This window comes from Carassius auratus, chromosome 47 (assembly GCF_003368295.1).
Source record: "Carassius auratus strain Wakin chromosome 47, ASM336829v1, whole genome shotgun sequence".
Classification (NCBI taxonomy): Eukaryota; Metazoa; Chordata; class Actinopteri; order Cypriniformes; family Cyprinidae; genus Carassius; species Carassius auratus.
This window is the reverse complement of record NC_039289.1, coordinates 3,061,842-3,206,020: the sequence shown is the minus strand read 5'-3', so window position 1 is coordinate 3,206,020 and position 144,179 is coordinate 3,061,842. Positions and strand designations below refer to the sequence as shown.

General features: G+C 38.1%; 1 protein-coding gene across 1 annotated transcript; it reads left to right on the top strand.

The window, feature by feature from the left end:
* The first annotated feature begins 40,254 nt into the window (after positions 1-40,254).
* cntnap5b (contactin associated protein family member 5b) lies at positions 40,255-125,544 on the top strand. Its single transcript, XM_026235738.1, has 24 exons — positions 40,255-41,080; positions 73,096-73,206; positions 75,186-75,379; positions 77,216-77,363; positions 80,688-80,891; positions 82,284-82,468; positions 84,446-84,589; positions 88,599-88,863; positions 96,493-96,636; positions 97,262-97,433; positions 103,967-104,073; positions 104,350-104,469; positions 107,407-107,607; positions 109,237-109,393; positions 109,506-109,633; positions 110,880-111,050; positions 112,788-113,006; positions 114,175-114,414; positions 121,062-121,286; positions 122,137-122,270; positions 123,563-123,650; positions 123,860-124,063; positions 124,142-124,213; positions 124,743-125,544. The coding sequence occupies exons 1-24, from the start codon at positions 40,996-40,998 to the stop codon at positions 124,943-124,945; spliced, it is 3,921 nt and encodes a 1,306-aa protein (XP_026091523.1). The 5' UTR covers positions 40,255-40,995; the 3' UTR covers positions 124,946-125,544.
* The last annotated feature ends 18,635 nt before the right edge of the window (positions 125,545-144,179 follow it).

The window sequence follows — 144,179 nt, the reverse complement described above, 5'->3', positions numbered from 1 at the left end:
TTATCTCAAAATCTTTTTACATCTAAAGGCTTTTCTATTTGCATAAAGCAACAAGAGGGTCAAGTACATTCTTCTTGCGTGAAGACAAATGACACTTTGGTCTCTGCCGAGTATTTGAGTGCAACTCACAGTAAATAAATACATAAAACCTATGCATCCAGGTAGCATTTCACCTCCGAATCAATAGGAAATAGATAATACACAAAGTTTTGCTTAAATATATTGTTTCTTTCTGTGTTTTTCTTTCTTTTCTTTTTTTCTTCGTTGTGAAGTTGTCATCATGGCAGTTGCGCACATTACAATTCCCATTATTCTAAATGGTGATTCTCATTAGATTCTCAGTACTGTGAAGGACATATTAAAATATTACCATTATGTATATATACTTAAATATAATAGTAATAATAAAATTAAAACCATTTCAAAGTTACTTGAAATAAATGTTAACTATATATATATATATATATATATATATATATATATATATATATATATATATATATATATAATTATAATTATAATTATTATTATTATTATTATTATTATTATTATTATATGTTCATGTTTAAAGAGCCTTATTCTATTTATAGTTAAAGAGCCACACAGATGGGAAATCAAAAATTACCTGTATTACAGTGTATGATGTAGCTGTCCATCAGTGTAAACAATGTGCAAAGTAATTAAACCAAAAAGTACACGATTTATAAAGTTATTGGATTCTAAAGTAAGGAGTCGACTCTGAATCGCTGAAACGAGTCGTTATAGATTTCAAATCTTTTGCCCATCTCTATGTACGTCACTAGGAGCACTTTGCATAATAATCTCCGCCAACCGTGTTGGGAGAAACGGAACTCTGACCTGCCCCACCCCCCCACACAGATGCTCTGGTTGGTGTGAGAGCATCATGTCGAGGAGACAGTGTGTTTTTAATTGAAAAGGCAACTTTGTTTGTTTTTCACTGCCAAAGAATGAAGATCAGAAGAACCAATGGCTAAAATCCATTTTTACCACAATACCAGAGCAGTACAACAAATCCTTGTTGTGTTCACAACATTTCACTGATGACTGCTTTTCTAATCTCGGTGAGTACAAGGCAGGATTTTCAAAGCGTTTGGCCATAAAAGATGGTTCATTATCAACTTTATTTAGATCAACGAGCATCTCCGAATCACAACGCGAAGTATGATTATGAAGTTATGTGCTTGTTTTCTCCCAAGCGTCTCATCAGTTTGTGTGCTGTCTGCAGCCTGTCTGCGCTGATCCACATTTACAAAAACGTCATTAAAATGAAGTGTAACTCCGTGAATACTCAACGAAGAGACATGAGAGAGATATCTATAGAAAGCTTGACATGTCTACTTTAAAACTAAACAAGTGCTGCCGAAAACAGATATTCTGTGATAAAGTAATCCATATGAAAACAACGCAATATCTGTTTTTCATCTGTTTGCTTCGTGGTAAGAGGAATAAGACATAATTCACCCCAAACAGATGCTAACGCATTGTTTACCGTGAAGTTGTGTGCGGAACAACCAATCAAAACTATGTCAGTTGACCAATCAGAACACAGTATGCTACCGAAAGGTGGGGTTTAAGGAAACTGAATCTTTTGAACAGCTTCGCGCGAACCGTTTGGGGATCTCTGAGAATTGAGGTAATTTTAAAATGATATTTTGACAAAATGACAATGTTTTTTTAACCTTGGATGGATTTAAACCTAATGTACAGGACTTATAAACAGTGATAGGAAGCTTAGAATTTTCATCTTACTGGCTCTTTAATAATTATCTGAAACTGTTCTTGACATGGTTTCTTGAGTTCCCTATATGCCTCAAAAAATGTGTGTGTATTAAAAAAAGATAGTGAAACAGAGAGAGATTTACAGATGCACTTGATGATGTAACCAAAAGTTTATTTGATAATTTTCCTAATGTATGTGTGCTACCATTTTTTTCTTTTTCTCTCATGTTCCTGCACTTAAAGTCATTTTGCAAATGCACTCTCTGCAAGACCTGTGCATAAACTTGTTCAAGGACAGATTCAAAGACAGAAACACTGTCATTCACTGGCTTCACCTGTGTCTCCCATTGTAACCAATGAAAGAAATGACATTTTTTATTAAATACGACATCAGGGTCAAGCTCACAACTCAGAAAGCATTCATGCAGGGAACAAGTAAATATGTATTTTTTTCAGCACATCAGTATTAGGTCTAGACATATACAGAAAACAGAGTTTGTTTATACCACATTAGAACATAAGAGCATTCAGACCGCTTCTCCTTTGAGCTCAGGACAAACAGTCCAGCATCGAATGGAGAGAAATGGAGAGCAAACTAGGGATGCACCGAAATGAAAATTATTGGCCGAAACTGAACAAAATGAAACTATGGGCCAAATATTAAACATGGATCTTCAATAAAAAAATTTTTTTCATGTATTCTGCCAGTTCTTTTTCACCATTGGATGAAACCAATAGCCAAAATGTTTTTATTGTACAATTAAAAGCAGGGTTGCTGAGAATAGACTTAAAAAAAATCTGTTTTTATTTATTTATTTGTTATTTTATTTTACAGAACAAAAGTAAAAATTAAATTACAAACATTTCCTCGTGTCTTTTAACAGTCTTTGAACCCTGGTTAAGATTAACAACAAGTGGCAACCTTCCAGTCTCTCTTGTGAAACCAACATGGAAGGGACTAAAACTGCAATTCATCGACTGGCCACTAGAAGCTGGCTCCAAAAGGGAGTAGGTCCCATAGACTTGCCATGTTAAAATGCCCAAATTTAAAGAAGGAAAAAAATGTGTTTAGAGCCTGGTACAAAAAGTGATTTTGGTCTATATAGCTAATTTTACCCATCATGACAACTATGAGGGGGGTGATTTATTTTTTATTTTTTATAACTCATCCGTTTAGATTATATTAAGCCTTAAAGGGTAATGCTGTGTTCACACCAAATGTGAATAGAGCGTCAAATTCGCATCTACCGCTTCTAGTTTGCCGCTTGAACATTTTGAATGCATTTGCGTGTCTAGAGCGAAATAGACGCGCATAGAAAGAAAAAGTTTGAAGCGAAATGAAGCGCGTCTGAAGCAAAATCCGCTTCTTGTGGGAGGAGCAAGTGCTAGCGCTTGTCTATTTGCAAGATGGCTGATGTTGATCGAACACTCAGGTCGTTTCCACTTTTTCTGCACACATCCTCTGAATAAACGCATTATCTTGTTAGCGAAAAGTAGATGTAGGCTATATTAGGGGGAAAATAGTTGTAAAAAAACAACGGGAAGGCCGGGGGTCGATTAAACGTGTACGTGACTCAAAAGTGAAATGTGTATTTACAACACACTCTTCCAAGCGAGGTCCTTTTTATTCCTGAAATATGAACTTGTGTGTGATACTTGTGTCATGTAGCTCCGGTTGACTGCTCACTGACAACATCAGTCGTTCCTCCATGTTGAATGAGTGACTCCTGAGCAGGCTCCTGATTGGTCAACATGGCACGAATTGATGCCTAAGTACAAATTTTTCAACTCGGGGGGCAGGCGAATTCGCGTCTTCCGCGCCGCGCTAAATGCCTCATTCGCGTCACGAGACTTCCAGACGCTCGTAAACACGCCTTTACATTGACTTAACATTGAAATCATTCGCGCCAGATGCTCTATTCGCGTTTGGTGTGAACACAGCATTAGTTCACCCAATAATCACAATTATGTTATTAAAAACTCGCCCTCATGTCGTTCCAAACCAGTGAGACGTTTATCTTCTGAACACAGTTTCAGATTTTAGATTTTGTCCGAGAGCTCTCAGTCCCTCCATTGAAGCTGTGTGTACGGTATACTGTCCATGTCCAGAAAGGTAAGAAAAACAGTCAAAGTAGTCCATGTGACATCAGAGGGTCATTTAGAATTTTTTGAAGCATCGAAAATACATTTTGGTCCAAAAATAGCAAAAACTATGACTTTATTCAGCATTGTCTTCTCTTCCGTGTCTGTTGTGAGAGAGTTCAAAACAAAGCAGTTTGTGATATCTGGTTCGTGAACGAATCATTCGATTTAACCGGATATTTCTTAATCCTTCGGTTTACCTGGGCTCATAAAATTAGCACAGAATCAGTTCAGATTCAATCACCAAAAGAATCAGTTCGGTTCATACGCTCTGTGTGTCGGTCTGCTTCACACTGAATAACACATGTGCAGTATCATCAGCTCCTCGGTTCTCGAATCGGACACGTCTGACAGAAATGTTCTTGACTCTTGAATGAGTCAATGTTTTGTTCGTTATCTGGCTCGGCTCGGTGTTCATCTTCAGTTCTCTCTTCACAGCAGTTCAGTCAGTGTACTGTTTGAGTAAATGAATTACTCTGGGATATTGGTTTGTTTGAACTCAGAGGGAGTGTCAGCCACATTAAAAATAGTTAACAGCTTAAGTCATTTGTGGATTAATGCTTATTGGAGACGCGAACCATTTAAAACTATTCAGTTCGATTTGGTGAACTGGTTCAAAAAGATCCGGTTACATCGAATGATTCGTTCGCGAACCGGATATGACAAACTGCTATGTTTTGAACTCTCTCACAGCAGACACGGAAGAGAAGACAATGCTGAATAAAGTCGTAGTTTTTGCTATTTTTGGACCAAAATGTATTTTCGATGTTTCAAAAAATTCTAACTGACCCTCTGATGTCACATGAACTACTTTGAAGATGTTTTTCTTACCTTTCTGGACATGGACAGTATACCGTACATACAGCTTCAGTGGATGGACTGAGAGCTCTCGGACTAAACCTAAAATATCTTAAACTGTGTTCCAAAGATGAACGGAGGTCTCACTAGTTTGGAACGACATGAGGGTGAGTTACTAATTACATAATTTTGATTATTGGGTGAACTAACCCTTTAAGGTCTGCATAATTAAGAGTGTGGCCACTTGAGTGACAGGTGGATCGCTGCTGCCGTCACCGCCATCGATCTAGGTGGCCATGGCTTCAGCAGCCATCTCCTGTGTTTTTGCCCATTTTTGATTATCAGGGAGTGGCACGCGGTGACACGCTGGCAAGATGGTGATGGCCACCTCCGCCCACTTTGACTTTCAAAAGCGCTCTTCAGAAATCTACAGGTGACATCACGGACAATACATCCATGTTTTTATTCAGTCTTTGGTTAACAATAGGGCTGCACAATTAATCGCACGAGATTGTCATAACATTGCGTAGCTTCTCAGCGAACTACGGCTCTGTGTAGTAAGTGCCACTCCATTTGAAAGCAGGTGATGGCTATTTAGTACTAATCACAAAACTGGCTTTACTGACTAGACACACATGACAATCGCATGCGATTAATCGAGCAGTCCTCACTAACAAGTAGTGCCGCGAGTTTGTGCAGTGCTGTCAGAATACATGCAATTCAAATGTGAAAACATAAGGTTCTGCAGTTTATTTAATTGTTTAAGGCTATTTCGATCATCATACAGTAACCAGCAACAGTCACCTCTTCCTCTTCTCATCAAAGACATACGCTGCAGTACTAAACACTGTAAACAATCTATCGCTTTCAGGGCTTGTAAGGATTTTTGCTTCTTTTTTGGTTTTAAAGGCTTCCATACTTCTGTTTGTTACATTTTAGAGTGCACTACTCTCACTGGTTGTTATTTGATTGCGTCATATCATTCTTTGGTACAATTTATTCGGTCTTTTCGCTTGTTTGGCCAAACACAGGAAGAGCTTTTTCTTTTCTTTTCTTTTTTTTTTTTTTTTTGTTATTTTCAGCCAAATAATTTTGGTTGCCGAACATTTGGTGCATCCCTAGAGCAAACACCTTGAAAATACATCATTATCCTGCTTCAACCAGGGTTTCATTAAAACTGCACAAAGTTCCAGCAGTGACACAAAAATGGACAAAATAACACATAAAAACACAATTTCAAGACGAAAAAAAAAAAAAAAAGAACACTGACAGATCCAAAACAAATGGCTTTTAGGGCAATAGTTAATCCAAAAATTACAGTTTGCTTAAAATGTTTTCACTCTCAGTCCATTCAAGATGTAGATGACTTTTTCTTCATCAGAACAGATTTCGAGAAATGTATCGTTATATCAGTAGCTCACTAAAGGACCCTCTGGCATGAATGGGTCTTGTCTGAATCAGGAAACATTTTTGATTTTGAAACTTATTCCTTTAATGTAGTTGCATTCCTCATCTTTCAAAATAATAATAATAATAATAATAATAATAATAATGTCTTTAAAATAAAAAAGCCATAAAATTTATATTTTGTTTGTTTGTGTTTTTCCTTCTTGATATATTGATGGAGAGCTAACCTTGTAATTCAACTCATCTTTAACTTTTATAAGATATTTTATGCATTTTAATCTATTTTATTATTATTATTATTATTATTATTGCAAAATGTTTAAATTGCAAAATTGCAACAGCTGAACCTCTCGCCTTCTCAAGGTCGGTGTTTCAAATCCAGCACATGAAAGTACAAACATGATTTGGTATAGAAATGGCACTGCTTTGCTCTTGATTGACACTTCCCTTTAAAAAAAAATTCTAAATATCAATAGCTGCATTCAAATGCCTCTTTTTGCATATTGACCTCTGACACCTGGGTGGCAAACTGTAAAATGACATCTATTTTCTTTTCTGTTGAGATACAAGGACATGTTTATCTGTTGACGTACAGACAGGCAGCAAGCAACCCCTCAACTCATTCCTGAATTAGAGGTGCGACTGCCCCTGTCATTTTTAAAGAGATGTGTAAAAGTCAAACTCATTTCTTAAAGTAGAGGCATTTAACCAGCATCAATTATTCATTTTGGGGCTTTGAATTATTAATCTATTCATAAGGAGACTCAATTATACTCTGAAAACAGAAGCTGCGCCCATACACAATTTTCATACTTTTTTTTCTATTTAAGAGATGACCTACATTAAGAAGCGTTCATGTTCTTATTATTTTATCTTATTGTAGCATAAAGCTATTCACTGCATTCATAATACATCTCTCTTGATGAAAATAAAGACATGCCTTACGAGGTGGAAGAAAGAAAATGCATTTCTTATAGGCCATGTATACTGTCAAGGCATTTTGAAAGAAATCATTTTAATGCGTTTTGCTTTAATATGCTATTCTTTTGCTGTACGGGACTATTATCAATAATTTAAGATGTCTGTTTTGTTTTTTTTTGTTTTGTTTTTTGGCTTCTATATGTAAGAGTCATCTATGATTCATACTCCACAGACAAACATTGTATGGCTCTATTTTATAGTTGGCCTCATTCAGCACTAGACATTTAAATATTCACTGTGTATTTATATTTGCAGTTGATATTAAAGTTTCTGAACCCAATCAACCAATTTATTAATATTGAGTTTAGATATTTTTTTTATTTGCTATGCATTATAAATTCTGACATTATAAATTTTTTGAATATAATTGAATTTTAATTTACGGTAACAATTTACAGTAAGGTCTCTTTCGTTTACATTGGGTAAAGATTTATCCAGGGTGAACAAAGATTTATCTAGTGTGAATGAGCAATATATATATATATATATATATATATATATATATATATATATATATATATTTTTTTTTTTTTTTTTTTGTTTTTTTTTTTGTTTTTTTTTTTTTTTTTTTTTTTTTTGCAGCAAGTATTAACCTTTATCGGTAATGTTTGAAATTAAAAATACATTGTGACTTAAAATTTCAGATTTCAAACAGATTTTTTTAGAAACTTTGTTTTCCTTATGGAAATCAAGAATGCATAAATTAATAAATGCTGTTTCATCTTATCTAATGTACACCTAATGTTATAACAACCATTTTATTTTGAAACTATTATATAATACATACATTTCGTGGCACATATTTACAGGGATTATTTGTTAGTGCTAGGTTAAATAATGTGGTTAACTAAAGATTTGATTCATCTTAATATCATTTCAACGTTTACTAATATATTATTAAAATCAAAAGTTGTATTTGTTATTATTATTTAATGACAAACTAACAATACAGATTTTTATTAAGTAACTATGTTATTGAATAACAAATTAATTGTAAATTTAATTAACTAATGGAACCTTAAAGCATTATTTTGCACATAATTTGTCCCTTTTCCATTAAACACAGCTACAGATAACTTTTAATATATGGTTTTATCCTGATTAAAGCATGAATACAGTGCGGCATGCCCATGTACTGTATAATTGCTTCTCATAGCTATGTGAAATAAGTGTATAAATGGAACAGTTCATTGTTTAAGCTGAGCTGGTGATCTTAATGACAGATTGAGAGCGAGAGCGAGAGAGAGAGAGATGCAGAGCAGGGCGATGTGAGTAACAGTATTAACAACTGCTGCTTTAGAACATTGATTTTGAAACTTGTGAATCCATTAGAATTTTTAGAAGATAGAATTGCGTTTCATATATGAACTGGGGCATTCACCATTGAACCTGCATGAGTCTGAAGACGAGACACTTTTTCATAGGTGTTTTTTAGCTCACCGTACTGATAATGCCAAACCTATTATGCAAATTGGCAAAGTTGGTGTTTTGGAGAATAGAGCATTTTTCAAAATTAATTTGGCTTGCCTGATTAAGGAATTAGAGCTGTGGTTTTGGAAGGAGGGGGTTTTGCCCCAGTGAGTTCCACAGTCTGTTAACTGAGAACAGTGTAGCATTTTTAAGAATAATTTCATAGATCTGCTCTCTGAAGCAATGATAGCAGTAACTAGGTCTGAACCTCTTATACCCTGTCTGGGATGAAATTACAGGAATTTGCTAATTGAAAAAAACAGTCGTTATCTTGATAACCACCTTTCTTTGACATTTCAGCCAAGAATAATAATGTTTACCTCAATAAATCTTTATATTATTTAATATATTTCTATTCATGGCGCTTCATGTCATGTTCTTAACTTTGCAAGTTATTATTATTATTTTTTTAATTTACATTCGTCTGATATTGGTTTTGGGTCAACATTTCCTATATAAATTCTGGATCTTCAAGCCAAACTGGTCAAGAACCACTGTTTTGAAAAAATTCGAATTGAAACATGTGAAAAATGAGGTTGAATCTAATAACATTCTTGTCTTGTCAGTGTCAGATATGCTGTGACAAAACGAAGCTTAAAAGAAGACATACTGTAACACGGGTGCGTCTACAGCATGCAAATCAGGATAAATGATCTTCCATTTGAGATTTTTATAATAAATACTCTGGCTTATGTAGAGATGTCCATCACTCCCTAGAGAGTTTGACGTAGTGTTGATCAAATGGATGTCTTGTCTTTGGGTGTGAGACTTTCATCTCTGCTGGAGGCCTGATCATCAGAAATTCACACTGTGAGATTCTCTCATTCTTCCGTATCACACTGTCGTGTTTGTTTCTGTATGTATAAAGTTTTTCATTGCCCTCTGTCTTGTAGTAATTTAATCTGTGTGCAGAGATGGAAAGAAATGGAGAGATGAAGTTTGAGACTGGTGGCTTATTCCCAGAAGGCTCTGTGCCCCGTGTCGCAGCCACAGTGTCGCCAAACCTCTCTCTGACATTTGAGACCTCGGTACACTCACTTACAGGTCTACATCTGCACACACTTAGCACACATACATGCCTACAGTAAATCAAGTAGAACAGGTTATTAGATGCTAAAATGTATTTATTGTTTTAAGAAAACTCACAAGGTGCTTGCCTTTGTAAAGTTCACTTCCACAGTTCAAGGGTGTTGTGGGTGATCACTTAAAGGGGGGGTGAAATGCTATTTCATGCATACTGAGTTTTTTACACTGTTAAAGAGTTGGATTTCCATGCTAAACATGGACAAAGTTTCAAAAATCAAGTTGTACGTTTGAAGGAGTATTTCTGTTCCAAAAATACTCCTTCCGGTTTGTCATAAGTTTCGGAAAGTTTTTTTCGAGTATGGCTCTGTGTGACGTTAGATGGAGCGGAATTTCCTTATATGGGTCATGAGGGCACGTCTGCCGGAAGAGCGCGCTCCTGTATAGCACAGCACTGAGAGCACAACAGACATTCACTGATCAGAGCGAGAGCATCGCGAAATGTCACAAAAGAAGTGTATTTTTGGTTGCCAGGGCAAGACAACCCTGCACAGATTACCAAAAGAGAAACAGCATTAAGGGACCAGTGCATGGAGTTTATTTTTACAGAGCATCAACGGAGTTGTGCAAGTGTTTTTGTTTGTTCCCTGCATTTCGAAGATGCTTGTTTTACAACAAGGTCCAGTTTGACCCATGGATTTGCACATCGTTTATTTCTTAAGTATAATGCAGTCCCAACGAAAAAGGGTCACGATCGTGTGCTGGAACCGCAGGGGGTGAGTAAAACTGCTTCAAATATCTCTGTGTTATTAACTTAGCTATCCGCGTGTAAGCACATCAAGTAAACAACATGCGATGTTGTCATCAAACTGCACTTTCCACATCTACAGCTTAAAAGAAAAAAAAAAGACGACAAAGAAAGTGGAACTTAGTCATTTTCCAAAACCGCTAAGCAAATATAGTTTCAGTACATACCACATAGAGATGCTGATGCTGATGCTGCTCTTGTTCAATTTCAGCCTCTGGATCTGATTCTGGATCATAAATATACGCTGAATCTGACTGTTAGCCGTGGTTTGTTTTGGTTGGTTTTGTCCTCACAGTGTCACAGCTTCCAGACGTGCTCAACACAAAAGCCTACTCGCGCTCGTGATTCTTTAGCTCCGCCCACACGTCATGCCTCCAGGCACTCGTGTTTTTCCGGGAAAAATCGGTACAGACTATCTTTCTCTTATGAATATAATAAAACTAAAGACTTTTTGGAGTTATGAAGGATGCAGTACTACTCTATAAGTACTCAAGATTAACAGGATATTGAGTGAAAACGAGCATTTCACCCCCCCTTTAATGTCCCCATTCAAAAGAGCCCACCTCCCAGTTTTAATTACATTCTGGTCTCAGGATATAGCTCTTGTACCTCATTCAGTTTAAGTCAGTTGTGTTTTTTAACATGTTTCATCTTCCAACTGGTTATAAAAAATAGTGCAACTGAAAAAAAAAAAACTTTGCCTTAGTTCTTTTAATACACCCTGTATTTTTGAGGAATCTACTGGTGAGTGGTTGTTGTAAAGGAGGTTTGTAGACAAGACAACCTAAACCGAGACCAAGATCAGAGAGTGTTGACTCCAAGACAAGACCTAGACAAAGGCAGGGCAAGACCAATCCAGCGCTTCTCAAATACATATGAAAAATTAAATCGTTATGCCTGAGAAATGTCTGATGTTTAATCAATGAATACATTTCCAATTTTAAGAAACTTTATTGAGCGGTTACCAGTCAAAAAAAATCAATCAGACAATGCAACGACAAAAGCTTTGGAAAGATTGATCTTAACGATTCACAACTTGGAGTTTTCGATTTTGGTCTTTTGATTTCCACAGTATCAGAAATATTTTTGGCTTCCCAGGGTCAAGCGTAGAGGTCGTGAAAAAAAAAAGGAAAATAATTGAAATTGAGGACAGAGCCTAAGTTGTGTGTTAGAATCCATAAACCTCAAGCTACAAGACCAAGAGAAAGTTAGAGAGTAGTACACTTTCAAAACATCCCTGTTTGTCTAACCCACTTTCGTGTAGTATTATTCTTGTTTCAAACCCCATTTGTGGTTTCTTTTTTCACATTCCCTTGTATTTCATCATGTAGAGACAATAGTCCAACACTCCTCCAGCTTGGATGTGTTAGTCTGTTAAAAAGGTAAAATAAAAATCAAATTGCCAGGGGAATAAATGCAGAGCCAAACAACTGCCACTGAGATGAATGGGAATGTTAACAGATAACTCCAGGTATTATAGACCTCCTTGGTCTTAAATTCACCCCGTCACACTATGTTCCCAAATCATAACTTACACAGCATCACAGCCCCTCCCCAACCTCTAGGGAACCATTCCACCTTTGGTCATTTTCATCTGGGAAATGAGTTTCAGATCAATAACTCGAATGAGAACGGATGTACACTTGTGGTGGGATGGGCTTAGATCTTTATTAGAGGGTCATTTACCAACCTTGCGTCACTAGGCATGCGTATGGAGGGCATAGGGACCCGGAGGGGTGACACTGAGCTGACAGACTGAATTTGTTGAGTCAGTGGAGCAGAGAAATGATGTCTGATAAATGAAATTGAAACAGCCTCCCTGCTCAGTGTTCCTTATTCTCTCCATCTCTCCAATGAGCTCAGGATTTTCTTTCGACTTTTCGCTCCAGATACCATGTTGCTAGTTGGATGCTGTAGAAATACGAAGGGACTTGTACAGAGGCCTGTATTTGCAGTGAAAAACTGACAAGCGTGGAAGGCATGGTAGAGAGTAAGATGTCTTTATGTCATTATGCCTAAAACTGGACACTCAGCAGTATCACTACACCAACTGCACTCAGTTTTGGGGCACATTGGTCCAGCTGATTTGCATATTTTGTGTTAATGAATTCCTACTTCAAAGATATACATTAAAACTTTCTTGACATCTTACTGCTTTCATTTTTGATAATTGAGTCCATCGATTAATATCAAAAGCAGTAGCTCTATCCAGCTGCGTTCAGAGTTCTGGGGAAAGTTGCACAGTTACCTGATTTGCATCTTCCTACTTTGAAGCCATACACTTTCTTGATGTCCTTACAACTTTAGTTTGTGTTAATTGAGTCTTTAAGTCCATCATCTGATGTTGAAAGTACTAGCTCCATTGAGAGATCTTGGCTACATTGCACCCTTACCTTGAGCTACATGTGAGCCAAATCTTTGATCTTGATCATGGGAAGTCGTGGCCTAATGGTTAGAGAGTCGGACTCCCAATTAAAAGGTTGTGAGTTCGAGTCCCAGGCTGGCAGGAATTGTGGGTGGGGGGAGTGCATGTACTGTTCTCTCTCCACCTTCAATACCACGACTTAAGTGCCCTTGAGCAAGGCATTGAACCCCCAACTGCTCCCCGGGCGCCGCAGTATAAATGGCTGCCCACTGCCATGTCATGTCACTTTCACTTGATTGTAAAAATTGGGTGATTCACTAAATTAGATTCTTGTTGATTTGGACAGTTGGGTCAATAGTGGAACTACAAGCATTGGAGGTTTTGGGTGAAGAAAAGCTGCATGGCATACCACATCCGATTGGCAGTTGGGAACATGGCTGCCAAGGTATACTGGTTAATTGGGAAACTTGAATTGATAGGTTTTAGATAACACAAAATAATCTAATAAAATTGTATTGGCATTTTACTTAAAACTTGGAAAAAAGATGGGTGGAGAATTTGGGTCAATGTATACCAAATGTACTAGATATGTCCAACTAGATTCCGAGTTTTTGGACATGTTTAATTGTTGATTTCAGTCTGCATTAGGGAACTACTAATTTGTTACCATGCACTGCCAATTTCTTTATGTTATTCATGCTTTATTGGGTTAATTGAGTCCATTTTTATATCAAAGGTACTATCTCTGTCCCAAATATTTACCTAATGTGGATTTATGGTCATGTGGCTTTTTTCCAATGCTGTGAAGTTCATGAAGTGGTAGGGTGTGCCTTTTGTCATTTAATGATTCAAAAGGGTGCTGGTGAGAGCCCCCTTTGTGTACTGGAAGTACTCTGAATGTGTCTTTTTTGTAAGTCTGTAGTTCTGTGAAATTCATAAATCAATCTCCAATCGGTCCAGCCTTAGTACGTTTCGTGTCAGCTCTGAGAATGACCAGAAAGCTGAGGGTGCCATTTCGTTTTTTTTAATTATGGGTAATATAATGTTTTGTATAATTTGATTTACCTCTGCCTGATTGTCTAAATGTACTCTAAATGGGCTGTACTTGTTTGTTCTGCTTTTGAAAAAAAAAGCCCTAATATAACCAGGAGACATGTGACCTGCTTCAGTGTTGCTACTGCAACTGCAACATTTAGAACATCTGTTAGTAGGTCTAATTTTTTTACATTTGAATACAAGTCTAGATCTTATTGCACCCTTTCTTTGTGAGGTGCTTATAACTGGAGTGATGCCACAATGCAAAACATCTCAATGGTCTTAAAATATGCTGCTTGTTCTTGTTCAGTTTTCAAGCTTTTTATAGTCTTCATCTAATTGTTTCCACTGACATTTGTCAATCTCTTGTGTAACTAGAAATTATGTGGGAGGAGTTGACACAAATTGTTAAATACAAATTTCAGTAGTGCTGGTCTGTGATTTCAGGGTATACAGTAGGCTTATGGAAAATGAAAATGTAAAAAAAACTTCAGTGGGAACAGTTACTAGCCCGTCCACGATTACATAACCTTTCACTCAAATCATTTGTCATATTCACATTTAGTTTTTCTGACCTTGATATGCATATTGACAACTTCTTCATATACTTTCTGTCTCCTACATGCAAATAAACATGACCTGGTTCACTAGTCTTCACAGGCCGGCTTCGTATTGTTCCAGTGCTTTGACGCTGAGAGTTGTGTGAGCTGATAGGGCCTCTTGTAAAAGCCTCTGTACCTACTTAAAAGTAAATGTATCTTTCATTTACCATCATTTCTCTGCCAGTCTCTCTCCATTAATTCTGTCAGAAACTCTAGAGCATCAACCAATCAAACGTCACCGCAAATGTGTGTAGATCTCTTATGAGCTTGACACACCACTACATGAAAAATAGAAGAGCTGTTTGCTACATATATTTAGAATGATGCATGTCTAAAAACCACTTTCTTTTAACACGTAATTTCGCTTACCACAAAAGCTTGTCTTTCACGGCAGATAAAAAGGTAGAGAACCACAAATTAGGAACTGTGTTTTATTATTGCATTGCTACAAGCAATACACTTTTCTTTTTTTTTTTCAATTTTGATTTAAAATTGACACTGTGCAAATGTATCTAAATGGTACTAAACATAGGCCCTACTTCTTTGCAGTATTACCAAATAAGCAACATGTGAATGAAATCTGTGAGCTTGTGGACTGGAGAAATTGGCTGATTCACTAAATTAGCTCCTCATTGATTTGGACAGTTGGATTAATGGTGAAACTATAAGCACTGGAGGTTTTGTGTGAAGGAAAACCGCTCAAACATGGCACACCGCATCTGATTGGAGGGGGGGGAAATAGCTGCCAAGGTGTGCTGGTTTATTGCACAACTGGAATTGATGTCGGGCGCCTCGGTATGTAAAACTTTAATCGAATTGTAGGTGCAGCGCTGGTCCTCGACATTACATGACATAAATCCAACTCTATAAACCTATCAGGTGAGAGTGGTGAAGGTTTACAGTATATGTAGAAGCTTCCAAAAACTTGGAGAAGTTTTTGTCATCGTCTCATTCGGATAACACTGTCGAAGCAATTGGAAGTGGAAGGTGTGAAGGAGGTTGATTTAAGTGTCCACACCTCAGCTTGGACATTTGTGGCCTTTTAGGGCTAGCTCTCCAAACAATTAAGTTAAACCGCTCAAATGAAGGATGCAGTAAAGATTACTGCACTATAAGGATCTACAAATAAAGCCTTGTTGATTCTAATTAACTTTTAACTGGTCGCCTTCAATTTTCCAAAGAGTAAAACAATTTTAAGGTCTCAGTTTCAGCAATAATAACAAGCTTAACTACTATTAGTAAATGCATGTATTATGCATCAGAAATTCGTTTTTGAAAGACCGTATTAAAATGTAAGCTTTTCAAAACTGTGCTAAGCTTGTTATCTGTAAATATCTGTAAAAAATTGTGTCTTTACCTGCAATTTTGATTCAGAATAATGGTAGTAAATGTAATCATTACGAAGAAACAGCAAGCAGGACAATTAAACAGTTTTTGAAGTAGGAGGTCAGAAATAGCATTTTCTTGTAAAATATAGTCCACTAATTTAAAAAATATATATATATTTTTTTTTACAGTGTAGGTGATTATGCTTCATTTCATTTTGAATCAACGTCAATGTTTTTTCAGTAAGTTTAAAATAATGAATTAGGAATACACAATATACTACTGTAAAATATTAATGTTTTTAGACACATAAAGATGTTTTCAGACATACATGTTTTTATTTTTATTTTTTTATTAAATCTTATAGAGTTATCTAATATTTTTTTATTGGATTTATCCTTAAAACTGGAAAGGAACAATTTGGAGAAATTGGGTCAATAGGTTTAAAATATATATATTTTTGGGGTGGGGTGGGGGTTGTTTCACCATTTTTAAAAACCTTTTAAATGGTCTTGTGGTATAACAAATGATTGTTTTATAAATACAATTATTCCATGTAGCATCTCAATTAATGTTAGGTTGTAACTATTGATTACAAAAGAAATAGAAAATAACGTTTAAAATGGATTTTATATGGAGTCCAAAAGTATTTCAAGTCCACTACCCATGTGCCATTCAGATATTACAAAACAAGTTCCATGGTATAACCATAATGCAAATTCAGTTGTTTATATCATACGTAAAGTACCATGCTATTGTTACTGTATTTTACCGCAACCACTTTTTTTTTCTTGAGAGTGAAATGCATAAAACAGAAAGTCGATATAGAAATGGACAGACCCAGACCCACTTCCTCTTCTACCACCCACAGCTTAGAGACGCTGGAAGACTATCTGCTACAGACCCGCACCCGTGGCGTCTCAAATACAGCTCACCACTCAACATATCGAGCGTCTGACTGCCGTGAAAGTAGCTAACGTATCACAAACACACACACACACACACAAACCATCATTTCAGTTTCTCATAGCTGCAAGCTATTACCGTGTTGCCTACCCTCTTTAGCCTTCACTACACGGGAGATCTCCACGGACCACCGTGTGTGCTATTGCATGTTTGTTCACATGTCTTTTACCGTAACGTGCCCCAAACCAGACGTATTTATTGGGCACGGCCTACAATAACTGGTAGGACCAGCAAGCAAAAACCACCTGCTCAAAAGAACCCATCAGTCCCAGACAAGGATGAATTCATCAAAAGTATTAAGAGCGTCAGTGAGAGTAGAGAGGATGTAGAGACCAGACAGAGAACGATGAAAATGAGGATGAATCTCAACTCACATTTCACAAAGCCATTACTGGGCAATCTGCCCCTGCAATTTCTTCAATCTCGCCCAATCAGACCCTGCCGTGATAAGAGAGAGCTTGATGATGACTCACATTGCTAATGTGAAGATGAGTTTCTGCCCGTGTGTGTCGGTGGATGGGAAGATGTTCCAGACATCTAAATGTCTCTGATCTGGAGTGATGTTTTGACTGGGTGTCAAGAGAAGCTCATTTATTTTAAATTTACTTCAAGCAGCTCTTAATTTCCAGCCATAACAAAAATTGTTGGTTTTAAATAAGTTTTGGCAAAACAAAGAATAATCAGTATGCAGATAATAAATATTTTCTATAGTGTGGTCTCAGTGGACCTTAGTGAGGTGTTTATTTTATTTATTTTTTTCTTTTTTTTTTTTTGTGAAAGTTCACTTAAAGAGATTTTTTGGATTTAAATCCCTAAGCCATGTCCAATTCATAATAAAAGGGGAATATTTGGGACTGTATGTCTATCATGTTGTATAAGTGTCCTTCACTTTAAATGTAAAATAAATAAATTGGTTTACTCTAATATTTGAGTACTTGTTGCGTCTATTCCATTTTATTTGTCATACTATCAAATGTAGGTAGTCAGATCTGCATTTTTTACTTGCATTTATCCAATTCATAAGGTGCATTTAATTAATTTCACATCTTTAAAATTCAATACTTTTTCTGTTTGTTTCTTTTCACCTCAAAGGCCAGAAACCTACTAATATATGCTACTATAAGCAAGCAGACAATCCTTTTTAAACACATTGCAAGTGTTTTTGTGGTGGTATAGAACCTCAAGGCGGCGTATGCATGGTTAAACCAAGTGTAATTTTTCCCCATAGCCTGTTTGGCCATATTATTTCAGCTTATTTTTAAAAAAATGTTTTTAACAGCAGAATTCCTGGCGGGAAAACAAATTGAAACGAGCTAATTTAGCATTACAGCGCTTGCTTATAAATGGATCTTCTGCACTGAATGGGTGCTGTCAGAATAAGAGCTGATAAAAACATCACAGTAATCCACACGACTCCAATCCAACAATTAATTTCTTATGGAGTGAAAAGCTGCATGATTGTAAGAAACCAATCCATCATTATAATGTTAACTTTAAACTGTTGCTTCTGGCCTAAACATGAGTACATAATCCCTGATAAAGTGCTTTATCTGTGCATATATCGCTCCTTATTCAGTTGATACGTTTTTTCACTTAAGAAAGCAATATTATGGATTGAGGACAAGCTGTTTGGACTCTCATTCTGACGGCACCCATTCAGGATCCATTGGTGCGCGAGTGATGTAATGCAAATTTTTTCCAAATCCGTTCCGATGAATAAACTCATCTACATCTTGAATGAGTACATTTTCAGCAAAATAATTTTTTAGGTGAACTATTCCTTTAAAACTCCATTATGGAAACAGCCTTAGGATCGGCTAACTTCCACTCACTTTTTAATGTAGCTGTCCTTTAATTAGCACTGCAAACCGACATGTTATTTAAAACCATAAAAGGAAAAAAATGTTGCATTCTGAAACAGCATCACATATGTTATGCTCAATAATTTTGTGCACTAGCTCACAAGAGCGATTCATTTTCTGGAAGTGTTTTTCACATCCCAGATGGACTGCTAAAACTTCTTGGCTCGACTAACAGCATCACATAGCCAGCCGGGTTGTGTATGTGAAGGTGTCGGGCAGCAGATCTCAGTCTCTGTCACTCAGCACCCTCAACTGGGACATTTCTCAGCCTGTCACACACACACTTACACACCAACCTCACACTTCAGCATGACACCTATCACACCAGTCTCTGCCCTTCATCTTCATTCTGGTCTCTTTGACCCTTGTCTCATCCCATATTGTCCATCGGCGACTGTGAGATAGGCTGTGCACTGTTAGGGGGGAAAAAACAAATAAAAATAAAACCTTTGTTTTGAAATCTCTCCGGTCTGGAGGGGTTTACAAATCTCGGGTGCCTCACAGAACTTTCCTGTCAGATCGCTGCCATCCCTGTGACCTTAAAGTGGCCTTTGGGTGCTGAAGCATGTTGCTGTGAAATAGTTTTGACAATTAGAAGCACACATAGACGCGCACATGAGCGGGAGCTTTCTTTCATATTCAGGTTTAATTGTATGGGGCCAGTCATTACGAGATGTCTTAAAGGGCACGACTGTACATCTTCAATAATAAATGTGACACTTTGTCCAGTATGCCATGGTTATTATAGGATCAAAACGGTCATGGCTGGCTCTTTTTAAGTGTGTGGTATTTGAAGATGTCAATTTGCTTCGTCAAACTGTTAAAGCGAAATTACTTGGAATGATAGATCAATTTGAGAACATTGCATTCAGAACACACATATTTGAGTATAAAAAATTATATTTTATATATAGTATTTTATCATTTCTTTTATATTTGAATATTTAAATACAGTGTAGGCAGGATAAAGGAATATGGTTCCTCTTATTATGACGTTGAAATGTATTTATGACTGACTTAATTTATGACTTAATGAATTTATTATTCTTATGACTTAAGACTGTTATGATTGATTATAACCTTGGGCGTTTATCTTTATTTTTTACTTGATCTATTATGCCTTATTTTCAAATAACTATATAGTTTATTATAATTCATTCAATTAACTATTTCAATTTATAAATTTAAATGTAAATTTAAAAAATGTAAATTAAATTTAAATAAAAAAAAATTTAAATTAAATTCAAATGTATGCATTTAGCAGACTCTTTTATTCAAAGCGACATACAGTGCATTCAGGCTATCAATTTTTACCTATCATGTGTTCACGGGGAATCGAACCCACAACCTTGTGCCAATTGAGCTACAGGAACACAAATTAATTTTTATTATGACTGACTTGTTTATTTTTGTCTTATGGCTTATTTAATTATTGATAATAGTTATTTATTTATTTTTATTTATGAGTTAATTATTTATGACTGACATTATACACTTAGATTTTTTAACTCCTTCATTAATGACTATTACATTATGATAGTTTACACTGCAATTTGATTTACTATGACTGACTTTGACAACTATTTAAGACTTGTTTACAATTTTATTATGATTGATTATAAATTATTTGTTTGACATTTGAGTTATGTACTACTTTACAGCATATTTACAGCATATATGTGTGCCATCTATTATTTTATGTTTTAATTCATAAAGTAATCTCCACTAGTTGTCTTGTTTTCAGCGCATGCACATTTGCATGAACAGAGTGGACAAATAAGTGATGGTTAAGGATCTTGGCTGCGATGCAAAGGTTGTAGGTTCAGTTCCACACAGCAGGGGACCCTGAAACCCAAGAGTCAGTGAGATCATTGTTTTGCTCCATCACCACGGGGCTCTTGAGTGAGACACTTAACCCAAGATTGCTCCTGTGGGACTGATTCTCCTAGCAATTAGTGTACCGCGAGTTGCTTCAGATGAAAAGCTTCTGCTAAATGGCAAGCAAATGAACATTGGCACTCCTGTATCCAAGATCTGTGTTGAGACCTTAATAATGTTCCATTAGCTTGTGAAGTTTCTTAGAATACTTTACCTAAAAGTGTTTTATGAAGCTTGAAAGTTCCACTCTCCATACATTGTAACTGTTTGGAAAAAAGCTACCAGTGCATTCCTCAAAATGCTCATTTTGTGTCCCAGAGAAAAATCGTCCTGAGGGTGAGTAAATGATGACAGGATTTTTGACAGCATGAATTCTTTCAGATCCCTTGGGTTCAGCGAACACAGAGTGGCTCTAATACAAAGCTGAACGCTGAAAGGTCAAATGCGATAAAAGTAAATCAGCCTATAGTAAGTCACCTTTATTCACATCTTTCAGATGATGTCCTTGACTTTGAGAAGAGGTGTGTGTAATTATGTAAGAGTTTGAGCGTGAACGAGGAAGAAAAAAACTCTTCCCACACACACTGGCTAGTGTTCATTTGTACAGTTTTTGTGTTGGTCGTAGTTCTTATTATTATTTTATATCTCATGAAGTGTGCTAGCTGAACTCAGAATTAGTCTGGCCTATTGATCCTGAGGTCTTTTACCATTTTCCCACCAAATTATATATATATATATATATATATGTATATGTATGTGTATATTTATGGGTATATGTATGTATAAAGATGTATATGTATGTATGTATGTATTTTTTTGTATTTTTTCCTTTAATCTTCATGATTTTTATAGTCTAGTGACACACCTAATAAAACATAAAGCATGTTTTAAGCATAAAATAGTTATTTGTTTTTCTATCTATCACAATGTATTCCCCCAAAAGGTAATTGTATTTAATTTTCATTTAGTTTAACTTGATGTACTAAAATAATTAAAACTGAAAAAAGACACACATTTTAACTAAGAGTAAATGAAAACTAATTCAAAATATTAATAAAAACTATAATAGTATCTCAGTGATAGAAAATTAACACTGTTGTGTACTGTATATACGTATGCATTTTATATTAACTATATCTAAAATAAATTTTAACCTTCAAAAACCTTAACATTTCAGTTAATTGTAGTCATCAGTATCAGCAAAGCAACCTTTTTCTTTTTTTTTCAATGTACTTTTTCTTTTATTGATAATTTGAATTACAAATTTCATGCACGCCAAACATTTGGATATCTAGAAAGAAGCAGATTCTGCACGCTGTCTCACTTCCATTATCACAATATGGAAAACACTTTATCTGTTTGACATGCAGGCCTTTCTCTCTCAGATGAACGAGTGATTAAAACCGTGTCGGCAGAAGCCAAACAGGGATCCATAGACGAGACAAATGTATACACAGCTGATCCCTCGACGCTGGGGAAAAACGCAGAACCCCTCTGCATTGTGGTAAATAATTGAGCGCTGCATGATTAATTATGCATTATGAAATACACTGTCAAAGCAGAAAGTTTTATTTTGTACCCAAATGCACAGAGCCATGCTCTTTTTTTTTTTGGATCTGGGTCAAAATGTTTAACAAACGCAGCGTGCGGCACATCGCCGTGGGTCTGACTGGTGGTCGGCGTGTCAATCGGTGACTAATTGTTGCGAACGAATCCGATTTCCCAGGAGCACGGAGCGCTTTGAACTCCATTTCTCTGGATTTCTTTATGCCAGGTACCTCAAGTTTGTTAATTTATTGAAAAGATTCTAATTAACTGGTTCTAGAGGGGGAAGAAACGTTGCAGGAAGATTTATAGGTTGTGCAATACGGCTGGAAGGCGACCCGTCAGAGTCACTCCACATAAAACCGCTCTCGCTCTTTGTTCGTCGCATGTTCACGTCTGCTAAATACGTGGGCAATTACATTATTCTGAGGTAATTACCGTAAATTCAACTGCCTGAGGAAATGTCGCATTTTTAGCACAGGCCTGTAGGAGTATATGAGCTGCTTTCAACTGCGCAAAATAGGTTGCAGATCGTTTACTAATGAAATACCAGTTGAGACTAATTGGTTTCAAAGTACAGAGCCACGAAATTGAAGATTTGAAGAGCTGAGGATCACGAAAACTGTCAACACGTGTGACTCAAAACCATCATGTTTCTCCACCGTCGCTATTTTAAGCTTGGTTTTAGATCAATACGCAGACTCCACTGAAGTGTCCTCTTTGGGGTAGACATCTTTCACAGTGGACCCCGTAGACAGGCTCCAGTTGTACACCCTGCTCGGGGCTACCAGCTTGAAGGATGATGTCATTAGAAAAACTGTGTCATCTTCCTTGCATTTTGTAAACAAGCAGCACTTTGAACTTGGCGGGCAAGTGTTGCAATCCTCAGATGTTATCTGGGTCTCATTCCTCATGTACACCACATCAAACATCACGGAATAACCTAAAAAGTAACGGCATCAATGGACATGGACATCTGTGACGTGTTAAGGTTAGTATAGTTTTGCATTTTTACACGCAATTTGTATGTTTTCTTTTCAGACTTCTTTTTTTATTGGTTTCTTGGCTTAGAAGTGTCTTGAAATAAAAAATGGTAAAAAAAAAATCCAAAATTGATGCTGACGTAAATCCCACATGCTACTCAGGTAAGCATGAATACACATCTGCAGGACTTTAGGTGGTGTTACAATGTACTTGTTTACTCTAAACAAATAAATTAGAAATCATTTGGCTAGAATAAAGGGCCCAGTCTCTTGAAACTGCATATAAATAGTACGCCAAATAAAAACGAAAACTCATGGTATTGATACGGAAAAATAGATTTTGTCATGCATATGATATGCATGTGTTTGGTTTGCATATAATACTCCGTTTTGACGTCATTACGATACGATACGATACATATGATACGCAGGTTTCACGTAAATATGGTAGGCATCTATCCCACAACCCTAAACCTACCCATCACATAGGATATACACACCAAATCTATTTTTGCGTATCAATACCACGTTTCCATTTATTTGACATACTATTTATATTCATACTATTTACTATTTTTATAATAATCAAAAAAGGTTCCCCACTGAGTCCCAGAGTTGTTGAATAGTTGCATTATGGCTATTTTTTCACACCTTTTTATTTAATTTTGTATTTATAATAATTATATATATATATATATATATATATATATATATATATATATATATATATATATATGTATATGTATATGTATGTATGTGTGTAAGTGTCATCTAAAGCATAAATCTACCAAAATGCTTTTTTGTTGATGACTAATAATAATAATAATAAAAAATAAAAATAGTATAAAAATCTTTGAAAAAAAGTCACCTTTTTCCTTGTTCATTATGTCATATATGTTAGTGTTTTTTTTGTTTTTTTTCCCAGTTAACAAAAATGTTTTTGTTGTAGTTTTAGTATACGATAAATCCAATATGATAAATGAAGCATTTAAAAATGCTTTTCCTTTTTATTGTTGTACTTGCCAGAAAGGCCCACACTGAGATGATCAGGATGGCTTTTGTGGCGCTAAATCGAGAGGAAAAGTGGAACGGCTGGCAACCAAAAAAAAAAAAAAAAGGCCTGGTCTGGATTTGTTTGATATTTTGGACAGATATGTATTTTCTCAGCGTGAGTTTACTCGGGCTCTCATTGTCAGAGGCAGAGCAATCAGAAAAAGACGACAGACCCACAGAGAACCACAGGTAAGCAGGACGCAATAACCCTCAAAATAAAGCTTGATACCCACACGTCTTCTTTGAATATAGAACAGCAACTGGACCGTAGTTATAGGAATAAAGGAATAAAGACCTGCCCCGTCAGAATGCCCAACAAATTGCGGTACTGTATGGTCACGTGTCCACCAATCGCCATTCGCTCAGGTAAGGTGTGGAAAACAGAGCTGTCGTTTTCCTTCAAAGAACCTGCTGTCGCAATTACCGCTGCAGTTTAGAGAATGAATGGTGACTTCATAAGCAGTGAGGGGCTTTTAAAAGGAGAAAATTATATACTCAGAGCTCATAAGCTATAAATGCATTCAAAATTACTTTCCCATAAATTACTAGTGTCATCATTACAAATGGTTTAATTCCCAGTCCTAACAATGGAGGCAGTTTAAACTGGAATGCTTTAGCTCCAGACAAGATTCTTGAAAATCTGCTGCATGGAGTGAAGATTAATAACAGACTCATTAAAGGAAAGGACAATCATTGTCTAATTGTTTAAAAGAAAATGCCGACTTGATGTGACTCCATGGGTTCAGGGATTTTGGGGTGCATCGATCAGACGCTATAAATAAAACTAAAAACTGTTTGTTTTTAGCATCACAGTGGTGCAAAAACACAAAATAAGCTTCATGCACCTAGCAGGAGGTATAGCGGAGGCCATCTGCCCCACTCAGCAACGTGAATAAAGGGGAAAAAAATGGACAAAAATTCTAATTCATCCTTTAAACCTGCAGAACAAAGCTGGGGATGCTATCACAGTGCAGTTCATGCAGTACAAATGAATAACACGGGAATAATTGGGGCAGTTATTATATGCTTACATGTCTGGTAAACTCTTGTGTGCTCAGCATTTTGAAACCCCTGTTAGACATGTCGGTCCACAGATCTGTATTCACTAAAGATAAACTCCCAGACGTGATCCGAAATGCAACCCCCCTTTTTTGCAGAGCGGCATTCCAAGACCTGCTTGTTTTTGTGAAAGGTGTCTGATCGCCCCGGTATGGTGCAGACCTCCTGACAGCTGGCTGTAGAGCAATTTTCAAGTTCTTTGAGACTCAAGATTGCTGTAATAAAACTAAATCTAACACTCAACACAAGCACAGAAATCCCATAGACTTACATTGACGAAGAAATATAATCTGTGTCTAGAGACCTGAATATCATAGAGAAATGAAGGTTTTATTACAACCACCCAGAGCACCCTAGCAACCACATAGCAACAAGTGCAGAGTTGGAATTTGAAGGAAATTCGTCATGAGTCTCGAGAAGTTGAAACAGAATTTCAAGACTTTGTTAAGACAATATACAACATGTATCTTGACAAAATAAAGCTTGTATAGTTAATATATATTTATCCAAAGTATCTTAAATTGTGTTCCAAAGACGAACAAACCTTTTACGGGTTTGGAACGACATGAGGGTTAAATAAAAATATTCATTTTGGGGCGGAGTATCCCTTCTTCAGGAAAAGAGATGATCATTATTGCATTATTACATTATTAATTTTTCTGATTAAGTGTGCAGCCCTTATGAATTTTAGTATTTCTATAGGTTGGGAACTTCAAAGTGAAAAAATATGAGAATAGTGTGTGTGTGTCTGTATGTGTATGTGTGAAAGAGAGAGAGAGAGAGAGAGAGCGTATTGCATTATAACATTTTCTACTTAAAAAAAACCTCTGAAAGAGATTTATGCCCTCCTCAAACAGCACGAGGCCGTACAGTTTGTTATTCTGTATTCAGGCTAGTTCTGCTCTACAGTATAAGATAATTTCCTGTCTTCACACACATACACATTTTCATTCTTTCTAAGGGTTTATAAGATTTCGATTTGATTCAAGCTGAATCCAGATTTGCACGTTGCAGCGGTTACCACTAAACAACGTTTTTAAATGTGCAAAACATTTAGAAGGCATTTACGCAATACCGTTTTCAATTAAAAACACAAAACATTCAATGGATTCTGCCTGCTCATTAATACGGTTTTCAGAGCCTGAAAACACCAACTTTTGAAAATTGGTTTCAAAGTACAAGTTTTTAAAACAATACCAATATCATTTTGGTGTGAACTACAAAACTGCGTATTACATGCGTATTACGTGTTCGGTCTATATGGATGTGCGCAGGCCAAATAGTGTTTATTTACAAAGTGACATCGCCAACTACACACCTCATTTTCACAGAACCAAATTCAAACACACATTCAAAGCCAGATTGGAATTCTGATTTTTTTATATGAGCACTGCAGTTTATTCTGCCATGTGTGCTAAGAATTTTTACACCATTTCCAGTGTATTTTTGGTCTCAAGTTTCAGACTAGTTTATCACAGCAGACGTAATCGTAATGTCAATTATTTATTACACAAATTGCTGGCCTATTGGATGTTCATTTTCAGGTTCTGTGCAGCAGGGTATTGTAATATATTTCATACGAGTGCTGAGAATGGAAATGTTCCTCGGCCATTATTCCTGGATATCTTCATGAACCGCCCAGAGACATGCAGAAATGTCTCAGAACAAATATTGGCTCTACCGCAGAGGAGGATGCTGCCGAGGTTTCATTTATGAAGCACAAACTCTGTGAAATGCACTGAGATTTCGAGTGAGATGTTGCAGGATAATGTAGACAAACAACAGATATATGGAGGAAAAACAAATATTTCACAAGTGCTGCTTGACGCTACATTCACTTTTGTGATAATGGGACTCTCCTTCTTTGTTTGGTTCTGTGCTGCTTTCGAATGACTCCAAGGAACCTGCATGAGTCTGAAAACAGCCATAGTTCTCTCATACAGAAAACAAATCCTGTGGAGTTCAGTCATAGATAGAGGTGATACTGTCCCAAATTTGCTTTTCTCTACTTTTCGTAAACACCACAACAGAGGAAGCTATCATTTATTTATTTATTTCTTCCAACATTGGTAGCATGTTTGTTTGTGCACATATCATGGAAAAAAAAAATCGAAATTAAAATTACCCTATGATTTACTTACCCTCAAGATATCCCAAGTGTTTATGACTTTCTTCTTTCAGATGAATTCAAACGGAGAACACCACTCTCGTTAAATTTATATGCCCGAAACTAAATTTATGCAATAGTGCCCGAACAAGCATTTTTAGCTACGTTGGTTAAACTGATGGTATGTTCATACCAAATACTGCATGTTAAACAAAATATTATTTTGTTAATACAATTTTATTTTTACAACGGTAATAATAATAACAGCATGTTTAATTTTTCGACCTGAAACAAATTTTACGCAAAGGTGTAAATACAATCTTTTAGCTAGATACGGTAAGCTGGATCTCACTTTTTTTTTTTTTTCAGCTGATAAACGATAAAAACATTGACAGCCAATCAGAATCAACCCTGCTATAAATAGCTTGAGAATTTAAAGCGGCAGATGGCCGTGCACTTGGAATAAACAGACAATATCATCCGCTGGTGTGGCCGCTAATATGCTATCTTTAAGGACCTTAATAGTGCACGTTAAGCATGTATAATTGCACACTTTCAGAGCATCAGCCAAAAATTTTCATATTTGCGCATGCATTTGCTTACTTAGAGTTCAGTATGAAATATAGCTTGTCTCCCTACATGAATGCAGCCATGTGTTTCTGTGCTCTTCGGTTGTCTTGCAGTTTCTCAATTTCATGGGGCGGCACTCACTGAATGTGTGGATCTTTTCATGCCTATTTCAGATCGACGCAGATGCAACCTAAGCATTCTGGGTTACTTTTGTCCAGGCACGTCAGCCGTGGCTCTGGCCTGACCGGGACCTTCGATAATGAATCGGCACTGGTGAAATTCAATCCAAGGTGAAGATGAATGTAAGTGGCCAATTCCAGAACACTTCATTCAGAGCGATGCGAGTACGATTGTACATCAGGAAACCGAATTCAAGAAGAGAGTAGACAAGTTAATCATATGACACCTGAAAAACGGTGGTCTGTCTCATTCTTTGTACCAATTTTCTTTCTCGTTTTCTGTCTGAGAATAATAGACCAGTGCTTGGCACCTGAAGAGTCCTCTGCGGGGTACTGAGGGTCTTCATTTTCATTAAACACAATAGCCCAGGGACAGCATATCCAGTCGGCCTTATCTATAAAGAGAAACATTTTGGCTGGCAAGGTCAGTTCCATTTCTTCTAATTTCCTCTAACAGACAAACAAATAAATAATCGAATGAAACTTGCTTCACAGGTGGGGGCATTTACGGATGGTCTGGTTTGAGTCACAAATAAAAATGGAGCAAGACAGGAAGGTGCCTTTTCCCTCGGACTGAATGGTAAATTTAATTTAAATTGTATAAATAATATTCTGTAAAATACTGAGCAAAATGTAACTACCCTATGGTAAGAAAATAAATTTGATTATATTAAATTAATATTTATTTATTTTATAAATAAATATGTCATTTTTTTTTTATTATTGAATTGAAGCCTAAATTACAACCAGTACAATAATTTGAAGACCGTACTGATGTTTGTATCAATGTTTTTAACCTCCATTGGAGTTTCTAATTAAAACATAGTTTTGCAGTACAAGATTTTCTTTCTTAACCTTTTTAAACATCCCCATAAGCAAGAGTGTGCACCTATTAAGATAAGATTTTCAAAGTTTAACTTTCTTCGTTTCACGCAGTCTTCCTCAGTTGTGCTTGTTTTCTTAGAGCCGCTACATGGCTGCAGCAACAGGAACGGCAGCGCTGAGAATAGTTTAAAATACCACACTTGTCACATGCAACAGTTCCCACCTGTGGATTCCAGTGAAAATACATCAAAACTAGCAGTGGGAAAGTAGAACAGTTATTTTTGTTTCGTTCCAGGTGTCTTTACAACTCCACTAATACGTATCTCTCTTTAGCCAGATTGCCCCAGCTGGAAGACTTACTCAAGTATAGCTAGATGGGAGATTTCGAGATCTCTCATATCCGTGCTTTATTTGTTCAGGATTGTCTAAAGAACCAGTCTAATGCAACTCTAACCCTCAGTATTTTGGCATATGGCATCCAAGAGATGTTGAATTCGTTTTGGATGGAGGTCATCAGATGAGATGAAGCCCCCCAGGAGAATGGAGAAACAAAAGCTCAAGGGTTTGTGTGTTGATGAAGGGAACATTCGGAAGATTTCGAAGGAAAGTTTGAAAGCAAATTCACAAAACAAGTGCATTCAAGTCGGATTTCCTTTGGATATGTATCCCATAATGCCTTGCAGGGTGCACTATTCTAACTTAAAATGGTTCATGTTCATAAAATTTTAACTGACTGGGTCTAAATAAACCCAATGCATGTTGTGAAATGGTATATGGTGCGATAAAAGCTTTCTTCAACATTTAAATCTGTATTTTGTCCCATTTTGAATGGGAACGTATGCATTCTTTCCCTCAAATTGTGATTTTCTCCTCAACAGTGGTTTGAAACCATAGACTCGGACTTCAAATACACCCACTAGCCCTGTTTAAAATGTATGCGTAGTGGCAAAGTGTTTATCCTAAAATTATAGTCATGCCAGGGAAGGAACCGCCATCATCAGCACAAACAATCTAAAGTGCCAAACACAGCAATTACCCATAAACACCTGCTGTGTGGGCCGTTGTGAGGGGGAAGCAGCAGTGTAGTTGATTTGGTGGATTCTGCGTGTGGGAGGGATATACACAGTGTTGACCTTGTTTAGCTAATGAACGACACCGTCCTCCCTTCACAAGTGTACTAGCTCTGTGCAGCCCAGAAGGCCAAATAAAAGTAAGATTTGTCTTTAATACTGGACTGTGCAAATGGAATAGTTTTGCTGTGTAATGGATGTTTTCAAAGCTGTTGAAAGCCATTCCTGTGGTACTAGTAGTGACACACCGAAATGTGACCCTGGACCACAAACCCAGTCTTAAGTCGCTGTGGTATATTTTTAGCAATAGGTAATAAAAAGGTGATTTTCTTAGTATTTAGATTTTTTGCACCCTCAGATTCCAGATATTCAAATACAAATCAGATTCCAAAAAAGTTGTGACACTGTATGGAATGGAATAATTAACAAATCTCATAAACTTTTATATTTTATTCACAATAGAATAAAGATAACATATCAAATATTTAAAGTGAGAGATTTTGAAATCTCATGACAAACATTGGCTCATTTTGGATTTTATGAGAGCTACACATTCCAAAAAAAGTTGGGACAGGTAGCACTAATAGGCCGGAAAAGTCAAATGTACATAGAAGGAACAGCTGGAGGACCATTTAGCAAATTATTAGGTCAATTGGCAAGATGATTGGGTATAAAAAGAACCTCTCAGAGTGGCAGTGTCTCTCAGAAGTCAAGATGGGAAGAGGATCACCAATTCCCCAATGCTGCAGTGAAAAATAGTCGAGCAATATCAGACAGGAGTTTCTCAGAGAAAAATTGCAAAGAGTTTGAAGTTATCATCATCTACAGTGCATAATGTCACCCAAAGATTCAGAGAATCTGGAACAATCTCTGTGTGTAAGGGTCAAGGCCAGAAAACATACTGGATGCCGGTGATTTTTGGGCATTTAGACAGCACTGCTTCACATACAGGAATGCTACTGTAATGGAAATCACAACATAGGCTCAGGAATACTTCCAGAAAACATTGTCGGTAAACACAATCCACCGTGCCACTCGCCGTTGCCGGCTAAAACTCTATAGGTCAAAAAAGAAGCCATATCTAAACATGATCCGGAAGCGCAGGTGTTTTATGTTGGCCAAGGCTCATTTAAAATGGACTGTGACAAAGTGGAAAACTGTTCTGTAGTCAGACGAATCAAAATTTGAAGTTCTTTTAGGAAAACTGGGATACCATGTGATCCGGACTAAAGAGGACAAGGACAACCCAAGTTATTATCAGCGCTCAGTTCAGAAGCCTGTATCTCTGATGGTACGGGGTTGCATGAGTGTGTGTGGCATGGGCAACTTACACATCTGGAAAGATGAGCACCATCAATGCTGAAAGGTATATCCAAGTTCTAGAACAACATATGCTCACATCCAGACGTCGTCTCTTTCAGGGAAGACCTTGCATTTTCCAACATGACAATGCCAGACCACATACTGCATCAATTACAACATCATGGCTGTGTAGAAGGATCCGGGTACTGAAATGGCCAGCCTGCAGTCCAGATCTTTTACCAATAGAAAACATTTGTCACATCATAAAGAGGACGATGCAACAAAGAAGACCTTAGTCAGTTGAGCAAATAGAAGCCTGCATTAGACAATAATTGGTTTTCAACAGGGAAAACCAATCTCAAATCTCTAAACTGATTGATTAGTTTTATAATTTTATATAAGCACAGTATGTTTTCCACAAGGTTATGAAGGTACGTTAGTTTGTTCAATTGATATTAAATTGTCACATTTTAATTTAGCATGCTAATATGCACAATGCAACATTAGCAGTAGCAAGCTAATTTGCATAATACATTGTAAAGGCATTAGCATAATTGCTAACTATCAGATAAATTGGCAGTGACATTAAAAGCCAAATTCCTTATGACATGCTTCAACATAATTTTATTTTTATGTTTTATTTCAAATGTAGCCTGTTAACATTCAGAATAAGACAAAGATTTGCTGTAAGCAAGCTAACACCATACATGTGATCAGAGCTGTAAAAGGCAAGGTTTCAAAGACATCCAATAATACCACGGCTTTAAGAAAATATCTAAAGCAAGCTTAAAAATGGCCATATATTTAGAGATGTTATGGCAGTCCACAGGAAAACCGTTAACACTTGCAAGTCGCCATACCTTAAATTAGGCTTTTCTGGAGAGATATCTCTCCTTTTGCTATCATAATAAGAGAAATATCACACTGCTACAAGGTTTAATTCTTGTAGGGACGTGTGGCATTTTCTTGTGAGCTTCTCAATACCCAGACAGTAGATGAGAGAGCCATGGGCCCTTGTTATATTCCTTGACAGGTCGCATAATGGGCCTATTGACAAACTGCCTGAGCGTCCCCTGGGCAGACGACACATGAGTGGTGGTGAGTCTGAAACTCTTTTAGGAAAAGAAGTGACTGATAAACAGTGCTTCGACCTATTGAAGTCCAACATAGACATAAATGCCATGGTGACAACTGCAGAGATGGAAGGGGGTGGAGGGACTCTTTCAATTTAACAAGAAAGGAAATTAAAATGAAGTAGAGTGTGAACATATTAGAGGAAGCTGGTATAAACAACCATACTTTCTCCGCCCCATTTTGACAGGCCGCTACATCGCCAGAGGAAAGTAACTGACACCTGTAGTCTGGTGTGGAATGGAAATAAGGACCAGTGGGCATTACAAAGAATAGCATCCTGAAAAATAGGATGTTCCTATTGAAATTTTTAAATTAAATCTTAAATTGGCACTGTTGAGACATGAGGCATGTTGAGAAGGTTATTGGGAACATTTGTTAGCTAGAAAAAATTTAGAATTGCTAACAACAGATATTTAAGAGATCTCTTTTATCCGTTGGTGTGGACAACTGACACTTCATCCGATAGGACATTTATCCGAAGTTTGTTCTTTTATAACAAATAACACATAACATTCTAAGTTATGTTTCATTTGAGGATCAACTTTGTCTCTGATGTTTCTGAAAACTTTGATATCTTGGTAAATCTAGCACAGTTGCTGAAACTAGCAAAATCGTGTGATTCTCAGAAGTGCAAGATTTCTTTAAGGAGAAACAACTGAGATGGTAATCATTGGATATTTTCCTTTCCTATGGTTGCGGTCAAATGTAGAAGTTGAGTTCACACTGAAATATCTGACTTTAGGTTGCCGGAATATTGTGAGCCCAGTATGAGACATTATTGAGCTGGCTACTAATTCCAGAAAAGGTACAATACAGAATCTGTTCAGGTGAGCAAAATAAGTAGCAGTACACTTTACCAGAAAGCTTCCATTTGCCACCAAAGCCACTTGCCATTTTGCTTATATCATTATTTTATTTTTCAGTAGAACACACTGTGATTAAACAGAAATTGACCATTTGATTTAATAAATTGCAAAAAAAAAAAAAAAAGTAAACTATGAAGAGGCTTGTTGCTGGCCTGCTCACCTTCTGCAGACACTTATAGATGAAGCTAACTGTACAAAGCCCCACAGCTACTCAATATGAATGAACCGTTAGGTAATTCCTCCATTATGTCACAAATCTCAGGCATTTACTGAAGCGCTTCATAATGGCTTTATAATGGAAATTATCGGGATAATCGTTGGTAGTAAAAGTGAATAAATTTCAGCATATGCTCAGGGTTAGCTAATGTATGAGGTCAACAGTGTTTCTTTTGGGAATGGGTGGAGCGTTCCGTAAATTTACCCCACAAAGCCGCGATACTGGAAGGTTAGGCTGTCGCACCATAACCAGATCCAGATAATGAGTGTTGATTTCTCGGAAACACAAGCCAGAGGTCTTCGAGCTGAGGAGAATCTCCATTAAGGCTGAAGTGCTTTGTCAGCCGAACTGTATTGCATCTTGCTTAACGAGATTAAGTGAATTTAGATCTATGGCAAGCACATCCAGCTCTTCTTTCTAGGGAAATAAAATCTGTGAAATATTAGTAATACCTTGAGCAATCAAAGGAGCCGCACCAAGTTCTCTAGAGTCGCAGCCTGTTAGATGTGTAATTCACTTTCACAGTCTGAATTCAGACATCAGAAGCGTAATTAGTCACTTCTCTGAATGCTTTTTCTCTCTGCAGATGCCTTTTTCAACACGTCTTCCCCTTCCCTTTTTATCTCCCTTTCTTTCCGTCTGGCTTCCCGGCGAGGTGGGACAGAATCCATTGAAAACAGATGTTCCCTCACCTAGCCAGCTATTTTCCAGCACAGGAGCGCTGGAGTGATTCTTCCACACGACCTGAAGTGCCCTTTCAAAACACTTGCACACCAATGGAGGCAAGCGACGACAATGCCGTGGTGAATTAATTTAAGCATCCGCACGTTTCTGTACATGCCATGGGGCTGCCATGAGGCCTATTGGGTAGGTTCTCTCTATTAGTGTACTGATGATTTCAAGCCCCCACATGGAGCTTTCCGTGGAAGCCAATGATCCATGACGGCTAGGACGGTTCCTCCGCTATGGTTCCTTGCCATTTTCATCAGCACAGCCCTGACTATTTCCCTACAGTAAACGCGAGACTTTGGGTCTCATAGGACTAGATCTGTACAGGCTGAAATGTCAAAGAGATTGTATTTTGCTTTGGTCAAAATTGAACAAAATTTAGGGGGGGGGGGGGGGGGGGGGGTTCAAATAAGTATTATGAAAGAGAACACAGGGTTGCCAACTCTCACGCGTTCAGCATCAATCTCACACTGAAGTCCAAGCGTGAGTGTCACGCCAGATGCGTGAGAGTTGGCAACCCTGCCACCATCTTTCCAAGAATGGGATACAGATTTGGGGAAGGTGGTAGCGTGTGAAAAATTGTCATACAGATTACTTGGAGAAAAAAAAGGATGTTTACGAGATAAGGTGGGGTAAAAAATGGCATTTCTTGAGGGTTCTGAGTAAGTCTAAGCCCTTGTGGTAAGTGTTTTGTTCGTACGTATAAGTCGGATTTTGTTCTTTTTTGTTGTTGTTGTTCTTCTTCACATCAAAGTTTATTTCATTAATTTGTGTGTTACAGCCACTGCTATAACACAAAAGAGGGATGACACAACGGCTCGATCAAAAGGGGAATTTATTAATAAAACGGAATATAACAACAAGTGGGAGAAATTAGACAGGAAAAATAAGAGGGATAAACACAAAAGAGAGCGCAGCTCCGACTCGGGATGGCCGCTCAAGTTCCGCCCCTGAAGTGTGGGAACTTGACTTCCTTTAAGCTCACGTAAATATTCCACACGTGTAGAGGATCTGCTAAATCAGAACAATGGTAAATCACGCTTTTCCTGCCCCTAGAGGGCAGGCAAATACATAAATATACATGCATGTAACATTGTGTTTTTTTCCGTATCCATGATAGCAATCTAAATTATAATTGTACCCGAGACGTTTTTTGGGTGGGTTAGGTGGGAGGGGTTTACAAAACATTATTACGTTAACATATTGTTTGCCCTTGGAAGAAAATAAGTGTTGTCGTACATTAGCTCTTTCAACTGTGACTATACCACTAATGAAAAGGAAACAGAAGCCATAATTAGTCCAATACTCTTCCTCACCGATCTAAAGAAGCCACATGGCCAGAGCCATACAGATAGACAGAAATCTCCAGGAGATTTTCTGATTGGATGTCAGCCAGTTGTTGATACCCAACTGCTGTTGGACTATACAGATGAATTAGAAGTCTATCAGGTTTATGAGTTAAAGAGCACTTCCAACTCCTACTTTAAACTCAGATGAATTTTCATCCCTGTAGACAGCAGTTATTGGCATTCGTAAGCTAAAATAATAGTTAAAAAAATGCCTACATAAAATTTAGCATATGATCTAAAGCAACATCACTATCTAAAAGCAATTTATCATGTAAGTCAACAATGTCCCTAATATTGGGTGTTAACTAACAGTACTAAACCTAAAGCTATGGTGAAATGTAGAAAATTGGAGATACAGTACAGAAATATGGAGTGGAAATAGCTTTATGGTAGTGGTTCAGTTAACAGATGTGTCTTCACCTGGTTCTTGAAGGTTGTTTCAGTATAGAAGAACAGAAAAGGTTCTGGACTTTTTACCTCGCTGTGAAGAAAACTCCTTAAATGACCATCATTTTGATGTTAATTTGAACAACATGCACAATTTGTATGTGCAGTGTACTAAAATGTATTTTAGTTGTTATGACAATCATATACTCTTAAAATAAAAGCATCCAAAGGGGATTTTCACAGTGATGCCACAAAACAACCCTTTTTTTCTTAGTTTGAAGACCATTGTAAAATCTAAAGAACATTTTTCCAATCTTTTGTGGAATGGAATGGTTTTATTGATATTAAAGGGAATCAATAGTTTGAAGGTTTTACACTTCATTGATGGACTGGAGTGGTGTGGATTACTTGTGGATTACTTGTGATGTTTTTATCAGCTGTTTGGACTCTCATTTTGACGGCACCCATTCACTGCAGAGGATCCACTGTTTAGCGAGTGATGGAATGCTGAATTTCTCCAAATCTGTTCTGATGAAGAAACAAACTCATCTAGATCTTGGATGGCCTTAAGAGTGAGTGCATTTTCTATTTTTTGGTTCAAATATTTCTTTAATCACCAGAAGAAGAAAAAACACACAACAGTGACAAACGTTCAATCCTCTGATCCAGGATGCAATGTTCAATTCTCAGCTGATTTCCACATGTATGGATAACTAATTTGATGTCTAATACTGATTTCCGTGAAGCTTTTGACATTGGCATTATAAGCCTAGGAACATGCTTTTTTTACATACTATATATTGTTTGACTTTCTGAGAGTAGTAGCTTTTAAAGATACTGCAGAGCAGCCGGGTTCATTTTCTGGGAATGCCAAAGATAAGAATGAGTCAGGAAGACAAGACCTTTATCAGTTATAAAATAAGTGTTTCCGAGTCTCTGATGACTTCAAGTGACTATTTAAGTACTCTCTTTTAGATACAGGAGTCAAACAACTTTGTGTATTAAAATCGATGCATGAACCTTCATCAAGTTCTTGATAATGAAAACCTGGATGTGTATTGAACCTCTTAATTTTTAATGACCGATGAAAACCAAGAACACAGTTCAAAACCACACACAAAAAGGAGGAAAGGCTGAGAGAGGTAAAAAAAAAAGAACATAAAAAGAGGAAACATCATCCATAATATGTAATTAATAAATAATGTCGTTATTTATTAATGGTTGTTCTTGCTCTACTCTTTTGTCTGCGTGTGGCTTCACCTGTTCTGGAACTGTTGGTGCTTTTTTTACCCCGTCTCTTTTGTGTTTCTCTCATTTCTTTCTCTTCCTATCTATTTTTTTTTTCTCGCCCACCCTTTCTTCCCAAAGCTTTACCCCTGGAGATGAACATGGTGTCCTTTTCACAGAAAACTCACTCTCTCTCCTTCTTAGCATGTGTCTCATCCAGCGTTGAGGAGTTAGCAGCACATTTTTCAGTAGCACAGCAATATATCATCTGGTTTCAAAATAGTTTTTCAAGAAATAAGCTGAATTTTACAAGAAGCACAACCAAATAATAAATTTTCAGTGTAATTTCCGTACAGCTCAATGTAACGCATAGCATATGATTTTACTACATGGTAGCACTGAAAATGATTTAATACCATCAGAAATTCTGGGATATTTTCACTTTTAATTGAAGCTTTGGAAAGTCAGATTTGTTAGCTGATCCTGTCATATGTACCATTTAAACATTTAATTCAATTTATCAAATCATTGCATCCTAAACGTTTCATTCCCTGCTATTTATTCTAGTGTATTGATTCAAAAACATTTGAACAGACATGTGAATGAGGATTGTATGATTCATTTTAGTGAACCACTTCATCGAAAAAGCTACATTCTCTGCTTTAATTGCTTTATTCTTGTAAATCACTTATTTCGTATGCCTCATTTAGTGAATTTGCAAGTCTTAAACATCCTGTTCTTGTGTCCGTTCAAATGTCTGATTCATTTTAAGCGAATCTCTTTATCCTTAATGCTTCATTCTCTGCTTTTATTTGCTTTCTTCTAGTGAATTGGCTCGTCCAAATGATCCAAAATTTCTAATAAAAATGATTTCAAACCCAGAATTATAAGTGGTTTCTTTTCTAGATAAATACTGCTGCTCATTTGTTTTCAGTTATATGAATTGAACTGTTTTCTTCCTTTTCTTCTCAATTATCTACTTGAAATCATAAGTAGCTCATATCATAGCAAGCCAGAACTTTGAAATGGCTTTCCCGACCCTCATCTCATCTCACCTTCATGCAACTGGTTGACAACCATCCAGTCTATCATTACCCAGCTTATTAAAGTGAGGTTAACCAAATGAAATCCAAACGCTCCCAACCGTAGGTGGAAGGCGAGAACCCTGACTGCGGACGGAAGATGTGAGACGTGAGGAGCCGGCGGGAAGGGAGAGCGGGGAGAGTAAATGAAAAGCGGCTAATCTGTAAGTCTAACAGCACGATCAGAGCACAGCATGCTTGGACTTGAAAAAAATTCATTATACAGGAAATGGATCTCCAGCGAGAAAAAACCAGGATGAATTCCCAACGAGGAGACCGAGGAGGAGAATTCCATAAAATTCTAGATGCACTCTAGAAATTATGTGACACAACGTTATATCATTCTAATATGCATTATATTAATCAACCAAATGTTCTTATTTGACATAAAATAGCTGCTATTATATATAAATGTGTGTGTGTGTGTGTGTGTGTGTGTGTGTGTGTGTGTGTGTGTGTGTGTGCGTGCGTGCGTGCGTGTGTGTTCAGTTGCAGTTTTTGGAAAAATAAATGGGGAAAATTTGACAAGTGAATGACAAAGTTCAAATTAAAATTCAATAACAAAAACAACCGTAGTAATAATGAAATAAGCAATTTATTTCCTTATAATTACATTTACATTCCTTGTGTGAACTGATAGATTTATAGATTTAAAACCCAGTCTAAATGAAGTTAATCAATTACCTTTGTACTTTTTAACACTTTCAAATATATTAATGCACATATTAATGTGTGTGTGTGTGTGTGTGTGTGTGTGTATGTGTGTGTATGTATGTATGTATGTATGTATATATATATATATATATATATATATATATATAGATATAGATATATATATAGATATAGATATAGATATATATATAGATATAGATATATATATATAGATATATAGATACATGCACAAAGAGTATATATGCAATTCCATTGTGGCAACATTCACAGTTTCTGTAGAACGGTCTTGGAAGTTAATATATGAACAAAAAAAAGAAAACATTAATCTTCTCAAAGATGCAGCAGAAAGATACAGATAAACACTGGCTGCATGGCTGACCACTGTATCATTGTGCAGACCGTATCAAAGAGGGTGTTTGCTCTTTGAACGGAGGACGGTGTCATTCTCTGCCCTCTGGGATTAATGCTCCAAAACCCTGTAGTCTGGATTCCTATAATCCAGTCTCAAACACATGCCATTGTGCCCTATGACCAGCCGAGAGATTACCACTGCATCTGTAAAATGCATTAACACTAATGTGTGTATATATTTAGTGTTCTTAGCTACGTGGGGTTCAAAGAACAGTCACATTATGATCTCCTCAACTTGGTTTTTCTGCATATTATCATGATGGATCACCAGGCATTCGTCTTTGTCTTTTAGATGATACAGAAAATAATTACCTCGCTTAACCTTAACTTTAATATAATCACTTCAGCGTTCAGGGAGAAAACGGATGGTATTGCGATGTTAATCTCAGAGAGTTTGCAAACAACATTTTTCAGGTAGAAATCCTTGGTTTTCTTAATACTTTAAATGAGTAGATAAACCATACCTCTACTTGAGTTTTTGAGTTTCGAATGGTTTTCAGTCTGCAGTGTATTTGGTTACTGAGCTCGCCCTTGAAAGGACAAGGAGTAACGAGAGCAAATGGTGTCCCTACTGAAGTCTCCGACTGGAAACAACCACTAAACTCACAGTAAACCTCAGTCTTAAACCAGGATATTGAAAGCCAAATATAAACACAATTCTAAGTTAGAAATTTGAAGTTATTCTCATTAAAGACTAAAATGTATGCACCATTCTTTCTTAACTGGGGGTACAATGGTGTTTCGTGTATTCAGAGTTGTTCACAGTGTTAAAGAGATGGATTCTCATGCTAAACATGGCCAGAGTTGTAAAAAAAATAATTTAGAAGAATGACTGAGAATTTCTGTGCCGAAAATCTTACTTCCAGGTTGGTACAAGATCGGCTTTTTTTTCCACAGTGGATATAATGACGTAGATAAGAGCCGAACTCACACTAAAGGGGGAGACTAAGTTGAATTTGATTCAGTTGAACCGAACAAGACAGGCGTGAATACACCCTAAGAGTGGGCGTGGCCATTATAACTTGAATATGTGAGGCTTCCGGTGTCACTCAGTTCCAGTTGTTTTACCCAACAGTCCATTAGCCTGAGACTGCAAATCGGTATTTGCTATCATACTATTTTAATGTGTTATCTTGATCATAAACTCACTTGTTTGCAGAGCAAATATTTTTAGTTGCACTTCGAACAGGCAGTCTCGCACATTCAAGTGAATTTACACAGTGTTAGATGTCGATTTCCATGTGTATCAGACATATATGTGAAGATCTGAGAAACGGCACGAGAAAAAGGAAGTTACCGTACGTTTAAACCTAGGTAAAGCTATGTGCTTCAGTGCGTCGTGTGTAGCCTACAACTGGAGCGCGTCAGTGAGCGCTGTCCACATCTGTGCTGCTGAAATCGTCTCTCTCTCTCTCTCTCTCTAAAACTCAACTGCTTTCCACAGATCGTATCATTCGCCTTACATCGCACCACCTCTCACGCTGTGTCTGTTGGCTCGCGCGCATCAGAACGCATCAAGTCTCGTTCTGACCCGAGTATCTTCTCGACCTCAGCTGGATCTGTACACTTCGGAATATTGAGCAGAACTGAGGACATCCAAGCAAACCCCCGGCCAAAAAACTTAGTATACGTAGAGTCTCGTGGGAAAAGCCTTCCGTATGTCCTTAAGGGGAACTATGGGGAGAGTGTTTCATTCGGTTCAGCACTGGACAGACTAGCCGAAGAGCCGCTGGAGCCGAGCCCGAGCTGGCTTTTTGGAGCTATTTTACGCTGGCTGGGAATATAGAGCAACTTGTATACGCGCTGTTGTGCATTTGGAGATCTGATGAAGGTGGTGCTGATGGACGCGCCGAGTTTCCACGCGTTCGCGCTCCTGTGCGCGTTACGCACCACACTGGCAGCAAATAACTGTGAGTATATTTGCAAGCATTATCTTAAAAAAATAAATAAAAAAAAATAAAAAAAAAATAAATTATATATTCTAGAATTATTGTCAAATATTCAATATATATAATATGTAATATTTATATTTTTACATTTTATGTTTTAGAAAATGTAATTTGATAATTTGAATAAAATATCAGAAAGAACGACAACAATATATATATATATATATATATATATATATATATATATATATATATATATATATATATATATATATATATATATATATATTTAGATGCTCAATAGTATATTTTATGTGTGTATGTGTTCCTGTGGCTCAGTGATTGCGTTAGCAGCGCAAGGTTGTGGGTTCGATCCCAAGGAACACATGATAGGTAAAAAAAAAAAAAAAAATGTTAGCCTGAATACACTGTAAGTCGCTTTGGATAAAAACGTCTGCTAAATGCAAAAAAAAATATTTACATTTATTGTTGTTTTCAGGATCTGATGCGTGAGTTCCAGTACTACTTATGAATACTAAATAATAGCTTTTGAGAGAGGACTTTAGTCACATACTAAAGTTTCACGTTCCTGGGACAAAACTCATCCGGTTCTAATTTTGGAAGTTTTCATTATTATTATTATTATTATTATTATTATTATTATTATTATTATTATTATTATTGTTGTTGTTGTTGTTGTTGTTGTTGTTGTTGTTCTCAGAATGATGGTAATATAAATGCAGTGTTCTTTTAATGCTTTCGTACACTGTGAATTTGTTATTCATGCATCTTTGTAGGCGATGCGTTTAATTCAATGCATATTTAAGATACTGCCATCGAATTATTGAGACGAAAAACAGCAACAGTCACAGGTCTCTCTCGTTCAGGAAGCAAAAACATGACACATGATCCCGATAATTAAAGACTCAGGAGCTATAAATAAGTTATTCAATAATCAATTTCTATATTGATCAGTAAAAAAAAAAAAAAGGGAAAAAAAAGACAGACTTCTGTAGTCCACTTCAGAGTGGTTTCTGACCGCCAGGAGGCGCTGTTTCCCCGTCTACATCAAGCTAATGCCATTGACATATAATTGAGTCAGCGCGTATTCAAGGGCCTTACACACACCATCAGTGGCACTTATGAGGACTTATGTAATTCGTAGGAGGACATTACTTGAAAAAAAAGTTTAGCAGTGGGACTCAATGGCTTGGGAATAATTGTAATCATATTTTAAAAGCCTATAATACCACAAATTTGCACTCTTGTGGTAAATCACAGGTTAGTCAAGACCCACATTCTCTTTTTGATTGATTCATACTTCATGGGTTGATTTCAAATGGCTTGATTTAAGAAAATCTGGCAACCAACCATCCAAAGAAACGAACACAGAGCAGGTAGAGTGACACTTGGCAAAGCTTATTTCCACACTTGTAATTATGACTCATATATCTGTTGAATTGTGATTTACATCACACTCTGAGGGAGATTTGTAGCCTCAGAATCTGGTTAGGCATAGAGGATGTCCAACATGAATATGCAAATCCCTTATGGTTAATTTGCATATGCGCCATCTAAACATAACAAAAATATTTTATACTTTGATAGACAAATACATAGATGGAAAGATCTCAAATAATATAACTCTTTTTTTCTAGTATAATTTATAAAAAAAAATAATAATATAAATTATAGTATAATTTATAGTATATTTTTTTTTTTTTTACTTAAAGTGTAACTTTATATTTGTAAGTTATATAAATGGGGCTAAATACTTAATAGGTAACCATTTTTATTGAGTTATTTGAGTGTGTCTGTGTGTACACACACATACCTACTGTATTGAATGCCCCCCCCCCCCCCCCCCCCCCACATTTGAGTTGTATGATTTGAGAATTGCATTTCACAATACAAAGCCTGATTCGGCCAATCAAGTAGCCATTTATTGTTTATTATAAGATTTGATTGGCCTGTCGCGTTCTGTCTGATCCATATCAATGATGTAAACACAAAAGCACCTCTTCCATGACTGGAAATGGCTTCATGTTTGCGGCATAATTAGTAGTGCCTTTCCGGTCAAAGAAATATTAGTGTTAGATAATAATTCTAGATTAGAGATATAACAGAAGGCTGCAGGACGTTGCAGGCACGAAACCATCTGTGGATAAGCGCAAACAGTTTGCTGATATTAATAACCACACTAACCGTGCCGTTCTCATAACCCATTAGGTTGCACATATTATAATTAACAAACTCTTCATATGACAGATTGCAAATAGATAGAAGTGAGTCTAGTAATGAAATGCAGAACTGGAGTTAAGCCTAGAAACCAGTGCTGAAAATAACAACGCCTCCGTATACTTTATTTAGTGTTGTTTGTGAGTGATTTGGAGATATGTATTCTTGTGAGGTGGAAACATTGCAGTCTATTAAATCTAATGAGGGGAACGTGTCTTTGAGAGAGTATGTAGATGGTGGCCTAGATTTCCCCTCTGTTTTTGATCGAACATGCCTGACAGCATTTAGTCAAAAAAGTCAATTACTGCTTTTAATTACCTGATCTGGAAAGTCCAGATGAAAAATCTGCCGGGACCTTATTCTGATCTTAAATTGGGAAAATAAAGAGGTTGTAGAGCCATGGTTGGTGCTTCAAGACCCAAATTGTACGTTTGCCAACAAGTGGCAAGTGAAATAAAATATTGACATTTTGGATGAAAAAAAAAAAAAAAAAAAAACATTGTGTACAAACCATTTTTACTCGTTTAAAGCCCTCATACCCAATCTACCCCCCCCCCCCAAAAAAAAAATTGCACAAATAAATTTGACAGCATTCCGACCAATATGTCAGTTACTTCTTTTCATTACCTGTTTTGAAAGGAATCTGGAAAATGTCCAAAACCTTATTCTGCTCTTAATCATTAAAATAAAGTTGTAGAGTCGTGATTGGTGCAGCCCGATCTCACTGCAATTTGTAAATATTTTACGAGGTGGCTAATTCGGATGAATTTGTAGGAATGACCTACAATTAACAACGCCCCTAAACCTACCTGTCACTGGGGTTTAGACAAATCGTACAAAATTTTACGAGTGAGGTTGTTCGAATTCGTACGAATTAGCCATCTAGTAAAATACGTAAAATTGGTCGTGAGATAGCATTGGATGGGTTTTTCAGGACTCAAACAGAAACTGAAATCAAATGCTTATGCTTCGGAATAAAAAATGTGCATGAACTATTTTTACTCTTTTTTTAACACTGTAACCCCCAGGCACTGCGAGCCGTTGATGAATATGTGTAACAAATCATCTAAAAATTTTGATTCACACTATATGAAAGCTTTTAGACAATTCTTAAATTGTTAAAATAAAGATTGTATATTGTAGAATATAGATCGTAAAATAAAGATCATAGAGCCATGGTTGGTGCTTCAGGACACAAATGCTACATTTGTCAAATAGTGACAGCTGAAATCAGATATTCACCTTTTTTGAAAGAAAAAAAAAATATATAAATAATTTTTACTTTTATTTAAGCCTTCAAACTCAATCAGTCCTTAAAGGGATAGTTCACTTTCAAATAAAATTTTGGTATGTTTTAGCTTACCTCCAGGGCATCCAAGATTGTAGGTGTCTTTGTTTCCCGCAGTATTTCCCATTTTGATATTTTTAGGTCAAACCATTCTTGTCTGTAACTCATACAATGGAGGTCTGTGGTCACCACCTCAAAGAGCATGCACAGAGAAGTCCAAATTAAACAATTCCCCATCATAAGTACACATTGATGGTCTAAGACACGAAACAAGCATATAATTTTTACCTCTTATACACAACCACGTCCAAGTGATCTGAGGGCTTCCTATTGTCGTATGACTTATGCGTGCGCTCTGGCTTAGTCTGCGCAAGCGCCGGAAGTGATCTCTAATTTGGACTTCTCTGTGCATGCTCTTTGAGGTGGTGACCGTAGACCTCCATTGTATTTACCAAATATTGAATTCATAAAGAATTGAAAAAAAAAAAAAAACATTGTGCATACACTGTTTAACTCTTGTTTAAACCTTCAAACCCAGTCAGTCCTTGATAATTTGTGTGAAAATCATATTGAGTTTTTGATTCGCAATATTTGATGTCAATAGCAATACATGGTACAAGTCTTATCTTTTATTCTTTACAATGCAACATATGTTTGTTTAGTGACCCCCCAGTTGAGAACAGCTTTGATTCAGTTATGGTATTTATTCTCTTTAGATGGTTAAAAGTATGACAGAGAACAAAATCTATCTGGTTCACGAACAGTTAGGGCATCTCGTCTGGCCTTGTAACTCTCAAATGTCTCTCTCTCTCCTTGTCTAGGAAAGAAAAAGTGCAGCGTTGATGTAACCCAGGTTACTAAGAGCCCTGTTAATGTAAAATATTAAAGGAAAAAAATACCATAACTCTCGTAAATATGTAAATCAGCACTTTATTTTCATGACATTTTAAAATAGGAAATGCATAAAAAAAAAAAAAAGAGAAAACCATTTTAGAAACATATTTTTTTTTTATTATTCAAATAAAACCAAGTTAAAATTGGTCCAATGAGGAGAGCGAAGAGTGAGCCCCGCCCTATGATCGGAGCTGTGCGCGGGAGTGCGAGAGAGAACGCGCGATGCGAGAGTGAGAAACAGCAGCTGCGACACGGTCCTGAAAAAAAGAAAACAAAATTAGAATATATATTTCAGCATTTGTGTTTAGAAAAATAACAGATTTTGAGGGAAGCAATGTGAATTGAACATTATCAGTCGTTTTACACGATTGATGCTGGTGCAAACTGTTACCAGAAGAGAGAGAAACTCGCAGAGGTTGGAGTGTCGCCTATCTGAAACCTTCATATTTAGACAATTAGATTTCTCTTGTCGGGTGCAGCACATTTTCTGGAACCAGACGATCGTTGATGAAGACTTTGAACTTGAACTGTTCCTGCATTGCACTAAAAAGAGCCTGTGAGCAGGAACTGGCGAGCCATGCCCAAATAAGGATCGAACTACGTGAATTGAGAGATTGGTAGGATTGTGCACACGCTTTCCTTCGTTTTTTTTTCTGACTGAACTGTGTTGCTCAGAACTCAATTGCGGAAGACGGATCTCGTGTAAGCAGCACTGAACTAGAGCTAAAGTTTGGTGAAAACCCTAATCCACATTGGGACTGTTATTGTAAGCAAGGTTGATCCATTGTTTTTTTTTTTTCTTCTCTCTATTTTTACTCATTCCACTGTGAAATGATTTGTTTTTTTTTTTGTTTTTTTTTTTTTAATTTTGTTGTTTTGTTTTTCTGAAGAACAAGAGTGAAAAGGGTAATTTGGAAGAATTGTATTTACAGTCAAATTCAAAGTTATTATCTATATTAAATAAGCCAATTAGAAAACAAATAAATAGGTGAAATATACATTTTTATACTATTTTATGTATCTATATTCCATATTAGCAAAATAAGGGTCATTTAACTTTATTAGGTTGAGTTTAAATAGTCAAAAAATAAATAGACAAACAATAAAATAGAAGAATAAATAAATAGAAAAATAGACATTTAAATATATAAGGGTTATAAGAAGGATACATTTACTATTTCATTCTTTTAATTTATTTTATTCTCTATTACCCCTTTTTTTTGGGTTACAATATTCTGTTATTTTTATTTATTTAATCATTTTGTTCGTTGATTTTGATGATGTATTGAAACTCTGACTTTTATTATTATTATTATATATATATTTTTTCCCTTTTATTATTGCATTCCCTTTAATACACTTTACCTGTTTCTAATGCAGCCAGTGTTGTTGTCATTTCCTTCTACCCCTGTTGCTGACACAGTCTCTTGAGCGAATCTGATCTTCTGGTCGCTGGTCCAAATTTAGAAACGGTGTACTCCTTCTCCGCTCATTTCCGTTATTTACTAATTGAGAGGGAGGGTTGCACTTGCGCCGCGGCAGGCGCTACAGAAAGTTGGCGAGCCAGCCAGGAGACTGTTGCTTAGCAACAAGGACAATAGTAGGAAAGGCAGAAAACTAGAACATTTATTACGAAAAAAAGTGCTGACTTTATAATGGAAATCATAGAGAGAGAAAACGTGAACGTGGAAAGTGCAGTCATAGTCAAAGGCCTCACGTTAACTGAGACAGATAGCGAGCTAGAGACGTTCTTGCAAAAGTATGGGTCAATTAGACGTAATTTGATAATCGATGACCAAACTTCTGAGTTCCATCACCATGGTATTGTGGAATATGCTCACAGCACTTCCATGTTGAACTTAACACCATTGTTACCCTTAACCCTGGGAAGTCTCTCAAACCCGAGTGTTACATTCCAAGTACGAGCTCTGGCTAGCGTCTGTAAGCAGACAGCTAGTGGTACGGTCACTGAAGAGTATCTTGAAACGTTGAAGGCCCTTGCTAGGGGAAGTGGGAAACCTTTCTTAGATGTGCTTCAGGGGGAGTTGGAAAAGCTTCAGGAAGCCCACTCCGCTAACCGTACTCCAGTAAGAGCACAGAATGCAAGCTTTGATTCTCAGAGTGTGGAAGCAATCGTTCCAGAACCTGTGTGTTGTTCTCCGATGCCCTTGTCTACCTCTGCTGAAACATTAGAAATGCGAACCCCAGAATCAAAAGACCCAACCAAGAGACGGGAGGCCCCTATGGCCTTCCCAAATCCAGAAAATGTTGATTGTGTTACCGTGACTACTAACCCTACTTTTCCTGCGAGCATTGCTGACCCACCGGCTATTCAAAGAATGGTAGTAGAGCACATAGTGAAGACTGCTGATGCCGCAATGGCACAACAGGCCTCAGTTCGACTTAGGGTTTTCTCAGGGAGGAGCCCGCGCCCTCCGAACGAGCCCGATTTTGATACTTGGCGAGCAAGTGTAGATCTCCTGTTAAGTGACCCGTCGGTTTCAGACTTGCATAGAGCGCGGAGGATCTTAGATAGCTTGTTGCCTCCAGCCGCAGACGTGGTGAAGCACGTGCGACCTCCAGCTTTGCCAGCAGTATATCTTGAGCTGCTGGAGTCAGTCTATGGTTCTGTGGAGAATGGTGATGAACTGTTAGCCAAGTTCATGGGCACCTTACAGAATCAGGGAGAAAAGTCATCAGATTTTTTGCATCGGTTACAAGTTATTTTGAGTACAACGATTAGGAGGGGAGGCATTGCGGAGAGAGATCACGATCGTTGCCTCTTGAAACAGTTCATGAGAGGGTGTTGGGACAATGGTCTCATAGCCAGCCTTCAGTTAGGAAGGAGGGAAGTTCACCCACCCACCTTTGCTGAGTTGGTTGTATTAATCCGAACAGAGGAGGGTAAGCATGCCTCCAAAGAAGAGCGGATGAGAAATTATCTTGGGCTGTCAAAAGCTCCTAATACCTACCCGAGACCACGAGCTGCCACTCAGCAAGTATCAGCTTATTCCCATGAAACACCAAATTCTGGTGCTTCTGAAACGGACCTCATAAAGAAACAACTTGCAGAGGTCCAGGCTCAAGTTGCTAATTTAGGTCAAACAACCGGCCATAAGCAGCCGAGTGGGTCTTCTGAGAAGATGGAGCTGAACACTTTGAGGAGGGTAGTGGAAGATTTGCGCACTCAGGTAACCACTCTTAAAGCATCCATGGCCCAAGAAGTAAGGCGCGAAAATTCAGATGACTCTGAAATCGTTAAGCTGCGACAACAAGTTGCTGAACTGCAGGCTCAGAATATTACTCAAAAGAGTTATAGAGACTACTCCCGTGAGAATGCTAGTCCTCGAGCTTTCCCGACTCATAATTCGTTTGAGACAGACATTGGTAGAAGTGCCAGAAGGTTCCAACCAATGACCAATCGGCCTCGCCCTGGATATTGTTTCAGATGCGGCGAAGATGGGCATTTAGCCGTTGCTTGTGATAAAGCTGCGAACCCTGCAAGGGTTGAGGAAAAGAGGCGTAAGTTGAGGGAGCAGCAGGCTCATTGGGACTCGCTGCATGATCATTCCCCTTCGCCTTTAAACTAAGAGAAGTCTCTGTAGCAGGGCATACAGAGGCGAGTTGTAAAAGTATCCGCCCTAAATGTTACAGGCAAGAGCCTGTTATGAACAGTCATCATAAGCCACCGCCAAAAAGCCTGCCGAAGGGGTTAGTAGGGGTTAAGTGCACTGCGCAGATCATTATTGATGGAAAGGAAGTAGATTGTCTCCTAGACACAGGGTCTCAGGTCACTACAGTTCCCCAGTCATTCTATGAGGCACATTTGTCTGATTACCCGCTGAAGTCATTAGAAAATTTGTTGGAAGTGGAGGGAGCCAATGGGCAAGTTGTCCCATACTTGGGGTACACTGAACTGACTTTAAAGTTTCCTAGAGAGTTCATTGGTGTTGAAGTCGAGGTCCCCACGTTAGCTTTAATAGTTCCAGATCTAAAGAGTCTGTCGCAAGTTCTTGTTGGGACCAACTCCCTGGATGTGCTTTACAGCCATTGCATTAAGGAAAGTGAGAGTAACCCTTGTTCGAGTCTCCACGGATATCAGGCCGTGCTTAAAGTCCTTGAGGCAAGGTGGAAGCAAACTAGCAGTGGAGCATTAGGACAAGTGAAGCTGGTAGGCAATCTCCATGAAGTTGTGCCTGCCGGGAGCACAATAGTTCTGAATGGATATGTCCAGCTTCGGGAACCCTGTATGGAGAAGTGGGTAATTCTTGAGCCACCATCAGCTCCATTTCCAAGCGGCCTCATGGTCGCGAGCTGTGTGCACACATTGCCTTCTAAACGCTCCTCTCAGCTGTCAGTTCTGCTTAAGAATAGTACTCAGACAGACTTAACTATCCCCCCTAAAGCCGTCTTGGCTGAGATCCATGCTATACAGAGGGTCGTAGAGAAACCAGCTCAGAATTCAAGCAAGATTGAGTCACCAGCACCTACCCATGCCAATCTTACCTTTGATTTTGGAGACTCTCCCTTGTCTTCAAACTGGAGGGAACGGATAACAAACCTGTTAAATTCCATGCCTGCAGTCTTTTCTTTACATGATCTTGATTATGGCCGTACAAGTCAAGTGAAACATCAAATCAGACTAACTGATGAGACACCCTTCAAGCATAGGGCACGTCCGATTCACCCACAGGACATTGATGCTGTTCGAAAGCATCTTCAGGAACTAATGACTGCTGGAGTTATTCGTGAGTCTGAGTCCCCCTTTTCTTCGCCCATAGTGGTAGTCCGAAAGAAAGATGGCTCGGTACGGCTCTGTATCGACTTTCGGAAGTTGAATTCCCAGACGATCAAAGACGCATACGCTCTGCCCAATCTGGAAGAAGTCTTTTCTGTACTTACAGGCTCAAAGTGGTTCTCTGTGCTTGATTTAAAGTCTGGATTTTACCAGATTGAGATGGATGAGGCTGATAAGTGCAAGACTGCTTTCGTATGCCCTCTTGGATTCTGGGAATTCAATAGAATGCCCCAAGGAATCACGAATGCGCCAAGTACGTTCCAAAGATTAATGGAGCGGTGCATGGGTGATCTTCACCGGAAACAGGTACTGGTCTTTATTGACGACCTGATAGTGTTTTCAGAGACCTTGGAAGAACACGAGTCGCGGTTAGTACAAGTCCTAAATCGGCTTAAAGAATTCGGGTTGAAGTTGTCGCCTGAAAAATGTCGTTTCTTTCAGACATCAGTCAAGTATTTAGGGCATGTTGTCTCGAGAGATGGGGTAAAGACTGACCCGGCTAAGATTGAAGCTCTTAAGACTTGGCCGAGGCCCACAAATTTGAAAGAACTGAGAGCGTTCTTAGGATTTGCAGGGTACTACAGAAGGTTTGTGTGTGACTACTCGAAGATAGTCAAACCTCTCACGAGACTCACTGAGGGGTACCCTCCACTTCGTAGGGGCCGCAGTGGGAAACGAGAAGGGGGTGAGTACTTCAATACCAAAGAGCAGTTCGGTGACAGGTGGACCATTGCATGTCAGAATGCTTTTGATGACATCATTTCTAAGTTGACATCCGCTCCTGTCCTTGGTTTTGCTGACCCCAAGCTTCCGTATATGCTTCACACCGATGCCAGTACTACGGGGCTCGGTGCAGCATTGTACCAGGAGCAGGACGGGCAGATGCGGGTAATAGCATTCGCCAGTAGGGGACTGACAAAGAGTGAAGTGAGATACCCCGCACATAAGCTTGAATTTTTGGCATTAAAGTGGGCAGTCACAGCCAAATTCAGCGACTATTTGTATGGTGTAGATTTCACTGTTGTAACCGACAGTAACCCTCTGACGTATGTTTTGACTTCTGCAAAGCTTGATGCTACCAGTTACCGCTGGTTGTCTAGTTTGTCAACGTACACTTTTAAGCTCCAATACAGGGCAGGGAGTCAAAACCAAGACGCGGACGGGCTTTCCCGGCGTCCACATGGTGAGCCTTTGGATGATCTTGTCTCTCAGAAGGAAAGAGAGAGGATCAAGCAGTTTACACTCCACCACCTGGCGGAGCCTGAAACTGGGTCTGAGGTTCTCATGGCGGATGTGGTGAATGCCATTTGTGAGAGGCATCAGGTGATTGGTTTGCCCGAAAGCCCTGACTTGGCACACTCTCCAGTTACGTTGGTCGAGTCCCTCACTCATAGCGTTGATGCTTTGCCGAATGAATTTCAACACGAGGTTGAGCATGGTCTTCCTGATCTCTCTAACATCTCAGAGGCCACGTTAGCAGAATGGCAAGGGAAAGATCCAGAGCTTGAGGTTGTAATGGAATGGATGAAGAATGGGTCTAGGCCAGGTACCCTGAGGGATCAACCACCTGATATGGTATTGTGGTTGAGGGAGTGGAGTCGTCTTGAACTTAGGAATGGGGTGCTGTATAGGAGGAAGCAAGAACAAGGGGCTCTTCGTTATCAGTTAGTGCTACCAGCCAGGCTTAGGGAGATAGTGTTGCGCAGCCTCCACGATGACATGGGGCACTTGGGTATTGAGAGGACCCTGGACTTAGTGAGGTCCAGGTTCTTCTGGCCCAAAATGTCCCAAGCGGTTGAAAAAAAGATCAAAACCTGTGAACGCTGCGTGCGCAGAAAAACGCCTCCAGACAGAGCTGCTCCACTGGTCAATATTCAAACCAGTAGGCCTTTGGAGTTGGTCTGTATGGACTTTTTGTCATTAGAGCCAGACCATAGCAATACCAAAAACATATTGGTTATCACCGACCATTTCACGAAGTACGCCGTGGCGATACCGACTCAGAACCAAACAGCTCGCACGGTCGCAAAGTGTCTGTGGGAAAATTTCTTGGTACACTATGGGTTTCCTGAGAAGCTACATAGTGACCAAGGTCCCGATTTCGAATCCCACACAATTAAGGAATTGTGTCATGTTGCGGGTATACATAAGATTCGTACCACGCCCTATCATCCTAGAGGTAACCCGGTAGAACGTTTTAACCGGACGCTTCTCCAAATGCTGGGAACTTTGGAGAACGAGAAAAAGTATAAGTGGAAGGAGTTTGTAAAGCCCTTAGTGCATGCATACAATTGTACACGCAATGATACAACTGGGTATGCTCCTTATGAGCTCATGTTTGGGCGGCTGCCTCGCTTGCCAGTGGATTTGGCTTTCGGCTTGCCAATAGAATCTCCTGCGAAGTCCCACTCTCAGTACGTGAAAGACCTGAAAGACCGGTTACGAGAGAGCTACGAGATAGCTAGAAAAAATGCTGCTAAATTAGCAGAGCGTAACAAAAGAAGGTTTGATGAACGCGTAGTTGCTTCTACTTTAGAGGAGGGTGACAGAGTTCTTGTGCGCAACGTTAGGTTGCGAGGGAAGCATAAGCTCGCTGACAAGTGGGAGCAAGGTGTCCAAGTAGTAGTCAAAAGAGCAGGAGAATTACCGGTGTACACTGTCCGGCCGGTGGGGCAGAGTGGTCCTCTCAGGACGTTACATCGTGATTTGTTATTGCCCTGTGGATTTTTGCAGCCTGATCAACATGAGCGGCAGCCTAAGCAAAGAGTTTGCAGGCCTAGGACTAGAGCTTGTGCAAATAATGAGTTACCAGAGTCAGAGTCTGTGTGTGAGAACTCTGGGTCGGAGGATGATCAGTTTCTTAGTCCTCTGTTTAGTGATAGGCTGAATTTTGAAACTCGAGTTTTAGTGAATCCTGAGTCATTACCTTGCCCAAGACCCCAGAACGTCCAAATTGACTTACCTGTTGGTAAACCTGTTGGAGAGAATGTACCTACCTGTAGGTTATCAGGGGAGATCTTAGAGGAACCTGTAGAGGAAAGTTTACCTGAATCAGGAAAAGTAGGAATTTCTTCTGATGAGCTAGAGTTAGGTCCCATCGATACAGGGTTGGATCTCTTTTCCAAGTCGGTGGATGAGTTGCCTGCCCAGGAGACAGTAATGGAAGCAGATTGTGAAGGTGAAAACAGGAGTAGAGAGAGTCCAGTTCCGAGTGAAATTATGGATGCTGAAGGTGACCAGAGTGAACAAGTGAATGACACGGAGTTTGAGCACGGAGTGATTCCCAGGCGTTCACAAAGAGAAAGACAGCCTGCAAAAAGACTTGAGTATCCCCAATTGGGAAATCCACTTACCGTGGTGATTCAATCTCTGTTGCAAGGTCTAAGTGCCGCATTCAGCACTTCTTTAGAGGCGAATGTGGCTTCTGCTGATACTGCGCCTGTAGTTTTAACTCAACCCCAAAAATTTGCGGATGCAGCGGGACGTGCATGAATTCAGGAGGGGAGGATGTAACCCAGGTTACTAAGAGCCCTGTTAATGTAAAATATTAAAGGAAAAAAATACCATAACTCTCGTAAATATGTAAATCAGCACTTTATTTTCATGACATTTTAAAATAGGAAATGCATAAAAAAAAAAAAAAGAGAAAACCATTTTAGAAACATATTTTTTTTTTATTATTCAAATAAAACCAAGTTAAAATTGGTCCAATGAGGAGAGCGAAGAGTGAGCCCCGCCCTATGATCGGAGCTGTGCGCGGGAGTGCGAGAGAGAACGCGCGATGCGAGAGTGAGAAACAGCAGCTGCGACACGGTCCTGAAAAAAAGAAAACAAAATTAGAATATATATTTCAGCATTTGTGTTTAGAAAAATAACAGATTTTGAGGGAAGCAATGTGAATTGAACATTATCAGTCGTTTTACACGATTGATGCTGGTGCAAACTGTTACCAGAAGAGAGAGAAACTCGCAGAGGTTGGAGTGTCGCCTATCTGAAACCTTCATATTTAGACAATTAGATTTCTCTTGTCGGGTGCAGCACATTTTCTGGAACCAGACGATCGTTGATGAAGACTTTGAACTTGAACTGTTCCTGCATTGCACTAAAAAGAGCCTGTGAGCAGGAACTGGCGAGCCATGCCCAAATAAGGATCGAACTACGTGAATTGAGAGATTGGTAGGATTGTGCACACGCTTTCCTTCGTTTTTTTTTCTGACTAAACTGTGTTGCTCAGAACTCAATTGCGGAAGACGGATCTCGTGTAAGCAGCACTGAACTAGAGCTAAAGTTTGGTGAAAACCCTAATCCACATTGGGACTGTTATTGTAAGCAAGGTTGATCCATTGTTTTTTTTTTTTCTTCTCTCTATTTTTACTCATTCCACTGTGAAATTATTTGTTTTTTTTTTTTTTTTTTTTTTTTTAATTTTGTTGTTTTGTTTTTCTGAAGAACAAGAGTGAAAAGGGTAATTTGGAAGAATTGTATTTACAGTCAAATTCAAAGTTATTATCTATATTAAATAAGCCAATTAGAAAACAAATAAATAGGTGAAATATACATTTTTATACTATTTTATGTATCTATATTCCATATTAGCAAAATAAGGGTCATTTAACTTTATTAGGTTGAGTTTAAATAGTCAAAAAATAAATAGACAAACAATAAAATAGAAGAATAAATAAATAGAAAAATAGACATTTAAATATATAAGGGTTATAAGAAGGATACATTTACTATTTCATTCTTTTAATTTATTTTATTCTCTATTACCCCTTTTTTTTGGGTTACAATATTCTGTTATTTTTATTTATTTAATCATTTTGTTCGTTGATTTTGATGATGTATTGAAACTCTGACTTTTATTATTATTATTATATATATATTTTTTCCCTTTTATTATTGCATTCCCTTTAATACACTTTACCTGTTTCTAATGCAGCCAGTGTTGTTGTCATTTCCTTCTACCCCTGTTGCTGACACAGTCTCTTGAGCGAATCTGATCTTCTGGTCGCTGGTCCAAATTTAGAAACGGTGTACTCCTTCTCCGCTCATTTCCGTTATTTACTAATTGAGAGGGAGGGTTGCACTTGCGCCGCGGCAGGCGCTACAGAAAGTTGGCGAGCCAGCCAGGAGACTGTTGCTTAGCAACAAGGACAATAGTAGGAAAGGCAGAAAACTAGAACATTTATTACGAAAAAAAGTGCTGACTTTATAATGGAAATCATAGAGAGAGAAAACGTGAACGTGGAAAGTGCAGTCATAGTCAAAGGCCTCACGTTAACTGAGACAGATAGCGAGCTAGAGACGTTCTTGCAAAAGTATGGGTCAATTAGACGTAATTTGATAATCGATGACCAAACTTCTGAGTTCCATCACCATGGTATTGTGGAATATGCTCACAGCACTTCCATGTTGAACTTAACACCATTGTTACCCTTAACCCTGGGAAGTCTCTCAAACCCGAGTGTTACATTCCAAGTACGAGCTCTGGCTAGCGTCTGTAAGCAGACAGCTAGTGGTACGGTCACTGAAGAGTATCTTGAAACGTTGAAGGCCCTTGCTAGGGGAAGTGGGAAACCTTTCTTAGATGTGCTTCAGGGGGAGTTGGAAAAGCTTCAGGAAGCCCACTCCGCTAACCGTACTCCAGTAAGAGCACAGAATGCAAGCTTTGATTCTCAGAGTGTGGAAGCAATCGTTCCAGAACCTGTGTGTTGTTCTCCGATGCCCTTGTCTACCTCTGCTGAAACATTAGAAATGCGAACCCCAGAATCAAAAGACCCAACCAAGAGACGGGAGGCCCCTATGGCCTTCCCAAATCCAGAAAATGTTGATTGTGTTACCGTGACTACTAACCCTACTTTTCCTGCGAGCATTGCTGACCCACCGGCTATTCAAAGAATGGTAGTAGAGCACATAGTGAAGACTGCTGATGCCGCAATGGCACAACAGGCCTCAGTTCGACTTAGGGTTTTCTCAGGGAGGAGCCCGCGCCCTCCGAACGAGCCCGATTTTGATACTTGGCGAGCAAGTGTAGATCTCCTGTTAAGTGACCCGTCGGTTTCAGACTTGCATAGAGCGCGGAGGATCTTAGATAGCTTGTTGCCTCCAGCCGCAGACGTGGTGAAGCACGTGCGACCTCCAGCTTTGCCAGCAGTATATCTTGAGCTGCTGGAGTCAGTCTATGGTTCTGTGGAGGATGGTGATGAACTGTTAGCCAAGTTCATGGGCACCTTACAGAATCAGGGAGAAAAGTCATCAGATTTTTTGCATCGGTTACAAGTTATTTTGAGTACAACTATTAGGAGGGGAGGCATTGCGGAGAGAGATCACGATCGTTGCCTCTTGAAACAGTTCATGAGAGGGTGTTGGGACAATGGTCTCATAGCCAGCCTTCAGTTAGGAAGGAGGGAAGTTCACCCACCCACCTTTGCTGAGTTGGTTGTATTAATCCGAACAGAGGAGGGTAAGCATGCCTCCAAAGAAGAGCGGATGAGAAATTATCTTGGGCTGTCAAAAGCTCCTAATACCTACCCGAGACCACGAGCTGCCACTCAGCAAGTATCAGCTTATTCCCATGAAACACCAAATTCTGGTGCTTCTGAAACGGACCTCATAAAGAAACAACTTGCAGAGGTCCAGGCTCAAGTTGCTAATTTAGGTCAAACAACCGGCCATAAGCAGCCGAGTGGGTCTTCTGAGAAGATGGAGCTGAACACTTTGAGGAGGGTAGTGGAAGATTTGCGCACTCAGGTAACCACTCTTAAAGCATCCATGGCCCAAGAAGTAAGGCGCGAAAATTCAGATGACTCTGAAATCGTTAAGCTGCGACAACAAGTTGCTGAACTGCAGGCTCAGAATATTACTCAAAAGAGTTATAGAGACTACTCCCGTGAGAATGCTAGTCCTCGAGCTTTCCCGACTCATAATTCGTTTGAGACAGACATTGGTAGAAGTGCCAGAAGGTTCCAACCAATGACCAATCGGCCTCGCCCTGGATATTGTTTCAGATGCGGCGAAGATGGGCATTTAGCCGTTGCTTGTGATAAAGCTGCGAACCCTGCAAGGGTTGAGGAAAAGAGGCGTAAGTTGAGGGAGCAGCAGGCTCATTGGGACTCGCTGCATGATCATTCCCCTTCGCCTTTAAACTAAGAGAAGTCTCTGTAGCAGGGCATACAGAGGCGAGTTGTAAAAGTATCCGCCCTAAATGTTACAGGCAAGAGCCTGTTATGAACAGTCATCATAAGCCACCGCCAAAAAGCCTGCCGAAGGGGTTAGTAGGGGTTAAGTGCACTGCGCAGATCATTATTGATGGAAAGGAAGTAGATTGTCTCCTAGACACAGGGTCTCAGGTCACTACAGTTCCCCAGTCATTCTATGAGGCACATTTGTCTGATTACCCGCTGAAGTCATTAGAAAATTTGTTGGAAGTGGAGGGAGCCAATGGGCAAGTTGTCCCATACTTGGGGTACACTGAACTGACTTTAAAGTTTCCTAGAGAGTTCATTGGTGTTGAAGTCGAGGTCCCCACGTTAGCTTTAATAGTTCCAGATCTAAAGAGTCTGTCGCAAGTTCTTGTTGGGACCAACTCCCTGGATGTGCTTTACAGCCATTGCATTAAGGAAAGTGAGAGTAACCCTTGTTCGAGTCTCCACGGATATCAGGCCGTGCTTAAAGTCCTTGAGGCAAGGTGGAAGCAAACTAGCAGTGGAGCATTAGGACAAGTGAAGCTGGTAGGCAATCTCCATGAAGTTGTGCCTGCCGGGAGCACAATAGTTCTGAATGGATATGTCCAGCTTCGGGAACCCTGTATGGAGAAGTGGGTAATTCTTGAGCCACCATCAGCTCCATTTCCAAGCGGCCTCATGGTCGCGAGCTGTGTGCACACATTGCCTTCTAAACGCTCCTCTCAGCTGTCAGTTCTGCTTAAGAATAGTACTCAGACAGACTTAACTATCCCCCCTAAAGCCGTCTTGGCTGAGATCCATGCTATACAGAGGGTCGTAGAGAAACCAGCTCAGAATTCAAGCAAGATTGAGTCACCAGCACCTACCCATGCCAATCTTACCTTTGATTTTGGAGACTCTCCCTTGTCTTCAAACTGGAGGGAACGGATAACAAACCTGTTAAATTCCATGCCTGCAGTCTTTTCTTTACATGATCTTGATTATGGCCGTACAAGTCAAGTGAAACATCAAATCAGACTAACTGATGAGACACCCTTCAAGCATAGGGCACGTCCGATTCACCCACAGGACATTGATGCTGTTCGAAAGCATCTTCAGGAACTAATGACTGCTGGAGTTATTCGTGAGTCTGAGTCCCCCTTTTCTTCGCCCATAGTGGTAGTCCGAAAGAAAGATGGCTCGGTACGGCTCTGTATCGACTTTCGGAAGTTGAATTCCCAGACGATCAAAGACGCATACGCTCTGCCCAATCTGGAAGAAGTCTTTTCTGTACTTACAGGCTCAAAGTGGTTCTCTGTGCTTGATTTAAAGTCTGGATTTTACCAGATTGAGATGGATGAGGCTGATAAGTGCAAGACTGCTTTCGTATGCCCTCTTGGATTCTGGGAATTCAATAGAATGCCCCAAGGAATCACGAATGCGCCAAGTACGTTCCAAAGATTAATGGAGCGGTGCATGGGTGATCTTCACCGGAAACAGGTACTGGTCTTTATTGACGACCTGATAGTGTTTTCAGAGACCTTGGAAGAACACGAGTCGCGGTTAGTACAAGTCCTAAATCGGCTTAAAGAATTCGGGTTGAAGTTGTCGCCTGAAAAATGTCGTTTCTTTCAGACATCAGTCAAGTATTTAGGGCATGTTGTCTCGAGAGATGGGGTAAAGACTGACCCGGCTAAGATTGAAGCTCTTAAGACTTGGCCGAGGCCCACAAATTTGAAAGAACTGAGAGCGTTCTTAGGATTTGCAGGGTACTACAGAAGGTTTGTGTGTGACTACTCGAAGATAGTCAAACCTCTCACGAGACTCACTGAGGGGTACCCTCCACTTCGTAGGGGCCGCAGTGGGAAACGAGAAGGGGGTGAGTACTTCAATACCAAAGAGCAGTTCGGTGACAGGTGGACCATTGCATGTCAGAATGCTTTTGATGACATCATTTCTAAGTTGACATCCGCTCCTGTCCTTGGTTTTGCTGACCCCAAGCTTCCGTATATGCTTCACACCGATGCCAGTACTACGGGGCTCGGTGCAGCATTGTACCAGGAGCAGGACGGGCAGATGCGGGTAATAGCATTCGCCAGTAGGGGACTGACAAAGAGTGAAGTGAGATACCCCGCACATAAGCTTGAATTTTTGGCATTAAAGTGGGCAGTCACAGCCAAATTCAGCGACTATTTGTATGGTGTAGATTTCACTGTTGTAACCGACAGTAACCCTCTGACGTATGTTTTGACTTCTGCAAAGCTTGATGCTACCAGTTACCGCTGGTTGTCTAGTTTGTCAACGTACACTTTTAAGCTCCAATACAGGGCAGGGAGTCAAAACCAAGACGCGGACGGGCTTTCCCGGCGTCCACATGGTGAGCCTTTGGATGATCTTGTCTCTCAGAAGGAAAGAGAGAGGATCAAGCAGTTTACACTCCACCACCTGGCGGAGCCTGAAACTGGGTCTGAGGTTCTCATGGCGGATGTGGTGAATGCCATTTGTGAGAGGCATCAGGTGATTGGTTTGCCCGAAAGCCCTGACTTGGCACACTCTCCAGTTACGTTGGTCGAGTCCCTCACTCATAGCGTTGATGCTTTGCCGAATGAATTTCAACACGAGGTTGAGCATGGTCTTCCTGATCTCTCTAACATCTCAGAGGCCACGTTAGCAGAATGGCAAGGGAAAGATCCAGAGCTTGAGGTTGTAATGGAATGGATGAAGAATGGGTCTAGGCCAGGTACCCTGAGGGATCAACCACCTGATATGGTATTGTGGTTGAGGGAGTGGAGTCGTCTTGAACTTAGGAATGGGGTGCTGTATAGGAGGAAGCAAGAACAAGGGGCTCTTCGTTATCAGTTAGTGCTACCAGCCAGGCTTAGGGAGATAGTGTTGCGCAGCCTCCACGATGACATGGGGCACTTGGGTATTGAGAGGACCCTGGACTTAGTGAGGTCCAGGTTCTTCTGGCCCAAAATGTCCCAAGCGGTTGAAAAAAAGATCAAAACCTGTGAACGCTGCGTGCGCAGAAAAACGCCTCCAGACAGAGCTGCTCCACTGGTCAATATTCAAACCAGTAGGCCTTTGGAGTTGGTCTGTATGGACTTTTTGTCATTAGAGCCAGACCATAGCAATACCAAAAACATATTGGTTATCACCGACCATTTCACGAAGTACGCCGTGGCGATACCGACTCAGAACCAAACAGCTCGCACGGTCGCAAAGTGTCTGTGGGAAAATTTCTTGGTACACTATGGGTTTCCTGAGAAGCTACATAGTGACCAAGGTCCCGATTTCGAATCCCACACAATTAAGGAATTGTGTCATGTTGCGGGTATACATAAGATTCGTACCACGCCCTATCATCCTAGAGGTAACCCGGTAGAACGTTTTAACCGGACGCTTCTCCAAATGCTGGGAACTTTGGAGAACGAGAAAAAGTATAAGTGGAAGGAGTTTGTAAAGCCCTTAGTGCATGCATACAATTGTACACGCAATGATACAACTGGGTATGCTCCTTATGAGCTCATGTTTGGGCGGCTGCCTCGCTTGCCAGTGGATTTGGCTTTCGGCTTGCCAATAGAATCTCCTGCGAAGTCCCACTCTCAGTACGTGAAAGACCTGAAAGACCGGTTACGAGAGAGCTACGAGATAGCTAGAAAAAATGCTGCTAAATTAGCAGAGCGTAACAAAAGAAGGTTTGATGAACGCGTAGTTGCTTCTACTTTAGAGGAGGGTGACAGAGTTCTTGTGCGCAACGTTAGGTTGCGAGGGAAGCATAAGCTCGCTGACAAGTGGGAGCAAGGTGTCCAAGTAGTAGTCAAAAGAGCAGGAGAATTACCGGTGTACACTGTCCGGCCGGTGGGGCAGAGTGGTCCTCTCAGGACGTTACATCGTGATTTGTTATTGCCCTGTGGATTTTTGCAGCCTGATCAACATGAGCGGCAGCCTAAGCAAAGAGTTTGCAGGCCTAGGACTAGAGCTTGTGCAAATAATGAGTTACCAGAGTCAGAGTCTGTGTGTGAGAACTCTGGGTCGGAGGATGATCAGTTTCTTAGTCCTCTGTTTAGTGATAGGCTGAATTTTGAAACTCGAGTTTTAGTGAATCCTGAGTCATTACCTTGCCCAAGACCCCAGAACGTCCAAATTGACTTACCTGTTGGTAAACCTGTTGGAGAGAATGTACCTACCTGTAGGTTATCAGGGGAGATCTTAGAGGAACCTGTAGAGGAAAGTTTACCTGAATCAGGAAAAGTAGGAATTTCTTCTGATGAGCTAGAGTTAGGTCCCATCGATACAGGGTTGGATCTCTTTTCCAAGTCGGTGGATGAGTTGCCTGCCCAGGAGACAGTAATGGAAGCAGATTGTGAAGGTGAAAACAGGAGTAGAGAGAGTCCAGTTCCGAGTGAAATTATGGATGCTGAAGGTGACCAGAGTGAACAAGTGAATGACACGGAGTTTGAGCACGGAGTGATTCCCAGGCGTTCACAAAGAGAAAGACAGCCTGCAAAAAGACTTGAGTATCCCCAATTGGGAAATCCACTTACCGTGGTGATTCAATCTCTGTTGCAAGGTCTAAGTGCCGCATTCAGCACTTCTTTAGAGGCGAATGTGGCTTCTGCTGATACTGCGCCTGTAGTTTTAACTCAACCCCAAAAATTTGCGGATGCAGCGGGACGTGCATGAATTCAGGAGGGGAGGATGTAACCCAGGTTACTAAGAGCCCTGTTAATGTAAAATATTAAAGGAAAAAAATACCATAACTCTCGTAAATATGTAAATCAGCACTTTATTTTCATGACATTTTAAAATAGGAAATGCATAAAAAAAAAAAAAGAGAAAACCATTTTAGAAACATATTTTTTTTTTATTATTCAAATAAAACCAAGTTAAAATTGGTCCAATGAGGAGAGCGAAGAGTGAGCCCCGCCCTATGATCGGAGCTGTGCGCGGGAGTGCGAGAGAGAACGCGCGATGCGAGAGTGAGAAACAGCAGCTGCGACACGGTCCTGAAAAAAAGAAAACAAAATTAGAATATATATTTCAGCATTTGTGTTTAGAAAAATAACAGATTTTGAGGGAAGCAATGTGAATTGAACATTATCAGTCGTTTTACACGATTGATGCTGGTGCAAACTGTTACCAGAAGAGAGAGAAACTCGCAGAGGTTGGAGTGTCGCCTATCTGAAACCTTCATATTTAGACAATTAGATTTCTCTTGTCGGGTGCAGCACATTTTCTGGAACCAGACGATCGTTGATGAAGACTTTGAACTTGAACTGTTCCTGCATTGCACTAAAAAGAGCCTGTGAGCAGGAACTGGCGAGCCATGCCCAAATAAGGATCGAACTACGTGAATTGAGAGATTGGTAGGATTGTGCACACGCTTTCCTTCGTTTTTTTTTCTGACTGAACTGTGTTGCTCAGAACTCAATTGCGGAAGACGGATCTCGTGTAAGCAGCACTGAACTAGAGCTAAAGTTTGGTGAAAACCCTAATCCACATTGGGACTGTTATTGTAAGCAAGGTTGATCCATTGTTTTTTTTTTTTCTTCTCTCTATTTTTACTCATTCCACTGTGAAATTATTTGTTTTTTTTTTTTTTTTTTTTTTTTTTAATTTTGTTGTTTTGTTTTTCTGAAGAACAAGAGTGAAAAGGGTAATTTGGAAGAATTGTATTTACAGTCAAATTCAAAGTTATTATCTATATTAAATAAGCCAATTAGAAAACAAATAAATAGGTGAAATATACATTTTTATACTATTTTATGTATCTATATTCCATATTAGCAAAATAAGGGTCATTTAACTTTATTAGGTTGAGTTTAAATAGTCAAAAAATAAATAGACAAACAATAAAATAGAAGAATAAATAAATAGAAAAATAGACATTTAAATATATAAGGGTTATAAGAAGGATACATTTACTATTTCATTCTTTTAATTTATTTTATTCTCTATTACCCCTTTTTTTTGGGTTACAATATTCTGTTATTTTTATTTATTTAATCATTTTGTTCGTTGATTTTGATGATGTATTGAAACTCTGACTTTTATTATTATTATTATATATATATTTTTTCCCTTTTATTATTGCATTCCCTTTAATACACTTTACCTGTTTCTAATGCAGCCAGTGTTGTTGTCATTTCCTTCTACCCCTGTTGCTGACACAGTCTCTTGAGCGAATCTGATCTTCTGGTCGCTGGTCCAAATTTAGAAACGGTGTACTCCTTCTCCGCTCATTTCCGTTATTTACTAATTGAGAGGGAGGGTTGCACTTGCGCCGCGGCAGGCGCTACATTTGCATTGTACAGTAGATCATTGTCTAACTCAATAATTGCCTCTATCTTGTCAGCACTTGTGTCAGCTGTAATTTTGGCCCTAAACAAGAGGCAGATCCATAGTCGCTGTAAAAGAGTGACCTTAGAAGGTAAAGACAAACACACATCCCCACCACTACACCACCCCATCCAACCCAACCCAACTACAAACTCCAGTCCAGTTCGTGAATGGCCTTTAGTCCACATACCTCCATGTAGTTTTCACTGTTTATCACAACAGCGCCATTGGTTATTTTGAGACATTTTATAAATGCCAGAAAAAACTATTCTGAAAGATGTGGTTGGGTGAAAAAAAAAAGATAATAATTAGAAGAAGATGATGGAAAAAGCCAAAGATTCTTAGTTGTTCTGAGAGATCCGAGGAAAATCTCGGTTTTAGGAAATTCTGAACCAGTAATCAAAAGATAAGTAGTCAAGTTTGAATTTCTCTTCAGGGCCCCCCGAAGGTTTGGCACAGTACATGAAGGCTGCTGGTTCTAGTGAAATATCAAATACAGTATATTAACAAGTTCTGTTTTAATATCCTTTTGGTATAGACTTAATATTAACAAATAGCTGCTATAAAATGGAAGCTGCTTTATTTAAAGTTGTGTAAATTGTTTACATATAATCAGACTGTTTAGGCATTAATTAACTAAGATGTGTAGAACACACTGAAACAAAAACAAAAGTTCACTGAGAAATTGCTAGTAAATTTCACAAATAATTACGAGTAGTTTCAAGTAACACATTCAATTAAAGGTGAAATTTTGAAGTCGTATTTTCTTGTAAAATATATTTGAATGAATCGTTTTTCTCTCACTTTGTGTTATGTTCATGTAACATCCTTCTCAAGAACCACCTACCATCATATTGCAAACAAAAATGCAAATTTTGCCTGAAATTGCTGAAATGTGAAATTGCAATCAGATTTTTTTTTGGCGTGGCGTATGCACAATTTGGATCACAGTGAATTTCATTAGTTAATTAAAAAATTGTAGGCTAAATTGTGTGCACGATTTACTAATTCGTTCCCTCACTTTACTAAAACGTGCACACAATTACTATTGCATTCCCTCGATTTACTATTTAGTTCACTCGATTTGATAATTCGAATGCAATGGTAAATCGAGGGAACGCAATAGTAATTGTGTGCACGTTTTAGTAACGTGAGGGAACTAATTTATTAATTTTTTAATTTTTTCAATTTATAATTTTTTTTTTCTTGCATGTCATGTGCAGGGCTCCGTAGTAAATAGTCCATTTGCACACATTTTTTGCTAAATTGTGTGTGAGTTTTGATGTGCAGTAGATGCGATTTTGAACATAAACCGACTGAAAATTTAGAGAAAATTTGAAGTGGATATTTAGCATGAGAACATTTTCTCTCCAAATAAATGCATCACTTAATGTAATGCATTAATTAGTTCATGAATATCAAAGTTTCTATGTTTTTCTGTATATTGTTGCATTTTCTTTATAATCGTTCATAAAGTCTGCGCAAATATTTGAATGAACATCTTCCATGCCAAAATATTTATGTGGTACAATCAACACTTGTATCAAGTGTGATTATTCGGGAATTAGTCGTAAGATTTACTAACAATTTCTGAGTTACAGTTGTTTTAAAATAAATCAGTGTACTTTGGAAAATCGAGTTCAGATAAGCTAGAGGGTGCGTACAAACAAAATGAACTGTGATTAGTCACTTTACATTTCAATCTCGCTGTATTTCCTAACTAAGTATATAACTAAGTATATAACTTTATGCCATTCGTGAAATGTTGTCATCTTGCAATATATATATATATACACAATAACCTTTTGAATGAGTAGACAGACATACAGTATACAAACTCCAAAAACTCACATTCAAAGGAAATCTCCCGAGTTTATCATAGATATTTAACATATTCTCACGAAATGCACACCACAACCAGGACCCTCCAGCCGTCACCCCTCAGAGAACCGTGAGAAAATGATCGACAGATCTAATCCATCAAAGTAAAAGCCTGTGATGATAAAGCTAACCCCGGCTGATGTTCACTCCCGACAGTACCTTGAAAAACAGACTCCTTTAATGCATTTTCCCTTAATGAGATGGTGTTCAGTCTGTGTTAGTGGGCGTTTAGTCTGCCAAACATATGCTCTGCAGCCTCGTCATTCAAAATATCATCCAAAGCACAACAAACTCTTGACAAGCCACTAATGGCATTTCACGAAGATACCCGAGTTTCTGCTGGCTTCCCACACTCGTCATTGAACAGCGCCTGAGATGTTCCCGACCTGATCAGAAAGAAAGGTTGTGTAAACACATCTCCATATCTTTGATGGTATCCCGGTTGTGTGGTGTTGTTTATGTAAGCCAATGACCATTCAGAGGCCTTGATAAGTTTGTTTTTTCCAGGACTGCTGTGTTAACCAAAAGGGAAGAAAAGCAACAGTAAAAAACACTGAGCTATATCCGGCCACATATGTACTAAGCAGCTTCAGCTGTTACATTATTAATGCTTTAGCCTTGTCATTCTTCCAGATTCTTGTGTAAACTAGCCAATGAAGTTCTTCTTATATCTAGGGCATTAAAGTTGAGTTGCTTCAGAATATTGCAAATTAAAAAATACATTTCTAAAAAAGGAAAACTATATATACAATGATATAAAAACTTGTTATACTACTTTTTTTTTTTTTTTTGAGAAATAAATATTAATTTTAAACTGAATACTGCATAACTGTCATTGTATAACTTTATTTTTTATATTTTCTTTGAATATATGTTTTGGTTATTGTTATTATTTTGATTATTGTTATTATTATAAAAAAATATTTTAGCTTTTTTTATATTATTTTAGCAAATTGGGGGGGTATTGTATTAATTTTGTTTATGGATTCAAATTTATTTTAGTTTATTTTAGTTATTTTTATGTATACAACTTCTATTATTATTATTATTACGAATAAATAAAATAATACATTTTACAGTTAATATGAACATATAAATTACATTATATTTTAATTTATTTAATTTTTCCATTTAAACACATTTTGTGTGGGTGTCTTATATTAATTTTGTGTGCATATATATATTTATAGATATGTGTATTTTATATCATTTGTGTGTTGCTTATGTGTTTTATTATTATTTATTTATTTGATTGCTCAGATAACACAATTTCTTGATAAAATATGATATGATCAAATATGACCAAGACCCTGAACCAAAGATATTTTTGGAATTTCAACTACATTGTCAACTAATCTCAATGAGAAATATTCAGATTCACTAAGTCATATTTAAAAGAATAAATCAATCAATTAAAAAAAAAAAAAAAAAAAAACTAAGATGTCTTGTTATTGATATCTTGGCTCTGTTCTGTAAAAAAAAAAAATAATAAAAAAAAAAATAATAATAATATATATATATATATATATATATATATATATATATATATATATACACACATCTACCTATCCGACACACTGCAGGATGGTGTATTGGAGAACAGAGAGAGTAGATTATATCTTTCTATCTGTGTATTACTAGTTACTGACATGGGGCTGCTGCAGGGAAGAAGAAAAAAGAGCTCTTTAGCTAAATGTTCAGGCTGCTCTGCCACAAAAGAGGTATAAAGCTGCAAAAAGCATCATAAAAGCACCCTGTATGACTCATGCACACATTTCCTGAGATCACAAAACAGGTTTGTGTGATATAAACATCAAACGTCAATTGTTATTCAAAGAAAGTACTGCTTTTTCTTCCACTGAACCCCAAAAGTGTCAATCGATACATATACACGCTCTCAGCATGAACTGCATTCAAACGCCTCTGAACTGACTCCAAATCAATCAAGATCTGATTGAGTTTCTCAACATAATGTTGAGTGTATGTGTGATGAGTGAAGAGGTTCTTTGTGCATTAGGGTTGTTTTACGATAAGAAAATTGCTCTAAACGGTGCAATTCTGTCATTGTCTACTCTGAAATGACATATAGATTCGCATAGAGGTTTAGAACAACTCGAGGATGTCTACATAATGACAGAATTAGTTTTTGTTCCTTTGAAGCAGGGGTGTCAAACTCAATTCCTGGCGGGCCGGAGCCCCGCTGAGTTTCGTTGCAAACCTGCTCCAACACACATACCATGTAGATTTCAAATAAGCCTGAAGGACTTGATTAGTTGGATCAGGTGTGTTTAATTAGGGTTGAATCTAAACTCTGCAGGGCTCCGGCCCGCCAGGAATTGAATTTGAAGCCTCTGCCTTAAACCAAACAAAAATGTCAATCATCAAGGCTGAATTGACTTTTATGTTTACATCTCCTGATATTCCATGATGTAATGGCCTAATCTTGCTATAGAGTCCCCAGTTAAATAGGAGACTGTAAATTACCCGGGCTTTGTTAGGCTCTTCTGGCTGTGCTCTACCTGCCGAGGAGAGCGCAGAGTGTCACAATGGAAGTGAAGAGTCTCTCTGTGTCGCTGTCAGGTTTAAGTAATAGCCTCTCCTTCGTTTTCCTCTATTACATCAGCCCTCGCTGCCATAGGCAACCGCTTGTAAAATCAGGTCAGCGCTAAATGCCAAGCTTGAAGAGGGGCGCAGAAACGTGGCCAGAGTCATTTTAATTATCCAAAATGCTGTGAGATAGGGCGCAGGGGTCTGAGGTGTTACTGTAAATGGGACGTGTCTGAATATGAAGTGCTGTTGTGGGGGGGTAAAAGATGTTCTAATTTTACTTTATTTAAATTTAATTTTTTTTATTGTTGTAAAAGGTACTATGTTTTATTTAAAATATATAAATATTAATAATAATAATATATTAAAAATAGTAAATTATATACTTTTACAATATTATTATTGTAATGGATTAAAGTCATTTCGAATGAGTGTTTTTATTTTTATATTTAAATACGTTTTTCAAAAATGCGAAGTTGTTGCTAATGCTATAGGGGTAACCGATAAATATCGGCCGATAATTAATGCGCTGATTAGAGAACCGGCTTTATTAACGAGATGCGCATTAATTATCGGCCGACATTTATCGTGCACCCCTAAAGCGAAACTATTTAGACATTTTCAAATAATATTGTATTCGTTTTATTATTAACAATTAATCGATTGTATATTTCCTGGTTTATTTAGAGCCATTAAAATGGCACAAACAAGGCAGAATCCTCTCACTGTTTAATCTACACAGATGTCGGTCTTGGTTTTCTGTTCACATGCAAGATTAAACCCCTCTCACGAGGCTCAGGAATGATCCACAATTATGAAACTACTGAAACGTGTCGAGAATGATATTTCAAGATCAGATAGCAAGAAGAGGGGTATTAGAATGATCATTTTAGAGACATTTTTATCACTGGATGTGGATTTTGTGTACTTAATTTGTACTTAATTGAACTCATTTGTTGTCTGACACCTGGCCTAAAATATCAGATGCCGTTAGAAAACATTAAATTCACCTCACTTTGCCCAGTTGTCGTCTTTTGAATGTTGAAGACTTCGGCTTACTAACTAGTGTCTGAATACAAGATTTGGTGTTTGGAATAGAAAGCTTTAATCCACAGAGGACGGATTGTGTTTGGTGTACAAACAGACCTGGGATACTTCGGGACCGTGCAAACTCTGCAACAGGATTTAAATGAGTGTTTCACAGTTTCTACAGGATGTAGGTGTCCATTCACAGATGTCTAGGCATTCTGCATTTTCTGGTTCCATCTAACCACCCCATCCGCCTCTCTCTCTTTATGCCTCCTTTGGAAAAGTTTGTTGGAGGCACCGGACTTAATTCAATGTGGGAAAAGCTTCTTTAAAACTGCATTAGAAATCACATGTTCTGTCACAGCGCAGATGCACTGGAACATCCAGGGATTCCATTAAAGGTGCAGACTCTTAAAAGCACAGCTGGGGGCAGGAAAAATGGACTGTCGTGCCGGGTTTGAACCAGGCTGCTTTTACGTCTAATAAAGCGGAAGAATAATGCTCAGGAGGAGGAAAAAAAACATTGGCTCAGAAATGCTATTTCTTGGATTCTTGTGTCCGTTAATAGCCTCATACATGTTTTTTCAAACCACATTTGCTTAAAAGCTTTGAGTCTTAAACACTCCAAGGAGTAACGAACAGTAGAGAATTGAGTTAGTAATGTCAAAAGGATGTTTTATATGATCCTGAGTGCTTGCTTCTGTAAACGTTTCTAAATAACAACTGACTCTTTGTTACAATGCTAACGTTTAACGCCGTCCGACTGTCTAGCAAGCAAAACAGCGAATTAGGCGACCTATCCTCAAGCTAATACCAGTGCTGCTGAGTTGTTTTCCTCCCATAAACATTAATTTCGCAGCATGCATATGTCAGTAGATCTGGGAGGGCTGACTAGGAGAATTTCCAAGGTAAACATAAAAATTTAATCTCCCCCACCCTTCGCATTCATTCCGAGCATCCGTCTGATCCCGGTAGAAACAATTCTGTGTGGTGTGTTTGTCAAATGGAGGGAATAAATTGTTTTTTTACTGTTCAACAGGCAGCACTGTGTGTACACTAACTTCCCATGGCTTTTGCTCATTATTTATTTTTATTCATTTTTTCAAGTGAGCACTGTTCTTGATTCATTAAACAGTGTTATTAATTACATGCATACATGAGTACACTTCATTTCCACTAATTAATAAGCTAAGCTGGGTTTACTATTAGCATGATTAACCAATTATGTATGCAGCAATCAGATCATTGTATTTGATTAGAATAAATTATTTTTGGCATTCTGGTGACAGGCAGAAGTTAAAACATTACATTCTTGACTGTTTGTAGACTGATAGAAAAGGAAAAACTTATCTTAGTTAACTTCTCAATTGTTTCTCCTGAATAGAAACTAAATTAAATGAAGACTTTTAAATCTCTTTTAAATCTCCCCCCAGATTTGCTCTCAAGAAAAAATATTAATCAGTGTCTCAAACTATGCTAAGGTTTGTCTTGGCTAATCCAAGCTTGGATTAAGCAACCAAAATTTGGGGATCTCAATATGACCTCAAGATTTTCTCAGTTTGGAAGGTCTGTTTGCAATGTTTCCCACCTCTGGGGAACTTCAGAAGCATAAAAAGTAGGTGATATGAAACTACTCATCATATGGGCTTTAAAAGTATTCTGTGAAAACTTGCGGCCATGGCCTAGTGGTTAGCATACATGCTCAAAACATTGAATGGTGTTAGGTTTAGGGTTAGGGTTAGGGTAAGGAGATCTTAATGAGATCTTGAGATCATATGAAAGATCTTGGTTCCTGTCTTTCCATTGTAGTGTCTTATGTATTCATTGATTTATTGTAGGAAAATTCTGCATTTCCAACCCAAGATAAAGGACACTCAATGCTGTGTATGTTGCAGCAACTTTTGTTGCCTGATGAAGCATCACTTTGGTAGACCCTTCCTCCTCCTACATCACTGTGATGCACAGTGCGCTTTGGAACTAATGGATACACATTGTTCTCTGAAAACCTCTCCAGGTATCCATAAATTTCATTGCGCAACTGCAGTGATTTTTAACCTCGACCTCTTCAGCCAAATGAAGACCTAAAGGTCAAAATATTCCAGTTGCCGAATAGGATTTGTGGATACCCACAGAGTAAGTGCACTTTTGCGTTTACATAAGGGAAGGCTGTGGATCGATTGGATTCAAATGGCACTGTGCCTTGCAAAAATGTAGAAAAAGCAAGGGGCAGCGAAAGTGGTACTCTGTCATGCAACCATAAGTTGCCACAATAGACAAGATAAAAGGGATAGTTCACCAAAAAATGAAACTTCCCCCATGATTTACTCACCCTCAAGCCATCCTTCTTTCAGATGAATACAATCAGAGATATATTTAAAAATGTCCGGTCTCTTTCAAGCTTTTTATGATGGATGGATGCAATTTATTGGACTTCAAATTCTCAACAGCCATTTACTGCCATTATAAAACTTGGAAGAGCCAGGACATTTTTTTTTTAATGTATCTCTGATTGTATATGTCTGAAAAAAGAAAGTCATATACACCTAGGATGGCTTGAGGGTGAGTATCTAATGGGGTAATTTAGATTTTGGGTGAACTATGCCTTTGACAATCAAATTTGTGGTTTCATAAAAGCAATTAAAAGGGGATGGTATATCACAAGGTTGTACAAGGAAAAACTTTTTTTAAATGACAATCTGGCATCCGACAGGAAGTTAAGAACATACCTAAGTTTGCTGCAACATTGACCAGAGTAGGATCCTGTAGTGTTTTCAAATGTTCACGGCTTTTTCCACCCCGTCAATAGAGTTGTACACATTCCTGTTCATTAAGCACTCCATCAGAGTTTTTCCTCAAATGCAAGTGCCCTCAAGAAATTAAGCTGCTGGTTTATGGTCGTGCTGTATTGATTCCCATCTCTTGTGCCATCAGCCACAAGGTCATTTTCACATCCAGTCTGCTCAAGGAAAAATTTAATCCGGTCCCTTTCCACTGGTGGAGGCAATGCTGCCGATTACCTCCACACGACCGTCACCGCGAGCAGAAGCGGAAGCCCGTGTCAGTCATTCCCATCATTCATATTTATGAGTTTCAGAAACATCACTTACTCAATTTGCCCACTTAAGCACTTGCAGAGGAAAAGATAGAGAGATAGTCTCCCTGTTGAAAAATGCATCATGGGGCGGGTTTTTAAATGGCTTCATCTGGAGGAAAACTGTTTCGGAGGTTGCCTGTTTATTAGGGATTTTTCCCAGAGTAAATATACCCTTGAACCAGCAGAGGACATTTCATTTAGGCTCAGGTATCTCTGATGTCTCTCAAATCCTTTGTAAGAGAGGAGATGTGGCCACATCTAGCTGCCGGCCTCTATCCTTCCTACAACCTTACCCATCTCTTTGTCTCTCCTTTTCTCCCTCTCATCTCCGTCTCATCTTTTTGCCTGGTCTGGAATACATTTGCAATTCTGTGAGTGAAGCTATTTGTCGTCATGCTCATTTAGAAAGTGTTTGAAAGGTTAATTAGATGAGAAATCAGTGTGGATTTCTCAAACATTGAGATGAGTGCTGTTGTCAGCTGTCTCTCTCTCCTTTCTGCTCATTTCCTTTCTCTGGTTTAGCACGTTAACTTGAGGAGTGGATGACGAAAGTCTCACAGTAACTAATTTAGCAACATTTACTGTGCAAGCCATTTTATGTCTGTAGGGGTAAAGGGGGAAATGGGGAAAGTATAAGGGAGAGGACTTGATCCATCATCCATTGGGAGCTGACTGGTTTATGAATAGTGGGCATTCTAAACCAGAATAACTAAACTTGAATGTCAATTCTGATTAGCTAATTTGTTTTTCCTGCTGTTCTAGATCACTGCAATGGGCCACTGGTTTCTGCTCTTCCTCCCACATCATTCCAGAGCTCCTCATCTTCCTCTGACAGTCAGTCGCCATATTTTGCCAAGCTCAACAGAAGAGATGGTGAGTAATCCCAGTATAAAATGTTGAAAATACTTTATCAACATTAATTGAATTACTTTCATTAGTATAGATGTTACGACTCACTCAACACACGATGCGATATGATTCACAATACTGATTTCACGATACGACTTTTTCAAAAAAAAAAAAAAATACCAAATGAGATTTAAGTAAATTTTGTAATCAAATTTTTTAAATTATTTATTTTAAATCAAACGGTGTTCTTTTATTATTGCTCAAGCAAAATGCTGCACGTTTCTTTGTGAAATTTAAATATGCCAAATAACAACACTTTTAATTCTCGATTTTAAAACAAATCCCAAGTCAAATAAATAAATAATAAATATAAAAGAAATACCTTGATGTAAACAAACTAAGGCTTTCCCTGTGCTCTTTCCATTTAAAATAAGAGGCAACCACTACATTATAATCACAATACAAATAAAGATGCTGTATATGTATGCAGCATAAGCGGTTTTTGTTTTATAAGATTGTATAATTTTCTATAATTCTATAATTTCTATAATTATCTTACTTTGCTTTGTAAGATTATACCACATAAAACATCTGAATGAAACAAAAACAGCAGATGGACTGCATACTTTCATATGCAAAATACTGAGGCAAGATGAAAAGTTCCCTTCAGAGATACATTCACATAAACCATCACCCCCAGTTGAATCGTGATTCGTTTAACATCTCATGCAACTTGAATCGTCACATATTTTTACTGATTTTCAACCGGCTCGGTGTGAATCGTTACATCCCTATTCATTAGCTAAACTGTACAGTGATGGGATCTGATGCTAATACTTTGGTAATTTTGATGTAACTTATGGCACTGATACTGATACATTTTACTAGCTCATGCTGGAGTCCGTTCAGTAATCCAGTGCATTAAAAAGTACAATTCTGTCATTTGATATGGCACAGCATGGATAAATACCCAGTTTGACTTTTGATAGAGTATCAGCAAACATTACTGAAATTCAATTGACTTACAGGTTAAAAGCAGACCAATCATTGAATTACTGCCTGACAGCTACAGGGGCACCAATGTGACATTCACCTCTTTGGCTCAGTCTGATTTTGTTTGTAGAGCAGATCCTTGTGCTACGACTAGCACTGGGTTTGCTGTCTATTTGCTCAGCTTTTTAATAGATACAGTGCCAATATTAGTGTGAACAGACAGGCTTAAAAGAAGCTCACTTGGCAGGCTTGTCTGAAGATGAGGCTTTGCTGGTGTTTCAAATACCTTTTCTGCCTTTAGTTAAAGGTTTATCTTTTGTTAATGGAGGAATGTGTCTTAATCAACTACAGTATTGTGCATAAGCTAGCCCAAAGTAACAATGCTAACAATTTAGCATTTTTCACTAGCATAACTGTCTGTTTCCAAAATAGTTGTTTTATCATTAGCATGCAAGATTTTCTTATAAATAGCATCATACAGTAGCTTGATAGAATGTTGCATTGCTTTGTTGCAGTGAGCTGGTGCACGAATAAAATATGTTAGGTTTCTTTTTCTCAAGATACTTTGGTAATTCAGTTATCACATAATTTCCTCTTCCTGTGTTCATGGTGTGGTTTATCATATATAAATCATGTTCAAAAGCCATCATTTACCTTTTTTGTGTAGTAAAATAAATATTTAGTTTATTTTAGTGCACTTGCAAAGTGCGGTCACAATTACCATTGTACAGTGATTTTTTTGTGAGCAATATCCAGACTTTTCAATCAAAACATGTTCAAGTTTGTCGATATTTTTCACATTAAGCATGCAGAGTTAACTGATTTGAAAGTGACTTCTTTGTGAGCGATGCTTCATCATTACCTTTTTGCCTGCAAAATTTTGCTAATGTTACAAAACTTAATTTGCTTGTAGCCTGGCAAACTCAACACAGGTTGAGAGCTTAAATTATTGATGTTGTATCTCTTTGTTGCTTGTACCTGGACTTCACCCTTTTCTGTTCTTGTGTTAGGAGGTGGCGGCTGGGCTCCAGAACGAACAGACAGGCAACGATGGCTACAGGTGGATCTGCGGGAACGGGTCGAGGTCACAGCTGTGGCGACCCAGGGGCGTTTCGGGAGCCCTGATTGGGTTACGAGTTACATGCTGCTTTGCAGTGATACAGGAAGAGCTTGGAAGCAGTTCAGACAAGAGGACAGCATAGGGGTAAGTTTTCCAAGTACTGTTATAAATAATCCATCCTTTATTATATTTATAATGCATTAGTGCTTTGCAATAAGTACTGTAAAAGCTTTCCGGATAGTGTGTATCGGGGGGCTTTTATGACTGGAATAAAATGCATGCACACCCATAATCATTAAGCATTTGTGTCTTTAACTAAATCATAATAATTTACTAGAATAAATTAATGCATCCTCCCATAAACTGTCGGCACACACTTACCATCGAAAACCAGCCACCCACAAAATGTTCAAACTTTAATTACCGACTTGAATTTCACTTAATCGCCTAAACTAAGATTAAATAAACCCTCTATCTTGAGTGACGTGGCTTTATATCCCTGCTAAAACTTATTTCATGGTCTCCTGACCTCATTCGTCACTGGCAGTGCAACTGAAATCCTTGTCTACCCAACTTGAATTACGTTTTCTTTTTTTTGATGGTTGTATTTTGACAACTTTGGAATCGATTGGCATGGCCCTTGCGCCACAAGAGACAGCAGTTGCATTGCCTCCACACTTACAGGCAAACAAATGGGCTTCACCCCCCTCTTCTGAATCAATACTAGTCATTTCAAAGCACCATCATTCCCCGGCGTTCTTATTTATCCTGGCTCGAAGAGATCTTGGGCCAAATATTACCGAGATCTTACTTGCCATCCCCGTCGTCACTCATTATGAAAGCTTGGATTCCTGCTAATGTAATCATCGAAACTAAACAAACATAGAGAGCCGCTGGAGGAGGTGGAGGTGGTGTATACATATACGCTAATTCATCTCATTACAACTTTATTTTTATTTAAAAAAAATTGTTTGATGATGGTTTAATGTTTGGTTCTTTTATCTTCCAACCAGTAGGAGGATAAAAAGGTGCTGATTAGTTTGAGAACAGAGTTTAATGGAAGTCTTTGAAGGTATGAAACATTTTAATGAGTAGAAGATTAAAAGACGTGGAACATTTTTGAAGAGCAGTATGTGCCTCCTGGCCATGCCATTTTTCTGGTAGGCTCTACAGCTGGAGGTAAGACCCCCAGCTATTCTAAAACTGGAGGTTTAGATTAGCAGCAGCGCTTTGAGCGCAGCTTAAAGAAACTAACGTTGCCAGCAGCGCCCCGCTAACGTTTTGAGTTCGTTTTTTTAAATCTTTGGTAAATGCAGCTTGGCAAAAGGTTCAGCTCTATGTATAGATAATAAACTCTCTGACTTTGGAAGAGTTTCTTTGAGGTAAAACTATATGCTAATTCAGACTATGCAGGCTAAAGTACCTGCAGAAAGCTAACCGTTAACATTCCCTGTAACTTTAATGTCAGTTTTTCGACTTCTGTAAGTGACCTTCATTAGCAGCCAATGAAGACACAGAATGATGAAGTAATTGTCTGCAAGTACATGCTATCAAGCCAGAACTTAACACAGGGGTGCTAACAATGTACAGAGCTAACACCTGTACCTTAGACACTAAATAAACCTGGAAATATTGCAAAGTTCATAAAAACCTCACTCACAAGATGTTAATAGATGCGAGAGAGCTTTCGGACACATTCGGATATGGTCACATTAGCAAAAAATTTGGGGTGATTGACTTTAACCCCTCATGCAAAATCCCGCATCTCATAAATTCCCTTTTGAAATGAGTATTTTTTCGTTCATGAAAATTCGCCAAATAGCAGGAAATGTGGCTGCATCTCTACAAAGGCCTTCCATCCAGCAGAAAAAACTCGTTTGACAATGTATTGACTCATTAACACATGAAGTGCACATACATACTAAGGTCAGATCTTGGAAAGTTACTGTTGTGCAAGCTAACATTTAATTCCTCCTGTAGACTTTCAGTGGAAATACAAATTCAGATGGGATTGTTCACCACAAGCTCTCACACTCCATAAGAACACGATTTCTGCGGTTCTTGCCAGTGGACTGGAGTCCCGGGGGATGGATGGGGCTCAGAGTGGAGGTCTACGGCTGTGCATACAGTGAGTACTGAATGTACATTTGGTGTGTAATTGGTACTTTATGCATTCACAATGAAAGCTGTATTAAAATGGATATTTGATATCTATTTTCTAAATCCATCGTATTAATTTTATTGTGAATAGAATGATGTACAGTAACTGCATCTATCAGCATATGCTGACTAACAAACCTGCCAACAATATACAATGCTAAAAAAATCTAAATATATCAGTGTTTACAAACTGCAAGCTCATATTCAGTTACGTAGCAATTTGGAAAACCAGGGTATTTCTGCTTTAATTTTATTGTACAAGCCAACCAGCTAAATGAGTGTGGCTAAATATTTCCAGTGCAGGACGTGTAGATTTTCAAATCTTAAGGATTTGGGAGCTGTTGCTTCAAAAGTTCAGCTAGTTCGTTTGTAGCTGTAGCTAGTTCACTGTCATGTTGTTTTACTGCAGTCTGGTTGAGTTGGTTTAGACCTGCCTTTCCTGGGTATCAAAGTGTAGAGTAACAATCAATCGGTTGCTTCAAGGGTTGCCAGAGCCACATGCCTTGCGCTTGAAATATTTATAACGTAGCCTTGCAAGTGCTCGTTTTCTCTCTTTTTTTTCTTCCCCTAATCTCTCATTGTTCCTTTCTCTCTGTCTCTCCTCAGGTGCTTTGTATTTGTAGTCTGCGCACTAGCAGCACTGATTGTCAATTCAAAGCTTGACTCGGCGACCTATCACCGCCATGTTTATTCTCTAAGCGTTAATTCCGTGAGATAGGGCGAAATGTGACACCGCTGGGGGCAACTCGGTTTACTGTGTTGATCAAACATGATAAGTGAGTGCTGACCACACAGTATTTCAGTAATAGGGTTTGATAACGGAGACGCTAGAGCTTTGTCAAAGTCAGACCACTGGCAGGTTAGCATTAGCATTGGTGCAGCTTGCATTCCAAAGGCAGTGAATTAGTGCTTGATAATTACATTCAATTAGCCTTGCGCTAATATGCGCTGAACATACAATGGCTTCACACTGCGGTGTTCAATGTTAGCACAAATGGCATATGAAAATGTCTGCTAACCTGAATTACAGAGGACAAATATTAAAGGGGAAAAACAGAAAATGTCGCATCAAATGGAGGTAAAATGAATTCAGACCTGTCTGAGACGTAATAAAGAGAGAGACAGGAAGTAAATGCACATGTAAAGGATAGCGCATGGTTTCCCTACATTGATATCTGTCTTCTGTGGGATAAACTGGATATCCTCTGTGGTGTTTTGGCCTTATTCATGCACTGCTGAAACGCTCTTCAAGTCAATTAGTTTTAAATCTGTCAAGCGCTTTTGCTACTAACTGTAATTTAAGGCCGTGGTTTCGTGGTGTAAACTGTTTGTGTCTGAAATGGGAAGTGTGTAGCAAAAGCATACGTGTGTGTGTGTGTGTGTGTGTGTATCCTTGTACAGTCATTAATTCACATTGGAGCACTGCTTTGTTGATGCCACCAAAAGACCCACAGATAAACTGAGGTCTAACTCTGAGCTTGTGGGCAACTTTGTGTATGTCTTAAGCAATTGGGAAAATTCACAGAATTTTGTAACAAAAAAAAAAAAAAATGAAATAAGTGAAATAAGATATAGTCAGGAAAATCTATATTCATCTTATATTTATATTTTATTTCAGCATTATTTCAGTTCACAAATTGTTTTAATGAACGTGATTAGATCATGAAACCCATTATCAAAATATAAAATAATTTGGATTCAGAAAAATGGTGCCAGCGTTGAATGACTTTGCCGTCAATTTAGTCTTTATTCTCATCTCTGTGGGCCCAGATTTCATGCCAGTAGTAAGATATACAGAGAGAATATACGTTTATTTTACCATCTACAATCCTAAATAATAAATTATTCAATCGGGATGTGAATCCACCGTGTGTTGTGTTTAGCGAGCCGTCTGGCTGAGTTCAGATGCACGAGTTTGAACTTCATTGTTTTTGTTCTTTCCCCTCAGGAAGCATACAATATGCATTAGTTTAAACCTGGCAGTATTTTCAAATTCTCTTCTTTCTATCCTTTCAGTTCTCAAGGTCTCCGTTTATGCAACTTCTATGTTTTTTGGTGATTGTTGTTGTGCCTCTTACATTGAAAGACTTTGAGATAAAGATACATTTCTTTATGGCTACATCTTGACACGCATTGCACTTCCATCAAGACAGCAACAAAATACGAAAACCAAACACATTCTCGTCTGATCTCCCCACTTTTATCTAACTCAGTCTCATTGCGCTTGCTGATGTTCCTGGACCCTCTGTGTTAGTTCTATATTCAGCAGATGGCTCAGAGCTCTTTGCTAGGCTTTGCTTGTCAAGGCTAGTTAGCTTCAGTCTCTCTCACTCCAGCACCTAGCGAGGAGATGGAGAAAAAGAGCAAAAACGTAATGTCTGAACTCTAAACCTGGGTCAAAATCCACATTTCTGCTTTTTACTGCCTAGGGTAGAATTAGCTCTGAAGGGTTGCTTCGAAACAGGCTTCATATTTCTTGAAATTCTGGCCAAAGATAAAATAATCTGAGCCTAACTGTTTCTGTATCATTGCAGTTCTTCTTTTGTCTCGTTGTAAATGGTCTTGCACCTAACAAATGAGTTTATAATCCATCTTCCTTAGGTGACATTTAGGAAACTTTAAAACGACAAGCACATTTAGTTTCGATTTGGCATACAATAGTTCTTGGTAAAATAAAATATTCAGTTAGAAAAATAGTATGTTTTCTTAATGAAAGATGTTAATAGTAATAATAATAATGTTAACAATTTAGTATTTCAATATTGCTTTACCAGAGCTGTAGAACTGTATTTTATTTTATCTTATTTTATTTTTTATTGGGTTGTTGTTGTTGTGTTTTTTATGATTTGCATTTTGCTGTATTATATTGTTGTACTTTATTTAGATTTTATTTTATTTTATTAGTTTTTTGTTTGTTTGTTTTTGTTTTTCTTTGCCTTTGTGTTGTTGTTTTTTTTGTGGCTATTTTGTTTCTTGTTTAGTTGTGGGGGTTTTGTTTTTGCTTTGTTTTATTTTTGCTTTTTGTTGTGCTTTGTGGGGTTTTGTCGTTGTTTGGATTCTTTTTGTCATGTTATGTTTTGCTTTTCTCTTTTTTGTTGTGTTGTGTTTTGTTTGGCTTTGTTTTTGCTTTTTTGTGTGAGTTATAAAGATGGTGAAAACAAACACTTTATTTTAGAAATACATTTACTGGAAAATTGTACAAGATATGAAAGTTTTTAACAATAAGTAGATGTTTTTCTTGTTTAATATTTATGACCAAAGTGGATTCTTTTTTTTCCCTTCCACTTTCTAGAGTCGGATGTTGCAGATTTCAACGGCAGGAGCTCTTTGCTGTACCGGTTTAATCAGAAGTCCACCAGCACTGTGAAAGACGTCATCTCTCTACGGTTTAAGAGCCAGCGCGGGGATGGGGTCCTTGTGCATGGAGAGGGACAAAGAGGTGATTACATCACCCTAGAGCTGCATAAGGGCAGACTGGCCCTGCATATCAACCTGGGTGAGTATAGACTTTTAAACTCAAATCCAAAGGCCTGAAACGTACTCCGTGCAAGATTGTGGCCACATATGCTTTGAAAAATCTTGATTTGATACATTTGCATGTTCAGAATCATGGCAGATATTTGTAACACAGTGTATTGCATTCTCACTTTTGCAAATAATTTTGCCTAAATCTAATATATTTGTAAAAATTGAATCCACAAAACACCTATTTTGGAGAGACTCAAACTCTTTAGGTTATTCCACATCTTTGGGTTTTGTAGAGCTCTTCTATCACTGCAGCAATAGGAAGTGTTCATAGACATTATCGTGGCATCTTACTGTAATCACATGAGAGGCAGTTGTGAAACAAAGATTTGATTAAGAGGCCAAATCTGTGCCGTAATCACATTTAAGTGTATCGAGCTGTCACAAAGAACGGTCTAATGTAGGGTTCCAGCACTTTCCGAGCCTCGATTTCAATTAGCACCAGCAGTCAAATGGAGTAAGTTGTGCGTTACGCCAAGAGTGACAACGAGCTCTGATTGCTAAGTATACCGAGCCAAGATTGTATTGATGCTGTTTTCATTTACATTTGCCTTCGCCCTCTATCTGAAAGCCTCGAAGAGCTCTCAAAGCTAATTTCAGACGTCGTATGTTGCCTCCTTCTTGGGAAAAATCTTACTATAATGTGTCTGCTTTACATTTCTCTCCAACACTGGAAAATGATTATATTACTTAAAGAAAATTTGGAATATTTTGATACATTAATTCACTGTCACTTTTGGAGAAACATTTGGTTAATTGTTACGCAATTGATGCAACAAATATTAATGGTGCTAAAAATAAGCTTACTTTTCTTTATGCAAAATAGAATTTCATACATCTTTCCTTGATTTTGTGGTGAAATATGAGCTGAACATGTTCCTGACAGGCTTCTCTCACTTTGTCAAGATACGCTCTTCTTTCTGTTCTTTCATCATCAATACAGCAGGTTTCTTTCCAGGAAGTTAAGAATGATCAAACAGAGGAGACGGCACATCGCATACCTTTCCTAAGCTATTTATGGCTTGTTTTGAGAATATGCACAGAAAACGAGAGCGTTTGATAATCTTCTTTCTAAGGTTGCCCGTTATAAAGATGCAAATAAAATTAGCAACTGATAAAAAGTTTGCTTCCGACAACATTTACATTTTTGTTTAATGTGCTAGCATAATATAAATGGGATTTGACTTTTATGCACATTTGTACATTTTGTTTAACTTATACAGGTGCAAATTAAAACTTAAAACCAAAAATGTGAAATAAATAGTGAGTTGAAGTGCTGAAATTACTGTAAATGAAACAAAAATAAAATTAAAGCAAAGTAGTATATAAATGTGTATATTTCTTTCTCTCTTTTTCTCTCAAGACGATGTCAAGATGCATCCTAGCAGTGGCCATCTCTCTGTGTTTCTGGGTAGTCTTCTGGATGACCAGCACTGGCACTCCGTCCTGATCGAGCGATTTAACAAACAGATCAACTTCACTGTGGACAGACTAACCAAACACGTGAGGACGGCTGGGCTGGATGATTCACTGGAAGTTGATTATGAGGTGAGAATGTTTTTGGTTACTTTCATTTTTTACAGTCTATTAGCAGATGCATATAGAGATCTTTAACAGTAGTTTTTATTAAAGAGCCCACATTTCATGGCTTGTTACATTTGAGCACAACTCACGTTGAGCAGATATTTGCAGCTTTAAATTTACAGTGTTTTCCGGAAGAAAAATATTTAATAAATCAAAATAAAATAATTTAATGAATCATCCTAGACTACAGATTTTTATCCAATGAAATATTACCTTGAATCAATTTATAATAAATAGGATATATTTAATGTATTAATTTAAATTTATTTAATATTTAGTACTTTAATGGATCTTGAATACATGTAATATTTATTATTAATTCAATTAATATAATTAACAGTTCAGTCAGTTGTGTTATTTTGCTCTTTTTTAACTTAATTGTATTTAAATTGTCTATTTATGTTGCTTATATTATTTCTGTGTTGCGTTTTGAAGTACATTTTATGAAATATGCAAGTAAAATGCATGTTAAATATAATAATAATTTATTAAGTACACAAACATTGTTTAAGCTAAACTTTGAAGTGCATTGAAGCGAATTACTATTTGTAAAAATAACATAATTTTATATTTAAATGAAGTGCAAATTGTTGGTTCAGAGGACATTTTGAAACTGGTCAGGCCTATGAATCTATCTACTTGCCTTCTTGATCCTATGCCTATTGAGGTATTGAGTGGTCCCTCTATTACTGCAATAATTGACAACTCTCTATCTACTGGAAGTACACCAGTTTTTAAAAAGACTGGTTCTAATTTGGAGGATTTGTCAAGCTACAGGCCTATTGCCCATCTTCCATTTTTAGCTAAGGTTCTTGAACGAGTTGTTGCCGTCCAATTACAACAATACCTGTCCATTAACAATATCTTAGAACTCTTTCAATCCGGATTTAGATCAGGTCATAGCACTGTGACTACTCTAGTCCAGGTTATGAACAATCTTTTCATTTCTGCTGACATTGGGGCTTGTAGTATTTTACTCCTGTTAGATATTACTGCTGCTTTCGACACAATATCTCATGCAGTCTTTCTTGAAAGATTGCATACATGGTCCGGCATCTCTGGTATTGCACTTGAATGGTTTAAATCTTATTTTACAAATTGCTTTCAATTTATTTGTTTGGGTAAATGTCAATCTGAACCAACATTAGTACAGCAGGATGTTCCGCAGGGGTCTGTACTTGGGCCAATCCTATTTGGTATGTATATGTTGCCTCTGAGTCAGATCATTTGTAATTTTTGTTTAGAGTTTCATTTTTTGCAGATAACACTCAGATCTACCTCAGTACAGAATTCAGCTGCTCAGGTACTAATGTATACAACTGCCTGTCAACATATTACTCTGATACTGCATAACTTGCATTGGCTTCCTATTCAATCGCGAATTGATTTAAAAATTCTGATCTTAACTTATAAAGTTATTTCTTGGACTGCCACTGCCTATATATCTAGTTTAGCTGCTCCTTATACTCCCATTCGCTCTTTGCAGCATGCATATAAATTAAAAACTATGTAGAGCTTTCTCTGTCTCAGCTCTACGATTGTGGAATGCTCTACCAGCCGGAATTAGAGATTCTTAAGCTTTGGATTTCTTTAAGAAATCTTTAAAGACTTATAATTTTAAAGTTGCTTACTGTAATTGAGTATGTTTATACAGTTTTTTTTTATTATCGTGTGTTTATTACTGTTATTTTATTATCCTTGTTGCGTTATGGGTTAAAAAACCCATGCTTGTTGTTGTTACCCATGCTCACAGTTGTAGCGCTTTGGGTTAAGAAAAGCGAATGATAAATAAAATGCATTATTATTATTATTATTATTAATTTTGATTAGTTAAGAGCATAAAACCTGAAGCGCTAAATCACTTGGCCAATGATTGGACATATTTCCCGCTATGTTGTAAAACCTCTCCATTGCTGTTGTTTTCCCATTCATTTCACAAAGCTCAGCTTTGGAGGAATCCCTCTTCCCGGAAAACCAGGCACATTCCTGCGGAAAAACTTCCACGGATGTATGGAGAACCTCTACTACAATGGGGTTAACATCATTGACTTAGCCAAACGACGCAAACCTCAGATCTACAGTGTGGTGAGGATGTTTATCTTGTACATTTATTATTGATGATCTCGTACATTTGTTATTGTAGTTGTCAGAGCCATAAAAAAGCTATAAAATAAGAAAAATTACCACAGGTCTTGATGAATTATCAAACCCATCCCATCCTATCCATAATGGATGGTTCTTGACCTGAGAATTCAGTGATTTCTCCCTAATAGCACCAACATGGAAAGGTGCCAGAACTTTCTGCAGCCAAGTTTGTGGATTGTGATTAATAGTTGGAGCACAAACAGTGTTTGAAAAGAGATTGATTAAAGTTTTCATTCACATTAGTTTTTACCTGAATTTTTCCACAAATGCACTGTAACACTGGTTTAGATCTCTGTGGAACTGGTCAGCAGGGAGCGAAATCGAGCCGTTCAGTTTTTTTTTGAGACATCGCCAGTATACTGTGGCACCACAAGGGAGCTTTTTAAGAGAATGAATTGTGGTTTTGTCCACATTATTCCCACAGCGCTGAGAGCCTTGTCATTAAAATATATTTTACAAGGTGCGCAATCACTCTCCAAGAGCTGTTCGGGCCTTCGATTACGCCTCATAAATGATCCGCTGATGAATACCTTATAAAACCCAACTCGCCAAAGGTGTGGAGACTGAATTACAGTCATTTTAAAATGAAGGAATGGTTTTAATAAGAGAGATGGCTCTGTGTAAAGAGACATTTCTGCTTATCTGACTGCTCCATACGTGTAATTTTCACATGCCTGTTTTATTCCCTATTGTTTTGGATTTATTAAGATATTATCCATAAATATACAGTTTATAATTGAAGATCAAAGCAATAAGTAATAAGAGGCATGTTTTATAATAAAGTTATTTGAAATCTGAATGTTTATGGTCTTGTAGACTGAGAGATAATGGATGGATGGATACCTATATGGATATGTATGGATGGATGGAGAACTAGATGGGTATGGAATAAGGGATGGATGGATAGGTAGATGGATAAAACATCATAGATATAGAACTAGGATGACCGGTAGATAGATGAAGATGGCTATATAATTAGATTAGATGGATAAAGAAATGTCATTTATAATTTTCTATATTTCTGTATAAATATAACTCAAAAGATCATCAGGTTTTCACTCAAGTCCTGAAAGTTGACAAAGAGAACCAAATCAAACAAATGAGATGAGATTTTATATTTTTTTCCCATTTATTTAATCAAGAAAATTACATAATATTACGCATCTGTGAATGGCAAAAGTATGTGAATCTCCAGGGCTAGCAGTTCAATTGAAGGTGAAGTTAGAGTCCATCTGTTTAGAGGTGTTTTCAAACAGTGGAAGGACTATCGTGTGTCAGTGCGTGCCCTGTTTTCAAAGTCTGTTCGTGATTGTGGAAGTGAATCGTGGCACAGACAAAGGAGATCTCTGAGGACCTAAGAAAAAGGGCTGTTGTTGCTTACCGGGCTGGAATAGGTTACAAAACCATCTCTTAAGAGTTTGGACTGCACAAATCTACAGTCAGACAAAATGGAGGAAATTCAAGACCAATGTTACCCTACCCATGTTAACCCGTCCTAGGCAACTAAAGGCCTTCTCACATTGGCTGATGTTAATGTTCATGAGTCCACCATCAGGATAACACTGAACCACAATAATGTGTATAACAGAGTTGCGAGGAGAAAGCCACTGCTCTCCAAAGTGAGCATTGCTGCCTATCTGCAGTTAGATAAAGATCATGTGGACAAAACAGAGGACTATTGGAGAAAGGTTTAATCGATAGATGAGACCAAAATGGAAATTTTTAGTTTAAATGAGAAGTGTTATGTTTGGACAAAGAAAAACACTGCGTTCCAGCATAAGAACCTTTTTACCATCTGGGAAACAGGACGACTTGCCATCATATTGATTGAACAATGAATTCTGAATTACACCAGAAGATTTTAGAGGGAAATGTCAGGACATCTGTCTGATAACTGAATCTCAGTAGAATGTGGTTCATGTAGCAAGACAATGACCCCAAGCACACAAGTCGTTCTACCAAAGAATGGTTAAAGAAGAACAAAGTTAATGTTTTGGAATGGCTGAGTCAAAGTCCGGACTTTAATCCAATTGAAATGTTGCGGAAGGACCTGAAGCAAGCAGTTCATAAGGAGGAAACCCACCAACATCACAGAGCTGAAGTGTTTCTGTACTGAGGAATGGGTTTCAATTCCTACAAGAAATCGTGCAGGAATGATCAGCAGTTACAATAAACATTTAGCTGCCGTTATTGCTGCAAAAGCAGGTCAAACTACAGTAGATACTGAAAGCAAAGATTCACATACTTTTGCCACTGACAGATATACAACACTGGATATATTTTTCTCAATTAGTAAATGACAAAGTATGTATTTTTGTGTCCTTTGTTTGATTGGATTATCTTCGTCTGCTTTCAATCTGATGATGTTTTGGGTTATATTTAGTAGAAATATTGGGATAATGAGTATTTTGTATGATACAGTACTGGAATATACATCCACAGTCCTGCTTTATTGTTTTACATTTTCCCAGTTCCGAGGTTCGAGGAATCCCAGTCCTCTGAATCAAGCAACTTTTACGAGTTTCCATTCTCATAGTCTCATATTGTTACCAGAGCACAACTAAAAACTGCAGCCATTAATCCGGCCCACATGCTGGATATTGCATCCTTTAATGGACAGGGAGGGAGTTCAGTGGGACTCTGGTACTAATGACAGAGAGGACCGAATCCCACTTAGTCCATGCCACCCTATGAGATTTTCACAGCAGACACCTTCACCCGCTCTCAATTAAGTTTTCAGCAAGGCAAATATACAGGCTCCTAAGGGGCCTTTGGAGCCCAATATGAGCCAGGCAATGAGGTATGACGTCTACGAGCGACCAGCGTGATCGTAGTGTGACTTTAGAGCGTATGTGGGATACACTTTGCCTGGGATTAATAGGGTCAAAAGGTCTAGGACTTTTTTTTGATGTCTGTTATATTGCATTTGAATGTATCCTAACCTGTTTGATTCGGGGCAGACTTTTGACAATGCAAAAAAAAGAAAAAAGAAAAAAAGATCAATCAGGATTAAATAAGACTTTATTATGGTTTCTGCTTTAAAACGAGAAGAAAACAGTTATTTTAAAATGTCTGAAAACTGTTATTTATTTATTTTTGTAAGTAAAATAGGAATGCAAGTGCTATTTGCTGCTGAATTTAATTTAAAATATATGATCTATTATAAAATTATAATATAATAATATGTATTTATTTATTTGAGTATTGCTTTTACTTAGAAATGCTTCATTCTTAAATTATTGTGAATGTGATGTGTGTTGACTTTAAATAGGCATACTATAAAGCAAATATTTATTTATTTATTTATTTATTTATTTATTTGAAATGCAAATGTTGTTTCCTGTTGGCTTTACAAAAATGTCTTGTTATAATTATATTTATTTTGAATACATTTCAGAGTAGTGTTTTTACTCAGAAAAACTTCATTACGGAAGTAAATTGGTAAGGCGAATGTTGTTTCCTGTTGGCTTTAATTAGTTGTATTCTCTTCTAGATGAAGTAAAGTGCATCTTCACAGGCTTCAGGTGTTTCTGTGGTGTTTGGGGTTTTAATGGATTGTGTTTAGCTAGCGCTCCGTCAACTCCTTGCTTAAAGAATCCAGACACATTATTTTTTGTCTGAGACCACACAGAAAGACGGATCAATAGACTCTCCACTATAAAGTCCAGTGCCATTGGACTGTTGGTCTAAAAACAGACCGCTATTCTGTTTCTGTGGAGACCTGCAGTCTTCGATGTCTTGACATTTGACTTACAGTTTATTCCCGTCACTCAGTCTGCCCGCCTCCAGGCAAAACCGGTCAAAGAAGGAAAAGAACATATTTCTGCATGGATTTGTGTTTAGATTCAGCGGAAGTTGTTTGTTATTTTGCAAACACTGAAATATTTACTACACCAAAATGATATTTTTTTGTAGTTTATTTTAACCCTATCATAACCTGTCATTTCAGGGGAATGTGACTTTTACCTGCTCAGAGCCTCAACTGGTATCCGCCACCTTCTTGAGCTCCAGCAGCAGTTTCCTGTCACTTCCATTGGACGCTGTCACGGAAACGCTGTCGGTGACGTTCCAGTTCCGGACATGGAACCGGGAAGGGACGCTACTTTCGGTCTGGCTGAGGAGGGAGTCAGAGAGACTGCTTTTGCTTCTCGTTCATGGGCAGCTTAGGCTCACACACCACAGATCAGCATTGCAAAGCTCTGATATAGTCATCGGTGAGACGTCTACTTGTCTACATGTGTGTCTTTCTGGAGCTCACCTTTTGGGGTTTGAACATACAACCTTAACACAAAATAATGCAATTTGTATCATAATATTTCAAAAACAAAAATAACAAAAACAATAATAATAATAATAATAATAATAATAATAATAATAGCTGTCAGCCAAAATCTTTATCCAATGTTTCAAAAAATAAAATAATGTAATTTGAATAATATTGATAACAGTAATAACAATAGCTAATAACATCATATAATCACATTTGTTTATTATAAATACTATATTTATTTTGTTATAATTCTGACAACAGCTATTAACTGTCAACATCTAGAATTTGTTTTATTATTATAATTGCAACAGCTGCTATTATAAACATTCTTTAAAATATATATTTTATTAATGTATTTATATATTCTTATTCTTAATAATATTAATAATACAATTTTGTTATCAACAATAATTTATAATAATAATAATAATAATAATTATTATTATTATAATTATTATTATTATTATAAATTATTGTTGATAACAAAATTGTATTATTAATATTATTAATTATTATTATTATTATTACCTCTCCTTGAACTGTCCCCTTATCGTGGTGGAGAGGTTTGAGTACCCGAATGATCCTGGGAGCTATGTTGTCTGGGGCTATATGCTCCTGGTAGGGTCTCCCAAGGCAAACAGGTCCTTGGTGACGGGCCAGACTAAGAACAGTTCATAAAACCCCTTATGGCAAAATTAAAATCAAGGACCGTGACGTCGCCCGGCATGGCGCAGCCGGGGCCCCACCCTGGAGCCAGGCCCGGGGTTGGGGCTCGTATGCGAGCGCCTGGTGGCCGGGCCTTCCCCCATGGGGTCCGGCCGGGCTTAGCCCGAAGGAGTGACGTGGGGCCGCCCTCCTGTGGGCTCACCACCTGCAGGAGGGAGCGTAAGGGGCCGGTGCATAGAGGATCGGGCGACAGTCCAAGGCGAGACCCCCGACGACCCGATCTCTGGACATGGAATCTGGCTTTAGGGACGTGGAATGTCACCTCATTGGCGGGGAAGGAGCCTGAGCTTGTGCGGGAGGTCGAGAGGTACCGACTAGAGATAGTCGGGCTCACCTCAACGCACAGCTTGGGCTCTGGAACCACACTTCTTGAGAGAGGCTGGACTCTCTACCACTCTGGAGTTGCCCATGGTGAGAGGCGGAGGGCTGGAGTGGGTTTGCTAATAGCCCCCCAGCTCAGCCGCCATGTGTTGGAGTTTACCCCGGTGAACGAGAGGGTCGCTTCCCTGCGCCTTCGATTCGGGGATAGGTCTCTCACTGTCGTTTGTGCCTACGGGCCGAACGGCAGTGCGGACTACCCGGCCTTCTTGGAGTCTCTGGGAGGGGTGCTGGAAAGTGCTCCGACTGGAGACTCCGTCGTTCTACTGGGGGACTTCAACGCTCACGTGGGCAGTGACAGTGACACCTGGAGGGGCGTGATTGGGAGGAACGGCCCCCCTGACCTGAATCCGAGCGGTGTTCTGTTATTGGATTTCTGTGCTAACCACGGTTTGTCCATAACGAACACCATGTTCAAGCATAAGGGTGTCCACCAGTGCACGTGGCACCAGGACACCCTTGGCCGGAGGTCGATGATCGACTTTGTGGTCGTGTCATCAGACCTTCGGCCATATGTCTTGGACACTCGGGTGAAGAGAGGGGCGGAGCTGTCAGCTGTCAACTGAGCTGTCAACTGATATTGAGTCCGAGTGGACCATGTTCTCCACCTCCATTGTCGCTGCGGCTGCTCGGAGCTGTGGCCGTAAGGTCTCCGGTGCCTGTCGAGGCGGCAATCCCCGAACCCGGTGGTGGACACCGGAAGTAAGGGATGCTGTCAAGCTGAAGAAGGAGTCCTATCGGGCCTGGATGGCTTGTGGGACTCCGGAGGCAGCTGACAGGTACCGGCAGGCCAAGCGGACTGCAGCCCGGGTAGTCGTGGAGGCAAAAACTCGGGCCTGGGAGGAGTTCGGTGAGGCCATGGAGAAGGACTATCGGTTGGCCTCGAAGAGATTCTGGCAAACTGTTCGACGCCTCAGGAGGGGGAAGCAGTGCCCTACCAACACTGTTTACAGTAGAGATGGGCACCTGTTGACCTCAACTGGGGATATCGTCGGGCGGTGGAAGGAATACTTCGAGGATCTTCTCAATCCCACCGACTTGTGTTCCGTTGAGGAAGCAGTGGCTGGGGACTCGGAGGAGCACTCGTCCATCACCCGGGCTGAAGTCATCGAGGTAGTTAAAAAGCTCCTCGGTGGCAAGGCACCGGGGGTGGACGAGATCCGCCCCGAGTACCTCAAGTCTCTGGATGTTGTGGGGCTGTCTTGGCTGGCACGCCTCTGCAACATCGCATGGCGGTTGGGGACAGTACCTCTGGACTGGCAGACCGGGGTGGTTGTCCCTCTTTTCAAGAAGGGGGACCGGGGAGTGTGTTCCAACTATAGGGGGATCACACTTCTCAGCCTCCCTGGAAAAGTCTATGCCAGGGTACTGGAGAGGAGAATTCGGCCGATAGTGGAACCTCGGATCCAGGAGGAACAGTGTGGTTTTCGTCCCGGTCGTGGAACACTGGACCAGCTCTATACCCTTTCCAGGGTGCTGGAGGGTTCATGGGAGTTTGCCCAACCAGTCCACATGTGTTTTGTGGACTTGGAGAAGGCATTCGACCGTGTTCCTCGCGACATCCTGTGGAGGGTGCTCCGGGAGTATGGGGTCGGCGGCTCCCTACTTAGGGCTGTTCGGTCCCTGTACGACCGGAGCAAGAGCTTGGTTCGCATTGCCGGCAGTAAGTCAGACCTGTTCCCGGTGCATGTTGGACTCCGGCAGGGCTGCCCTTTGTCACCGGTTCTGTTCATAATTTTTATGGACAGAATTTCTAGGCGCAGCCAAGGGCCGGAGAGTGTCCGGTTTGGGGACCATACGATTTCGTCGCTGCTTTTTGCGGATGATGTTGTCGTGTTGGCATCCTCAGACCAGGACCTTCAGTGTGCATTGGGACGGTTTGCAGCCGAGTGTGAATCGGCTGGGATGAGAATCAGCACCTCCAAGTCCGAGGCCATGGTTCTCAGTCGGAAAAGGGTGGATTGCCCACTTCAGGTTGGTGGAGAGTTCCTGCCTCAAGTGGAGGAGTTCAGGTATCTTGGAGTCTTGTTCACGAGTGAGGGAAGGATGGAACGTGAGATTGACAGACGGATCGGTGCAGCTTCTGCAGTAATGCGGTCGCTGTACCGGTCTGTCGTGGTGAAGAAGGAGCTGAGCTGTAAGGCAAAGCTCTCGATTTACCGGTCAATCTACGTTCCTACTCTCACCTATGGTCATGAGCTGTGGGTCATGACCGAAAGGACAAGATCCTGGATACAGGCGGCCGAAATGAGCTTTCTCCGTCGGGTGGCTGGGCGCTCCCTTAGAGATAGGGTGAGAAGCTCGGTCACTCGGGAGGAGCTCAGAGTAGAGCCGTTGCTCCTCCACATCGAGAGGAGCCAGCTGAGGTGGCTCGGGCATCTATTTCGGATGCCTCCTGGACGCCTTCCCAGGGAGGTGTTCCAGGCACGTCTCACCGGGAGGAGGCCCCGGGGAAGACCTAGGACACGCTGGAGGGACTATGTCTCCCGGCTGGCCTGGGAATGCCTCGGGGTCCCCCCGGAAGAGCTGGAGGAAGTGGCTAGGGAGAGGGAAGTCTGGGCATCTCTGCTTAGACTGTTGCCCCCGCGACCCGGCCCCGGATAAGCGGAAGATGATGGATGGATGGATTATTATTATTATTATTATTATTATTATTATTATTCTAACTATAGCTGATAACACTATCTGTTTATTATCATTATTTGTTATTTTGTTGTTAAAATTATAATTTCAACAACAGCTATAAAAAATATTTAAAAATGTCTCAGTTACTTATATAATCCTCGTTCCAAGAAGGAGGGAACTGAGATGTTACGTTGATACTGACATATGGGGTTTCCCTTGGGAGCCCCAATCACCTCTGAGTAGCAGAAAAAAAGGGCAATCAGCGTTGGCATGTAGAATTTGCATGCCCAGCCACTACCCCATTCACACAGGTATATAATAGGAAAGCTTGCATCCACCATGTTTGTGCTGAGGAACAAGGCATTCACTGATGTAGCCCAAGGGAGTGTAACATTTACGTTCCCTCCTTCAAGGAACGAGGATTACATAAGTATCCGAGACGTTCCCCTTCAGTCAGTCACTTTCAGCGTTATGTCGATACTGACGAATGGGTTACCTATGGAAAGCGCCACAACCACTGAACTAATGTCATGGGTTTTGGTGATGTAGATGCTGGCAGGCTCAAGCGTGACAAGTAACAACTTGCACCCCACGTCGTAACCTATCCAGCACCTCGTTTCTAGCCAGAAGTCTTTTATACCATATAGGGACAGAAAGAGCAGTGATCACAGTAAGGAGGGTCGCAGCTGTTGTTCCTTAACCTTGAGTTCATTGTTGTACACATGAAAAGAGTGCTTTGTGGTCTTTCTTATTTGAGAATAGTAAAGCAGTGACCAGTTTATTTACACTAGGGAAGCCTGCCTTAGTCCAAGACCACATTGGGTTATGTTGCGGGTTTACCAACAGGGAAACGATACTGTGAAAGAATACACACATGGGATCGACAGAAGGGAATCACTACCTGTGGGGCACTAAGATCAGTACAGTGGCAGTCCAAACGGCCATACAATGCAAGTTCTGATCCTGGTCTCAGGACCCTTCGCCGAACCTGACAGCTGGAGTGTGCTAGGAAGATGCACAATCCAGGGTTCGTCAGATGAGGAACACTCTCAACCCAGAGTCTGTAAAACTTTGTGAAGGTCTAAGCTGTTACCCAGCCTGTGGCCCTACAGATGTCTGCTAGAGAGGTGCCATGTGGCAGTGCCCAGGAGGAGGCCACACTCCGAACTGAGTGAGCCCTACTCCTAGGGGCACAACTTACCTTGTGTTTAGTATGCCAAGGTGATGGCATCTACTAGCCAGTGGGACAACCTATGTATGGAGACAGGCTTTGCCTTCTGCTGCCCTCTGAAGCAGACAAAGAGCTGGCCAGAACTTCTAAAGATCACAGTGCAGTCCACGCAAACATGCAGTGCGCGATCAGGACACAGCAGTGTTCTGTCAGGGGGCTCAACATTGCAGCTGAGTGGTCATGACAGCCAGCACTGGTGCAGATATAGATGCCACAGGGGGATGCCCTCAACAACGAGCAGACTGGAGGCCAGTCCGTGGCAGTAGTATCACGCCAGGGCAAGATGTGATTGATGGCCTCAGTCTGCTTCTGGATTGGCGAGAACTGCTGGTCAAATACCTTGACAGTGTCTCCGAAGAGGCCAGCCTGTGGTATGGGGGCATCAAGAATGCGAGCCTTGTCGGCGTCCCTCATCTCAGCAAGGCTGATCCAGATATATGTGACCACTAAGGTGGCCATTGTCTGGCCGAGGGACTGCGCCTTGACAGTCATTCATAGAGCGAAGTTGGTCACCTTGTGCAGTTCCTGCATTAACCCCGGCTCAGAACTACCACCGTGCAACTGCTTTAGTGCTTTGGCCTGATCGACTTGCAGGATGGCCATCGCTTGCAAGACTGAGGCTGCCTGACCAGCGTCACTGTTAAGGCGGTCGCACACCGAATGAGAAGAGCAGCATTGTGCCACATCTAGAACAATTCGTACAGAGAACGGTGTGCATACACTCATAAAATAATATGTGTCAGAATTTTAAAGACGGGCCCACCATCGCTGGTAGTGAGGAAGGGGGAGGCAGCAAAGCAGCTTTGGCCAGAGAAAGGTTACTTTGTGACTTCATGACCACCTCATGCACTTCCAGGAAAAATACCACTGAGGTGGGTTACGGCGGCGAGTCACGTCCCATGCCTTGGAACCAGTCATCCAGCTAAGAATGCACTGGGTTGGGTGAAGGCTTCCTTTTAAGCCCAATGTTCTCGAATGTCCAGGAAAGTATAGCAGACAGTTCAGAGTCAAACTCTGACTTTGCAGTCCTCCATGAAAGAGAAAGCTCAGAAGAGTCCTCATCCTCTGAAGCGCCTGATCCTTCCAATGCAATGATCGATGTATATTCTTCGTCTGGAATCCCCAACGAAACTGTCGGACAGCTGCGAGATGGCCCAGCAATCTTCTTCAGAAGCTCAATGGCACGTAATGTCGTGAAGGAGTGGGAAGTCCGTATGGACTGGCCCGGTGGAAGAGCTCCCACTGTAACCTTTTAGATCTCCCTGAGTGCTAACCAGCGAGGACATCTACTTCCAAGAAGTCCCAGACCGGGGAGCAGCTGAGGGGACTTCAATCCTCACGAGGAGGCAGAGTCATGATCTCAAAGTCGCCATGGACATGTGTTCACAACGAAGACATGAACCATCCACAAACTAAGTCTCAGAATGCTTATGGCCTAGACACGTGAGACATGGCCGTAGCCTTCAGAGTGTGTCAGGAAACAACCACATCCAGAAAAGCACAGACGAAGAGACATCTTTAAAAAGATGCTCTCGTCTGTGTAGCTCTTTAAGAGAAATTGCTCAGGGGTATCACAGCACTTAACCATGCTATTACTGGCAAAACACAGCTGAATGTGCCATAAACAGAAATGTCAAGTGAAGAGAATTTCCCACATGTGATTGTAGAAAATGAGAAGCACATATTGCAGCAACCGTTTGGCTCTGAAGCAAAAAACTGAATGAACGGATACATGTCACCCTCTTATATACCTGTGTGTGCAGGGGAGTGGCTGGGCATGCAAATTCCACTTATCAATATTTATTGGCCTGTTTTTTACTGCACAGAGATGATTGGGACTCCTAAAGGAAACCCATACATCAGTATCAATGTAACTTTGAAAGTGACTTACTGGAGGGAAATATATTTATATATTTATATATATTTGTACGTTCTTCTTATTCTTAATAATAATAATAATATTTTGTTATTTACAATAATATTTTATTATTGGATTTATAACAACAGCTATTAAAAATACAACATTCGGTTTTATTAATTCATATTTTTTAAATAATAGTTTTTATTTATTTATTTTTATTATTATTATTTAATCTCAAATATGCCAACTCTTAAGAAACTGTTTTGTTGCTGCAAACCTCTGTTGATATGAACGCTCCTTTAGTCTAATTATAATTAGCTTAAATTAAGAACAACAGATGTGAAAAGGAAGACCCTCCAAGGGATAAATATACAAGGTTATGCGCTTGTCTTCACATTTTGCTTCTCTGCCACACAACAACATGAACAAAGTCCAATCCCACATACCCATGTTCACCCTAAAAGCGTTTACCGAGAATTCAAACAGGATTTTTAGTTGTAAAACACTCTTTGGCAGGCACACCTGTATGCCGACTGAATTTTGGATATGGCTGCCTGGCAGGCTGCCATCGCAGACGGCAAACTGAATCTCTGCACATCCCTCTCAAGGGGAATAGTGGATTCTCTGCCGGGCTGACATATGCAGATTAACTCGTTGAGCTCCAGCGCACAAACCCCAGATCTGTCAATCATTCACCCTGATTAATGCGCAGCATTTGAGGCGTAACATTGCTCCATGTCTTCCTATGCCAGGTCAGGCTCTGAGTGACGGCCAGTGGCACACGGTGTCCATTAGTGTGGGAGGTTTCCAGGTTTCCCTCTCGGTGGATGATGAGCCACCGTCCACCATGCAGCTCAAGGACATAGCACAGCTTGAGAGGAGTGTGCTAATTGGAGGTAGGGTGCTAGTGGATTTAAACAAATTCCAATAAAATATGCACAACAGAATCATGTGGGCTGTAATTACAAAATCCCCTTCTTTTAGGTCTGTAACATGCAAGCTTTATCATGGATTACTGGATGCTTAATTTGAAGAATATACACATTTCAAAATGTAAAAGAAAGAAATGTGAAATGGTATGCAAAAAAATTAAGGCTACGTCTACGGTGATTTAAGACCAGTAAGCTATTTTACACTGAGCGATCAATTTCAAGCAAATAAATAAATAGATAGATCAAATTTAAAAAATCAGTGACAAATGAGTCCTAAATATTAACATTAATTTACTGTATAACAATAAAGAGAATCACACTTTTACAAAATATTTTTTTTTAAATGGTTTTGGTTTGTGCCGCGTCATGTTTAGGGGCATGGAAATATCCCCACAATAACGGTAATAATAATAATTTAAAAAAAAAAGAAACATAATTTCTGTCTTACATTTTACATATTTCAAATACTTTTGAAAGTGGTTGTCGGATATATTGATAAAATATAATCATTGAAAAGTTTAGTTTTAAATTATTGCTTTTAACAACAAAAGAGTGCTTTTTCATTTATATGATTGTATGATTTTAACAGGTTGCCCATCAGTGTTAACCAATCAGGGTTGTCGGAATCCGACACTGGCATATCAAGGCTGCATGCGCTCTGTTATCATTAACAACCAGCCAATCAACTTTTACCTGGTGCAGCAAGGCCTGCTGGGAAACTTCAGCAAGCTCCAGTTTGACATCTGTGGCATTCGTGACAGGTATATCTATTAGTCATTCTGTTTGATATGCTAATGACGAGTATCTTTTGAAATAAATAATTGTGATTCCCTCATTATAAGATAATGAGCGACACAAACAAGCACAGTTTCAAAACAACATCGTGTAGTGTTAAAATCCATGCCAGTGATTTTGCAGCTATCTGGGATTCATCTTTTTTTGCCTGAAACTTCAAATGTGAAAATTTGTTTCACACCTCACCCAAGAGGACTGGTGGTTAATGGGATGTTTATGTGAATAAAAATCTAACAGCTGAAGTTTGTTTAACATACTGTATTCAGTGTGAGTGCAAAAGCCGTGGGCAAAGTTTAAAACTGCATCATCAGACAAAGACACAACCTTTTTAGCAGGTTGTTTAGTGTTTAAAAAAAGAGTGCATTAAATTAGAAGTAATTAGCAAGCTGGGAGAGCCAAGATCAGAGTTTAAAAGGAAAACTGCTTTGAAAAGTACTATTTGAAGATGTTTTGGGGCAATGCATCACTTCTCTTCATGCATGTGTTCTCATTGTGCAAATGACGCCAAAGTGTCTACACTGTTGCTGGCACTGTGAACAATATAATGATAGATTTAAATGAATAGAGGAAATGAGCAGATGAGACAGTTCCTCCATTATCCCCCGTCCTTTAGCATCCTGGCCTGTTTTCCATGGTCTATTTTATGGCACACACAAGCAGGAGATAAACAGGGAGGAATAAAAATTAGGCAGAATGACAGAGAAAGAGAGAGAGAATGCAAGGCAGGTGAAGATAAGAGCGTTTGCATGGTGGGGGAAGCCATTCAGGTTTGGCTAAGAGCTTTAGACAAAGAGGAAGAAAGAGAGACAGATAGAAAGGCTGATGTACTGAAGGATGGAGGGATGAAACAAGGAAGGAAGAAAGAAAAGGATGTGGCAATGGATAATTTGATGAAGGAAGGATGAAATGATAGAAGGAAGAAAAATAACTGATTGATGGATTGTTAAAAATGAAATTTTTAAATAGAAGGAAATAAAGATGAATGTAATGTAATGCACGTCCTGATTTTGCTAAGTTCGATGTGTTCCTAGGTCAACATATTTTGTTGACCCTGGAACAACATTTTACTCCAAAAATATATTCTTAACCATATCCCTAAACCTAAACCTAACCTTAACCATGAGTAATCCCTAAAATCAGAGGAAATGATAGATGAATGACACTGATGTAAAAGCACCAAACACTGATTTTAAGCATAAACTTCACAAAATCTATAAACTGGTTCTTCAAATCTGATTGGTTAATCACAATGTTGTTCCAGGGTCAACAACGATGTTGTCCCAGGAACATGTCTCACTTGGTAAAATCAGGTTCTGCATAATGTAATGTAATGTAAAGAAAGAAAGAAAGAAAAAGATAGACAACAGATATAGAAAAGAACCAGTTGGACTGAAAAATGGAGGGATAAAAGAAATAGGCAAGGTAAGATAAATGGATCAATTGATGGAAGGAAAAATATGGAGGAATGGAAGAAAGAAGGATTGATGGGTGTACAAATGGATGAAAAAGACAAACAGATGGAGAGAAAGAAAAAAAGAAAGATACTGTAGATAGAAAGAATAGATGGTCAAACAAATCAAAAAGTAGGACTAAAAATAGATTAACTATTGTAGAAGAAAGAAAGAAAGACTGATAGGTGGATGGGTGGAATAAAGAAGTAAAGAAAAAATGAGCTAGTTAACTTTGGATAAGAGCACACAGTCACAGTCAAAAAATAATACTAAAAGATAGCCATCGAGCAAGTCAGGTTAGGTTAAGCATTGGACAAAGAGAAAGATAGTTGGGGGAGAAAAAAGAGATAGCCGGGTTTGGAAAAGAGCATTACTGAAAGTGGAAGCTAGCCAGGGAAAAGGAGAGGAGGTAAGATCGTAAATTCTCTGCTGTCAGTCTCGTCTCTGCCGGTCTTTCTGGCAATGTAGAGTATGTCACATTCTTCACCGAGCAAATGCTCAGACCTGGCACCTGGGCAAATGACTGTTGGCAGGGCCAATGTGGGGATGAATTGTGATTTTAGCTCTGCCAACATGCTGTGAATGTTCCAGGGGGGAAAGGCAGTTCCAGGCATGCATCCACAACCCACTCAGACTGATGTGCCCTTGTCAAACAAAATTTGAAATGGTATTTTGACCAACCATCACCTCAGAACTAAAACAGGCCAAAATTGTGTTGTGATGAGTTTAATTGCTCACAAGAAACTAACTTGGCCTTCATGGTAGAAGCTGTTGAATTCTAACATATGTTGTAAAACATTAGATTTAAGGTTTCTTCCCTTTGGCTTAATTTAGTTAAGCAGTTGTACACAATCTTAGCTACTTTGGGACCTTGATTTAATACTAAATTTGGACCTTTTAAATTATGAAATCATTATTATACTGTTTGACAGAAAAGTGAGCTGCATGTTCATAATTTAGCCTAGGCTAGCTAGCTAATCCTAGTTGTTCTATATGCTGATAGCTTTTTGACACGTAAAAGTGAAATACCCAAAAAGATTTTGACAGGTTGTTGAGAAGCGCCCAGAGTAGGGACACATTGGGGTAATGGTTAGTTCTGACGGGTTGATGACCGGCATTCAGAGTAGAGGCATGTCAGAAAGAGGGTTATTTCTGATGAGTTGCATGAAAGAGTAAAGATTAACTGTAACTGGTTGGTAAGCAGCTCTTTGTGTAAGAGGCATGGCCATCCAGCATCCAAAGTATAGGCACCTAAGAGTAATGGAAAGTTCTGGTGAGTTGGTAAGCAGGAACCAAAGTAAGGGCATGTTAAAATGAAAGTCAGTTCTGATGGGTTAATGAGCAGCATCCAGAGTTAGGGATTCATCTTAGAGATGGTCATTTCAAAAGGGTTTCCGAAGATCCATGGATGATCCAGGGTGGTAGTTAATTCTTATGGGTAGGTGAGCAGTATATACATTTCAAATAGGTGTAATACAACACTTGTGATTTCTGACTGGTCAGTAAACAGAATCCAGAGTGGGGGCAATTCTTTAGAGCACTTCCCGCTGGAAAAAACTTGAAGGTCAGCTCAGACTGGTTTAGGATCCTGAAAGGCAGACAATTGGTAATTCTGACTGAATGAAAGTCATTGGAGGAGTTCCCTCAGTATGCTGAATATACTGCAGTAGAAAATTCTGAAGGTTATGTGAGCAGAATCCGGAGTAGGGGCACGTCGTGGTGATTGGTATTTCTAAATGGTTGGAGAACATCCAGAGTAGGGGCATGTCAGTGTGGTAGTTAATTCTGATGGTTGGGTGAGCAGCATACACAATAGGTGCATATTGCATTGATGGTGATTTCTGCTCAGTCAGCCAAAAGCATCCAGTGTAGGAGCACATCATCCAAGCTTTTCCTGTTGGGCAAGCTTTCAAGATTAACTCAAAAAGGTCTAACTGGGGCATAGATGAGATAGTTCTGTTTGAATGAAAGTCACTGGAAAAGATGCTTCTACTACTTTAGTGTTGAAACAGCTCATCGTTTTATAAATTTGCCTTGAGAGTCATTTTGGTGAAAGTTATGTTTAGACCTTGGTACAGATAAAGGGTTGTTCTGTGAGAGAAATCACGTGAATATAGGAATCATGGGACTTCCCACTGATTTTTACAGTCTCCGCAAATGCTGGCTGACTGTGGCCGCATTAGAGACCTTTTGTCAAAAATTAAGTGGGCAAAAATGTAGTAGTAGTAGTAGTAGAAGTAGCTTTCTGCTGGTCATCACCTGACCAATTTAAACTGGAATTCACTTGACCAACTTAAACATGAGGTCATGTTGGGAAATGTTTTATGCTCAGGGAAAATACCCAAAAATTTGCCCAACAACACTACCACACATGACCACACCATAAAACTGATGTCATGTGTGCAAGTTATTATGACTCTTATTGCCCGCTACGCTTTTTTCAATGATATAGTTTGCCATTTCCTCTAACGTCCTAGTGATGGATGTTGCTAATTCTTAAAGGTTAGACCCAAAGTATTATTGTCATAGTGTGGTTAATTTTGATTGGTTTGTAAGCAGCACCCAGAGTAGGGCAAGTCATCTAGCAACGCTAGACGCTATTGACTTATGACTGTCTAGCCAAGCCAAGGACAAAAACATAAAGAATAATTTGAGGGACAAATGAGCCTTCGAGATGCAACATCATTAAGGGCCACAAGAAGCAGGTTGAGTACGAAGGCTGTAGAAGATGTGCCTGTTTTCGCTTCAGTTAAGCCTATCAGCCAGAGTAAATGAAGATAAGCGAGGCCAGTTGTTGGTTTTGGCTGCCCTCTAGAATAAGTTTCGGAAAGGTGTACTCCTCTCTGACAGCCTTTGATCACCATCCTTAATCATTTGTATAGACTTAGACTAGTGTGCTTCAGACACTTTCCCCTGTCTCTAGCTGCATTCCTTTCACGCTCTGTATCTAGCTATCGCTTGTTTTTTCCACTACTTTCATTGTCTCTTTATCACTCCGTCTAACCTATGGCTAGGCCCGAAGTCTCTGTCCTCACCAGTTGACTGCAGTTTGATAGTCAAGACAGATCAATAGAGATTTGGACATCAGCCACTGGGCCAAGACACCTCAGATCCTGCCAACAAACCCCAACCCATTTCTCTGAATAGCACCTATGGGGAGGAACTGGTTTGTTGGGGAATATATGTAGATATCCTTTGTGATGCTACCCACGTTCCCTGCTGTTCATGAGATGCCTAGCAGAATTAAGCAGAGAATAAAAAATGAGAATGAGAGAAATGGTAATCTTTAATCACACTCGCTCTGGCTGAATGAAGAGTCGCACCACAGCACTTATCTGATATCCTTCAGTTACCATCCGTAACCCTTTAGATTTTGCTCCTTTAACCTTTCTGTACCAAGCACTTTCCCCCCTCAAAAGATTGGCCTTTATACTTTTGTGCTTAACCTTGCAGAAAAGACACAATTAAGATGTATTTAAATGTATTTCAAGGTTTAACAGTCAGGTTTCATCCCATTTTGTTCTCCGGTTAGCTCTGAGATCAGCCAACACCGGTGTAGATCGACCTCTACTGAGTTTCAGAAACATCCACAATCTTGCAGCCAGTGTGGCGAGACGGTTGTTATTCCTTTCCTCCTTTCCCTCATCACACTTATTGTGTACGGTTCATTGTTGTTGTTTTTTACAAAATGGTTTTATGTCTTTGTAATGTTACACCTCTAAAACAATGTGTTTCAAGGATGACATTGTTTTGAGCTACTGTTAAATCCCGCGGATAGTTAACGCAGTAATTTGATGGAGTTTAATGTTAATAAGGTAATTTCAATTATGAGTTGAAAATTCAGCGTTACCATTAGGATACGTCAAAATGTTCTCAAGGGTGACTTGCAATTTTCACAACCCGAACTGCCAAAAGATACAGTTTAATATAAAAAAAATAAAAAATACCAGCCTATTTTGGGGTTCAACTTCAGTCCGGTTTCATCCTCCACTGTTCATGTGTTAGTGCTGAGATCCGTTCACGCTGGTTTAGAATTGACCTCTTCTGAGTTTCAGACACGGCCGCAATCTTGTGGCCTATGAGGCGAGACAGTTATCATTTCTCTCCTCCCTTCCCTCATCACACGCTACATGGATATGAGTTATTTCTGCCACAATGGAGTCTGACAGCTGCGTTTTCTTCTTCTTCTCATTATCCTAGTCTTTTGTGCCCCCTCTCTATTCTAAATTAATCAAAGTAGTAATCAAGGATTGGAAGAATCTTTAAAGTTATTTTTTCCACACCTCTATATTTTGTATAGCAATTGATTAGTGGATTCAATTATTACATTTTCTTCTAGTGACATAAACTATCACACCATTAAAATCGTTCAAATTCAACTGTTTACAAAGAGGCACTTCAGAAGAGATTGTATTTTTAGAGCTAAATACATAACCAGATGGTTTTGTTGAATTATATTTTAACAAGGGAGTTCAATTATGTCAGTTTTAATTAGCATTTTTACATGCAGGTATTTAGCAGATGCTTTGCATTAAATCGCTTGTGTATTATCATCTTTCAGAATTTAATTTCCTTTCTGAAATTAGTCGTTTGTCATTTAGGATCCATTAAAGATTTTTATATGTAATGCATTGTATGAAAATAGATTGTTAACTTGCTGATGAGAGAGCGATAAAACATTAGTTAAACTGCATCTCATATGTAGTTACAATGCAGGATTTTGCATGTACTTTAAGATCTTGATCATTTCAAGAGTCACTAATAGTTGATATATGGCTCACAATCTTGTAGCATCCTTATCCTTGAGTGCGTGTTCAATCTGTTGCAAAATTGATGCCTCCTTCATGAGCTTTCAGCCTCACTCATCTATTTCCAAATAGTCACTTGTGGTTATTGATTGATGTCACTTCCTTTAATCCATGATGCATCACCGTTCGGTATTGTACCATATGTCGCAGTGTGTCATTTGTGTAATTCTATAATGTATCTTCCACCCTGATGTAAGTACCATCAAAGTTTGATCAGAAATCTTATTTTTATTCTTGAAGATGTCTTCCTAACTACTGCGAGCATGATGGGGAATGTTCTCAGTCCTGGAACACGTTTTTCTGTGACTGTTCGGGAACTGGATACACGGGAGCAACCTGTCACAACTGTAGGTTGACAAGAACAATTACAAAAACATGACTGTTTGTTTGGTTTTTGAGAAAGTAGCTACAAACTCTTTCAAAGCTTTCAAGTTTTGGCCTTGATTAATAATATGTTTAAACTTTGTTTTAAACTTTGTTTATTTTTTCCGTTCTTTTGAAGTTAGTAATACTGATTAATGCAAATGCAAAACAACAAAACATGTATTCTCTACAAAGCGAAATAAACTGGTTTCCTCCTTTGATGACACTTGTGGTTTTTGTTTCTGTTTTTTTTTGGTTAGCCATCTTTGAACTCTCCTGCGAGGCCCACCGGCTCACAGGAAGTGCCTCCGGCTTTTTCTCAATCGATCCTGATGGAAGCGGGCCGCTCAAATCCACCGTTGTCTACTGCAACATAACCGGTGAGCCCTCTGTGGGATAAAAAAACATAAGTGTTAACATGAATACTGCAAGTGTGGGATAAAAATAGACATGCTGCATACATACTGTACATGCAGTTTTCTCAAACTGCGTGTGTTAAGAAAACATAAACCCAAAGTGAATGCAGTTTCACGTTAACAGCTTAGTTTGAGCCTGCCACCTTTTTTAACATCTAAGATTAGTATTTTTGTCTTTTTTGTTTGTTTTAAACTTATTTTATTATATAACAGTAAAGTTCAATTTGCTAATGTTCATTAATGCTTTATTTATTATTAATCAACAATGAACACTATTGTAATTTTAAGCCATTTTACAATAGGTAAATGCTAATTTACAAATGTATTGTTGTTTACTGCTAAATTCATGTTTGTTTAGAATGCATTACCATATTTTTCGGACTATAGGCCGCACCTGAGTATAAGTCGCATCAGTCCAAAAATACGTCATGATGAGGAAAAAAACATATATAAGTTGCACTGACCTATAAGTCGCATTTATTTAGAACCAAGAACCCAGAGAAAACATTACCATCTACAGCCGCGAGAGGGCGCTCTATGTCTTCAGTGTAGACTACAGGAGCACTGAGCAGCATAGAGCGCCCTCTCGCAGCTGGAGACGGTAATGTTTTCTATTGGTTCATTTCTCTTGGTTCATTTCTCTCGGTTCATTTCAAATTAATTTTGATAAATAAGTCGCGCCTGACTATAAGTTGCAGGATGAGCCAAACGATGAAAAAAAGTGTGACGTATAGTCCGGAAAATACGGTAATTCCTATTATGCTCTTTTACAAATTCTTGATTTTGTTTTGGGGTTGTACTAGAACAGGCTCTTGTACTAGGTTGTGTGAAAAACACATTATTTTTCACATATTTTACATTATTAGATCACTTCTCTTCCCACTCTGGCATGAACAGCTCAAATAGTTCCTGTATCAAATGAAGACCCGCCTTCTGAAACATGAAATGTGCTCTGATTGGTTAGCAGTGGCTGTGTGTGATGTGATTAGCATCACTCGGCGCCTGGTCAGGAAATGTCATGCCTCTTGTCAAGCCGCCTGCGAGCTTCAGTGTAAATATTGCGTCAAAAACCGTATGATTTTAACCACTTTAAGTTTGTCCCCCTTGGGAAAGCTAGCATGTCCCCGACATAGTGATAACAGTCGTAGCCTTCTCTAGTGCTGCTTCACTAGTTCACGTGACATTCGTCAGGATTTGTGATATCACAAATCCCGGAAAATATGTGTTGTAGTCCAAAAGAGTCATTCGTTGTGGTATTTGAAAAGTGATTTCTGTTAAATATAATATCTCTTTTCGAAGTGGACTTTGAACTTTGTAACTTTGTAGATCTTTTTTTATGCCCAAACAGCAACATTACAGACTAACTAAAGTTGGAAAGTGATAAACACTGGAACTGGTAAACATTTAAACAAAACTTTAATAAATAAATGAACAACAAAAAGCTAAAATAGCGCAACAGCCCCTCACTGGGAATCACTTTGTTGGGAGCGTGCTCACGCTCTCGCTCTATTTGCTGTGTGCACGTGCTATTTTCGGGAGAATTGCCCATACAAGAAATTCTGCTCTTCATGACGTCATGAAGCGCAATGCTCGAAAAAAAAAAAAAAAAAAAACTTTCCATAACTTATTAGAACCCAGAAACAGTCTACTTGGCACAGGAATACTCTCTCAGTGAATCCAACTCTTTAACAGTGTAAATAACTCCTCCTAACCTCCTTTAATGTTAATTTATACAACTTGAAATGTTAAAGTCTCTTATGTTCAACAAGACCAAGTTCACCCTGTGTCCATATATAAAACATTTTAAAGCACAAGTTGAAGTATTGCCGATTGCCATTTCATGTTAAATGTAGCATTAACTACATATAGAAACTTATTGTGGAGTTTTACCAAATTAATAATAATAATAATTAATAATAAGTTTGATTACATAATATGAAACTACAACTGACCAATACAGAACAAAGTTAACATGAATGTAGGCTACATAAAAGATAGAAAATAACTCTCAGGGGTGAATCTGACCTTCAGCGTCTGTGTTCTGGTGAAAAAGCTTGTAAGAATAACTTTTTCTGATTCACTTTTTATGGAGTTTTTCGAGATACAGAGCTGCCGAGTTGTTCAAGGCAGTTTTCGGCCAGGGGAAATCTGTTTGAATCCACACCAATACGAGCACATTAATCAGAGCTTGAACTTGTCCGATCGCTGATGGATGTTGCGCTGTCTGCCAGTGCTGTCGGGGTCTCAGGTTGCAGAACGATGGGTCTGTCCAGGGGGGAACCGTTTGGTGGACTGTTATACACGCTGCTCATTTTGTGAAATATTCCTCATCTTCTGCAGAATTGTGATAAAGCGTCACTCTCTTAAACACTTACCCACTGGCTCGGGATCCACTAGGATAAAATGCCATTGACTTAGGCCAACCTCAATTAGAAATGCCGCATGAAATGTAAATTACTGTATGCTTGGCACACGCCGGTTTAAGTGCCTGCTGGCTGAGAAAACACAATCATCCCCCCGTTGAGGTGTTTACTGGATAAATGAAAGCTGACGTCAGAGGTGTAGCAAAGATTGGACTTAAGTCTGGGTTGGAGGAGACTTGCAGCGCTGCTTTATTTTTAAATCTAATTGAAGTCACGCTCTTTTCTCGTTAAGGTTTGTGTACATTATTATCTGGATTACAGCTCTCGCTTTTGTGATTGAGGAGGTGTGAAGTGCTGCACATTCAGTTTGTTAAAGGATTGACTTTGACAGCACAGAAAAGATGGGTGATCTACGGCTAACTACATGCTGTGTGTTGTATGCTACAGTGTGCTGACTGTAAAAATAGTATTTTCAGATAGTGGTGAATACATATGGATTATTTAGTAATTATTATTATTATTATTTTTTTTTTTTCAGATGATAAGGTTTGGACTGTGGTGAATCACAATAGCACAGACATGTTGAGGGTTCAAGGGTCTTCACTTCAGAAGCCCCACGTGATGAAGTTCAACTACAGCACGTCTCTGGAACAGCTGCGGACACTTGTGGGCAGGTCGGAACAGTGCCAGCAGGAAGTGGTTTATCTCTGCAGGAAGTCCCGCCTCTTCAACACATGGGGTGGGTATCGAACAACATGTGCCATGTTAATTCTAGCATTATATAATATATATATATATATATATATATATATATATATATATATATATATATATATATATATATATATATTAATATATAAATAATATATTAATTTACATTTATTATATACATTTTATGTAATTATTTTATGTGGATATTTGAATTAATGTAACAGATTTTGATTTTAATTTTGGTATTTTATGTGCTTATGTCTTTATTTTGCTATTTAAATGTAATTTATTTTTAATTTCAATTTTAGTTTTAATTCAGTTCTTTTTTTCAGTTAGTAATTTTAGTGGTTAACGTATTTCAGTCATTTCTAATTTTATACATAATTTTTACTATTTAAGTTTCATTTATTTATGTTTTAGTTTATGTTTTTATTAGGTTAGTTGCCAAAACAAAATTTCTGATTTTCATTTGATTTAACATTGTTTTCATCTAGTGTTTATATATAATTGTATTTATTTATTTCATACAGCAAATGTGTGTTAGTTAACAACAATAACCCTGAGAATATATAACTGATCATTGGGTAATGTCATAATGTTTAATGACTTATTAATGCAAGGGTGGACGTTATAGTGTTATAGTGATACGTGTTGATCATTCTTATTTATTAAAAGCAGTCACTGATCAGCATTCACTCTCCGAACATCTCATCTGCCTTCTTTCCAAGTCCTTATTCTTGATTAAAACGTCTCAGCTCATTGGATCATTTACCCAAAGTGGAATTTGTTCAGATCTCTAATCTGACTTGACCCCCAATCTAATTACAATATTAATTGATGGGAAATTGTGACATTTATAAACTAGCCAGTCCTTGAAAGTGTTAATCAGTTTGTGCCGGGCACAGAGATATTTACATAATGAGATCTAAAGTTGGGTCCCGTTCTTTTGCTCCGGTGGCAGCAGAGCAAGGGGACAACGATTAGCCTGGATTTTCCTGGGGGGGATTTTGAGTAGAAAGACTAAACGTGTGGAATAACGGTGGCTGGATCTTGTGGGAATATCTCCATGGGCTGTACTCTTTTCAGATCTGTTAACTACAGAGAAATATAATGGCAATTCTGACCACGTTTTACAGGCGGGTAGAGTTTTACAGTGACAAAAACATCCAGCTCTTATCCGCAATCGTCAACTGTATTTTTGAGATTATCATTATTGTTATTCAGGGCATTTTTTCTATTATTAAAATCCTTTTGTTTAAAAATGTAAATATTTCTTTGTTTATTTGTTTAGTTTTTTTTATTTATTTTGGTATTTAGTATACAGAATAAACACCTTTACGTATTTTTTTCCCCTCAATTTAAAAAAAATAAATAAATATAAATATTACTATTAAAATGGTATAAAAATAGTTTAAACATGTAAACATTATCTATGTCATGTAATATTTATTTTAATGTTTTCATGCCTGATTTAATTGGAAACGCATAAGTGCGAGTAATTAATAAAATATCTTCGGGCAAACTATATTTTTCCGCCCTACCGCAAAAATCTTCTGTCAGTATTAACCTTTTATATTGGCTTAAAGTCGTTTTTTGTTACACGTCACAGTCACTGGCAAAATAAAGCAACGTGTTGGCTGAAATGTGTTTGCTCCAGATGGAACGCCCTTGTCCTGGTGGCTGGACCGGGCGGGAGAGAGGAGGACGTACTGGGGTGGATTTCTCCCCGGGGTGCAGCAGTGCGCCTGCAGTCTGGATGAGAACTGCATTGATATGAATCACTTCTGCAACTGTGACGCCGACCGCAGCTCATGGTACGTTTGTTTTGCTTGTAATCTGTTGAATATCGTCTCATGTTTACAGTACCAATAGCTGCGGATAGTGAGAGCAGTCGTGTAAAAACAGCTATTGTTTGCTTGTGAACAGGGAGAATGACACAGGAGTGCTGTCCTACAAAGAGCACTTACCAGTGACCGAGATCTTGGTAGGAGACACAAACCGAAGTGGGTCTGAAGCCATTTACAGAGTGGGATCTCTGCACTGCTACGGGGACAGTACGTAAGCACGCATATCTCATTTTAGAGACTTTTTCAACTACATATGTGAAACTGAATTGTAACACGATGAACTGGACATTTCTTTTTTTTGGGGGGGGGGACATTTAAAGTTATAACTAACTTACAAAATATTCTCAGATTTTTGTAATGAACACATTTAGAAACTTTTGGGTGCATCCTAATTTTAGTTGCATTTTAAGAAATTTAGAACATGCTGTCAGTTTTGTAAAATAATACATTTTAATTATTTTTATTTAAATTTATTTTTATATAATAATAATAATAATAATAATAAATAAGTAAATTGAAAAAAAAAAAAAATAAATAAATAAATATATATATATATATATATATATATATATATATATATATATATATATATATATGTATATGTGTGTGTGTGTGTGTGTGTGAGAACTTGTGTAGACTTCAGACGTGTGGTTTATTAATAAAAGTAATGTCTATTTCAAGATCTTCTTGAAATAGCCTCACCTCGGCCAGATCTTCTGGAATTTACCGCCGGCTCTGATGTCTCTATAATGGTTAAACATGAGATATAATTTGTTTTGGGTAAATCTTACGGGCAATCTTTGGTCTTATTAATATACTTGTTCCAGAACAAATAGTTTTGTCTGAGAGCAAATTCTCATTTATGTAATAAAAATGTAACATGAAGAGCGCTGCCTTTGTACTTTTGACTGGATTGCCTAGCAACTTTTATGATGGATGCTGTTGTTGTTGTTTATTAAGTAGGGGATAAAGTATGTCTATCTGTGCATTTGAACAATTTGAATGCATGGCGTGGTGGCCAAGGACATTTACATTTATGCGTCTGATTGCATGGGAAGTTATGATTTTATCCATGCCTATCCTGGGAATCAAATTTGTGATGATCTGGCTGTCAGCGCTGCCTTCTACTGTTTGAGGGACAGCTGTTGCTGTCAGTTTAATAGATTAATCAATCACGCTTAACTTTTTTATTGTAGTTAGCGCATTAACACATTAGTCCTATTAATCCCATGTGTTAATGCATTAATTTGAACAACCTTAAAAATTGGGTATATGTAGAACTTGCAGTCAGATTTTGTCTTCACCTACACAGTCTGTCACATCTTAGCTATAAAAGTGATATATACAGTAGTTTAGCAAAATTTCTGACAAGTCTCCTTAAATTACAGTTTATAATTAAGTCTTAGCATAAGAATATTTTAATAAAACCATAATCGGTCTGCTCTTACCTCAGGGTTTTTGTGGAACGCCGCTTCCTTCTACCAGGAGTCGTCCTACCTGCACTTCCCAATGCTTCAGGCCGAGCTCAGCGTCGACATCTCGCTCTATTTCAAAACCACGGCTCCCTCTGGAGTCTTCCTGGAAAATCTGGGTGCAAAAGACTTCATTAGAGTGGAACTCAGCGGTGAGTGCCTTATACTGAGAGCGAGACTTTCAAAAAAATAGAATTAATGAAATTTTCGAATGAAGATGGGTTAAGAAAAGGTTTTTTGTTACTATTATGTTACTATTAACACAAATGTAAAAAAATGGTAAAAGCCACACATATTCATGCCGTGTCATTAGTATTTGCAGCAAAGAGGAAAGGATACAGCCAGTTTGAGTGGAAATAGTAGTTTTAGTGAACTATGCCGTTGAAACCATCAGCTGTGTAATTACTGTACACAGTTCACTGAGGCTGTTCATCTTGATCATACTGCCTGCCATCAAATCTTTTTTATATATTTTCCCCCCCAAGTATTAGGACTTTTTTTTTTTAGCCAACAATTGCTAGAGTATATTGCTGAGGTAGTTGCATTTATGTAAATGTGAAAATTAAGAGGTTGGCTTCCTGTTTCTGGGTGTTGTTCCATGTCACACTGGACCTTGACTTCCTTTAACGACGAGCTGATTCGTATCGCACCCGTCTCAGTGCGTGCACTTAATCCCTATAGCTTGCGGCGCCATTATGTTAGCATTTAGCTTAGCACCATTCTTTCCTTAGGATCCAAACAGGGATGAATCTAGAAGCCATCAAACACTTCCATGTTTTCCCTATTTGAAGACGGTTACATAAGTAGCTAAATGAGTAAGTATGGCGGCACAAAATAAAACATGGCAATTTTCTAAGCGGATAGAAAATAACTATAATGTATTGCGGAAAAGCACTTTGCAGCACTTCAACCTCGGCACAGTAATATCATCACTCCTAAGACCTCCACCCAAACTACCACCAATACCAATATCATGTTGCCGTGGTCGAAGTGCTGCGAAGTCCTCTTTCGCCATACAGTATAGTTATCATTTTTATCCATTTAGAAAATCGCCAGGTTTTATTTTGTGCTGCCATACTTGCTCATGTAACTACTCATGTAACCGTCTTTAAATAGGGAAAACATGGAAGTGTTTGGTGGCTTCTAAATTCATCGTTCTTTGGATCCTACAGCAATTTAGTGCACGCACTGAGACAGGAGAGGTATGAATCAACTCGTCTGAAGGAAGAATATACTGAAAATAGTGAAATATGGAAAAAATGGTGCCGTTTTCCTTTAAATTATTTAAATGAAGTATTAAAATATAATAATTTGTGATTCATTCTAAAATATGAAAAAAAAAAATAAGTGTTAAATAACAATAAATTTTGAATATAATATAAAATGATTTAAATACATTTTAAATATGTTATTGAAAAGTTGTATTTGTAACTTTTTAAAAATAGAACTATTAAATAATGTATTTAACCATTATTAAATAATGCTAAATAATACATATATTTAAAACAATGCATTTAGAATTCATATAAACAGTTTAATATTATTTGCACATTTTAATTTTTCAGCCCTTTGGTGGTACTTCAATATCTATATACTTATGTATTATTGTTTCAGAACCATACTTAAAACCAAACAGCTAAATAGATTATTTTAATATAAGAGCTAATTTTTTTTTTTACCTAAATACTTTTAATAAAGAATCTAAATAGTTCAGACAAGTCACTAAATTGGACGGTTGAACTGATTTACAATAACTTAACTATAGCGTAATTTCTGCTACTTAAGATTAAATATGAAATTTAAATATATCAAATCACCCAACCCTACAATTACAGCCACAACTTCCTGTTGCATAATAAGTGATTGGTGTTTTCTTCTCATTCCTGCAGGACCTTCTGTTGTGACCTTCACATTTGATGTGGGTAATGGCCCGGTGGTTCTGACGGTGAAGTCTCATGTGCCGCTGAATGACAAGCAGTGGCATTATGTCCGAGTGGAGAGGAATATGAAGGAGGCGTCGCTGCAGGTGGACCAGCTGCCCTTGCGCTTCCTGGAGGCCCCGTCTGAAGGCCACACCCACCTTCAGCTTAACAGCCAGCTGTTCATTGGTAAGCCTCCGCCATGAGTGACAGCTCAATATCCCTGTACCTCCACAGAGATGCTGCTAATAGAGTTTACATGCTAATTATTTCAATATGAATTCCTAACACCCCTATACAAAAAACCAACTGTGCATTACTTTTTTCTATATTATTGTTTGCTGACTTCATTTTGTTGTACCAGCACAAACGGGCCTTTCTATGTTTTGCACTTAAATTAGTTTTACTCACACTAACAAAGCATTCTGCCTTATTTGCTTTTACTTTAGTTGTACCAGTGCAAACAAACCTCTGTGTTTTTTGCAATTAATTTTGTTAATTAATCTTTAACAAAACTTACAATTTGTGTGCTTAATCATGTTGTACTAGCTCAAACAAAGCTTTGTCTTAATTACTCTTAATTTTGCTGCATAGTGCTATTACATTTTTTATTTTTTTGTACTTAATTTTATTTTACTTATGCCTACAAATCTTTCTTATTTGCGCTTAATTTTATTGTTTTAGCACTAACAAAGCTTTGTCTTTTTGCTATTAATTTTGTTGCACTAGCTCTAAACAAAACGTAATGTTATTAATGAATAACAAGTAATTAATTAATTATTAATTAATGTTATTAAATTAATAACATTAATGTTTTTACACTTAATTCTGTTTTAGTAGCGCTAACAATGCTTGTTTTGATTACACTTAATTTTGTTGTACTAGCGTTAACAAAGCGGTCTTTTTTGCGCTTAATTTTGTTCAAGTAGCTCTTTACTATTTTGCACTTGATTTTGTTGTACTAGTGTTAATAAAGCTTGTTTTGTTTACACTTAATTTTCTTGTACTAGTGCTAACAAATTTTTGTGCTGAATTTTGTTGTAAAAGTGCTAACAAAGCTTGTTTGTTTACATTTAGTTTTGTCGTACTAGCGCTAACAAAGCTTTTTTTTTTATGCACTTAATTTTGTTGTAGTAGCGCTAACAATGCTTGTTTTAATTACACTTCATTTTGCTGTGCCAGCACCAATAAAGCTTTTTTAATGCTTAATTTTGTTGTACTACCACTAAGGAAGATTCTGTCATAAATACACTTAATTCTGTTGTACAAGAACTAACAAAACTTTCCATTTGGTGGTAAATTTTGATGTACTAATGCTAAGATAGCTTTTTAAAGTTACTGCTTTTTGTCTGTGCAGGAGGCACAGCATCGAGACAGAGAGGATTTCTAGGGTGCATCAGGTCATTAAGCATCAACGGGATGACACTTGACCTTGAGGAGCGGGCTAAAATGACCCCTGGGGTTAGTTCGGGGTGCCTAGGTCACTGCAGCAGCCAAAACAGCTTGTGTCACAACAGGGGGAAATGTATCGAGAAGAGCAGTGGCTACGTTTGTGACTGCACACACTCAGCCTATGGAGGACCCAACTGCAAGAAAGGTACGTCATTATTGCTCATAAATCGCGAATATTGAGTTTGTTTGCACGCTTGGTTTCTGCAAGTTACAATATCTTAAAAGCATGTTGCCCAATGGTGAACATCATACCAATATACACACAATAAAATGTGTAGTTAGATTTTTTTTTTTTTTTTTTTTTTTTTTTTGTTTTTTGTTTTTTTTTTTTTTTTTATTATGTGTTTATAGTTTTACAGTAACAAAACCGTGGTACAGGTGTCCCATAGCAGTATACACAGTCATCCATCATACAGTCCATCATAAAGTTATACAATGATAGTTCAAGGGTTGAATGAAGGGCAATAGCACCAGTCCAAACAAAAATCAAGAAATAAAGACAATCAACATACTTTCTCAAGGAAATTCCAAAGAGGGGACCAAACACGCCAAAAGTCGTTAGACTTCTGGTGTAAATCACAGGTTAGTTTTTCTAAAGGTAGATATGTGGCAACTTGACTCAACCATATATTGATGGAAGGGACATGTCGAGTGGACCACAACAAAAGTATACATTTTCTCGCCAAAAAGGCACAGAAATGTAACACACATTCTTGATCATGGTTGAGATGTAATTCAGCTTTACAGTTCAAGAGATAGATACTTGGGGATAAAGCAAAAGATTTACCAATAATCTTCTGAACAGCTTTATGTATCTCTTTCCAGTAAGTCTTGATCATATCACAGTCCCAGAACACATGCATGACCGTACCAATATTAGACTTACATTTGAAACACAGTTGGGAAGCATTAGGAAAGATCTTGTGGAGGCGAACCGGTGTTAAATAAGTCCTGTAAATGAACTTGAAGCTTTGCTCATGGTTTGATATTGATGCGCCTCTAAAGAAGATGCCAGAACAGGCCGAAACCCAGTCATCGTCACTGAGATTAGTTCCAAAATCTTTTTCCCATACTAGTTTCAGAGGATCTAAGGAGGAGGAACCGACATTAGAAAACATGGCGTAAAAAACAGAAATCCTATTTTTAAGAGAAACTGAAGAGTACAGTTGTTTTTCTATGTCAAAGAGATCTAAGCGTATTCTCTCATCCTTTAGAAGTGATTCCAGAAAATGTCGTAGTTGCAAAAATTTGTAGAAATCCTTATTAGGTAAATTGAATTCTTGTTTTAGCAGTTGAAAAGATTTGAGATGGCCCTTGTCAAAAAGCTGACCTAGCTCCAAAATTCCCCTCAATCTCCAAGAACGAAGACCAATGTTCTGGATAGCAGGGGGTAGATCAGGGTTGAATGAAATTGGAGATTTTAAAGATGGGATGTTTGGAATGTTCAAATACTTTAAAATATCTTTCCATGCTAGGAGAGTGTTTGATACCGTAAAAATATTAGATACTGATTCAATTTTATGTATATTGTAAATAAATGGTAGGGTACACAACAAATTTGGAAAACATCGCAAAGCCTCAATCCCTACCCACTGTGAGTCCATTCTGTTTAGAAACCAATTGATCATATTTTTAATCTGGGCAGACCAAAAATATAACTGGAAATTAGGGAGTGCGACCCCTCCTAATTCTCTGGGTTTCAGTAAAATAGAAAATTTGAGTCTGGGCTTTTTTTTATTCCATATAAATTTTGATATAGTGGAATTTACATTTTTAAAGAAAACAGCAGTTAAATAACAGGGCAGATTTTGAAATAAAAAATTTAACCTAGGTAAGATGTTCATCTTTATGACGTTAATCTTGCCCAAAAAAGAAATAGGGAGGTTTGACCAATCGGACAGGTCCTGACAAATTTTGGTAACTAATGGGGTGTAATTAGCTTTGAATAAATCACTCAAATTGGGTGTAATGTTTATTCCTAAATATTGAAAACCTGAGGGAGCAGAGCGAAACGGAGAGCCCAAAGCAGCCTCGGGGGGAGCATACAGGTATAAAGCCTGAGATTTATTCAGATTAATTTTATACCCAGAGAAAGTACTGTATTCACTAATAATCGATAGAATTGTGTCAATGGAAGTCTCTGTATATTTAAAATATAATAACACATCATCAGCGTAAAGAGAAATACGATGCTCTTCTGAGTCTACTCTGATACCCTGTATATTAGTATTGGCCCTCATTGCTGCAGCCAGAGGTTCAATTACCAAAGAAAATAAAAGAGGTGAAAGTGAACAACCTTGGCGGCAGCCTCTACCAACCGGAAATCTGCCAGACACTAGACGGTTCGTATTAACCGACGCCATAGGCTGGGAATAAAAGAGTTTAACCAAATTAATAAAATTGTGTCCTAAATTTATCTTCTCCAATATGGCAAAAAGAAAAGGCCACTCCACCCTATCGAATGCCTTTTCGGCATCAAGCGAAACAATTAATGTGGGATCCTTGGTCGTATGTACATAATCTAGAATATTCAGTAATCTACGGATATTGTCAGAACCATATCTAGATTTTACGAACCCGGTCTGATCAGGGGAAATGATAGAAGGAAGGACGGATTCGAGGCGTCGAGACAATGCTTTAGCTATGATTTTGTAATCTACATTCAATAAACTGATTGGGCGGTAAGAGGAGCAATCCAAAGGGTCTTTATCTTTTTTTAAAATGAGGCTGATGATGGCAGAGGACCAAGACTCAGGCATTAAGTTTAGCTCTGAAAGGTGATTAATTGCAGGCATTAGAATTGGGCTAATATCTTGCCAAAATTGCTTGTAGAATTCAAGCGGGAACCCATCTGGGCCTGGGGCTTTGCCTGATGGCATGGACTGAATAGCTTGCCAGATTTCCTCCTTAGTGAAAGGGGCATTTAAAAGAGCTCTGTTTGTTTCAGAAACAACAGGAAGAGAAAAATTACACAGATAATCTGATATATCTTTCATTAAACAACAGCCTTCAGCTTTGTATAAAGTCCTGTAAAAATCTGAAAAAGTATTGTTAATTGTCTGAGGATCAAAAGAGACCTTGCCCTCTGGAGTCCTGATTGCCTTTATAACTCTTTCTTGTTGTGTTTTTTTAAGCTGATATGCAAGTAAACTACTAGGTTTATTTCCGAATTCGTAATATTTTTGCTTACTAAAAAACAGTAATTTCTTGATATGCTCTGTGTGGTCTAAATTTAATTTTGCTTTTGCTCTGTTTAGCTGAATCCAATTGGTTTGATTTGGTGTTTGTTTGTGTTGATTTTCTAGGTGAATCACCTCTGTCTCTAATTCTTTCCTTTTTTTGGTCTTGAGTTTACTCACTAAAGAAGAATAGGAAATAATGTGGCCCCGTAACACCGCTTTAGCGGCATCCCACTTTGTCGCAGAAGAAACTTGAGAGTTATGGTTTTCCTGCCAGTACTGAACTATTTTCTGTTTAAGCAACGTACAGAAGCTGTCATTATTCAAATGTGAAGTATTAAACTTCCAATAATTGGATTTAGGAATGGACAAATTGATATCCAAGTCTAAATATACAGGGCTGTGGTCGGACAAAGCAATAGGGCCAATATAGCAGGATTTCACTTGGTGAATACATTCAGATGGTGCAAAGAAATAGTCCAACCTGGAATAAGAGTTATGGGGGTGAGAATAGAATGTGTAATTTCTGTCTTTCGGGTGTAGCTCCCTCCAAATATCTGCTAGGCCTAAATCTTTACAAACATTTCGTAAAGTACGGGAGGATTTGTGACCTGTCGTGGTCTGCGGAGTGGATTTATCCAAATTATTATCAATTATACAATTAAAATCACCACCTAAGAACCCCAGGTTTCCACAAAACTGGTTAAAATGCAAAACGGTCTCAGATATAAAATTGGGGCAATCAATATTTGGGGCATATACATTTCCAATAGTGAGATGCACTCCGAAAATATAGCCCGAGATTAGTACAAATCTCCCCTCAGAGTCAGACTCTACATAATCCAGATTGAACGAAATGTTCTTGTGAATTAAAATTGCCACCCCCCTACTATTTGACGTATAAGAGGAGTAATATATCTGACCCACCCAGTCTCTTTTGAGTTTACAATGTTCAGTGTCCGATAAGTGGGTTTCTTGTAACAAAGCAATGGACACATGTTCCTTTTTGAGAAATGTCAAAATTTTCTTCCTCTTTATAACGTGGCCGATACCCTTCACATTCCAAGTTACTAATTTGAGAATATCATGCATGCAAACAAAAAAACAAAAAAATTAAGATGCTGATGAGCTGATGATGATAAACGTAGATCCTGTATATAAAAGACACCAAGTTTGAACAGAACAGTACCACAAATTGAACACTGAGTTACCCCAAAAAAAATCCACCCCCCCAGGCCCCATCCCCAAACGATAGGGCACAAAGAACATCACTAAGTCACAAAATGAGATAAGGAACATAAATAAAGATATCATCGTAATAATGCCACTGAGGAAAAAAGCCCTCTCAAGAATCGCTCCTATATGAATAAAATCCAATACGTAATTAAAATTACTGAACCCAATGATTAAATAATAATAATAATAAATAAAAAAGGGGGTACAGGAAAGGGAAAATTGAGCCTACAACATCTAGATCCCCTTTATAAAAAAAAAAAAAAAAAAAAAAAAAAAAAAAAACAGTGATTCAAGGTAGCGAATATTGAAAGCAGCAAAAAGTAGCAACAAAAGTAACCTTAAAAATACATAAATAATAACAATAAAGTGTATAAAAAAAAATAAAAAAAAATAAAAATAAAAAATAAAAAAGCTACCCTTAATCACTTACAAGTCTGGCGGGTTCAGAAGAAGAAGAAAAAAAAAATCCTCCGAAAAATATAGCGTTTATTACAGCTGAAGATGAAAAGAAAAAAAATTATCTGTCCATAGAGTCGAGAAAAACTTGAGCCGAGTTCGGATCATCAAACAAGCGGATCTGTCCCGAGTGTAAGCATCTTAGCCGTGCAGGGTAGGCGAATCCGCGATATATGCCACGGGAGACCATGATCTTGACCACTGAGTTGAACTCGCGTCGTTTCTGCAGGACACTCGAAGAAAGATCTGAGTAAAACCGAAGCTCTGCGCCGTCATGAATAATCTTCTTCTTCAACGCTGCCCTCAAAATAGTTTCCTTTTCTGTAAATCGCAAAAAGCGAACCAGAACACTTCTCGGGGGTGAATTCGGATTACTGGGCGCAAAAGTAGGAGATCTATGGGCCCGTTCAATATCCAGTGTGAGAGAGTCTGCAGGCAGGTCTAGCCATTTGGGAATAGAGGAACGGAGAAATGATACGAGTGGACCGGAACCTTCCGCTCTTTCTGGTAGGCCAACTATTCTCAAATTTTTTCGTCGACCTCTGTTCTCTAAATCGTCCACTTTTGACTGAAGCTGTTCCACTTTGGTATGTAAATTAGCAAGTTGACTCTCGGACACTGCCACTGAGTCTTCTGCAGATGAAATTCTCCCTTCAGCTTCTGTTAAACGGGTCTCAATGCCGTCAATCCTCTCAGTAAGAGCCGCAAACGAATTCTGTAGAGAGGAGACGGATCCAGCTATTCCCTCCAGTCTATTAGTTATTCCCTCAAGACGTGAACCATTGGCTCTTATTTCAGAAAGTACCAGCGCCATGTCCGATTCAACTTCTGTTGCATTAGCATTAGCTTCTGCTAGCGGCGAGGAATGAGTGGTCTTCTTTTTGTCTTTTTCTTTTGCTTTCTGCGAGCGTGTTGATCCGAAAATCGGAAAATCCTTGTCCGAAGTGGGGTCAGACATGACTGAAGGTCTGTAAAATTGTTTAAAACGAAAGATTCGGAGGAAAAAACGTTAATTAGTTGAATATTAGAGCGGAGCCGAGTACTCAAGCAGCCATCTCGCTCTGGGTCACGTGACCACCCCCGTGTAGTTAGATTTTAAACAGTTGAGAGATTCATAATTAAACTAAGGTGCTAACTGGCCAAATGTTGACCAGCATATCTCTCTGTGGCTGTTTATAACACATAAGGTTTTAGATTTTTTTACAGTTCAAGGGAGCAATTCCTCATAAAAAAAAACAGTTGGTTTCAACTTCGTTATCTTTCTAACTCATCTACGGTTTTTCAAAGAGCTTTCAAGAAGGAGGACACTTAAGAACTCGCTAACCTTGATTTCTGAAGACGCCGTTGTGCCCGCAGATTGCACCTGATCAAAGCTGAGCAGGATAAAACATGAGATATTCAGTGCAGTTCTGCTATTCTCTGTCTGTCTCGCTGTCTCGGAGTCCATGACCGTGAACCACAGTTGTTTGGATGAATTTTGCTCAAAGGGTTGTAACCTGAGCGATCCCAGTGGAACCTCCCTGCCCATCAAGCTCAATGCTAAACCTCTCTGTTGTCAATACAGCCTTTATCACATTTGATCCTCTGATATGCCAGACAGCCAAGCCATTCAATGCTCTGTGAATGAGACTGCGTTCTTGGCTTTGCGTTTTCTTTATTGGACTCTAGAGGGCTTGTGTTTCTATTCAGATAATATTATGAGTAAAAGAACACCATGAGATGACCAGGGGTCGTTTTCAGTCCAGGCATAATTTTGCATTCATTTAAAGTTTAACTGATTTCCTCTGCATCATGTCCTTGGTGTTCGACAGCGCATTAATATGCTGATAGGGAAACAAAAACACGACCAATCAGTGTCTACGATCTGCCCACAAGCGTTTGCACCAACGTTTTCATGCTTTTGTGTTTTCTTCCTTTCTAGAAGTTTCTGTGTCCTTTGAAAGCGGGTCCTCTGTGACCTATACCTTCCAGGAACCATTTTCTGTGATGCGCAACCAGAGCCGTCAGTCCTCGGCTATCTTTGCCCAAGGCAGCAATTCACGAGAGAGCATCGCCTTCAGTTTCCTCACAACTCAAACTCCTGCCATGCTTCTGACAGTCAACACCTATCATCAACAGTACATGGCCATTATTCTGGCTCACAACGGTAATAACATCATTTTACTGTTTCTTTCCTTCTTGTTTTAATGTAATAAGGGTGAATCTCACAAAACATGTTAAGAACAGGTTCAGGACATACTGTATTTTATCCCAAAATAATAATAATAAAAGCAAATAAAGCTATTTTTTACTACTCATTATTTTTCGAAAAATATTAAGTCTTTATGCATAATAGTAGTGTTTGTTATTACATTTAGGCTAACTGAAATTGTAATATTTAATATACAATAATAATGTACAACAATAATTTTGCTTACTGTGCAACAAATGTATTAATGCAAAAAAACTCTCTCATTACTCACATGCATGTTGTAGTATAATAGTATAATGTTAATTATATAGTTTGCATGCATCATAGTAGTGTTTTTGTGCTGCTTTAAATTTATCCTAATTAAAACTGAAATATAATATATTTTATATATATGAAAATAAGAACCACCTTGAAATTTAGAGGAGTATTATGGTACGGATATTTTTTTAATAGGTACTGGCTAAATTTAGTTCAAATAAAGTCTAGAAATGTATATTATCAGAGAATAACAATGTTCTATTTCCATTTCTTTTTTTGTCCTGTTACAGCATGTGGCAAATCATAGTGTTGTATTGGCCAATCAGAGCTGTTTTTTGATTACCTTCAAACTGTCAGTTGATGATTACTACAATGGAGGTGATGGTGATGATTGGAGAGGAGCATCCTTTTCTGTGTTTCTCATATTTCAAAACAGCGGTCAAGCTAGCAATTACCCTCATCAGTGGAGAATGAAATGTTGACTTGATGCAGTCTCACTTGTGTCTCATATTGCATGCCTTTCTCGCATCTTGTTGGCATCCTGCAGGGAGTTTGCAGATTTGGTATCGGCTGGACCGAGAGAAAGAGCCTGACATCTTTACACCAACATCTCTTAATTTGGCCAATGGAGAGCTCCACAGAGTCCAGATACATAGAGAGGGAAGGGACATGTATGTCCAGGTGAGTTTTGAAAAAGTGAAAAAAACGAAAAAAACAATTGGTGTAAGTTCTGTGGTAGCTATTAACCAGTTATGGCAGCTACTGCACAATTATATGTTAACAGCGTTATTATAAATCATTGTTTTTTATTCATGAAATAAGCAGAACAATTATTTATTGAACCTAACCAATAAAATGTACATGAAAATGGTTTTACAAACAATTTTAAAGATTGAAGTTGCAGTCATGCAACAATTCATGCAACAATTTACATACAAATTGTTTTATGAACAAATTACAATGAAATTCAATTGAAGATGTTGGTCACATTCATGCAACAGTTTATATATGAATTGTTTTAGAAACAAATTAGACAGAATTTAAAGATGCGAGACACATTAACACAACAATTTACGTACAAATTGTTTTACGAACAAATTACAATGAAATTCCATTGAAGATGTTGGTCACATTCATGCAACAGTTTATATATGAATTGTTTTACAGACAAATTAGACAGAATTTAAAGATGCGAGACACATTAACACAACAATTTACGTACAAATTGTTTTACGAACAAATTACAATGAAATTCCATTGAAGATGTTGGTCACATCCATGCAACAATTCATGTACAAATTGTTTTACGAACAAACATAATATTTTAGGCATAAAACGTAATATATAATAAAAATACATTTAATAGATTAAAATTATTCTATGAACAATTTATTCATACATTTAATTGAAGGTGCAAGTCAAATTTTGCAACACTGCATAGTTTTTATTACCATTTTGCACATTTAAGGTTTATATTGCCTAGGTTAAATTTCTGCTACAAATCGTGTAAAATTGTTTATATGAATAATTTGCATTATTTGTGTTGCACGTTACATAAGAATAGTATAAATATAAACACATTCTTGTTTCAATTTACATTGAATGCTTTTACAATTCACAAAGGAGTTGAGTTCCGCTCATGTTTCGTGAGTTATTCCTGATGCTGCTGAGGGAAAGTTATAGCATCATTAATAGCATTCCTTTCAATTGATTAAGATCAGATTGGTTTTCAGTCGGAGTTAAATAAAGTACCCTGATGTGCATGGCTGATGATATATTTCAGTTTTGTTCACCGGTAGCACAGACTTTATGAGCAGAGCTTAAACTCGAGGATGTCATCGGTATTCTTCACACGGTCTTGCAGATTAACACGTGGCGGCTTTTGTCTCACACCAATAAAATATTTGTAGAATCTTGCGAATGTCACGCTTCATCTCTCTCTCTCTTTTTCTCTGTATCCTTCTCCTTTTTAGATTGATAAAGATACCAATCTGAAATACAGCCTGTCCACAGACAAAGAGTTGATCACGATAAGGTCTTTGACATTGGGGAAAGTCACAGGTAGGCGGTTTAATTAAACTTCAAGATTAAAGCTGTGGATGTATGAGTCTGTGCTTTACGGACTAATTCACCACACCATGCCACCTTGAGATAGTCTTATCGGGAGGAATCCTTCATTAAGCACTACATACCCTAGTTTGGTTTAGTTCAGCACTAGTTGTTGGGACAAATAAGAACCTACTGAGTTACAGTATTCTTGCCTCTCTCAGGTCGAGCTGGTGTAGACGAGGAGGTTCTCCAGGCCGGATCCAGAGGTTTCATCGGCTGTCTGTCTTCAGTTCAGTTTAACAATTTGGCTCCTCTCAAGGCGGCCATATTGAATCGAGGTAGCTCATTGGTTAATGTTCTTGGTAACCTGGTAGAGTCAAATTGCGGAGAGCTGGCGGATAAGTCTTCATCCAGATCTTTGTCAGGTTAGTAAAAGGACCAATAAGTTTTCAAGAAATGGCGAAATAAATTGAGTCACTGTACACAACAAACTTTATTGACAGATCATGCAGACACAGGAAGTAGAGGGAAGAAACTTACGAACGCTGCCCAAAGTGGATCTGCTGTAATTGGAGGTATGTGCTGCTTTCCTGCTCCATTTTTTAAGGCAAACATGCTGTAAAATCAAACCTTTTATGTCAACTTTCGGTAAGGTATTTTGAAGGTGCAAAAGATGAAACAGGCAACAAAAGTCCATCCTAAATTGTCAATAGTCAATAATGTAGCTATAAAGCATAACTCATGATTTACTTTCAAACCAAGCAGCTTTTGATTGGTCAACATGGCAAATTCATGTCCAGCTTGAATTTGGTGCAAAATCTGGGTGAATCTCCTAATTGTGTGGATTCCTACTGAAATTACTGCATTTAGCCAGTGAAAATTTGTCAAACGGTGTTGAATGTGACTGCACCAGTGACCATCGTACACAGAAAGTGGTGGTTTCAGAACCAATGGTCATAAGATGCTTTCAAACCAAACAGCTCTCTTCTGGTCAACGTGGCAAATCTTTGTGACCAATTTGAACCAGTAGCGAAAACTGCATGAGAAAACCTTTCGCCCTTGCGCATTGGCACAAGTGCCACTCACTTATTCTGTCTCTCGTAGGTTTGATAGCAGCAGTGGTGCTCATTACCCTCTGTGCCGTGGCCGTGATGACCCGCTTCCTGTACCGCCATCGAAACGAGCGTACCCGGCAGATGTCCTCCGTCAAGGAGAAAGATCACCAGCCCAGGCCAGAACTCCGATACCGGGCCGAGTTGGACCTACACAGTGCCATGAGAGACAGCAGGAAAGAGTACTTCATCTGACCTGTGGCGTACAAACCTCGTGATCCCCACTGAGTCGCTGCGACCCTATGTTCGATGCCAACTCAGTGGGCAGGGATTGGGGACAGGAAGTGAGCTGAGCTTTGTGGACACAGCCAGTGACCTTCACCCTCCCAACCACTGTCCTTTAGCATCCAGGATTCAGGGAACGGAAAGTACACAACATAGATATGTTGAATTATAGTGGTATCCAGGCAGCGTGGTGGTTTTTCATATATCAGTGGTTCTTTGCTGCGGTTTTAGAAAAATGTTCCTAAGAGTTAGAAGATCAGGTGGCTTCAAAACTCAGAAGCTGTACCCAAACATGGTCTTCAGCCCTTCGCGGAGGATTGAGAATAAGACGTTTGAAGCTACTCTTTTGCTTTCAGGGCTAATTGTTTAACCAGACAACAAAGAGATTACAGAATCGTTCATGTGTGGACATGTGAATCACTCTGGCAGACAAACAAACACTTGACGGTCTCCAGTCTGTGGACCGTGACCAATCAAACGGCTCTGGTGCAGTACTAATCCAGCACGAATGGTCTTGTTCAGCCACAGGCGAGCACGACGTAGTGATGCAAATAAAGTGGTTGATGTTACCAATGGGGCTCTTTTACTTCCTCCTTCCTTCTTTCTGTTTCTCCTTCATACATTCACTCTGTTTCCTTTACTAAGGACTACTCGAAACAGCATTCGCAATGTGTTTAGCTTAACAGTTATGTGATGAATCGTGGGGTGAAAGAACAGGAAATATGGACTTGATTGTGTCCAAAATTGGGTCATGAAAAGCAGGCGTTGTGTTTCAGAACAGTGGCTGGCGGTTGGAGAATTATAAAAAAATAAATAAAACCAGTAGCCATTTAATTATGGTTATGCCATATATTTTATGGTGAAAGTGAAATAATGGGTGGGGATTTTATGCAGTGTGATTTGATTGGACCTTTCAAAGTAGGATTGATATTGATCCGTATCATATCAGTGCCAACATGTTTTTGGTTAACGTCAGAAAAGCTGTGGATTAAGTTTTTTGAAAAACATTGATGTGTGCACAAGAAAACCTGTAACATTTATTAAGAAATTGGAAACTGGACATTTTGAGTATTTCCTGATGGTGCTTTATCTGAAATAGCCGACAGCATTTAAAGCATACTTTGCAGGTTAAATGATATTGCTAATCAGTTGTAGTTTGTATCCAGGGAAAGGAAATTCTCATTCTAGTGGATTTTCTAGTGGATTTGGACACAAATCTGTGTAGATCTCAAGGCATGTCCTCAGTTTTCTTAATCTGTTTTGTTAGAAGATCACGATTGTAAATTTGGAACGTGTAGAGGTGCTTAACGTTTATTTAGCCAACTTTAAAAGTCATTTGTTCTACCATATAAATGGCCTCAAAGCTAATAGATGAGTTCTTACAACCCACTAAACTCATTTTTATTTCATAGGATCTTTAAGTAAAGTTATACGGTCAATTTTGATTTTATGTCATATTTAAAGTCTAAGACTCACTCAGTGCATCTATTTCTGATGCACTAGAAGGATTTTCCAGGCCCTCGTGTGAACCCTAAAATCTGAGGTCAGTGATTGGTTCCAAGACATGTTGTTCTAGAACCAAAGAAAGGATGTTGAAAGGATGTTCTGCAGACATTTTCTTTCACTTGTACTTTCATAAAGTCTCATATGCTGGTCAGAAGTGGCCATGATGTGTTTTCTGGGAACATGAAGTTCCCTGTGAATCACAGATTCGATGAAGGGAAGGTTTCACATTGAGTGCATCAAACCAGTCCACAATAAACTCTTAGACTGGGAATATGAGAATTCATTCTGTACTGGTGGGACCTGATTCTATTGCATTATATTCCAGAGGAACCAAGTAATGGAGTCAAAATATCATTCACAGCCTTTTAAAGGTTGCCAGGTCTTTCCCGTATATGCTTCAAAAATGGTCTTAGATCATATTATGATTGCTTCCTCACCGCGATGAGATATAATCAAAAAATAATTGGTTCCCGGACTCAACATGATAAAAAAAACCCCTTCTGAACAGAATAGCATAGGAAAGGGTCAAGATGTGCAGATTCCTCTGATAATACCCACAATTCACCAGAGCAAAGCTTCGAGGCGGTATCTAATCATCGCCCCACCCAACCCCCTCATTTGTCATTTTCAGTGGCGTCAGGACAAAGAATCAGTAATGCTAGATATTTATCTAGCCGTGATCTATGTAAATGTCAGTCCCGCGATGGAACAGGAATGATGGATCCTCTCTCAAACAGCCCTGGGCTCAGAACTGAGTCCGATTTACAGCGAAATCCATCTCAGCATGGATAAACACCAGCCGGAATGTTGTACCACGATTGGCTCATTCCTTTCATTAGATTTCATTTCGTCTCACGGAGGTAATGAATCCTCAATCTCAGATATTCATGCTACCGAAACTGAAATGAAGCGGGACGGCTTACCGAGCAATTTCAGCAACTCACAGGAAGTTTAAGATGTGATGTGGCCTTTTTAAATTAAGCTACACATCACTGGAAAAATAAAAATGGGATTTTTTTATTTTTTTTATGGTGGCAATACTTTCGCACTGACAAAATTAAAATAATGTAATAATAATTTTCAAAAATTTGCATTAAGTTTTAGAAGTGACTACAAATGAACTGCAAGTAACACATTAAACTAAAAATGAATTTTTTAAATAGAAAAACAAAATAGTATTTTCATGTAAAACTCTCTCCAATAATATTGGTTTTACAGCTTTGAAAAATCCTCTTTTACAGTGAAGGTGTGCAGCAAACATTAATAATGCAAATCATTTGGGAAATTATTAAAAGTGTTTAAAAGGTAATAAAATGTAAACACACAGAGACGTGTTTGTAATACTGCATATTGTTTTTTATGCTATTAAATAGTATTTATTAATATTCAGAATTAACTTATATTGTATTTTCAGTTTTCATATATGTTTTAGTATTTTTGTTATTTGCTTTTCTATTTATTTTGTGTTATATAGTATCTTATATAGTAATATATAGCTTTTAATTTTATTTAAGTATTAGTATTATAACTTAAACTTGCAATTAATTTTATTTCAGCTTCATTTCAGTTATTAAAAACAAAAAAAAAAAACTTTTTTTATAAGCCTTTTAAACAACAATACTGATTGCACATTCTGCAATGTTCAGTATAGTACAGTTTTGTACCGTGCAGTGTTCCTGTAGCTCAATTGGTAGAGCATTGCGTTATGAAGCGCAAGGTTGGGGGTTTGATTCCCTGGGAGCACATGATGGGTAAAGATTGATAGCCTGAATGCACTGTAAGTCGCTTTGGATAAAAGCTTCTGCTAAATGCATAAATTTAATGTAATTTTTATTTAACATTGACTAAATTGAGTCAATACATGCATATACACACATTTAAAAATGACATGCGAGCACTAATACTAGTCCAGCTAAGCCCATTTGCCCACCATTGAATAAAAATAAGTTTGTACAGTTAGGTGAACATTAACATTAAATCATTATGGTTTATCAATTTGTTCCGATACCCTGGGTACATCGATCTAAAAACATAAATGGTGTGGGCGGGTAGTATAGGTTAACCTTTGTGAATGTTCACCGTATGCAGGAATATGAAGTATTAACTCCTATTTTGGAAGGACTTGAGTATTGTATTAGTAGAATTCGCCAATCTGAGTTCGCAGAATTCTCTAAACTGCCGTCACATAAGGGACATCACGCTTCCACCACAACAAGGCAGAATATCTGGCACCCCAGAAAGCACCAAACAAACAAAATCTTTCACAGAGCTAAAATCTTGTTACATAAACAGTCTTGGTTATTATGGACTATTATGGACAATATTATGGACTAGAATATACACTAATTTCAGATTTATTCTGAGCTATTTTGAGTTAGAATTATAAAGGTGTATTGTAAATAAATGTATAATTAATTATATAAAAAAAAACAACCCGACATTTTTGGTAGCTTTATGTGCTACATTTCTGTGTCTTCTTTTTTCAAACTACTTATTAGAAACGATTTTGACATGCATTGAGAATTTGTCTTGGATTGGACAAGAACAAACATCGAGTTTTGTTCTCGTAGGTTTGCGTTCATTAAGCAAGTGTCAAGTGTTAGAAATGTCTGCCTTGGAACTATATAGAGACAAACGTGGGAAACACTGGCTTTATTTTTACACCGAGTTATATTTTTGTCCTAACATTTATCCTGCTTTTTTTGTAGCTCAACAGCCACTGGGAAACTGTTTGCAGTGTGAATATTCTTATATCTTCCTTTGTGCTCCATGGATGAAAGTAAGTCATGCAGGTTTGGAACGACACAAGGGTGTGTAAATATTGACGCAATTAAAACATTTTCAATTTTCTGTCCTTGGTAAACATGAAATGCTAAAAGTGACCAAAAAAATAAATAAATCACAGCCAATAGGAACATATTTGATGTTTAAAATACAGCTGGAGCAGGCTTTTGGACCAATAGGATTTCACTGTGGGCGGGGCTATATGCATGACATGGCAGAAATAGAGACCAATCGACTGCTAGAATTTGAATTTTGACAGTCACGTGGCTGGGACAAAAAAAATCTGATTAAAATGTACCACAAATTAACGATTTCATCATACATGATTATGATACTGTTTATTTCTGCCTCAACATTTCATAAAATAATCCATTTTGAGCTTCATAACATCAAATTAAGAGTTAAAGAGAGATACACCTTGTGTCAACTAGTCACATCAAGTATTTTTTGTTGTTTTTTTGTCACTAAAAGTGAAATATTGTAGACAATGTGAAAAAATCACTACGAAGCAATTATATTATACGCAATAATATTGTAGGTCAATGAGATTTTACAGTGGGAGGGGCTTCATGAATGACATGGTAAAAATACAATTAGCGAGAGACACTATGGATGAAAGTAAGTCATGCATTCTGTGCAGAGCTACCAAGTACAACCAATGTTTTAATGTGTGACGTAATTGACTAGTTCGAACAATAATTTGGCGTCATGTTAGCGTATGATTTAAGACAGCTAAATGGGACCCAAGTTTTGATGTTAAAGTCGACTCTTGTTTTAAGAGAAAGCTTCATGTATCAGTTTTCTCTAAATGGAAGAGCTGAACTAGAGTCTACTACTATGCCATTGAACATGATCTCCTGTAGTTGATCCTGGGGTGACAGTCATATTCGAGTTTCTTCATACCGATGCAGCATAGCTTCAAATGATCTTGTTAAAAGAAAAAAATATATAATAATTAAATCAAGATTGGATAAAAGCTTCTGCGGGAGAATTCCGCATCCTATGCAGCACTTTAGGGACTGGATCAGGTATCTAAGTGCCAGGGAAAATAAAGTCCAAGTGAATGTAGCGAGGTAATTCTGAGTCTTTAATGCAGAGCAACAGACAGGAAGGGATTCTGTGTCAACATCAACCATCTAACAAGTTGTAGGACAAAAGTTGAGTGTATCAACTAACGTGGAAAAAAATTGAGGCCTCTTTTTATCTCACTTTTCGCCCTGTTGTGGAGGACGATAAGGCAGGATTCATGTCACCATTTTTATAGAGTCATTTTGAATTCCCATCTGTTTCCAACAGCCAAAATTAATATTTTCATATGTTTTGTCTTGCTCAAGTCGTCCTCTCTCTCTCTCGTTCATCCATTGGCATGGCTCTTTTAGTGGGTGTACTGCTATTGAAGTGGGAACTGTACATTGATAATTCAAACCTGTAATGAGTAGACAAGTAGACGGGAACATATAGACTCCCAGTTTGCTGTTTGCAAGTGGTCTCCAGAGCCAGGGTTCAACTGTTCAGTTCAAACCAAAAAATCAATTCCACCCCCACATATTATTTGTAGTAGTATTTTGCTATAAACTATCTGTGGTACATTTGCATTATTAACATTGTTAGATAATGACTCTGGAACAAAATAAATCAACTTGACTGTTTTACTTGTTTTTGTCTTTAGGTTTACCATCAATCCGCAAAGTGTGTGAAATGGTGTTCCCAATGTATTTTCCTTCCATAATGTTCAAAGTGACTTGTTTTCCAATTGAATGGTATTTTCAGTTGGGGAATTAATATATATATATATATATATATATATATATATATATATATATATATATATATATATATATATATATATATATATATATTGGATAGTGAAGTGTCTCTACATGACAGGAAGATTGAGGGGAGGGGTTGAAAAATAAAAGGCCATGATGATATCATCAGAAATAAAAGTTGTTTTGGGTGGTTATAATAATTTGATGGAAGATTTTAAAAAAAACCTGAAATATTAATAATGAGTGTAAAAATTATCTATTTTGATTTTGTACGCAGATTTTTTTTTGTGTGTGTGATTTAAAATACAATCTTGCTGTGATATTCTTTTTTAGATACTATTAGATTTTAACTGCAGGTTATTGACATAATATCAGGGGAGCCCACAATTAGCTGCCAAAAGAGTTTCAGTTAACAGATTCTGAATTTATTTCCTGTTTTTTTTCTGACACCCATGAACACTCATTCAATGCAGTTATGTTCAATATAGGATTATTAAGTATAGGTCAAAATAACATTGATTAAATATTATGGTTTATTGATTTGATGAATGATTAGTTCTAAGATCCAGTGTGGGAAACATTACACTAAGCTCTTGAAATTTTCTTCCAATCAAAACTTTTACCTGAAAACATGCTCTTTATTATTTTCTCCAATCCTGAAACATGAAAAAGGTTCCCAATTACCTGTATGTAATTTATGCAGAAACAGATGAGAGTAAGGGACTGCTGGGTTATATAATCACAGTTTAGCATTGCATATATGCTAATGTGTTTCGGTTTGGAATGTGTTCATATGCAAAACTAGCAGTAATTTCAACTAGATTCCAAAGCATGATTTTTGTATGTCGTTTTCAAGCTTTATTACATACAACACCATGTTCTAGCCTAGTACATTAAAGCAACAAGACAGGGCCATGAGTTTGTTGTTCTTTCACGTCATGCTGACTAGCCCACGGTGAAATCTCATTTGTCCAAAAACTCGCTTTAAAAATGTTTTAATCAAATATGTCAAGTTGCGCTACATTCAGCATGTTGTACGCCTTTGTTACTTCGTACACAGCCGTTGTCATGCCATGCTGCTAGCTTGCATGCTAGCAATGTACAAATATATGTATCTTGATTTGTTTTTTTAAAGCAAATCCTGTGTAAAAACAATTTAGTCTACTTAGCAAACAGTGTAAAGGTATAGTATATGCTAGCATAGCTGGAGTCAGTGTTAGCAGGATCGCATAGCAAAAAAAACTGTGCAACTAGCCACAGTTCCAGTCAAAGAAACTTACAACAATCCATTTATTTGTCAGATAAAGAATTCACCCTACAAATTGCATCAAACATTTTCTTAAGATTAAAAATGAATGACTCCCGCTGTGTAATAGAACTTGAAAATGGCTATTAGCATGATGCTATAAACTTAAAATGTACGTACCCTACTTTTTTAATGTAAATGCTATGTAAAAACAAGTCAATCTGCTCAGGAAACAGTAAATGCTATAGCGTAGTTAGTCACTGCTAGCAGGGTCACACAGCAATAAACCATATGCAAACTAGCCGCAGTTCCAATCACAAAAACTCATGATAATCCATTTATTTGTCAGATAAAGAATTGAATTCGCCTGACGAATTGCATTGAACGCTTGCTAAAATTAAAAAGTAGTGACTCCTGCTGTGTAATAGAGTTTGAAAAATGGATGGGGGAAAAAAATGGCCGTCTGAGAGGGCGGAGGTGAAGTGTTACAAAGCATCAAACTCCCACTCTCCGCATATAGATGGGATTTAACCAGAGCAGAAGTGATGGCAGCCGTTGTGGCCACATATCAGCTTTTAATTTAAAGCTGGGCCTTCCACAAGTAATTTCATTAAAATGAGTCCAAGAGCAGAGTTGAACCCAGCCGTATCTATCTCACATCATCACTCAAACCTGCAGAAACTCTCTTTCCTCCGTGATGTACGACCCCTCTCGTCAGATCGATCATCTCTCTGGTTTTCTGTCTCCTGCCTAAAACCTCTGCCTCTCAGCTCAGATCAAATCCAACTAATGGCTTCACACCGCCATCATTTATAAATGCACACCTCTGCCATTCCTTGCACCTTTTTTTTCCCTTCTATGCTACCTTCCTCTTCTTAAGGTGAAGGGCATATCATTCATGAATCACAGTGTCACACATCGGTGACAGATGTGGATCAGAAAGGCTTGATTTATAGCTAAATTGCACAAGTGTTCAGGATTAGCTGAGTAAATGTTGACAAGACTGAATCATACGGCTCCAAAAGATGTGATAGATGTAGAGGATTATGGGTAAATGTATGACGTCCGTATCTAAATGCATTTTAAAAAGGAATACAGCAGTTCAACTAAAATGAAAATTGTCGTTCTTGCTCAAGAAGAAGTCAAGGTTTGATTCGTAGGTTTAATCTAGTTAGGTGTTGGTATCACATCACAAAAATAGTTGTATAATACCCTTGTTTGTTGTATTATTCAGGCTTGTCAAGATTTATTAGGATTATACAACTATTTTAGGGATGCAACAATACAGTTAGCCCACGGTTCGATACAAACCTAGTTTTTTTTTTACCACAGTTTTCGGTTTGGTTCAGTTCGTTTTTGATGGCTTGGCACATCATAGTGTTTTTTGCGATTTGTGATTTTTTTAAATACAAATTACCAACAAAAACTGTACACTTATGTAGACTGGAGAGAAACATGGATTAAAATGTGCTCAGATTTGCATAGAAAAAAATCGCAATAATCTAAATTGTCTCTTGAGCTTCAGAAGAAATCTCAACATTGTCTCAAAATTTGCTCAGACTTGCCAAGAAACCAAAGAAACAAACGCCACAATAAACTCAAAGTTGTTGATGTTTCTTGAGAAGCTCCAGTAGAGACCGTGTCTAAAAACGTTTTCAGGTTTGACACAAATTGGACCCAATAATCTCACATTTGTCTAAGAGCTCCAGAAGAAATCTCAACGTAGTCTGAAAAATGTTCTCAGATTTGCCAAGAGACAAATGTCCAATCTCAATTTGAACTCGGAGACATTTCTCATCAAAGAGTTGCTATGTATATTCATTTGAACTCTTTATATTCTAACAGTACGTCAACAGTTGTCTCGTTTCTTCCTCATAAGGAACTTTAAGAGCAGTATCTGAGGCAAAATTGAGAGGGTAATAATCACAATGCTCTTTTACAAGTTTTCAGGGATGAGAACTTATGTGGCAAAAAGAATCCAAGCTATTTATCACAAAACACGAAAATGCAGTCTATGTAGTTGTTCTTCTCAACAAAGGTGTTTTGATGGTCTTTCACCCTTTAAAACACATCCTGTAGGTTCGGTGGCTCGACATATGCTGACTCGTTCAAACCGAGAGATGTTACAGCAGAGCAGGTGGAAGAGAGTTAGAACATATCCCACTGTTTTATTGAAAAAAGAGAGAGTCAAACATCTGTCACAGTGCTATCTCAGCTCTAAAACGCCTTGCCATCTCTGCCTCTCACACACACATAAAACGGAGCCGCGATAGGATGCACTAAACTACTTTATAAACACCTGAAAACAAACCTGTCAGGTTCCTCTCGGAAAGATGTGCATCTAAAAAGAGACGAGTACGAACGAGGAGATGGAGAAAAGGTCAAAGCTTTGAGAAACGGGACAATGTGGGGGTGATGCAGTGTGTCACTTCCTTCTGAGAGCAATTCATTCTGTCATTTATGAAAAAAAAAAAGATCTCAACTGAGGGTGAAAATTTTTTTTATTAGGTTTTTACATTTTCTGAAAACAACTCATGTCCTTAATTTATTTTCCTTAACTAATTACTTAATTACTTTTTGTAATTGTGACGTATCTCACAATTATGACTTTATACCTCACAATTGGGCTTTATAGACCACAATATGAATTTATATCTTACAGATGGAGCTTTATATCTAATAATATGATTTTATATCTCACAGTTTGGACATTATATGTCTCAGTACTGGCTATCACAATATGACTTTATTTATCTTACAGTATTACTTTGTATCTCACAGTTTGGTCTTTATACCTCACATTATGACTTTGTCATAAAATGACTTTTCATCGCAGAATTAAGACTTTATATATCATAATATGACATTGCATGTCTCATTATTGCATATGAAGTTTATCCCTCAATGATAGCTAACTGACTCCCTTATGAGAGTACACATATTAATATTGATATTATATGTGACCTTATCTTAGTTTTGCTTTATATCTTATAATATGACTTTTCATCTTTTTTTGTGTCTGTGTTTACTCAGAGATAGAAGTCGACTTCCATAAGTACCTCATTAAATGCAAGTCTATGATATTTTTCACCTATTTTATCATCCGCCAGGCAAAAAATCTAAAGTCTGATCACTTAGAAAAGTAATATCACACTTCTCAGCACGACACACAATTAGAGGTGTCATTCATGTCTGTAACACAAAAGGTGTGGGATGGATTACTCATTCAACTTTGATACTTAAGGATGAACAAATGCAATTAGCTAATGAATCATTCTCTTCATTGGATATTTCTCAGGAACTTGCCCTTTGGTCAACTTTTTAAAACAGCAGAAAGCTTGATGACAGTGCATGGGAGCAGGTAATAACTTTCTGTGGATTGAAATGAGAGATAATCATCTTTATTTGATATGTCTGAATGTGAAGGACTATTACCCAAAGATAATGCAAAATGGAAATATAAGTGGAGCAAATGGCTACCATCAACTACTCAGTTTCACAAAATCTTTAAAATATCTTCAAGAGTTCAGAAGAAGAAAGAAACAAATATCAATTTGAAAAAAAACTGGGGGTAAATGATAACAGAATTTTCATTTTTGGGTGACCTATGCCTTTAAGTTTATTTTTACTAGCTATAATTAAGCATAATCATTAGAAATTAACATTTTATTTTTAATTAATTAAATATTTGTAACATTCAAAATGATTATTATAATTATTATATAAATTGCTGCTGTTGTTGTTATATGTTAATTTTTGAAAGAAATCATTTAACGCATAATTCTGTTTGGGATTCATTTAATTATGGAACTTTCAGTTAGAAGCTAAGGAAAACAGAGATTTGCATGATGTAATTTCACAAAGGGAAAACTTTGTAAATCAAGGTAGTCTGTTACACTGGCTTGTTATCAAGTCACAATCACCCTTGCGCAAAGGTGTCAACGAGTCGTGAAATAAAGACGTGAAAACGGTTGTAGGAATCGTTGTAGTATTCCCTGAGCTCAACGAGAATAAATTAACACGTTTAAACAGACGTGTGGAAAAGATCAGCTGCTCATTCCTCTGTTTCCCTCATCACATCAGCATCGCTGCGGCCCAAAACACGCAAGTTTGTTCGCTAAAAGAGGGGTTTCTGACTTTATTTGGGTCGATACTTTAAGAGGAAACCGGAAGACAATGTTGATTATGCTTAGTTTTAAAGTCAACTTGACAATTATAGTAAAAGGTATGTGGACAGACCACAGCGTAACGTGACAGAAAGGGTTTCAAAGTCTTTCCAACCCTGTCCTGCTGGTTGCTCGGCAACCCCGTGAGATTTTTGCATGTGGCTCCTTAAAAATGCTGCGGCGAAGCACCTGAGAGAAATCAACAGCCTGCTAACCTTGTCTACTAGCCGCCAGCCACATGCCATCTCCATTATCTCTCTGTCTCTCTCTCACCTAGTATTCACACTTATTTCCATGTGAAATATTATGTGTGTCCCCGAGGACATGTTTGGGCAAATCTAATTCTAGAAATCTTATATTGTTTTCCAACACTGTGACTAAAGTCTAGAGGACTAATAGCGAAAACACTTTTTGATTGGGTGGGAAAGTGTTTCATTTCGAAATTAAGTGTTGACGTTTCAATTCAGACCTGTTTCTGTACTCGAGTTGTTTAATCAATAACACTAAAAATATATTTTTATTATTAATTTTTTTTTTGTAAGATTGACAAAATGTCTGTAAAGTAGGCTTTACACACTGCAATTAATTTGGTTGTCAGTTCACACTGTTCTGTAGTTTGTGAGAGTGACAACCACATCCTACGATCAAATTGACTCCCTAAATACGCAAGTATTGATCACCGCATTTGTCCTGAACAACTAGTTGCTAATGACGTATTTAAACTCGTATAAGAGTGTCTCTCTTTTGCGTGAAAGAAATCCGTGTACCGGGTACGTGTTGCCAGATCTTGCTAGAAAAAAGCAAATAAGAACAAGCCCAATTTAAACTTTAATCCAATTGCTTTATTTTGGAAATAAGCCAATACCAAAATATTGTGACCTTCACCTGCCTACGTTAACTTCATAAACTGGAATGCTTTGTGAGCCGAGCCGAGCCTGAACAATAAGGCAAAATATGTGTAATAAGCACTTACTTACTAGAGAAGCCAGATAGGCTATACCTTTGAAAATATATAGCTTCATATTCAATTCATGTCAATTCCCTTTGAATGGAATATATACAGTACACTCCCTTCGAACTGGAATCATGGCAGAATATACTGTGATGTCTGCTTCGCGGGGCTCTTACGGTCGAATAGAACAAATATCTGAAGTGATAAGAGAACATACAAAATGTGCAGAGCGATATACGCGAAGACTGGAACTGAGAACCTCTGGTCTAAGTCATAGCAATTTTGAAAGTGAGTTCTGCTCTTTACACACACAAAAATGTATTTTAGGGCATTCACTCCTGTATTTACATGCAGTTGTGTAAATGTAAAGATTGTCTGGAAGAATGTGATCTCTATGCTGTTTTTAGAGACCAATTCGCTAAAGCAAAAATAATAATAATAATATTCTCCACAAAATCTGTGCTGAAAATAAATACATTTCATGAACAACTCATTTAGAACTGATTCAGATCCATTTAAAATATCAGAAGAAAAGTTGAACTTTTTCTTCCTTTTTCCAGCTCTGGTAATAGAGAGGAAAAGTTAGTTAGCATAGACGCCAGGGGAGTTCATTAGCTTCCTTCGAAAAGTAAATAAATTAACTGAAAATAGAAAAATCGATTTTCCATTATAAAGACAAAAACAATCTAACAATCTGCTCTCTATTTTTATAATAAGCTGAATCAGTTTGAAAGGTTCACTAAATGAATGCAAGATTTAAAAGCTGCTTTTTGTACTCCCAGTAAGTAATCGTAAAACTCAATATGTACAACATTTGGCCGCCCGCTAAACTGCCAGCACTCTTACCCAAATGGCATTAACTCCAGTGCAATAACAGATAATGAAAACAATATTTCCTGCGGGTCTTTGAAGGCTCCTCATTTATCTGGAGATTATCCTTATATGAAACATGAACCCATTTTATGAATTTGCTTTTGAGAATTTGTCACGAAAACTTGGACAGGATGTGAGTTGGCAACAACTTTCACATGCATCGCTTGTGACAAGCTGCACGGTTGTGCTAATTTTGCCCTTTGGGAATAGTTTCACATGTCAGGGTGTGTCTGTGATTGTGTTTTCTGTATTTGTGCGGGAAATTGAGACCCTTTTGAGGAAGGACCGGTATTGATCGTATACAGTTCATCTACAGGAGAGGCATCTCTAATTGAAGCTTTTGAAGGAACATTTGCACTATATAACGTTTGATTTCTCAAGAGTCATAGTCAGCCTATTGTGCTCTTTGCCGGCAGTAAAATCAATTAAAAGCTTGAGCGGAGATGACCTGCAACTTTGGCAAAAAAAGGCCTGAAAAAGAAAAGAGTACATATAGATAGCATTGATTAAAGTGCAGAGAGATAACTTAGTCCACATGTTGCAGCTAGCTAATAAATTGCACAGGTCGTGATTTCTTTAAAATGTCCTAGCATGTAGCACTTGACTTGATGCAAAAAGTGCTATGAAATAACTGTGTTTATCAGTGTAAATTAGCTGCCATGATTCTAGTGTGTTGTAAGTAATGTTTTTAGCACATTTCTTACTGACTAACAGTTATTAGTTTGTTCAGGTCTGCAAGTCTGTTTAAAATGACAAGCTTATTCACAAACAGTCTATTTAGCCATTTTAGTTGCTAATGATTCCTCTTGAAGTTTATGAGTTGGCAAAATGACATCTTAAAATAAACCACACCTGACGGATTCATTATTCACTTGTCACCTCTTTTCAAAACATCTTTCCCGAGGCCTCGTCCACACGGAGATGCGTTTCGCTGAATAAATTGTGTAATCGTGTAGGCATTTCGTCCACATGGATCCAGCGTTCTCGCAGAGTGAAACCGATATTTTTTCCCAGAGTCCCAGAGTGGATAAATCTGAAAATGCTGCCTTTTTGAATCTGTATATTTTCTGAAATGATGACATTATCAGCTCACGTCTTGCCCCTAGACACCGCTACGTCATGTAACAGAAACAAAAACATGAACAAACACTGACCGATTGTCTTTTTATTAACTAACATTAACACAGATTAATAAATGTATTGGTCCATGTTCATTTGAATAAGTCTTCTTCTCCATTTTTTACTGTATCTCTGTGGCATAATTACAGCACCACGTACTGGTCTGGCATGTATACTACATAAGTTTGTCTCAGTTTTGTGGTTTCATGTAAATGCAGATATTTCTTGTGATGAAAAAAAAAAAAAGATTGGATAGGGAATGCTCTGGCTTGGACGTAGCCTTAGGCTCTGCAAACTGGCCTGGAGAATTAAGATGGGAAACACTGCTTGTCAGCCAGAGCATTTAACAACGCTGACGCCAATTAACTATAGCTGATTGTCTAAAATAAATAAAGTACATAGCACTGGTTAAAGTGCAGAGAGATAGCTTAGAAGATATAAAAAAATGCTGCAGTTAGCTAATAAGTATTGTTGGTCGTGATTTCTTTAAAATGTCTTACCATTTGATATTTAACTTGCTGCAGAAAGTATTAAGAAATAACTAAATTGCTTAATGTCTGCTCATGCAAAATACCTTCTAAATGATGCCAATGTGTTGTGAGTAGTTGCATGAGTGTTTTAGAACTTCTGTTTTAGTTGTCAGCATGACGCTATGTTGTCCAAGTCTTTATTTTAAATTATTAGCAAATGTTTACATTTCAAGTAGTGCTAACAGTCTATTTAGCCATTTTAGCTACATTCTTCTTGAAGTTTATGAACAAGCAAAATAGTGCTGGTAAATTGTAAGTAGTGTTTTTAGCACTTTGGAGTTGTTAGCATGTCGCTAGGTTTTCTACTTGCGCTTAGTAGTTTAGGTCCCCAAGTCTATTTCAAATTATGAGCAAATATTTATTTTACAAATCATGCTAACTGTCTAATTAGCAGTTTTAGCTGGTAATGATTCCTGAATTCAGTTTGAGTTAGCAAAATGACATCCTCAAATAAACAATACCTGACAGATTTATTATTCAGTTGTCGCTCTTTTCAAAACCTCTTTCCTTAGGCAGCACTCGCTTGGCAAACTAGCCTGGAGAATTGAGATGGAAAACAGCGCTAGCTGGCTAATAAACAATGTAAGTCATGGCAACTTTAAAAAATGTTCTACCATTTGACATTTAACTTGATACAGAAAGTATTAAGAAATGACTAAATTTCTTGATGTTTGCTTGTGTAAAATACCTTATGTATGAATGATTCTAGTGTGTTGTGAGTAGTTGCCTGAGATTTTTAAACACATTTTTTGTAGCTTCTAGCATGTTGCTAATTCTACTGAGAGTCAGTAGTCGCCCATTCTGTATTTTAAATTACGAGACAATATTTACTTCACAAGTAGTACTAGCAGTCTATTAACTATTTTAGCTATAAGATTTAGTTTGAACTTGATTAGTTTTCAAATTAATGATGGTGTTGTGAGTAGTTGCCTAGGTTTGTAGCTGCTAGCATGTTGCTAGGTTTTTTATTAATAGTTTGTGCGAGTCACGAAGTCTGTATAAGTCTGTGAATACTTACTTCATAAACAGTGCTAGCAGTTTGTTTAGCCAGTTTAACTGGTAACGATTCCTCTTGAAGTTTATGATTTAGTAAATTGACATCATAAAAAAAAGACAATACCTGACAGATTCATAATTCACGTGTCACTTCTTAAAAACCGTTTTCCTAAGGCAGCAACTGACCTGAGAATTGAGATTGAAAACACAGCTAGTCATCTGACGCCAATGACTGTTACTCATCTGACGCCAATGACTGTTACCAACACTCACCCCAATTACTCGCAGTTGAGAGTTAAAAAAGTAGCTCGAGGGATCGTATTCTAATGAAAATCTTTCCTTTGCTAGCTAGTGCTGACAGGTAGAGAAATATAAGTGAAAGGGAAGACACTAAATTACCAGGCACCTTTATCTGCGCACTCCCAGGATGGGTGTGATTGTAAATTATGTGGGGTAATGATCATGACTGGAAGCAAGTCTTTATATGATAAAGTGTCTCTGTCTTTCTAGGCCCGGGCCTGAGTGACTTTGATCTGGCAATCACCTAGGTAGAGAAAAGGAAGATGAGCAAAATGACTTTTTGAACAGTCTGCTTCAATTTGAGGGATGAAACTGAAGGTTTGGATGTTCTGTATGAATGTGATTTTTTTATATATATATATATATATATATATATATATATATATATATATATATATATATACAGTATTGTTCAAAATAATAGCAGTACAATGTGACTAACCAGAATAATCAAGGTTTTTAGTATATTTTTTATTGCTACGTGGCAAACAAGTTACCAGTAGGTTCAGTAGATTGTCAGAAAACAAACAAGACCCAGCATTCATGATATGCACGCTCTTAAGGCTGTGCAATTGGGCAATTACTTGAAAGGGGTGTGTTCAAAAAAATAGCAGTGTCTACCTTTGACTGTACAAACTCAAAACTATTTTGTACAAACATTTTTTTTTTTCTGGGATTTAGCAATCCTGTGAATCACTAAACTAATATTTAGTTGTATGACCACAGTTTTTTAAAACTGCTTGACATCTGTGTGGCATGGAGTCAACCAACTTGTGGCACCTCTCAGCTGTTATTCCACTCCATGATTCTTTAACAACATTCCACAATTCATTCACATTTCTTGGTTTTGCTTCAGAAACAGCATTTTTGATATCACCCCACAAGTTCTCAATTGGATTAAGGTCTGGAGATTGGGCTGGCCACTCCATAACATTAATTTTGTTGGTTTGGAACCAAGACTTTGCCCGTTTACTAGTGTGTTTTGGGTCATTGTCTTGTTGAAACAACCATTTCAAGGGCATGTCCTCTTCAGCATAGGGCAACATGACCTCTTCAAGTATTTTAACATATGCAAACTGATCCATGATCCCTGGTATGCGATAAATAGGCCCAACACCATAGTAGGAGAAACATGCCCATATCATGATGCTTGCACCTCCATGCTTCACTGTCTTCACTGTGTACTGTGGCTTGAATTCAGAGTTTGGGGGTCGTCTCACAAACTGCCTGTGGCCCTTGGACCCAAAAAGAACAATTTTACTCTCATCAGTCCACAAAATGTTCCTCCATTTCTCTTTAGGCCAGTTGATGTGTTCTTTGGCAAATTGTAACCTCTTCTGCACATGCCTTTTTTTTAACAGAGGGACTTTGCGGGGGATTCTTGAAAATAGATTAGCTTCACACAGACGTCTTCTAACTGTCACAGTACTTACAGGTAACTCCAGACTGTCTTTGATCATCCTGGAGGTGATCATTGGCTGAGCCTTTGCCATTCTGGTTATTCTTCTATCCATTTTGATGGTTGTCTTCCGTTTTCTTCCACGTCTCTCTGGTTTTGCTCTCCATTTTAAGGCATTGGAGATCATTTTAGCTGAACAGCCTATCATTTTTTGCACCTCTTTATAGGTTTTCCCCTCTCTAATCAACTTTTTAATCAAAGTATGCTGTTCTTCTGAACAATGTCTTGAACGACCCATTTTCCTCAGCTTTCAAATGCATGTTCAACAAGTGTTGGCTTCATCCTTAAATAGGGGCCACCTGATTCACACCTGTTTCTTCACAAAATTGATGACCTCAGTGATTGAATGCCACACTGCTATTTTTTTGAACACACCCCTTTCAACTAATTCAACTAATTGCCCAATTGCACAGCCTTAAGAGCGTGCATATCATGAATGCTGGGTCTCATTTGTTTTCTGAGAATCTACTGAACCTACTGGTAACTTGTTTGCCACGTAGCAATAAAAAAATATACGAAAAACCTTGATTATTCTGGTTAGTCACATTGTACTGCTATTATTTTGAACAATACTGTATATACACATTTAAAATTCTGACTTAATAATTAGTATTATTTTTATTACTTTTATTATCAAATGTTTTTATAAAAAGTAATATTATTATTTTTAAAATTTGTATTTTAAAAAAAAAATATTGCACAATAAATATATCCAAATACAGAACTATATATTCTGCATTGTTTTTGTTACATTTTATTATATTTTTTTTAAATGAATGTATTAAATTAAATGTGTTTTATTTTTATCATATGATTATTTATTTATTTATTATTATTGGTGTTTGATGCCAGTCAGATGGAAAGTAGTAAAAGTGGAAAGAAATCAATATTTTTAGTTTAAAACAGTCATGAGACGTATACAACAATCACAGAATTTGTTGTTTTGTTTTTTTTGCTGTTATTTCATATGTTTCAGCCCTTCGTAAAGTTACCAGCCAGATAAGGATCTCACTGAAGCTACAGTAATATTAGCTTACCTTTCATTCAGCAGCGAAAAAATATAATTGTCGGGTGCTGTTTAGTAACTCATCTAACCCAAACCAGTGGGTCACTCTCCACAACACTTGTAGTGAGAAACCAGGTAAAATACAAACAAAAGTGTTAAATCTCAAACAAAACAACCATAATAGTAATAATTTCTTTCTGCTTTTTTTTTATGTCAGAGAAAATGTCAGCTTTAATCAGATAGGTTGCATTACTTGCAACAATAAACTGTTTACTTGAGAATTCATTCGTGTGGACCAAAGTAATTAAAAAAGATTTTGCTTGTGTTTCGTGAGAGAATGTGATATGAAATGTCAACCGCAATTTGTCATATCTCGGAGGAATCCATTCTATTCACCTTCTAACCCGGATAACAAGGTTGAATCGACAAACATGTAAATAAAAATGAATGCAAATGTCTCATTTCATTGAATAGTTGCCACTTCCCTGGCTCAGAAAA

What these genes read in the sequence shown, in the direction of transcription:
- cntnap5b (XM_026235738.1), top strand. Translation starts at nt 40,996, where the DNA reads ATGAAGGTGGTGCTGATGGACGCGCCGAGTTTCCACGCGTTCGCGCTC. An exon ending in CATTATTCTGGCTCACAACG is followed by an intron (nt 121,287 to 122,136) that starts GTAATAACATCA and finishes GGCATCCTGCAG; the next exon opens with GGAGTTTGCAGATTTGGTAT. An exon ending in TGGATCTGCTGTAATTGGAG is followed by an intron (nt 124,214 to 124,742) that starts GTATGTGCTGCT and finishes TGTCTCTCGTAG; the next exon opens with GTTTGATAGCAGCAGTGGTG.